Raw genomic sequence first — 144,179 nt, forward strand, 5'->3', positions numbered from 1 at the left:
GTGACACCGTGGGTGTACCAGTCGGTTTATGTGTTCCCTCCTCTGCCTCTCATACCAAAGGTACTGAGAATAATAAGAAGGCGAGGAGTAAGAACGATACTCGTGGTTCCGGATTGGCCAAGAAGGACTTGGTACCCGGAACTTCAAGAAATGATATCAGAGGACCCATGGCCTCTACCGCTCAGACAGGACCTGCTGCAGCAGGGGCCCTGTCTGTTCCAAGACTTACCGCGGCTGCGTTTGACGGCATGGCGGTTGAATTCCGGATCCTAAAGGAAAAAGGGCATTCCGGAGGAAGTCATTCCTACGCTTATAAAAGCCAGGAAAGAAGTAACCGCGAACCATTATCACCATATATGGCGAAAATATGTTGCGTGGTGTGAGGCCAGGAAGGCCCCAACAGAGGAATTTCAGCTGGGTCGCTTTCTACACTTCCTACAGTCGGGAGTGACTATGGGCCTAAAATTGGGTTCCATTAAGGTCCAGATTTTGGCCCTGTCGATTTTCTTCCAGAAAGAACTGGCTTCACTGCCTGAAGTTCAGACTTTTGTAAAAGGAGTGCTTCATATTCAGCCCCCTTTTGTGCCTCCCGTGGCACCTTGGGATCTCAATGTGGTGTTGAGTTTCCTGAAATCACATTGGTTTGAACCACTTAAAACTGTGGATCTGAAATATCTCACGTGGAAAGTGGTCATGTTATTGGCCTTGGCTTCGGCCAGGCGTGTGTCAGAATTGGCGGCTTTGTCTTGTACAAGCCCTTATCTGATTTTTCATATGGATAGGGCAGAATTGAGGACTCGTCCCCAGTTTCTCCCTAAAGGTGGTATCTGCTTTTCACTTGAACCAACCTATTGTGGTGCCTGCGGCTACTAGGGACTTGGAGGATTCCAAGTTACTGGATGTAGTCAGGGCCTTGAAACTTTATGTTTCCAGGATGGCTGGAGTCAGGAAGACTGACTCGCTCTTTGTCCTGTATGCACCCAACAAGATAGGTGCTCCTGCTTCTAAGCAGACTATTGCTCGCTGGATTTGTAGCACAATTCAGCTGGCGCATTCTGCGGCTGGATTGCCGCATCCTAAATCTGTGAAAGCCCATTCCACGAGGAAAGTGGGCTCATCTTGGGCGGCTGCCCGAGGGGTCTCGGCTTTACAACTTTGCCGAGCTGCAACTTGGTCAGGGGCAAACACGTTTGCTAAATTCTACAAATTTGATACCCTGGCTGAGGAGGACCTTGAGTTCTCTCATTCGGTGCTGCAGAGTCATCCGCACTCTCCCGCCCGTTTGGGAGCTTTGGTATAATCCCCATGGTCCTTACGGAGTCCCCAGCATCCACTAGGACGTCAGAGAAAATAAGATTTTACTCACCGGTAAATAAGAATTTACTTACCGATAATTCTATTTCTCATAGTCCGTAGTGGATGCTGGGGACTCCGAAAGGACCATGGGGAATAGCGGCTCCGCAGGAGACTGGGCACAAAAGTAAAAAGCTTTAGGACTACCTGGTGTGCACTGGCTCCTCCCCCTATGACCCTCCTCCAAGCCTCAGTTAGGATACTGTGCCCGGACGAGCGTACACAATAAGGAAGGATTTTGAATCCCGGGTAAGACTCTTACCAGCCACACCAATCACACCGTACAACTTGTGATCTGAACCCAGTTAACAGCATGATAACAGAAGGAGCCTCTGAAAAGATGGCTCACAACAACAATAACCCGATTTTTGTAACAATAACTATGTACAAGTAATGCAGACAATCCGCACTTGGGATGGGCGCCCAGCATCCACTACGGACTATGAGAAATAGAATTATCGGTAAGTAAATTCTTATTTTCTCTAACGTCCTAGTGGATGCTGGGGACTCCGAAAGGACCATGGGGATTATACCAAAGCTCCCAAACGGGCGGGAGAGTGCGGATGACTCTGCAGCACCGAATGAGAGAACTCCAGGTCCTCCTCAGCCAGGGTATCAAATTTGTAGAATTTAGCAAACGTGTTTGCCCCTGACCAAGTAGCTGCTCTGCAAAGTTGTAAAACCGAGACCCCTCGGGCAGCCGCCCAAGATGAGCCCACTTTCCTTGTGGAATGGGCTTTTACAGATTTTGGCTGTGGCAGGCCTGCCACAGAATGTGCAAGCTGAATTGTACTACAAATCCAACGAGCAAATAGTCTGCTTAGAAGCAGGAGCACCCAGCTTGTTGGGTGCATACAGGATAAACAGCGAGTCAGATTTTCTGACTCCAGCCGTCCTGGAAACATATATTTTCAGGGCCCTGACTACGTCCAGTAACTTGGAATCCTCCAAGTCCCTAGTAGCCGCAGGCACCACAATAGGCTGGTTTAAGTGAAATGCTGAAACCACCTTAGGGAGAAATTGAGGACGAGTCCTCAATTCTGCCCTGTCCGTATGAAAAATTAGGTAAGGGCTTTTATAGGATAAAGCCGCCAATTCTGAAACACGCCTGGCTGAAGCCAGGGCTAACAGCATTACCACTTTCCATGTGAGATATTTTAAGTCCACAGTGGTGAGTGGTTCAAACCAATGTGATTTTAGGAACCCCAAAACTACATTGAGATCCCAAGGTGCCACTGGAGGCACAAAAGGAGGCTGTATATGCAGTACTCCCTTGACAAACGTCTGAACTTCAGGAACAGAAGCTAGTTCTTTTTGGAAGAATATTGACAGGGCCGAAATTTGAACCTTAATGGACCCTAATTTTAGGCCCATAGACAGTCCTGTTTGCAGGAAATGCAGGAATCGACCCAGTTGAAATTCCTCTGTAGGGGCCTTCCTGGCCTCGCACCACGCAACATATTTTCGCCAAATACGGTGATAATGTTGTACGGTCACATCTTTCCTGGCTTTGATCAGGGTAGGGATGACTTCATCCGGAATGCCTTTTTCCTTCAGGATCCGGCGTTCAACCGCCATGCCGTCAAACGCAGCCGCGGTAAGTCTTGGAACAAACATGGTCCCTGCTGGAGCAGGTCCTTTCTTAGAGGTAGAGGCCACGGGTCTTCCGTGAGCATCTCTTGAATTTCCGGGTACCAAGTGCTTCTTGGCCAATCCGGAGCCACGAGTATAGTCTTTACTCCTCTCCTTCTTATGATTCTCAGTACTTTTGGTATGAGAGGAAGAGGAGGGAACACATACACTGACTGGTACACCCACGGTGTTACCAGAGCGTCCACAGCTATTGCCTGAGGGTCCCTTGACCTGGCGCAATATCTGTCCAGTTTTTTGTTGAGGCGGGACGCCATCATGTCCACCTTTGGTTTTTCCCAACGGTTCACAATCATGTGGAAGACTTCTGGGTGAAGTCCCCACTCCCCCGGGTGAAGATCGTGTCTGCTGAGGAAGTCTGCTTCCCAGTTGTCCACTCCCGGAATGAACACTGCTGACAGTGCTATCACATGATTTTCCGCCCAGCGAAGAATCCTTGCCACTTCCGTCATTGCCCTCCTGCTTCTTGTGCCGCCCTGTCTGTTTACGTGGGCGACTGCCGTGATGTTGTCCGACTGGATCAACACCGGCTGACCCTGAAGCAGAGGTCTTGCCTCACTTAGGGCATTGTAAATGGCCCTGAGTTCCAGGATATTTATGTGAAGTGACGTTTCCATGCTTGACCACAAGCCCTGGAAATTTCTTCCCTGTGTGACTGCTCCCCAGCCCCTCAGGCTGGCATCCGTGGTCACCAGGACCCAATCCTGAATGCCGAATCTGCGGCCCTCTAGGAGATGAGCACTCTGTAACCACCACAGGAGAGACACCCTTGTCCTTGGAGACAGGGTTATCCGCTGATGCATTTGAAGATGCGATCCGGACCATTTGTCCAGCAGATCCCACTGAAAAGTTCTTGCGTGGAATCTGCCGAATGGAATCGCTTCGTAAGAAGCCACCATCTTTCCCAGGACCCTTGTGCATTGATGTACTGACACTTGGCCTGGTCTTAGGAGGTTCCTGACTAGGCCGGATAACTCCCTGGCTTTCTCCTCCGGGAGAAACACCTTTTTCTGTACTGTGTCCAGAATCATTCCTAGGAACAGCAGACGTGTCGTCGGAATCAGCTGCGATTTTGGAATATTTAGAATCCATCCGTGCTGTCGTAGTACTACTTGAGATAGTGCTACTCCGACCTCTAACTGTTCTCTGGACCTTGCCCTTATCAGGAGATCGTCCAAGTAAGGGATAATTAAGACGCCTTTTCTTCGAAGAAGAATCATCATTTCGGCCATTACCTTAGTAAAGACCCGGGGTGCCGTGGACAATCCAAACGGCAGCGTCTGAAACTGATAGTGACAGTTCTGTACCACAAACCTGAGGTACCCTTGGTGAGAAGGGCAAATTGGGACATGGAGGTAAGCATCCTTGATGTCCAGAGACACCATATAGTCCGCTTCTTCCAGGTTCGCTATCACTGCTCTGAGTGACTCCATCTTGAACTTGAACCTTTTTATGTAAGTGTTCAAGGATTTCAGATTTAAAATGGGTCTCACCGAGCCGTCCGGCTTCGGTACCACAAACAGCGTGGAATAATACCCCTTTCCCTGTTGTAGGAGGGGTACCTTGATTATCACTTGCTGGGAATACAGCTTGTGAATGGCTTCCAATACCGCCTCCCTGTCGGGGGGAGACGTTGGTAAAGCAGACTTCAGGAACCGGCGAGGGGGAGACGTCTCGAATTCCAATTTGTACCCCTGAGATACTACCTGCAGGATCCAGGGGTCCACTTGCGAGTGAGCCCACTGCGCGCTGAAATTCTTGAGACGGGCCCCCACCGTCTTGCATGAGTCTGCTTGTAAGGCCCCAGCGTCATGCTGAGGACTTGGCAGAAGCGGGGGAGGGCTTCTGTTCGTGGGAAGAGGCTGTCTGCTGCAGTCTTTTTCCCCTTCCTCTGCCCCGGGGCAGATATGAGTGGCCTTTTGCCCGCTTGCCCTTATGGGGATGAAAGGACTGAGCCTGAAAAGACGGTATCTTTTTCTGCTGTGAGGTGACTTGGGGTAAAAAGGTGGATTTCCCAGCCGTTGCCGTGGCCACCAGGTCCGATAGACCGACCCCAAATAACTCCTCCCCTTTATACGGCAATACTTCCATATGCCGTTTGGAATCCGCATCACCTGACCACTGTCGCGTCCATAACCCTCTTCTGGCAGAAATGGACATCGCACTTACTCTTGATGCCAGAGTGCAAATATCCCTCTGTGCATCACGCATATATAGAAATGCATCCTTTAAATGCTCTATAGTCAATAATATATTGTCCCTGTCCAGGGTATCAATATTTTCAGTCAGGGAATCCGACCAAGCCACCCCAGCACTGCACATCCAGGCTGAGGCGATTGCTGGTCGCAGTATAATACCAGTATGTGTGTATATACTTTTTAGGATATTTTCCAGCTTCCTATCAGCTGGTTCCTTGAGGGCGGCCGTATCAGGAGACGGTAACGCCACTTGTTTTGATAAGCGTGTGAGCGCCTTATCCACTCTAGGGGGTGTTTCCCAACGCGCCCTAACCTCTGGCGGGAAAGGGTATAATGCCAATAATTTTTTAGAAATTAGCAGTTTTTTATCGGGGGAAACCCACGCTTCATCACACACCTCATTTAATTCATCTGATTCAGGAAAAACTACGGGTAGTTTTTTCACACCCCACATAATACCCTTTTTTGTGGTACTTGTAGTATCAGAAATGTTCAAAACCTCCTTCATTGCCGGAATCATGTAACGTGTGGCCCTACTGGAAAATACGTTTGTTTCCTCACCGTCGACACTGGAGTCAGTGTCCGTGTCAGTGTCTGTATCGACCTGAGGTAACGGGCGTTTTATAGCCCCTGACGGTGTTTGAGACGCCTGTACAGGTATTAACTGATTTGCCGGCTGTCTCATGTCGTCAACAGTCTTTTGTAAAGTGCCGACACTATCACGTAATTCTTTCCATAAGACCATCCAGTCAGGTGTCGACTCCCTAGGGGGTGACATCACTAACACAGGCAATTGCTCCGCCTCCACACCATTTCCTCCTCATACATGTCGACACAGCGTACCGACACACAGCACACACACAGGGAATGCTCTGATAGAGGACAGGACCCCACTAGCCCTTTGGGGAGACAGAGGGAGAGTTTGCCAGCACACACCAGAGCGCTATATATATACAGGGATAACCTTATATAAGTGTTTTTCCCTAATATAGCTGCTGTATATATTAATATGCCAATTTAGTGCCCCCCCTCTCTTGTTTTACCCTGTTTCTGTAGTGCAGTACTGCAGGGGAGAGTCAGGGAGCCTTCCAACGGAGCTGTGAGGAAAAAATGGCGCCAGTGTGCTGAGGAGATAGGCTCCGCCCCCTTCACGGCGGCCTTTCTCCCGCTTTTTAATGGAAAAATTGGCAGGGGTTAAATGCATCCATATAGCCCAGGAGCTATATGTGATGTATTTTTTGCCAAAAAAAGGTTTTTTATTGCGTCTCAGGGCGCCCCCCCCCCAGCGCCCTGCACCCTCAGTGACCGGAGTGTGAAGTGTGCTGAGAGCAATGGCGCACAGCTGCGGTGCTGTGCGCTACCTTATTGAAGACAGGACGTCTTCTGCCGCCGATTTTCCGGACCTCTTCACTCTTCTGGCTCTGTAAGGGGGCCGGCGGCGCGGCTCCGGGACCCATCCATGGCTGGGCCTGTGATCGTCCCTCTGGAGCTAATGTCCAGTAGCCTAAGAAGCCCAATCCACTCTGCACGCAGGTGAGTTCGCTTCTTCTCCCCTTAGTCCCTCGGTGCAGTGAGCCTGTTGCCAGCAGGTCTCACTGAAAATAAAAAAACCTACTTTAAACTTTTACACTAAGCAGCTCAGGAGAGCCCCTTAGCCTGCACCCGTCTCGTTCGGGCACAAAAATCTAACTGAGGCTTGGAGGAGGGTCATAGGGGGAGGAGCCAGTGCACACCAGGTAGTCCTAAAGCTTTTTACTTTTGTGCCCAGTCTCCTGCGGAGCCGCTATTCCCCATGGTCCTTTCGGAGTACCCAGCATCCACTAGGACGTTAGAGAAAATCTATTTCTCGTAGTCCGTAGTGGATGCTGGGCGCCCATCCCAAGTGCGGATTGTCTGCAATACTTGTATATAGTTATTGCCTAACTAAAGGGTTATTGTTGAGCCATCTGTTGAGAGGCTCTGTTATATTTCATACTGTTAACTGGGTATAGTATCACGAGTTATACGGTGTGATTGGTGTGGCTGGTATGAGTCTTACCCGGGATTCAAAATCCTTCCTTATTGTGTCAGCTCTTCCGGGCACAGTATCCTGAGGTCTGGAGGAGGGGCATAGAGGGAGGAGCCAGTGCACACCAGATAGTACCAAATCTTTCTTATAGAGTGCCCAGTCTCCTGCGGAGCCCGTCTATTCCCCATGGTCCTTACGGAGTCCCCAGCATCCACTACGGACTACGAGAAATAGATTTACCGGTGAGTAAAATCTTATTTACTGTTATCTGGGTGGTGGGGTGGGGTTATATAATACTGAAAGGGATATTCAATTACCCTGACTTGCTGTCGGGTGTACTGTATTGCCATAAACACTGCCGTAAACACTGTATTGCCGTAAACCCGTAAACAGACAGGTTTCACTGAACCTGTGTGTTTTCGGGTGAAAATGCACTTTTTACCAGCCGACTAAATCAAATAGCCCAACCGCAGCACCCAAAGAAACATCGGGGTTTTTTACTCCAGATGTCTCTTCGGGGGGTAATTGAATATCCCTTTGAGCCTGATTTGGAGGTGGGTGGATTTGCAGTAGCTGCAGCAGCTGCTACTACGTCTTTATGCTAATGCCGCAGTCGGTGGGCGCCCTTATGTGTCGTCCACCAGCTGTAATGCAAATCTGTCGATGTGTGCATGAAGACGGGCCATCGATCAAACATCGGTTGCACCATCACACATTATAGAATCCCTTTGGTGCTCAGAATGTCCATTGGATCATGGCTGCCAGTGCCAATGGAACTGCATTTTATGACGCAGTCCCTGACATTGACACGTCTACCGCCATTAACCACTATCCAATCACCTCCCAGGAACACCTAACGAAATTGCATGGCTATCCATGCAATGCAGATATGTGTCTCCTGGTGGTAACGACTGGGACATATTATAGTGGCCCGACTTGACATACTGTAGTGCTAGGGTTCATACATTCATAGGATTCTGTACTTTTACATGTCTACAGATTTGAAGGCTCGGACATCGAAAACCAAGTATCTAGAAGAGGATCCAGTGGATTGGAGCAGATGCCCTCAGTAAGTAGCTCTGACATGCACCCACCCATTATAATAAATACACACACACACACACACACACACACACACACACACACACACACACACACACACACACACACACACACACACACACACACACACATCACAGCAAGGTGTCTGGCTCTCTGTAGAATAAAGCCATCAGCGCCGGGTGCCCGGCAGACTCTGAATCACACACATCCCCACATAGTGCAGCACTCCAGGCGGCTGAAATAAACACTATAACAGCAGCACATAGAAAGTGTCACCTATAAACGGCACTGAAACGTTACCAAATATATGCTGCTGTTATAGTATTTATTTCAGCTGCTTAGAATGCTGCACCGTGTGGGGATATGTGTGTATGTGTGTGCCTGCCTCTTTATTAGGGGCCCCCCTGACTGAAGTGCGCCCTGAGCCCCCCATAGTCTTAATCCGGCCCTGCCTGTATTAGACTCTCACTGAAACCTAATCATTCAACAATGATCACCACTAAAAGCAAACCGACCATAATAAGGACAGATATTCTGAATCCGAACGTCAAAAAATTACAACCTGAGCACCTTTTTCACTCTACAAAGATGGCAACCGCGAGAATTCCGTATTTGGAGCGCCAATATGGCCGAGAAGTAAGCTGAGCTCCGATTGGATAATTATTATAGCAAACATTTATACATGCGCCTGGTTGGACAGCCATCTGACTATTTAAGGACGTTATAGACGCTCACGCGGTCTCTTTTACTCCGGCTTTAACGGGAGAACCTCTATACGGCGTTGTTTCTGGTGAGTGCTAGGTGGTCGTAATTTTGGGGAGACGCGCACAGATCAATAATGGGTGCGGGTATCGAACGTTTATTTCGTCCAGACGAAGCGGTAGATTGTTGGTGAACACAGCAAGGGAGTGTACGGCACACATCGTCTGTTGGGCCGCGGGCCTTCTTAGAGGTGTTTGCATAGTCTGGTTGTAGTGTACGCGGGCTTTGGGTGACTAGTGTCGCTGTTAGATGGTTTTAGAATTAAACTCGTGATGGCGAAACGTGGTTGGTGGTAGTGGAAATACGTTTGTTTTTCCAGGCTGGTTAAAACTGTAGGAAACGATCGGTTTTAGGTATCTGCTTTGCAACCCGCAGCTTCTGTGCGATATAACCCCTCATTTAAAATGCCAATTTTCATAGCATAGCAAAGTTGTTTACTGTTAAAATCACTGCAGTCTTATGCCAGGTACACAAACAGTGCGTTTTCAGCTTAAAAAGATATACAATGTTATTTATACGCTTATATAGTCCAGTGTGTCGGGTGATATTGATGAATGATGCGTGCTCCTGCACTTTGTTCAGCAATCGCCAGTATTGAGTTGACATGCAGCTTAACCTGTCAATGTCGGGTTCAGCTGCATGTCCTGGAATGCCAACGATGTTACTGATTGTTGTTAAGAGAATGTTCAGTGTGTACGTGCTATGTTATTGAACACTATACCTGGCTTTAGTGGTGGAGAGATAGGGGGGTCTATTTACTGAACCTTGGATAGATAAAGTATCAAACCAGTGTCTAACCATTTTTCAAACGCATGACGAGCTGGTTGGTTGATACTTTATCTCTCTCAAAGGCTTAGTAAATAGACCCCATAGAGAGAGAGCACTTAAGCTGGGTACACACTTGCACAATATGCTGCAGATTTGCCAGATCCTGGTGAATTGGAATGATAAATCGGCCGTATTGTGCTGAGTGTACGACTGCGCACTTCCGTGGGTTGCACTGAAGGTTGTTTGGTACAGTGAATAATTATGGAGGGAACAGTGATTGTTCTGCTGCTCATTAATATGTGCCTAGTGTGTACCTGCAATCTCCTGCTGCGAAGGGTAATCACCCTGCACATAGGCACTATTGCTGGTTGCACTAGTGTGTACCTAGCCTTATGCCCCCTTTTGCACCTACTGAGCACGGGTCGCAACCAGGAGCCTGACAAGGGTGCTACCTGGCTGCAGCCCGTGCTCAGCCCCCTTTCCCACTGTGCTCACCAACCCGGCAGATTAGCTGGTTGGTGGCGGTGGGTGATATGATCTCCCAGCGCCGCCCTTTCATACAGTGTGAAAGGAGCTGTCGCATCGACACTGTTTCAGTTTACACTACACAGCTTACCGGGTTGAACACGTGTTCAACCCGGCAAGCTACCTGGGCAGGATTCCTGGATCACTTGATACAGGAATTTGCAGGGGTGGCCGTTTTCACTAGAAAAACACTGGTAAATGCACGCCCAAGCGCATTTACCCATGTTTTTAGAGCTAGTGGAAGAGGTATAACTATAGCTCCTGTTTATTCAAACACAGCCTTCAAAATGAGGGTTAGAAGTAGGAATGGCATTGAATGTATGGTTGCTGTTGAATACTGTCATTTTCAGTGCTGCTTTTGCTGCACAGCCCTGCGCTGCTCCTGCTGCTTCCACTGTGTAAGAGCTGGAAATGGGGAAGTGCTGCCTCATGTTTAAACATGATGAGAATGGTAAGCTATTGGGACGTCCTGTCTGGGATAATTTGGTACTAATTTGTTTGCTGCTACTCCAGCTTTCCACTTGTAGAGTGTAACGTCTTAGTGGATACTGGGGATGTGTACTTTAGTACCATGGGGTATAGATTGGGTCCACTGTAGCCTGGCACTTTAAAAAACCCAAACGTCTATAGTGCCCATGGCTCCTAGTGGACCTGTCTATACCCCATGGTACTAAATGGATTCCCAGTATCCACTACAGACCACAAGAAAAGGTTTTACCGGTAGGTAGTTAAAATCCTATTTTTGCTTTCACAATAAGTGGCAGATGTATTAAGAATAGGATTCGATAGACTGGTACTGTCTCTCCTAACCGCCATGTTATATGCTTGAAAAATGACAGGAGCTGACAGTTTCTCTATCCATTTTATTGCTCTCCAGATCTTAGTACATTCTGAACTTTATTGCTTGTAATATCAGACTAAGATCTTGTACATAGTTTTTAACAACAGAAGTATGTAAACTCGCAATGAGTAATTCAAGCTGTGCTTTAAAATCTTTGGTTGCCTGTGCAAATATTTTGTTTTGTAGATTACCCCATCGTAGCTTTAAAGGGGTCACAATGTCCGGAGGTATTGATGTCCTGCAAATGAAGGAGGAAGATGTCCTCAAGTTCCTGGCAGCAGGAACCCACTTGGGTGGCACAAACCTTGATTTCCAAATGGAACAATATATTTATAAGAGGAAAAGTGATGGCAAGTATTTTTGTTTTTAAATCCTATCTGTTGGAGGATTTCTGCATGGTCCACCTACAGAAAATGTAAAAATGTAGCTTGGGTTAAGTGCCAGCTGCTAGACCTCAAAGGGGTGGTATTCATGTGACTGCTGGTCAGCTGACCAACAGTCACATGACCTCCTCCACCAGCCCGACGGGTCACTGTCCCGATGGTCGGCATGCCGACCAACAGGGACTATTTCCACTCGTGGGTGTCCACGACACCCATAGAGTGGGAATAGAACCCGTGGTGACCGCAGGTCGGACATGCTGCACTCGTCCCTCTCCGCCGGGATCCCGGCGTCTGTAAGCTGACCGGCAGTCAGGAGACCACCGGTCAGCTGTACTACACCCCCTCAAAGAAGTGGTTACTGTACTTTTGTCTGGCTCTGTTCAGTAATCCTTTTTTCTGCAGCGCGGTACACTGGTATTCCACAGGGAATAACATCTGGGTGTAGCGTTGGATCTTGATCCGAGGCACCAACAGGCTAAAGCTTTAACTGTTCCCAGGATGCACTGCACCACCTCTATAGCCCTGCCTCCAGGCACTGGAGCTCTGTTTGTAAGTTGGGTGGGGCTACGCTAGGCAGCACTAATAACAGCTTTTTAAGAAAGAAGACATCAAGGGCCGCAGCACAGGCACTAGATGCTGTGTATGTCATACTGTCATTCTGTGCTGCGGCTCCATCACCTCCCCCAGCGGCGCTGCATACTCCAGTGCCCTGGTTGCCGGGTACTTGCAGCGGAGGCGTTTCGGTCATCAAAGGCACACATCACCGCTGCTGCTCTCCTGGATCGCGTGCCCGCACTTCAGGGTAGAGGTATGAGGGTCCCCCAGGTGATAGCCGCCAAAATCGCGATCCGGTCGTGGTCCCAGGAGAAGGACCGTGCTGCTGGCGTGGACACTGGCAGTGCAGGGATCCCACTAGATCCACCAGGGCAGGGAGCACAGGTTGGATTTACTAAAGTCCATTTAGTATAGGCTCCATAGTACCCGGTGGGGAAGTCCAGCAGAGGGGATAAGGTGCTGACATGTAGCCCCTCCCCCAGCTCCAGGCACCATCTACAGCAGGTGTTCCCACCCTGGAGCTGCATCTCTCTCACTCCCTGTCATCCTTTGGGCACCATTTCAGAGCTGCGCAGATCCTGGGGCTGCTGGGCACTGTCTCCTCAGTAAAGCCGCCTGTCATCAGCGCTGTGCATTTACAGGCACTTAGTATTTTACATGTCGTTTAGACAGTGTTAGTTAAGAACAAGTGCACTTCTATATGAATATTTAGTACAAGTATTCTGTGATATAACCATGCTATAACCATGCACAGTAACCATTGGATGTATATCTGTATACATACATATCTAAGTGGTATTGCTAGTCCAGTGCAGTTTTATTTATATGTAATTTCTGTATTTCTCGAAGGTCCTAGTGGATGCTGGGTACTCCGTAAGGACCATGGGGAATAGATGAGCTCCGCAGGAGACTGGGCACTCTAAAGAAAGTTTTAGTACTATCTGGTGTGCACTGGCTCTTCCCTCCTCCAGACCTCAGTTAGAATCTGTTCCCGGCCAGAGCTGGGTGCTTTTAGTGGGCTCTCCTGAGCTTACTAAGAAAGTAAGTATTTTAGTTAGGTTTTTTATTTTCAGAGAGCTTCTGCTGGCAACACTCTCTGCTACGTGGGACTGAGGGGAGAGAAGCAAACCTACTAAATGTGGCTAGGTTGCGCTTCTTAGGCTACTGGACACCATTAGCTCCAGAGGGATCGAACACAAATACCTAACCTTGATCGTCCGTTCCCGGAGCCGCGCCGCCATCCCCCTCGCAGAGCCAGAAGTATAGAAGCCGGCAGAAGCAAGAAGACATCGAAATCGGCGGCAGAAGACTCCTGTCTTCACTTAAGGTAGCGCACAGCACTGCAGCTGTGCGCCATTGCTCCCACAGCACACCTGCACACTCCGGTCACTGTAGGGTGCAGGGGGGGGGCGCCCTGGGCAGCAATTAAGATACCTGATGGCAAAAATATGCATATATACAGTCAGGCACTGTATATATGTACGAGCCCCCGCCATTTTTACACATAAGAAGCAGGACAGAAGCCTGCCGCTGAGGGGGCGGGGCCTTCTTCCTCAGCACACCAGCGCCATTTCCTCTTCACAGCTCCGCTCGAAAGACGCTCCCCAGGCTCTCCCCTGCAGTATACAGGTACAATAGAGGGTAAAAAAGAGGGGGGGGGCACATAAATTTAGGCGCAGAGGTATATAAAACAGCAGCTACTGGGTAGACACTAAGGTACAGTGTAATCCCTGGGTTATATAGCGCTGGGGTGTGTGCTGGCATACTCTGTCTCCCCAAAAGCCTTTGTGGGGTCCTGTCCTCAGTCAGAGCGTTCCCTGTGTGTGTGCGGTGTCGGTACGCCTGTGTCAACATGTTTGAGGAAGGATACGTGGAGGCAGAACAAGTGCAGATAAATGTGGTGGTGGTGCCGACACCTGATTGGATGGATATGTGGAAGGTGTTAAATGATGATGTAAGCTCCTTGCATAACAGATTGGATAAAGCTGTAGCCTTGGGACAGTCAGGGTCTCAACCCATGCCTGATCCTACAGCGCAGAGGCCGTCAGGGTCTCAAAAGCGCCCACTATCCCAGATAGTTGACACAGATGTCGACACGGAGTCTGACTCCAGTGTCGATGATGCAAAGTTGCAGCCTAAAATGACTAAAGCCATCCGCTACATGATGATAGCAATGAAGGATGTATTACACATTTCTGAGGAAAATCCTGTCCCTGACAAGAGGATTTATATGTATGGGGAGAAAAAGCAAGAAGTGACTTTTCCCCCGTCACATGAATTGAATGAATTGTGAAAAAGCGTGGGATTCCCCTGATAGGAAGGTAATAAATTCCAAGAGATTACTTATGGCGTATCCCTTCCCGCCAACAGACAGGTTACGCTGGGAATCCTCCCCTAGGGTAGTCAAGGCGTTGACACGCTCGTCTAAGAAGGTGGCCCTGCCGTCTCGGGATACGGCCGCCCTAAAGGATCCTGCAGATAGAAAGCAGGAAGCTATCCTGAAGTCTGTTCATACACATTCTGGTACACTGCTGAGGCCAGCAATTGCTTTGGCCTGGATGTGTAGTGCGGTAGCAGCATGGACGGATACTCTGTCTGAGGAGATAGATACCCTGGACAGGGACACTGTTCTACTGACCCTGGCACATATCAAGGACGCAGTCCTATATATGCGGGATGCCCATAGGGACATTTGCCTGCTGGGCTCTAGAGTAAACGCAATGTCCATTTCTGCCAGAAGGGTCTTATGGACTCGGCAATGGACAGGGGATACCGACTCTAAAAAAACACATGGAGGTTTTACCTTATAAGGGTGAGGAATTGTTTGGGGACGGTCTCTCAGACCTAGTTTCCACAGCTACAGCTGGGAAGTCAAATTTCTTGCCTTATGTCCCCCCACAGCCTAAGAGCACCGTATTACCAATTGCAGTCCTTTCGTTCTCAGAAGAGCAAGAAAGTCAGATGTGCATCCTTTCTTGCCAGAGGCAGGGGTAAAGGAAAAATGCTGTACCATGCAGCTAGTTCCCTGGAACAAAAGTCCTCCCCGGCTTCCACTAAATCCACCGCATGACGCTGGGGCTCCACAGGTGGAGCCAGGAGCCGTGGGGGCGCATCTCCGACATTTCAGCCACCAGTGGGTTCGCTCACAGGTGGATCCTTGGGCTATACAAATTGTGTCTCAGGGATACAAGCTGGAATTCGAGGTGACGCCCCCTCACCGTTGCCTAAAATCGGCCTTGCCAGCTTCCCCCATGGAAAGGGAGAGGTAGTGTTGGTGGCAATTCACAAACTTCTTCTCCAGCAGGTGGTGGTAGAGGGAAGGGGCTACTATTCCACTATGTTTGTGGTACCGAAACCGGACGGTTCGGTCAGACCCATATTGATTTTAAAATCCCTGAACATTTATCTGAAGATATTAAAGTTCAAAATGGAATCGCTCAAAGCGGTCATTGCAAGCCTGGAAGAGGGGGATTTTATGGTGTCTTTGGACTTGCATGTCCCCATTTATCCGCCTCATCAGGAGTACCTCAGGTTTGGCCTGTCCACGGCACCGAGGATATTTACCAAGGTGATGGCGGAAATAATGGTGCTCCTTTGGAAGCAAGGGGTTACAATTATCCCATACTTGGACGATCTCCTCATAAAGGCGAGGTCCAGGGAGCAGTTTCTGATCACCGTAGCACACTCTCAGGAAGTGTTGTGTCAGCACGGCTGGATTCTGAATATTCCAAAGTCGCAGCTGATTCCTACGACACGTCTGCCCTTCCTGGGCATGATTCTGGACACAGACCAGAAGGTGTTTCTCCCGGAGGAGAAGGCTCAGGAGCTCGTGACTCTGGTCGGAGACCTCTTAAAACCAAAACAGGTGTCGGTACATCACTCTACGCGAATCCTGGGAAAGATGGTGGCGTCATACGAAGCCATTCCTTTCGGCAGGTTCCATGCGAGGATCTTTCAGTGGGATCTGCTGGACAAGTGGTAAGGAACGCATCTTCAGATGCATCGGATGATCACCCTGTCCCCCAGGGCCAGGGTGTCTCTTCTGTGGTTGCTGCAAGTGCTCACCTCCTCGAGGGCTGCAGATTCGGCATACAGGACTGGGTCCTGGTGACCACGGATGCAAGCCTCCGAGGATGGGGAGCAGTCATTCAAGGAAGAAACTTCCAAGGGCTGTGGTCAAGTCAGGAGACTTGTCTGCACATAAATATCCTGGAACTACGGGCCATATACAACGCCCTGAGTCAAGCAGAGCCTCTGCTTCGAGACCAACCAGTGCTGATTCAGTCAGACAACATCACAGCAGTCGCCCATGTAAACCACCAGGGTGGCACAAGAAGCAGGGTGGCAAAGGCGGAAACCACCAGGATTCTTCGTTGGGCGGAGAATCACGTGCAAGCACTGTCAGCAGTGTTCATTCCGGGAGTGGACAACTGGGAAGCAGACTTCCTCAGCAGACACGACCTCACCCGGGAGAGTGGGGACTTCATCAAGAAGTCTTCACGCAGATTGCAAATCGATGGGAACTGCCACAGGTGGACATGATGGCGTCCCGCCTCAACAAAAAGCTAAAGAGGTATTGCGCCAGGTCAAGGGACCCTCAGGCGATAGCTGTGGACGCACTCAGGCGACGCCTCAGGCGATAGCTGTGGACGTGGGTGTTCCAGTCGGTCTGTGTTTCCTCCTCTTCCTCTCATACCCAAGGTGCTGAGAATCCTAAGAAAGAGGAGTGAGAACAATACTCATTGTTCCGGATTGGCCAAGAAGGACTTGGTACCCGGAACTGCAAGAATTGCTCAGAGGACCCATGGCCTCTGCCTCTCAGACAGGACCTGTTGCAACAGGGGCCATGTCTGTTCCAAGACTTACCGCGGCTGCATTTGACGGCATGGCGGTTGAACGCCGGATCCTAGCAGAAAAGGGCATTCTGGATGAAGTTATTCCTATGCTGATAAAGGCTAGGAAGGACGTGACCGCAAAACATTATCACCATATATGGCGAAAATATGTTGCTTGGTGTGAGGCCAGGAAGGCCCCTACAGAGGAATTCCAGCTGGGTCGATTCCTGCACTTCCTACAGTCAGGTGTGACTGGGCCTAAAATTAGGATCCATAAAGGTCCAGATTTCGGCCCTATCCATTTTCTTCCAAAAAGAACTGGCTTCACTACCTGAGGTTCAGACGTTTAAGGGAGTGCTGCATATTCAGCCCCCTTTTGTGGCACCTTGGGATCTTAACGTGGTGTTGGATTTCCTGAAATCCCACTGGTTTGAGCCACTTAAGACAGTGGAGCTAAAGTATCTCACGTGGAAAGTGGTCATGCTGTTGGCCTTAGCTTCAGCTAGGCGCGTGTATGAATTGGCGGCTTTGTCATGTAAAAGCCCCCATCTGGTTTTCCATATGGACAGGGCAGAATTGCGGACTCGTCCGCAGTTTCTGCCAAAGGTGGTGTCATCTTTTCATTTGAACCAACCTTTCGTGGTGCCTGCGGCTACTCGTGACTTGGAGGATTTCAAATTTCTTGACTTAGTCAGGGCTTTGGTTTATGTAACCAGAACGGCGGGAGTCGGGAAGACTGACTTGCTGTTTATCCTGTATGCACCCAACAAGCTGGGTGCTCCTGCTTCAAAGCAAACTATTGCTCGCTGTATCTGTAACACGATTTAGCAGGCTTATTCTGTGGCGGGATTGCCACATCCAAAATCAGTGAAAGCCCATTCCACAAGGAAGGTGGGCTCTTCTTGGGCGGCTGCCTGAGGGGTCTCTGCATTACAGCTTTGCCGAGCTGCTACTTGGTCGGGTTCAAACACATTTGCAAAATTCTACAAGTTTGATACCCTGGCTGAGGAGGACCTTGTGTTTGCCCATTTGGTGCTGCAGAGTCATCTGCACTCTCCCGCCCGTTTGGGAGCTTTGGTATAATCCCCATGGTCCTTAGAGTCCCCAGCATCCACTAGGACGTCAGAGAAAATAAGAATTTACTCACCGGTAATTCTATTTCTCGTAGTCCGTATTGGATGCTGGGCGCCCGTCCCAAGTGCGGACTATCTGCAATACGTGTATATAGTTATTGCTTAAAGGGTTATGTTGGCATCCGTTGAGTGATGCTCAGTTGTTCATACTGTTAACTGGGTAAGTTTATCACGAGTTATACGGTGTGATTGGTGTGGCTGGTATGAGTCTTACCCTGGATTCCAAAATCCTTTCCTTGTATGTCAGCTCTTCCGGGCACAGTTTCCTCAACTGAGGTCTGGAGGAGGGGCATAGAGGGAGGAGCCAGTGCACACGAGATAGTACTAAATCTTTCTTTAGAGTGCCCAGTCTCCTGCGGAGCCCGTCTATTCCCCATGGTCCTTACGGAGTCCCCAGCATCCACTACGGACTACGAGAAATAGAATTACCGGTGAGTAAATTCTTATTTTTACCTGTGACTGTGTGCCTATAGCTGCATTGTGGTTTCTATTCTGTGTATCACACATATTGCTATCACTATATTCTGTACCCTGGGATGCCAAGTGTCGGGGTCTCATATACCATATAGTATTCCACAGGATATACTGTTAAGTATTTTTTCACTGTCTCAGTCACCTCACACTGCTTAAATCCTCTTTGTGCTCTGTTTATTGCCACATAACAGTTTGTCAGGTATTTGTCTGGCTATGATTGTACGGATATGCCCTAAGGGCTAAGACACTACCCAGCTTTTGCCGGCCGGGAAAAAGACGGCCGGCTTTTTCCTGTGCCGGCATTGTAGTTAACAGTGTGAGGGCTAGGGTCCCTTCGCACTGCCAGGCCCGGCTGCCGGATTGCAGCCGGGTCTCACCACTGGAAGGTCCGGCGGCCGCCGGGCCGTCTTTGGAGCCAGTAAACCATGTGTGAAGGGGAGCTTTCTCACACCGTTTTTTTCTGAAGCAGTGTCTGATGCTGCGCATGCGCACAGCATCACACACGGCTCAAAGCCATCCTGTGTGACAGACACTGCCGGTTTCTCCTGGATGGCAAGAAGCCGGACAAAGTTTGTCTGGCTTTTTGCCATCCGGGAAAAACCGGAGTGTGTTACAGCCTTAAGGCTACATTCTCAATACTACACAGGGTGGGTACTATGCAGACTCTCCTGCTTCATGCAGTGCTGGTGCCACAGAAGTACCTGAGGAAAATCTTTCAGTTGAGGGTTTAGGAACTGGGTGCTCTGCACCTTCCAGTCAGCTCGCAGCACCTGTGGCTAATCGGGGTCCAACTTGGTCTGTATTTTCCAATATGCTGACTACACTTGTAACTCGTCTTACTTCCCCTGTGGGACCTCCTGTGCCATTACAGCCACCTATTGTCCCTGTTAATCTGCCATGGGCGGATACTTTGTCTACCCAGTTACAGCAATTAAATCAGTCCTTGGTTAAAGAAAAATGTAGCCCTTGCTCTACTGGGACCAAAGGGTCATCTAAGCGGGCCATGTCTTCCTCACAATCCACAAATATTTCGGATGATTCTTCCAATGAGGATGGGGATTATACTGATCCGTCAGATGCTGATACAGTTTCTGATGAGAATACTACTACTCAAGTTGATCCTGAACTAGTGGAGGCTATCAAGCTGATTCTGCAAATTGATGACATTGAGCCCCCTGCTACGTCTAAGAAATTTGATAAGTTCAAATGTCAGAAGGTTGCTAAAGTAGTTTTACCTTATTCTGACCTCTTAATTGACATACGTCATGAATCCTGGTCGTCTCCAGGAAAGAAATTTTCCCTGTCTAGAAGGATGTTGGCTTGTTATCCTATCCCTGTGGAGTTGAGTAACAAGTGGGAAACGCCACTGCCGGTGGACTCGTGGTGTCTTCTACTCTCTGCCTGTCACCACTGTCACTTCACTGAAGGAACCAACATAAGCATGTGTAGGGATGCCTGAAGTCTTTCTACACACTTGCCACAGCCTCTCACTATATTCAGGAGGCGGCCTCTGGAGCAGGTGTAATGGCGGCCAAGGCATCTACTATGTCTGTCCTGGCTCATTGGATTTTGTCGTTACGGTCTTCCAGGACCTGGACTCCAAAAAGACCTTGGAGGTGCTCCGTTTTAAGGGGGACATACTATTTGGAGAGGATCTGAACAAGATCGTGACTGACTTGGCTACAGCCAAGACTGCATTTCTCCCAAGTACTAAGCCTACTGCTCCAAAGGCTAAGAGTACCACTTTTCGTTTCTTTCAACCTCCAGGGAAAGCAAAGGGTCAGATGTATCCGAGACAGGCTCGTTCTTCCAAATCTACCAAGTCTATGCAATCTTGGGCTGCCTGTCAGCCTGCTTCCAAACAGGACAAGCCTGTGGCATGATGGGGCAGGCCTCCCGAGAGTGGGAGGCTGACTTCTGCAGTTTGGCCAGGTCTGGCTAAACCACTTAGACAACTTCCCGCACCCAGGTGTCTTAACGGGTACGTGATCTTTCAAGACTTCCCCCTCCCTCTCACCTGTTCTGCTTGACTGTTATCCCTTCGGATCTGCAAACAGTACATACTTGGTTGTAAAATTTCTCTCTAACGTCCTAAGTGGATGCTGGGGACTCCGTCAGGACCATGGGGAATAGCGGCTCCGCAGGAGACGGGGCACAAAAGCAAGCTTTTAGGATCACATGGTGTGTACTGGCTCCTCCCCCTATGACCCTCCTCCAAGCCTCAGTTAGGTTTTTGTGCCCGGCCGAGAAGGGTGCAATCTAGGTGGCTCTCTTAAAGAGTTACTTAGAAAAAGTTTTTAGGTTCTTTATTTTCAGTGAGTCCTGCTGGCAACAGGCTCACTGCATCGAGGGACTTAGGGGAGAGATTTTCAACTCGCCTGCGTGCAGGATGGATTGGATTCTTAGGCTACTGGACATAGCTCCAGAGGGAGTCGGAACACAGGGCTCGCCCTGGGGTTCGTCCCGGAGCCGCGCCGCCGACCCCCCCTTGCAGACGATGAAGAGGTCCGGAACCAGGCGGCAGAAGACTCTCAGTCTTCATCAGGTAGCGCACAGCACTGCAGCTGTGTGCCATTGTTGTCAGCACACTTCACACAGCGGTCACGGAGGGTGCAGGGCGCTGGGGGGGGGGCGCCCTGGGCAGCAATGTATAATACCTGTATGGCGAAAAATACATCACATACAGCCCTTGAGGCTATATGGATGTATTTAACCCCTGCCAGATATCTAAAACTCCGGAGAAGAAGCCTGCCGAAAAGGGGGCGGGGCCTATTCTCCTCAGCACACAGCGCCATTTTCCCTCACAGGCTGGTGGGAAGGCTCCCATGCTCTCCCCTGCACTGCACTACAGAAACAGGGTTAAAACAGAGAGGGGGGGGGCACTGATTTGGCGATATGTATATATATTAAAATGCTATAAGGGAGGAACACTTATATAAAGGTTGTCCCTGGATAATTATAGCGTTTTGGTGTGTGCTGGCAAACTCTCCCTCTGTCTCCCCAAAGGGCTAGTGGGTCCTGTCCTCTATCAGAGCATTCCCTATGTGTGTGCTGTATGTCGGTACGTGTGTGTCGACATGTATGAGGAAAATATTGGTGAGGAGGCGGAGCAAATTGCCTGTAATGGTGATGTCACTCTCTAGGGAGTCGACACCGGAATGGATGGCTTATTTATGGAAATTACGTGACAATGTCAACACGCTGCAAGCCGGTTGACGACATGAGAGGGCCGGCGAACAAATTAGTATCTGTCCAGGCGTCTCAGACACCGTCAGGGGCTGTAAAATGCCCATTTACCTCAGTCGGTCGACACAGACCCAGACACGGACACTGATTTCAGTGTCGACGGTGAAGAAACAAACGTATTTTCTTTTAGGGCCACACGTTAAGGGCAATGAAGGAGGTGTTACATATTTCTGATACTCCAAGTACCACAAAAAAGGGTATTATGTGTGAGGTGAAAAAACTACCTGTAGTTTTTCCTGAATCAGATAAATTAAATGAAGTGTGTGATGATGTGTGGGTTTCCCCCGATAGAAAATTATTGGCGGTATACCCTTTCCCGCCAGAAGTTAAGGCGCGGTGGGAAACACCCCTCAGGGTGGATAAGGCGCTCACACGCTTATCAGAACAAGTGGCGGTACCATCTACGGATAGGGCCGTACTTAAGGAGCCAGCTGATAGGAGGCTGAAAAATATCCTAAAAAGTATACACACATATGCTGGTGTTATACTGCGACCAGCGATCGCCTCAGCCTGGATGTGCAGAGCTGAGGTGGCTTGGTCGGATTCCCTGACTAAAAATATTGATACCTTTGACAGGGACAGTATTTTATTGACTATAGAGCATTTAAAGGATGCATTTCTATATATGCGAGATGCGCAGAGGGATATTTGCACTTTGGCATCAAGAGTAAATGCGATGTCCATATCTGCAAGAAGATGTTTATGGACACGACAGTGGTCAGGTGATGCAGATTCCAAACGGCACAAAGATGTATTGCCGTATAAAGGGGAGGAGTTATTTGGGGTCGGTCCATGGGACCTGGTGGCCAGGGCAACTGCTGGAAAATCCACCGTTTTTTACCCTAAGTCACATCTCTGCAGAAAAAGACACCGTCTTTTCAGCCTCAGTCCTTTCGTCCCTATAAGAGTCATATCTGCCCAGGGATAGAGGAAAGGGAAGAAGACTGCAGCAGGCAGCCCATTCCCAGGAACAGAAGCCCTCCACCGCTTCTACCAAGTTCTCAGCAGTTCTCAGCATGACGCTGGGACCGTACAGGACCCCTGGATCCTACAAGTAGTATCCAAGGGGTACAGATTGGAATGTCAAGAGGTTTCCCCCCTCGCAGGTTCCTGTAGTCTGCTGTACCAATGTCTCCCTCCGACAGGGAGGCAGTATTGAAAACAATTCACAAGCTGTATTCCCAGCAGGTGATGATAAATTTACCCCTCCGACAACAAGGAAAGGGGTATTACTCCACACTATATGGTGGTACTGAAGGCTAGGTGAGACCTATTCTAAATCTGAAAAATTTGAACACTTACAAGGGTTCAAATCCAGATGGAGTCACTCAGAGCAGTGATAGCAAAGAACAAGGGGACTATATGGTGTCCCGGGACATCAGGGATGCTTACCTCCATGTCCCAAAATTTGCCTTTTCTCGCCAAGGGTACCTCAGGTTCGTGGTACAGAACTGTCACTATCAGTTTCAAGACGATGCCGTTGGATTGTCCAAGGCACCCCGGGTCCTTACCAAGGTAATGACCGAAAGGAGGATTCGTCTTCAAAGAAAATGGACGACCTCCTGATAAGAACAAGGTCCAGAGAACAGTTGGAGGTCGGAGTAGCACTATCTCAAGTAGTTCTACGACAGCACGGGTGGATTCTAAATATTCCAAAACCGCAGTTGTTCCGACGACACGTCTGCTGGTCCTAGGGATGATTCTGGACACAGTCCAGAAAAAGGTGTTTCTCCCAGAGGAGAAAGCCAGGGAGTTATCCGAGCTAATCGGGATCCTCCTAAAACCAGGAAAAGTGTCAGTGCATCATTGCACAAGAGTCCTGGTAAAAATGGTGGCTTATTACGAAGCGCTTCCATTCGGCAGATTTCACGCAAGAACTCTTCAGTGGGATCTGCTGGACAAATGGTCCGGATCGCATCTTCAGATGCATCAGCGGATAACCCTATATCCAAGGACAAGGGTGTCTCTCCTGTGGTGATTACAGAGTGCTCATCTTCTAGAGGGCCGCAGATTCGGCATTCAGGATTGGATGCTCGTGACCACGGAGGCCAGCCTGAGAGGCTGGGGAGCAGTCACACAAGGAGTGTGATCAAGTCTGGAGAATTCTCTCCACATAAATATACTGGAGCTAAGAGCAAATTTATAATGCTCTAAGCTTAGCAAGACCTCTGCTTCAAGGTCAGCCGGTATTGATCCAGTGGGATAACATCACGGCAGTCGCCCACGTAAACAGAAAGGGCGGCACAAGAAGCAGGAGGGCAGTGGCAAAACTGCAAGGATTTTTCGCTAGGCGGAAAATCATGTGATAGCACTGTCAGCAGTGTTCATTCCGGGAGTGGACGACTGGGAAGCAGACTTCCTCAGCAGGCACGACCTCCACCCGGGAGAGTGGGAACTTCATCGGGAAGTTTTCCGCATGATTGTGAACCGTTGGGAAAGACCAAAGGTGGACATGATGGCGTCCCGCCCGAACAAAAAAAATGGGACAGGTATTGCGCCAGGTCACGAGACCTTCAGGCGATAGCTGTGGACGTCCTGGTAACAGTCGGTGTATGTGTTCCCTTCTCTGCTTCTCATAACCAAGGTATTGAGAATTATAAGACATAGAGGAGTAAGAACTATACTCGTGGCTCCGGATTGGCCAAGAGGGACTTGGTAACCGGAACTTCAAGAGATGCTCACAGAGGACTAATGGCCTCGGGAGCTAAGAAGGGATTTGCTTTCAGCAAGCACCATGTCTGTTCCAAGAGGAACCGTGGCATCGGCCTTTAAGAAAGGACGTGCTCCAGCAGGGACCTTGTCTGTTCCAAGACTTACCGCGACTGCGTTTGACGGCATGGCGGTTTGAACGCCGGATCCTAAGGGAAAAGGCATTCCGGAAGAGGTCATACCTACCCTGGTCAAAGCCAGGAAGGAGGTGACCGCACAACGTTATCACCACATGTGGTAAAAATATGTTGCGTGGGTGAGGCCAGGAAGGCCCCACGAAAAAAATTTCAACTAGGTCGATTTCTGCACTTCCTGCAAACAGGAGTGTCTATGAGCCTCAAATTGGGGTCCATTAAGGTTCAAGTTTCGGCCCTATAGATTTTCTTCCAGAAAGAATTGGCTTCAGTTCCTGAAGTCCAGACGTTTGTCAAGGGAGTATTGCATATACAGCCCTTGTGTGCCTCCAGTGGCACCGTGGGATCTCAACGTAGTGTTGGGATTCCTCAAATCATATTGGTTTGAACCACTCAAATCTGTGGATTTGAAATATCTCACATGGAAAGTGACCATGCTGTTGGCCCTGGCCTCGGCCAGGCGATTGTCAAAATTGGCGGCTTTGTCTTACAAAAGCCCATATTTGATTTTCCATTCGGACAGGGCAGAACTGCGGACTCGTCCCCAGTTTCTTCCTAAGGTGGTGTCAGCGTTTCACCTGAAACAACCTATTGTGGTGCCTGCGGCTACTAGGGACTTGGAGGACTCCAAGTTGCTAGACGTTGTCAGGGCCCTGAAAATATATATATATATAATTCCAGGACGGCTGGAGTCAGAAAGTCTGACTTGCTGTTTATATTGTAGGCACCCAAAAAGCTGGGTGCTCCTGCTTCTAAGCAGACTATTGCTCGTTGGATTTGTAGTACAATTCAGCTTGCACATTCTATGGCAGGCCTGCCACAGCCAAAATCTGTAAATGCCCATTCCACAAGGAAAGTGGGCTCATCTTGGGCGGCTGCCCGAGGGGTCTCGGCTTTACAACTTTGCCGAGCAGCTACTTGGTCAGGGGCAAACACGTTTGCTAAATTCTACAAATTTGATACCCTGGCTGAGGAGGACATGGAGTTCTCTCATTCGGTGCTGCAGAGTCATCTGCACTCTCCCGCCCGTTTGGGAGCTTTGGTATAATCCCCATGGTCCTGACGGAGTCCCCAGCATCCACTTAGGACGTTAGAGAAAATAAGATTTTACTTACCGATAAATCTATTTCTCATAGTCTGTAGTGGATGCTGGGCGCCCATCCCAAGTGCGGATTGTCTGCATTACTTGTACATAGTTATTGTTACAAAAAATCGGGTTATTATTGTTGTGAGCCATCTTTTTTAGAGGCTACTTCATTGTTATCATACTGTTAACTGGGTTCAAATCACAAGTTGTACGGTGTGATTGGTGTGGCTGGTATGAGTCTTACCCGGGATTCAAGATCCTTCCTTATTGTGTACGCTCGTCCGGGCACAGTACCTAACTGAGGCTTGGAGGAGGGTCATAGGGGGAGGAGCCAGTACACACCATGTGATCCTAAAAGCTTGCTTTTGTGCCCTGTCTCCTGCGGAGCCGCTATTCCCCATGGTCCTGACGGAGTCCCCAGCATCCACTACGGACTATGAGAAATAGATTTATCGGTAAGTAAAATCTTATTTCTCTAACGTCCTAGTGGATGCTGGGGACTCCGTCAGGACCATGGGGAATAGCGGGCTCCGCAGGAGACAGGGCACATCTAAAAAAGCTTTTAGGTCACATGGTGTGTACTGGCTCCTCCCCCTATGACCCTCCTCCAAGCCTCAGTTAGGTTTTTGTGCCCGTCCGAGAAGGGTGCAATCTAGGTGGCTCTCTTAAAGAGCTGTTTAGAAAAGTTTTTTTTTAGGTTTCATTCAGTGATTCCTGCTGGCAACAGGATCACTGCAACGAGGGACTTAGGGGAGAGATCTCCAACTCACCTGCGTGCAGGATGGATTGGGATCTTAGGCTACTGGACACTGAGCTCCAGAGGGAGTCGGAACACAGGTCAGCCTGGGGTTCGTCCCGGAGCCGCGCCGCCGATCCCCCTTACAGACGCTGAAGAAGACGGCAGAACGGAGGTCCGGAAACAGGCGGCAGAAGACTTCAGTCTTCATGAAGGTAGCGCACAGCACTGCAGCTGTGCGCCATTGTTGTCACACGGCTCACTGACCTAGTCACGGAGGGTGCAGGGCGCTGCTGGGGGCGCCCTGGGCAGCAATATAAGTACCTTATTGGCAAAATAAATACATCACATATAGCCATTAAGGCTATATGTATGTATTTTAACCCAGGCCAGTTCTTAAAAACCGGGAGAAAAAACCAGCAGAAAAAGGCGCGGAGCTTATTCTCCTCAGCACACAGCGCCATTTTCCCTCACAGAAAGGCTGAGGGGAAGGCTCCCATGCTCTCCCCTGCACTGCACTACAGAAACAGGGTTAAAACAGAGAGGGGGGGCACTGATTTGGCGATATAAATATATATTAAATGCTATAAGGGAGGAACACTTTTATAAAGGTTGTCCCTGTATAATTATAGCATTTTGGTGTGTGCTGGCAAACTCTCCCTCTGTCTCCCCAAAGGGCTAGTGGGTCCTGTCCTCTATCAGAGCATTCCCTGTGTGTGTGCTGTATGTCGGTACGTGTGTGTCGACATGTATGAGGAAAATGTTGGTGAGGAGGCGGAGCAAATTGCCTGTAATGGTGATGTCACTCTCTAGGGAGTAGACACCGGAATGGATGGCTTACTTGTGGAAGTACGTGATCATGTCAACACGCTGCGAGCCGGTTGACGACATGAGACGACCGGCAAACAAATTAGTACCTGTCCAGGCGTCTCAGACACCGTCAGGGGCTTGTAAAAACGCCCATTTACCTCGGGGACACTGACTCCAGTGTCGACGGTGAAGAAACAAACGTATTTTCTCTATCGTCCTAAGTGGATGCTGGGGTTCCTGAAAGGACCATGGGGAATAGCGGCTCCGCAGGAGACAGGGCACAAAAAGTAAAGCTTTTACAGGTCAGGTGGTGTGCACTGGCTCCTCCCCCTATGACCCTCCTCCAGACTCCAGTTAGATTTTTGTGCCCGGCCGAGAAGGGTGCAATTCTAGGTGGCTCTCATAAAGAGCTGCTTAGAGAAGTTTAGCTTAGGTTTTTTATTTTACAGTGATTCCTGCTGGCAACAGGATCACTGCAACGAGGGACAGAGGGGAGAAGAAGTGAACTCACCTGCGTGCAGGATGGATTGGCTTCTTGGCTACTGGACATGAAGCTCCAGAGGGACGATCACAGGTACAGCCTGGATGGTCACCGGAGCCTCGCCGCCGGCCCCCTCGCAGATGCTGAAGCAAGAAGAGGTCCAGAATCGGCGGCTGAAGACTCCTGCAGTCTTCTAAAGGTAGCGCACAGCACTGCAGCTGTGCGCCATTTTCCTCTCAGCACACTTCACACGGCAGTCACTGAGGGTGCAGGGCGCTGGGGGGGGGCGCCCTGGGAGGCAAATGTAAACCTATATAAGGCTAAAAATACCTCACATATAGCCCCCAGAGGCTATATGGAGATATTTAACCCCTGCCTAAATACAATAAATAGCGGGAGACGAGCCCGCCGAAAAAGGGGCGGGGCCTATCTCCTCAGCACACAGCGCCATTTTCTCTCACAGAAAGGCTGGAGAGAAGGCTCCCAGGCTCTCCCCTGCACTGCACTACAGAAACAGGGTTTAAACAGAGAGGGGGGGCACTAAATTGGCGATATAAATATATTAAAGATGCTATAAGGGAGAAACACTTATATAAGGTTGTCCCTATGTAATTATAGCGTTTTTTTGGTGTGTGCTGGCAAACTCTCCCTCTGTCTCTCCAAAGGGCTAGTGGGGTCCTGTCCTCTGTCAGAGCATTCCCGGTGTGTGTGCTGTGTGTCGGTACGTGTGTGTCGACATGTATGAGGACGATGTTGGAGGAGGCGGAGCAATTGCCTATGATGGTGATGTCACTCTCTAGGGAGTCGACACCGGTATGGATGGCTTATTTAGGGAATTACGTGAGAATGTCAACACGCTGCAAGGTCGGTTGACGACATGAGACGGCCGAAGTACCGGTCCAGGCGTCTCAGAAACACCGTCAGGGGTTTTTTAATAACGCCCATTTACCTCAGTCGGTCGACACAGACACCGACACTGAATCCAGTGTCGACGGTGAATAAACAAACGTATTCCTTATTAGGGCCACACGTTAAGGGCAATGAAGGAGGTGTTACATATTTCTGATACTACAAGTACCACAAAAAAGGGTATTATGTGGGAGTGAAAAAACTACCTGTAGTTTTTCCTGAATCAGATAAAATAAAATAAAGTGTGTGATGCGTGGGTTTACCCCGATAGCAAATATTGGCGTTATACCCTTTCCCGCCAGAAGTTAGGGCGCGTTGGGAATGAATAAGGCGCTCACACGCTTATCAAGTGGCGTTACCGTCTCCAGATACGGCCGCCCTCAAGGAGCCAGCTGATAGGCAGCTGGAAAAATATCCTAAAAAGTATATACACACATAAGGTGGTTATACTGCGACCAGCGATCGCCATCAGCCTGGAGATGCAGTGCTGGGTTGGCTTGGTCGGTTTCCCTGACTGAAAATATTTGATTGATATAGAGCATTTAATAGGATGCATTATATATTTATGTATGCGAGATGCACAGAGGGATATGTGCACTCTGGCATCAAAATAAGTGCGTGATCCATATCTCCCAGAAGATGTCATGGACACGACAGTGGTCAGGTGATACATATCCCATACGACACATGGAAGTATGGCCGTATAAAGGGAAAGAGTTATTTGGGGTCGGTCCAACGGACCTGGGGGTCTCGGCAACAGCTGGAAATCCAACCTTTTTACCCCAAGTTACATCTCAGCAGAAACAGACACCGTCTTTTCAGCCTCAATCCTTCCGTTCCCATGAGGGCAAGCGGGCAAAAGGCCAGTCATATCTGCCCAGACATAGAGGAAAGGGAAGTAGACTGCAGCAGACAGCTCCTTCCCAGGAAAGGAAGCCTTCCACCGCGTCTGCCAAGTCCCCAGCATGACGCTGGGGCCGTGTAAGCGGACTCAGGTTAGGTGGGGGTGTAGTCTCAAGAGTCTCAACGCGCAGTGGGATCACTCGCAAGTTGACCCCTGGATCGTACTAGTATTATCCCAGGGGTACAGATTGGAGAGTCGAGACATCTTTTCCTCGCAGGTTCCTGAAGTCTGCGTTACCAACGGCTCCCTCCAACAGGGAGGCAGTATTGGGAAAAATTCACAAGCTGTATTTCCAGCAGGTGATAATCAAAGTACCCCTCCTACAACAAGGAAAAGGGTATTAGTCTTCCACACTATATGGTGGTACTGAAGCCAGACGGCTTGGTGAGACATAGTCTAAATCTGAAATCTTTGAACACTTACATAAAGGTTCAAATCAAGATGGAGTCACTCAGAGCAGTGATAGCGAACCGGAAAGAAGGGGACTATATGGTGTCCCTGGACATCAAGGATTACCTCCATGTCCAAATTTACCCTTCTCAACAAGGGTACATCGGGTTCGTGATACAGAACTGTCAATATCAGTTTCAAAAGTTGCCGTTGAATTATCCACGGCACCCCGGGCCTTTACCAAGGTAATGGCCGAAAAGATGACTCTCTTCAAAGAAAAGGGCATCTTAATTATCCCTTACTTGGACGATATCCTGAAAGGGGCAAGTTCCAGAGAACAGTTGGAGATCGGAAAAGAACTATCTAAAGTAGTTCTACGATAGCACGAGTGGATTCTAAATATTCCAAAAATCGCAGCTGTTTTTTCCGATGATACGTCTGCTGTTCCCAGGAATGATTCTGGGCATAGTCCAGAAAAAGGTATTTCTCCTGGAGGAGAAAGCCAGGGAGTTATCCGACCTAGTCAGAAACCTCCTAAAACCAGGCCAAGTATCAGTGCATTAATGCACAGGAGGCCTGGGAAAAATGGTGGCTTCTTACGAAGCGATTCCATTCGGCAGATCTCACGCAAAACATTTTCAGGGAGATTTGCTGGACGAATGGTCCGGATCGCATCTTCAGATGCATCAGCGGATAACCCTGTCTCCAAGGACAAGGGTATCTCTTCTGTGGTGGTTGCAGGAGGCTCATCTACTGGAGGGCCGCAGATTCGGCATACAGGATTGGATCCTGGTGACCACGGACGCCAGCCTGAGAGGCTGGGGAGCAGTCACACAGGGAAGAAACTTCCAGGGAGTGTGGACGAGCCTGGAAAAGTCTCTTCACATAAACATTCTGGAACTAAGAGCAATCTACAATGCTCTAAACCAGGCGGAACCTCTGCTTCAAGGAAGACCGGTGTTGATCCAGTCGGACAACATCACGGCAGTCGCTCATGTAAACAGACAGGGCGGCACAAGAAGCAGGAGTGCAATGGCAGAAGCTGCCAGGATCCTTCGCTGGGCGGAGAATCACGTGATAGCAGTATTCATCCCGGGCGTGGACAACTGGGAAGCAGACTTCCTCAGCAGACACGATCTTCACCCGGGAGAGTGGGGACTTCATTCAGAAGTTTTCCTCATGATAATAAACCGTTGGGAAAAACCAATGGTGGACATGATGGCGTCTCGCCTCAACAAAAAACTGGACAGGTATTGCGCCAGGTCAAGAGATCCGCAGGCAATAGCTGTGGATGCGCTGGTAACACCTTGGGTGTACCAGTCGGTATATGTGTTTCCTCCTCTGCCTCTCATACCAAGGGTATTGAGGATTATACGGCAAAGAGGAGTAAGAACGATACTAGTGGCTCCGGATTGGCCAAGAAGGACTTGGTACCCGGAACTTCAAGAGATGGTCACGGACGATCCGTGGCCGCTACCTCTGAGAAGGGACCTGCCTCAGCAGGGTCCTTGTCTTTTTCAAGACTTACCGCGGCTGCGTTGACGGCATGGCGGTTGAACGCCAGATTCTAAAAGAAAAAGGCATTCCTGAAGAAGTCATTCCTACCTTGATTAAGGCAAGGAAAGAAGTCACCGCAAAGCATTATCACCGCATTTGGCGGAAATATGTGGCATGGTGCGAGGGTCGGAATGCTCCGACGGAGGAATTTCAACTGGGTCGTTTCCTACATTTCCTGCAATCAGGATTGTCTATGGGTCTCAAATTGGGATCTTTTAAGGTTCAAATTTCGGCCCTGTCTATATTCTTCCAAAAAAGAATTGGCCTCAGTTCCTGAGGTCCAGACTTTTGTCAAAGGAGTACTGCATATACAGCCTCCTGTGGTGCCTCCGGTGGCACCGTGGGATCTAAATGTAGTTTTAGATTTCCTCAAATCCCATTGGTTGAACCACTTAAGAAGGTGGATTTGAAATATCTCACATGGAAAGTGACTATGTTACTGGCCCTGGCTTCGGCCAGGAGAGTATCAGAACTGGCGGCTTTATCTTATAAAAGTCCTTATTTAATTTTCCATTCAGATAGGGCAGAGCTGCGGACGCGTCCGCATTTTCTCCCGAAGGTGGTGTCAGCGTTTCACCTGAACCAGCCTATTGTAGTGCCTGCGGCTACAAACGACTTGGAAGACTCCAAGTTGTTGGACGTTGTCAGAGCTTTAAAGATATACATTTCAAGGACGGCTGGAGTCAGAAAATCTGACTCGCTGTTTATACTGTATGCACCCAACAAGTTGGGTGCACCTGCTTCTAAGCAGTCGATTGCTCGTTGGATTTGTAACACGATTCAACTTGCACATTCTGTGGCAGGCCTACCACAGCCTAATTCTGTTAAGGCCCATTCCACAAGGAAGGTGGGCTCATCCTGGGCGGCTGCCCGAGGGGTCTCGGCATTACAACTCTGCCGAGCAGCTACGTGGTCAGGGGAGAACACGTTTGTAAAATTTTACAAATTTGATACCCTGGCAAAAGAGGACCTGGAGTTCTCTCATTCGGTGCTGCAGAGTCATCCGCACTCTCCCGCCCGTTTGGGAGCTTTGGTATAATCCCCATGGTCCTTTCAGGAACCCCAGCATCCACTTAGGACGATAGAGAAAATAAGAATTTACTTACCGATAATTCTATTTCTCGGAGTCCGTAGTGGATGCTGGGCGCCCATCCCAAGTGCGGATTATCTGCAAGACTTGTACATAGTTATTGTTAACTATTTCGGGTTATTTTGTTTAGGGAGCCATCTTTCAGAGGCTCCTCTGTTATCATACTGTTAACTGGGTTTAGATCACAAGTTGTACGGTGTGATTGGTGTGGCTGGTATGAGTCTTACCCGGGATTCAAAATCCTCCCTTATTGTGTACGCTCGTCCGGGCACAGTACCTAACTGGAGTCTGGAGGAGGGTCATAGGGGGAGGAGCCAGTGCACACCACCTGACCTGTAAAAGCTTTACTTTTTGTGCCCTGTCTCCTGCGGAGCCGCTATTCCCCATGGTCCTTTCAGGAACCCCAGCATCCACTACGGACTCCGAGAAATAGAATTATCGGTAAGTAAATTCTTATTTTCCTTTAGGGCCACACGTTACATGTTAAGGGCATGAAGGAGGTGTTACATATTTCTGATACTACAAGTACCACAAATAAGGGTATTTTGTAGGGTGTGAATAAACTACTTGTAGTTTTGCCTGAATCAGATAAATTAAATGAAGTGTGTGATGATACGTGGGGTTCCTCCGATAGAAAGTTATGGGCGGTATACCCTTTCCCGCCAGAAGTAAGGGCGAGTTGGGAAACACACCTTAGGGTGGATAAGGCGCTCACACGCTTATAAAAACAAGTGGCGTTACCGTCTCCAGATACGGCCGCCCTCAAGGAGCCAGCTGATAGGAAGCTGAAAAATAGCCTAAGAAGTATATACACACATACTGGTGTTATACTACGACCAGCAATCGCCTCAGACTGGATGTGCAGCGCTGAGGGGGCTTGGTCGGATTTCCTGACTGAAAATTTTGATACCCTTGACAGGGACAAGATTTTATTGTCTATAGAGCATTTTAAGGATGCATTTCTATATATGCGTGATGCGCAGAGGGATATTTGCATTCTGGCATCAAGAGTAAATGTGATGTCCATATCTGCCAGACGAAGACACGACAGTGGTCAGGTGAGGCAGTTTCCAGACGGCACATGGAAGTATTGCCGTATAAAGGGGCGGTCCATCGGACCTGGTGGCCATGGCGACAGCTGAAAAATCCACCTTTTGTTCCCCGAGTCACATCTCAGCAGAAAAGGACAGTCTTTTCAGTCTCGGTCCTTTCGTCCCCATACGGGCAGGCGGGCAAAGGCCAGTCATATCTGCCCAGTGGTAGAGGAAAGGGAAGAAGACTGCAGCAAGCAGCCCATTCCCAGGAACAGAAGCCCTTCACAGCTTCTGCCAAGTTCGCAGCATGACGCTGGGGCAGTACAAGTGGACTCAGGTGCGGTAGGGGGTCATCTCAAGAGTTTCAGCACGCAGTGGGCTCACTCGCAAGGGGACTCCTGGATCCTACATGTAGTATCCCAGGTGTACATTGGAAATTCGAGACGTCTCCTCCTCACAAGTTCCGGAAGTCTGTTTTACCAACGTCTACCTCCGACAGGGAGGCAGTATTGGAAACAATTCACAGGCTGTATTCCCAGCAGGTGATAATCAAAGTACCCCTCCTACAACAAGGGAGGGGGTATTATTCCACACTATATTGTGGTACTGAAGCCAAACGGCTCGGTGAGATCTGGAATATTTGAACACTTACATACAAGCGTTCAAATCAAGATGGAGTCACTCAGAGCAGTGATAGCGAACCAGGAAGAAGGGGACGAGATGGTGTCACTGGATATCAGGGACATTTACCTACATGTCCAAATTTGCCCTTCTCACCAAGGGTACTTCAGGTTCGTGGTACAGAACTGTCACTATCAGTTCAGACGCTGCCGTTTGGATTGTCCACTGCGCCCCGGGTCTTTACCAAGGTAATGGCCGAAATGATGATTCTTAAAAGAAACTTGGACGCTTTCCTGATAAGGGCAAGGTCCAGAGAACAGTTGGAGGTCGGAGTAGCACTATCTTTAATAGTTCTACGACAGCACGAGTGGATTCTAAATATTCCAAAATCGTAGCTTTTCCGAGAACACGTCTACTGTTCCTAGGGATGATTCTGGACACAGTCCAGAAAAAGGTGTTTCTCCCAGAGGAGAAAGCCAGGAAGTTATCCGAGCTAATCGGGATCCTCCTAAAACCAGGAAAAGTGTCAGTGCATCATTGCACAAGAGTCCTGGTAAAAATGGTGGCTTATTACGAAGCAATTCCATTCGGCAGATTTCACGCAAGAACTCTTCAGTGGGATCTGCTGGACAAATGGTCCGGATCGCATCTTCAGATGCATCAGCGGATAACCCTATATCCAAGGACAAGGGTGTCTCTCCTGTGGTGATTACAGAGTGCTCATCTTCTAGAGGGCCACAGATTCAGCATTCAGGATTGGATGCTGGTGACCACGGAGGCCAGCCTGAGAGGCTGGGGAGCAGTCACACAGGGAAAAAATTTCCAGGAAAGTGTGATCAAGTCTGGAGAATTCTCTCCACATAGATGGAGCTAAGAGCAAAATTATAAGGCTCTAAACTTAGCAAGACCTCTGCTTCAAGGTCAGCCGGTATTGATCCAGTGGGATAACATCACGGCAGTTGCCCACGTAAACAGAAAGGGCGACACAAGAAGCTGGAGGGCAGTGAAAAAACTGCAAGGATTTTTCGCTAGGCGGAAAATCATGTGATAGCACTGTCAGCAGTGTTCTCTCCGGGAGTGGACGACTGGGAAGCAGACTTCTTCAGCAGGCATGACCTCCACCTGGGAGAGTGGGAACTTCATAGGGAAGTTTTTCCGCATGATTGTGAGCCATTGGCAAAGACCAAAGGTGGAAATGATGGCGTCCCGCCCGAACAAAAAACGGGACAGGTATTGCGCCAGGTCATGAGACCTTCAGGCGATAGCTGTGGATGTCCTGGTAACACCGTGGGTGTACCAGTCGGTGTATGTGTTCCCTCCTCTGCTTCTCATAACCAAGGTATTGAGAATTATAAGACATAGAGGAGTATGAACTATACTCGTGACTCCGGATGGGCCAAGAGGGATTGGGTACCCGGAACTTCAAGAGATGCTCACAGAGGACTAAGGGCCTGGGGAGCTAAGAAGGGACTTGCTTCAGCAGGTACCATGTCTATTCCAAGACTTACCGCGGCTGCGTTTGACGGCATGGCGGTTGAATGCCGGATCCTGAAGGAAAAAGGCATTCCATAAGAGGTCATACCTACCCTGGTCAAAGCCAGGAAGGAGGTGATCGCACAACGTCATCACCACATGTGGTGAAAATATGTTGCGTGGGTGAGGCCAGGAAGGCCCCACGAAGAAAATTCAACTAGGTCGATTTCTACACTTCCTGAAAACAGGAGTGTTTTGAGCCTAAAATTGGGGTTCTTTAAGGTTTTAAGTTTCGGCCCTGTAGAATTTCTTCCGAAAAGAATTGACTTCAGTTCCTGAAGTCCAGATTGTCAAGGGAGTATTGCATATACACCCCTTTTTGTGCCTCTAGTGGCACCGTGGGATCTCAACATAGTGTTGGGATTCCTTAAAATCATATTGGTTTGAACCGCTCAAATCTGTGGATTTGAAATATATCACATGGAAAGTGAACATGCTGTTGACCAATATCTCACATGGACAGTGACCATGCTGTTGGTCCTGGCCTCGGCCAGGCGTTTGTCAGAATGGGCGGCTTTGTCTTGCAAAAGCCCATATTTAATTTTCCATTCGGACAGGGCAGAACTGGGACTCGTCTCCAGTTTTCTTCCTAAGGGGGTGTCAGGTTTTTCACCTGAAACAACCTATTATGGTGCCTGCGGCTTCTAGGGACTTGGAGGACTCCAAGTTACTAGACGTTGTCAGGACCCTTTAGGACGGCTGGAGTCAGAAAGTCTGACTTGCTGTTTATATTGTATGCACCCAACAAGATGGGTGCTCCTGCGTCTAAACAGACGATTGCACGTTGGATCTGTAGCACAATCCAACTTGCACATTCTGTGGCAGGCGTGCCACAGCCTAAATCTGTAAAGGCCCACTCCACTAGGAAAGTGGGCGCATCTTGGGCGGCTGCCCAAGGGGTCTCGGCATTACAACTTTGCCGAGCAGCTACGTGGTCAGGGGAGAACACGTTTGTAAAATTTTACAAATTTGATACTCTGGCTAAGGAGGACCTGGAGTTCTCTCATTCGGTGCTGCAGAGTCATCCGCACTCTCCCGCCCGTTTGGGAGCTTTGGTATAATCCCCATGGTCCTGACGGAGTCCCCAGCATCCACTAGGACGTTAGAGAAAATAAGAATTTACTTACCGATAATTCTATTTCTCGTAGTCCGTAGTGGATGCTGGGCGCCCATCCCAAGTGCGGTTTGTCTGCAATGCTTGTACATAGTTATTGTTACAAAAATCGGGTTATTCTTGTTGTGAGCCATCTTTTCAGAGGCTACTTCGTTTTGTTATCATACTGTTAACTGGGTTCAGATCACAAGTGGTACGGTGTGATTGGTGTGGCTGGTATGAGTCTTACCCGGGATTCAAGATCCTTCCTTATTGTGTACGCTCGTCCGGGCACAGTACCTAACTGAGGCTTGGAGGAGGGTCATAGGGGGAGGAGCCAGTACACACCATGTGACCTAAAAGCTTTTTTAGATGTGCCCTGTCTCCTGCGGAGCCCGCTATTCCCCATGGTCCTGACGGAGTCCCCAGCATCCACTACGGACTACGAGAAATAGAATTATCGGTAAGTAAATTCTTATTTTTCTCCTAGTTACTGGAGTGTTTGTGCTGATGCCTCTGTCTCAAAGAGGCAGGGGTTACTATTTGACCAAATGGGTCCTCGCAGCCTATACTCTTACCTCAAATCTTTGAACAAATTTGAGGGTGTCCAAATTCCGTGTGGAAAGTCTGTTTTATTGTACTGGCCATGGAACCCAAGGACTATATGGTATCCCTGGACATACAGGATGCTTACCTGCACTTCCCTATTGCCATGTTGCATCGGCAATATCTGCGGTTTGCTATTGGCAACCTACATTAATTCCAGACCTTGCCTTTCAGACTGACCATGCCTCCTCAGATCTTCACCAAGGTCAATACAGCTCTTCTCTGCCGTCGGGGTGTCAGGATCTTGCTGTATCTGGACGACTTGCTGATCCTGGCAAAGAGGTTCTCCTCAGTCATCTGGAACTGATGGTCCAATTCCTACAAGTCCACGGGTGGCTAATCAACTGGAAAGTCCTTGCTGGTCCCTGCTCAGCATGGTGCACCTGGGGGTGTTGCTGGACACACAACTAAAGATCGTTGTCGCCAGAGAGTCCTGAAGCTTCAGTACAAAATCGGATACTTCCTCTCTCGCCAGAGTGTCCATACACTTGGCGATGCAGGTAGTGGGTCTCATGGTGTCTGCATTCGACATGGTAGAGTCTGCTCAATTTTATTCCTGCCCTCTGACTGTTAATCCTCCAAGTGGAACGGCCTGCCTCACCGGATCAGGTCTCAATTTCTCTCCTTGTCTCCGGAGGTTTGTCTGTCACTGAGCTGGTGGCTACAAGACCAACAATTGAGCAGGGGCCATCCCTTCTAGATCTCCAACTGTGTCCTCTTGACAACTGACACCAGTCTGCGCAGTGTTGGAGCAACACTCTCTCCAGGGTCAGTGGACCACGAGGAATCTCTCTCCTCCCAATAAACATTCTGGAATTGCGGGCAGTGTTCAATGTGTTGACTCAGCCTCTAGTACAGAACAGGCCTGTTCAAATACAATTGGACAATGCCACCACTGTGGCATACATAAATCATCAAGGCAGCACTCAAAGCTGCATGGCAATGATCGAAGGGTTAAAAATACTTCAATGGGTAAACACCATCTGCCAGCAATATCGTCAGTGTTCATTCCGGGTATCCTCAACTGGGAAGCAGACTTCCTCAGTCGCCTGGACGTGCACACCGGAGAGTGGAGTCTTCATCCAGAGGGCTTTCAACTCCTAGTGGACAAGTGGGACCTATCAGATGTAGACATAATGGTGTCTCGACACAATCACAAGGTTCTGGTCTTCGGATCAAGGACAAGGGATTCTCACGCAGCATTCGTGGACGCACTGGCAATTCCAGGGAACTTTCGCCTGCCATACGTGTTCCCTCCCATGTCCCTCTTGCCCAGGGTAATCCAGTTCAAGCAAGGAGGAATACTACTTTTAGTTTCTTCGGCGTGGCCCAGACTGCATTGGTTCTCCGACCTGCATGGTCTCTAGGTAGAGCGTTCTCTTCTACTTCCTCAATGCCCAGACCTCCTCGTTCCGGACCCCTGTGTCTACCCGGACCTGGCCAGACTGGCTTTGACTGCGTGGCTCTTGGAGCATCACTCCTGAGAGCCAAAGGTTTCTCTGAAGCGGTCATTCAAACTATGTCGAAGGCCTGTAAACTGGCTAGCTCAAATTTATTACAGGGTCTGGAATTCTTACTTCACCTGGTGTGCCAGTAAGAACTATGATGCATATATTTTCAGGATTTCCAGACTTTTGGCTTTTGTACAACAAGGCCTGGACTTGAGCCTTCGTGTAGCCTCCCTCAAGGTTCATATTTCTGCCTTGTCGGTATGGTTTCAGAGGTTGCGTCTCTTCCAGATGTTCATACTTCACTCTGTGTTTTATGGATTCAGCCTCCCTATGTCCCTCCTGTTGCTCCATGGGATCGGTCTGTTTGAATGCCCTTCATGAGTCTCCGTTTGAGCCTCTTGAGTCTGTGGACCTTAAATGCCTTACGCTTAAGGGCGTTTTTTAATTGGCTATTGCCTCTGCTAGGAGGGTATCGGACTTGGTGGACAACAGGACAAAGCACCTTTCTGATTTTTCAGTGACCGGATGTTTCTTAGAACTTGCCCTGGTTATCTCCCTAAGGTGGTATCTTTCCATCTTAACCAAGAGTTTGTGGTTCTGGCCTTGATCTCCTCTTCTGGTTTGTCATCCAAAGAGCGATCTTTGGATGTGGTATGGGCTCTCCGTATATATGTGGAAAAGACTGCCTCAATCAGGTCAGATTCCCTATTTTGTACACTTTGGTTTTCAAACGTGGCTGGCCTGCGAATAAGCAAACCTTGGCCACATGGGATAGAATGGTGATTGCACAAGCCTATGCGCAGGCTGGACTCCCAGCTCCTGCAGCTATCAAAGCCCATTCTACTCAGTCTGTTGGACCTTCCTGGGTGGCCCGCCGAGGTGCATCTGCTGAACAATTGTGCAAGGCAGCTACGTGGTCCTCTGTGAACATTCATCAGGTTCTATGCCTTTGCTACTTCCGCCTCCCAGATTGCTTCCTTTGGACATCGGGTTCTTGTGCCTACTACAGTGCGTCCCCCTCCCTTGAGGAACTGCTTTAGGACATCCCTGATGTTCCCTGTGGAATACCAGTGTTTCATTGCAGAAAAGGATTTATGGTAAGACTTACCATTGTTAAATCTTTCTGCAGGGTACACTGGATTTCACAGGGCGCCCACCCTGACGCACTTGGCTTCTTTGTGTTTGTATGGCATTAGCTGCTAGTCCCTTCTCCTGTCGTGAGGATGTGGTTCTATGTGACTAACATCAACAGTCTCTCTTACCTGCTACTGCACTGAACTGGTTAACAGATCTGAGCTCCAGTACCTGGAGGCGGTGCAGTGCATCCTGGGAACAGTTAAAGCTTTAGCCTGTTGGTGCCTTGGATCAAGATCCAGCTCTACACCCTGATGTTCCCTGTGGAATCCATGGTACCTCGCAGAGATTTAACAATGGTGAAGTCTTACCATAAATGTGTTTATTTTTTTGTTTTTTTTTTTAGGCATTTATATTATAAACCTGAAGCGTACATGGGAGAAACTTCTGCTAGCTGCACGTGCCATTGTGGCTATTGAAAACCCAGCTGATGTGTGTGTGATTTCCTCGAGGAATACTGGCCAGGTAAAACTGGATTTAATTAATCTCTTTTCTTCTGTAATGGCAGTAGTTATTCTTGTGTATTAACACCTTCAGTGGTGAGTCTTTGAAATTTGGCCACACCTCCCAGTGCAAGGTTTTATATTTTTTTTTTTGCCTGTGCGTTGCCAGGTGTTTCATGCTCATTGCCAGGGGTTTCACGCACTGTCATGCATTTTGACCAGGGGTTTTATGCTCTAGGATCCATGCTCGTTGCCTAGAAGTAGCTAGGGATGACCATTGATTCAAAATAATCGATGGTCTGACTAATGTCTAATACTTTTACCATCAATGGGGAGAACCAGATGGTTTCCAGCCATCAATAGTTCAGTGCTACCCAATTTTTTTTTTTTAATTTCTCAGTGTCTGGGCATGGAGCTTAGCTCTGCCCTGACTCCCACTAAACCATGCCCCTTGGCTCTGATTGGCCGAGATTTCTACATTAGTACAGGGATGACCATAAAACAATCGATGGATCCATTCCAGATGGTATTACACCATCAATGGATAACCCACAGATGGCCATCCCTAGCAGTAGCATTTGATGGTGGGCACTAGCCCACCAGCAATATAATCCTCTTCCTACTCCATTCGGCTGGCAGTTTTGCGGAATGACTCAATCGTGTCATGAGATCAAGTCATCCACCGGACTGGCCGAGCAGAGTGCAAGAAGGGGGAGCAGTGGCATGCACCAGTAAATTTCTGGGGTTGCCAGTCTACACAGCGCAGCTGGCCTTGTAAATATTCCAGCCACGCCACTGAAGAGGTTAAGAGTAATTTTTCGGCTACATTTTTGTTCTCAACACCTTAATATTAAAAAAGAAAAAAATACTGCAGTGATGCTTCTGTCCTTAGGTGGCAGGCCCCTGAGAAATTATGTCTCCCATGTTCAGTCGGCACTCAACCCACATCACATGTACAAAGGGCTCCAGTGCACAATAGTAGTATTACATACATCCAATGAACAAAGTCACTCTTAAGACATACATGTGCAATAGCATTGTATTAGACATGGTAAACAGCCTGGTCTGATGTTTTGGGGGACACTGCCTCATCCTCAGGACCACACCGATAACCAGGTCTATTTGTAGAACACAGTAGGGAATACTGAAAGTGTGTGTATGATATAGATATATAGTGTTCACGCTAGGCTGTTTTAGCAGGGTGCCGCTCCCTGCCCGATTTATTTTCGGCAAAATCTGCCTTGCCCTTTCTGCAGCACCCTGCTAAATAGCCTGCCTGCTTCCTGCTCTCCCAGTGTATAGATGCTGTGCGCATGCGTACAGCATACATTCACGTTATGGGAGAGCACTTGGGGGAAGCCTTAGTGACGCTGCCGGCCGACCACGCTTCCTTTAGTAACGCCTGTTGGGGCAGCACTGCCCGCTCTAAAGATGGCCAGTTTTCAGCTGCGTGTGCACAAGTGCCCTCATAGACTGGCGCCCTGCCCTCAAAAAATTCCTAGGGGGAAATATAATTATCTCTTATCGCTTCCTTGTGTAGTGGATTGCATTTTTTTTTTTTTTGCCTGCCTCCACTGTAATTTAACTAACATGGCCTATTCCAGTGGTGAGTACCTTGTCTCTGCATTGTAAGAGGGGTGGTTTTCCATTGCTGCTAAATCACGTATAGTGTTCCTGGTACATTACACAAGACTGTAAATAGCAAATGTAAGCACATCTCTCAATTTGGAAATCATGATGCACACTGTTAAAGCTTGAAGTTGAAGATGTTTTGTGAACCTTCAAGTGTCGGAAGTGTGCTAAAGTAGCTAGCAGAATTGTTGCTAACAAGCAGTCTTGTTCAATGACTGGTGTTTGCTAATGAGATCTGTTACAGTCTGCCTCTTTTTTGTCTTCCAGCTGTTATAGGCATTGCACCACTGTCTTCCTTTGTTTTTGAACTCTGCATTGAACTATACCATGCAGCATCAAGTGTTCGAATTACTGTAAAACTGAATTTGTTCTTTCCAGCGTGCTGTTCTGAAGTTTGCTTCTGCATGTGGAGCAACCCCAATTGCTGGCCGCTTCACGCCTGGTACTTTCACCAACCAAATTCAGGCTGCCTTCCGTGAGCCACGCCTATTGGTTGTGAGTGATCCACGAGCTGATCATCAGCCTCTTACTGAGGCTTCTTATGTCAACATTCCTACAATTGCCCTTTGCAATACAGATTCGCCACTGCGTTACGTGGATATTGCAATCCCCTGTAACAACAAGGTAAAATATTTCTAAGTGTTTTAATAGCCAATACTGGTAAGTAATAGGTCTCTTTAAGCAGTTATTCTTGATGGCTAAAACAAAACTGCAGATGCGGTATTTTGTAGCTGTCTTTTATGCTTAAACAGTGTCTTTGTATTATGTCTGAGTTTTATTGGACAGGGTTAGGTTTTCTTGCACACTGTTAGAGCTTGGAGATGAGGTTAGTCACTGGCCAATGAACTCCAGGTGTAGAAAGTGTGCTACATTAACATGGCAGGTTTTTCGCTAACACCACAAGGTGCCTTTTGGCTCCTGTGACTGGAGTTTGATAGTACTTCTTGCCACATGAACAGAATGTTATTTTTAAACTGTATTCTAGAGGTGTGTTTCCTGTAACTTAAATTACATCCTACTAGGAGTTGTAGCTTAATAGGTCTACGTGAAATAGTCGCCCAAATCTAACCTTAACTGTCACCTCCAGCAGCTTAACTCTAACAATGTTGAAAAACCTTAACTTTTTATACCTGTCAACCATAGTTTGACTTTCTCTTATGTCCTAGAGGATGCTGGGGTCCACATTAGTACCATGGGGTATAGACAGGTCCACTAGGAGCCATTTAAACTTTAAGAGTTTGTGTGGACTAGCTCCTCCCTCTATGCCACTCCTACCAGACTCTACAGAGCTGCTTTAGTAAAAGTTTATTTTAGAGTTTTTCTATAATTTTGTTTTTATTTTTAATTTTACAGGGAGGCTGCTGGCAACAGCTGCCCTGCGGAGTCTGAGCCACTGACAGGACACTGAGCTCCTGAGGGGATAGATTGCTCCCTGCCACAGAGGATCGCTCACCCCAGCAGCACACCGCTACCCCCTTACAGAGCTGAAGATTGGTGGCAAGTGAGACACCGACCTCCCCTAGCAAGTGGGGGGCCAGTGTGAAGATGGCAGCATCAGGGTGGGATTGTGGTCTTGCCTGCGCTCTGGGGGCTCAGCGGTACATGGTGAGGGGCGCCCTGAGCCAGCACCTGCACCCTACACTGGTCACAAAGCCTGTCGGGGTCCCAGGATCTCGGCCAGCATCAATCCTCAGACCAGTATAATCCTATGAAGAGTGGGAAGACAGTGCCATTTTGGGGGCGGAGCTTCTCAGAGGACCCAGCAGCGTCCCGCTCCATTTTCCTGCCTGCACAGTGCTGATTAGGAAAAGCAAGTCCCTCCACAGCAACTCCAGCCTTCTCTCAAGGCACCAGGGGGTTGTAGAAGGGAGGGCAGGCTGCAAAATGACTGTAACCTATTAAGGTGCACAGTCAGTGCTGACTAGGGGTCTTCCGTTATATTAAAAGCTCTGTGTGGGTTGACTCCAATCTGTTTCTCTTGCCATTTTTGGGGGTGAAACTGTCTACCCTTCCCTGTGTGTAGTGTCTGGGGTCTCATTTAGATATGTCCAGGGACACTGATATGCTGCAGAGGATGATCCCATTCCATGTAATCAGGATAGCACTGGTTTAGCACAGATACCAGCAAGGGAACTGGAGTGGTTTTCCTCTATCAAATCTTGGATTTCTCAGATTTCAGATAGGGTTCCAAACAATGAATCTGCAACTCTGGTATTACAGAACTCTATGGCAGTATAGCCTGATTCTGGTACCTCCAGATGCCCTGCTATATATCCCCACAAGTGTGGGCTTGCACATATCATGCAAGATGACAGATACTGATTCTGACACTGCAGATGGTTCTGGGGATGTGTTGTAGGGGTTGGCATCTCTTGCAAAAGGGGTGCAGTTAATGGAGTCTATCAGGGATGTATTGAATATTAATGATACAACACCTGAGCAGGTTGAGGAGGCTTTTTTTCACTGAAAAGAAGGCATTGCTAACCTTCCCTGCATCAAAGGGATTGAATGCTATATTTGAAAAAGCATGGGAAAACCCTGAATTCCAGATCCCTAAAAGGGTCCAGGTGGCTTTTCCTTTCCCTGATGATAGGAAAAAGTGGGGGAAAACCTGCCCATTGATGCATTTGTCCAGACTCTCAAGTAGTTTTACCTGTTCCAGGATCTACCGCCTTGAAGGAGCCGGCTGATCGTAAAATTAATACACTTAAATCAATGTACACCGCTTCTGGGGCTATACTACGTCCCACTATTGCTAGTGCATGGATTGCAAAAGCTATAGCAAAGTGATCAGGCACCTTACTTGAGGAGTTGGATACAATGGATAAAGGGGATGTTGAATTGTTTTTGCGTAACATTCAAGATTCAGCAGGTTTTCTGGTAGAATCCATGAAAGACCTGGGTTCCATGGCAGTGGGAATCTCTTCCATGTCTGTTTCAGCTTGTCGGGGGGCTGTGGCTGCGCCAGTGGTCTGCTGACACGGAATCCAGGAGAAGTGTGGAGACCCTACCCTACACTGGTCAGGCTCTTTTGGGAAGCTTTGGATGCGTGGATATCCATGGGTACTGCAGGTAAGTCTCAGTTTCTTCCCTCAGCTGCACCTGCTCCGAAGAAATCTCTCCACCTGCTTCAGTCCTTTCGGTATAACAAACCCAGAAAGGTCAAACCGTCTAAAACCTTCTTTAGGGGAGGTCGACCTAAATCCAAGAAACCTGCAGGTTCCTGGGAACCAAAGCCTGCTTCAGGTACGCTGAAGTCCTCCGCATGATGGTGGGCCGCGTGACGTGGTAGTGGGGCCAGTGGGAGCGAGACTTGGACAGTTCAGTCACATCTGGGTGTCGTCTGGTCTGGATCCAGGGATACAGGCTGGAATTTCCAGATCTCCCTCACTGATTCTTCAGATAAGGTTTGCCAGTTTTGCTGGCAGACAAGGCTATCCTGCAGGAGGCTGTGCAGCAGTTGGTGGAGGCACAGGTTATTGTACCTGTCCCACCTCATGAAAAACAAAGGTTACTATTCAAACCTTTTCGTGGTACTGAAACCGGATGGTTCGGTCAGACCCATTCTGAACTTAAAATCTCTAAATCCATTCCTAAGGGAGTTCAAGATGGAATCTCTAAGGGCAGTGATATCAGGCCTGGAAGAGGGGGACTTCCTGGTATCCCTTTATATCAAGGATGCGTACCTCCATATTCTGATTTGGCTGCCGCATCAGGCTCATCTCTGCTCTCAGACTGTAATTTTCAGTTTCAGGCCCTACTGTTCAGCCTTTCCACAGCACAGAGGGTTATCATCAAGGTGATGGCAGAGATGTTTCTCCTATGCAGACAGGATCTGAACATAATTCCATATATGGATGATCGGCTGATAAAGGAGTCGTCCAGGGAGAAGCTGTTGCAGTCCATTGTTCTCACAACCAATCTGCTCAGAATACATGGGTGGATCGTAAATCACATCTTCCAAAATCGCATTTGGAACCAACCATGAGGTTGTCCTTTTTGGGAATGATCCTCGACATGGAAGTGCAGAGGGTGTTTCTTCCAGAAGAAAAAGCATTGGTGATGCAATCAATGGTCTGGAATGTCCTGAGGCAAGCCCAGGTGTCCATCAGTGCATTTGCCTTCTGGGAAAGATGGTGGCCTCTTATGAGGCTCTACAGTATGGGAGTTTTCATGCTCAATCCTTCCAACTGGATCTCCTGGACAAGTGGTAAGGATTGCATCTACACATGCACCAGAGAATGTCGTTGCCAGGATCTCTCCTCTGGCTGCAAATGCCTCCCCTTCTGGAGGGCTCCAGGTTCGGGTTTCAGGACTGAATCCTGCTAACCACGGATGCAAGCTGCTGTGGCACAGTTGCTCAAGGGGAAACCTTCAAAGGAAGGGTAAGTCTGGAAGCCAGCCTACCAATAAACATTCTGGAACTAAGCCATCTGCAACGGTCTTCAGGCAGCCCATCTTTGAAATAAGGTCATTCCAGTGCAGTCGGACAACGTAACAACTGTGGCGTACATAAACCAGCAGGGCTGAACGAAGAGCAGAGCTGCCATGTCAGAGGTAACAATCATCCTCTGGGCAGAGCAGCACATGTTGGCGCTGCGGCAATCTTCATTCCGGGAGTAGACACCTGGGAAGCAGACTTCCTCAGCAGACACTATCTCCATCCTGGAGAGTGGGGCCTCCATCTGGAGGTATTCAAGGAGATAACAGCTCTTTGGGGTGTGCCCCAAATAGACATGATCTCTCACCTCAACAAGCTTTGGCGATATTGTTCCAGGTCAAGGGACCCGCAAGCAGTAGCGGTGGACGCCCTAGTGACTCCGTGGGTGTTCTAGTTGGTGTACATGTTTCCTCCACTCCCACTCATCCCAAGAGTTCTAAAACTCGTAAGGAGAACAAGGGTTCAAGCAATCCTCATTGCTCCAGACTAGCCAAGGAGGACTTGGTCCCCGGATCTACTACAAGACCCGAGGCCTCTTCCTCTTCAGGGAGGACCTACTGCAGCAGGGGCAGTTCACCTAGCAAGACTTACCACGGCTACATTTGACTGCATGAAGGTTGAACGCCTGATACTAGCTCAGTAGGGCATTCCGAACAAGGTCATTCCTACTCTGATACAGGCTAGGAAAGGAGTAACGTCTAAACATTACCATAGTATTTGGGGAAAAAAATGTATCTTGGTGTGAATTCAAGAAGTTTCCTACGGTGGAGTTTCAACTGGGACGTTTTCTCCTTTTCCTGCAGGCAGGTGTGGATATGGGCCTGAGGTTGGGATCTGTGAAGGTCCAGATTTCGGCCCTATCCATTTTCTTCCAGAAACATTTGGCTGCCCTCCCTGAGGTTCAGACCTTTTTGAAAGAGTTCTGCACATTCAACCTCCCTTTGTACCGCCTACTGCGCCCTGGGATCTGAACGTGGTGTTGCGGTTCCTTCAGTTGGACTGGTTTGAGCCTCTACAGAAGGTTGAGGTCAGATTTCTTACATGGAAGGCTGTCACTCTGTTGGCCTTCGCTTCTGCTAGATGTGTCTGAGTTGGGGACTTTGTCCTGTAATAGCCCTTACTTGTTCTTCCATGAAGATGGAGCTGAGCTCTGGTCATGTCAGCAGTTTCTTCCGAAGGTTGTCGACATTTCATATCAACCAACCTATTGTGCTGCCAGTGGCTACTGACTCCTCAGTTTCCTCAGAGTCCTGGTTGTTGTGGGTCTTTGAAAATTTATGTGAAGAGGACTTCTCATTACAGAAAATCGGACTCTGTTTGTCCTGTATAATCCCAAGAAAATTGGGTGTCCTGCTTCTAAGCACATGATCTCTCGCTGGATCAGGTTCACTATCCAGCATGCATATTCCACAGCAGGATTGCGGTGTCCCACGTCTGTTAAGGCCCACTCCACTCGTAAGGTGGGTTCTTCCTGGGTGGCTTCCTGGGGTGTCTCGGCGTTACAACTTTGCAGAGCAGCAACTTGGTCAGGGTCGAACATGTTTGCTAAGTTCTACAAGTTCGATACTTTGACTGAACTTCAGGTCCTCAGAGGCCAATCAGTTCTGCAGGAGCGTCCACGCTCTCCTTCCCATTCCGGGAGCTTTGGTACATCCCCATGGTACTAATGTGGACGTATCCTCTAGGACGTATGAGAAAATAAGTTTTAACTTCTAACAGGTGGCATAAGTCCTTTTCTATTAATTGAATTACATTTATTTCTCTAACGTCCTAAGTGGATGCTGGGGACTCCGTCAGGACCATGGGGAATAGCGGCTCCGCAGGAGACAGGGCACAAAAATAAAGCTTTAGGATTAGGTGGTGTGTACTGGCTCCTCCCCCTATGACCCTCCTCCAAGCCTCGGTTAGGTTTTTGTGCCCGTCCGAGCAGGGTGCAATCTAGGTGGCTCTCCTAAAGAGCTGCTTAGAAAAAGTTTTTAGGTTTTTTATTTTCAGTGAGTCCTGCTGGCAACAGGCTCACTGCATCGAGGGACTTAGGGGAGAGAATTTCAACTCACTTGCGTGCAGGATGGATTGGATTCTTAGGCTACTGGACACCATTAGCTCCAGAGGGAGTCGGAACACAGGTCTCACCCTGGGGTTCGTCCCGGAGCCGCGCCGCCGACCCCCCTTACAGATGCTGAAGATTGAAGGTCCGGAAACAGGCGGCAGAAGGCTCTTCAGTCTTCATGAAGGTAGCGCACAGCACTGCAGCTGTGCGCCATTGTTGTCACACACTTCACACCAAGCGGTCACGGAGGGTGCAGGGCGCTGCTGGGGGCGCCCTGGGCAGCAATATTTAATACCTTTATGGCAAAAGAATACATCACATATAGCCATTGAGGCTATATGTATGTATTTAACCCATGCCAGATATCTAAAACTCCGGGAGAAAAGCCTGCCGAAATAGGGGGCGGGGCTTATTCTCCTCAGCACACAGCGCCATTTTCCTGCTCAGCTCCGCTGTGAGGAAGGCTCCCAGGACTCTCCCCTGCACTGCACTACAGAAACAGGGTAAAACAGAGAGGGGGGGCATTTTTTGGCGATATTTTGATATATTTAAGCTGCTATAAGGAACAACACTTATATAAGGTTGTTCCCATATATATTATAGCGCTTGGGTGTGTGCTGGCAAACTCTCCCTCTGTCTCCCCAAAGGGCTAGTGGGGTCCTGTCTTCGATAAGAGCATTCCCTGTGTCTGCTGTGTGTCAGTACGTGTGTGTCGACATGTATGAGGACGATGTTGGTGTGGAGGCAGAGCAATTGCCGATAATGGTGATGTCACCCCCAAGGGAGTCGACACCGGAATGGATGGCTTTGTTTATGGAATTACGTGATAATGTCAGCACATTACAAAAATCAGTTGACGACATGAGACGGCCGGAAAACCAGTTAGTACCTGCCCAGGCGTCTCAGACACCGTCGGGGGCTGTAAAGCGCCCTTTACCTCAGTCGGTCGACACAGACCCAGACACAGACACTGAATCTAGTGGCGACGGTGATGAAACAAACGTATTTTCAAGTAGGGCCACACGTTATATGATCACGGCAATGAAGGAGGCTTTGCATATCTCTGATACTGCAAGTACCACAAAAAGGGGTATTATGTGGGGGGTGAAAAAACTACCTGTAGTTTTTCCTGAATCAGAGGAATTAATTGATGTATGTGATGAAGCGTGGGTTAACCCAGATAGAAAAGTGCTAATTTCAAAAAAGTTATTAGCATTATACCCTTTCCCGCCAGAGGTTAGGGCGCGCTGGGAAACACCCCCTAGGGTGGATAAGGCGCTCACACGCTTATCAAAACAAGTGGCGTTACCGTCTCCTGATACGGCCGCCCTCAGGGATCCAGCTGATAGGAGACTGGAAACTACCCTAAAAAGTATATACACACATACTGGTGTTATACTGCGACCAGCCATCGCCTCAGCCTGGATGTGCAGTGCTGGGGTCGTCTGGTTGGATTCCCTGACTGAAAATATTGATACCCTGGATAGGGACAGTATTTTATTGACTATAGAGCAATTAAAGGATGCTTTCCTTTATATGCGAGATGCTCAGAGAGATATTTGCACTCTGGCATCGAGAGTAAATGCGATGTCCATATCTGCCAGAAGGAGTTTATGGACGCGACAGTGGTCAGGTGATGCGGATTCCAAACGACATATGGAAGTATTGCCGTATAAAGGGGAGGAATTATTTGGCGTCGGTCTATCGGATCTGGTGGCCACGGCAACTGCCGGAAAATCCACCTTTTTACCTCAGACCCCCTCCCAACAGAAAAAGACACCGTCTTTTCAGCCGCAGTCCTTTCGGTCCTATAAGAACAAGCGGACAAAAGGACAGTCATATCTGCCTCGGGGCAGAGGAAGGGGTAAGAGGGCAGCAAGCAGCCCCTGCCCAGGAACAGAAGCCCTCTCAGGGTTCTGCAAAGCCCTCAGCATGACGCTGGGGCCTTACAAGCGGACTCAGGAGCGGTGGGGGGTCGACTCAAGAATTTCAGCGCACAGTGGGCTTGCTCACAGGTGGACCCCTGGATCCTGCAGGTAGTATCTCAGGGTTACAGGTTGGAATTCGAGAAGTCTCCCCCTCGCAGGTTCCTAAAGTCTGCTTTGCCAACGTCTCCCTCAGACAGGGCGACGGTATTGGAAGCCATTCACAAGCGGTTTTCTCAGCAGGTGATAGTCAAGGTACCCCTCCTACAACAAGGAAAGGGGTATTACTCCACGCTATTTGTGGTACCGAAGCCGGACGGCTCGGTAAGACCTATTCTAAATCTGAAATCTTTGAACCTGTACATACAAAAATTCAAGTTCAAGATGGAGTCACTCAGAGCAGTGATAGCGAATCTGGAAGAAGGGGACTTTATGGTGTCCCTGGACATAAAGGATGCTTACCTGCATGTCCCAATTTGCCCTTCACATCAAGGGTACCTCAGGTTCGTGGTGCAAAACTGTCATTATCAGTTTCAGACGCTGCCGTTTGGATTGTCCACGGCACCTCGGGTCTTTACCAAGGTAATGGCCGAAATGATGATTCTTCTGCGAAGAAGAGGCGTATTAATTATCCCTTACTTGGACGATCTCCTGATAAGGGCAAGGTCCAGAGAACAGCTAGAGGACGGAGTAGCACTAACCCGACTAGTGCTGCAACAACACGGGTGGATTCTGAATTTTCCAAAATCTCAGTTGACCCCGACGACACGTCTGCTGTTCCTGGGAATGATTCTGGACACGGTTCAGAAAAAGGTGTTTCTTCCAGAGGAGAAAGCCAGGGAGTTATCCGAACTTGTCAGGAACCTCCTAAAACCAGGAAAAGTGTCTGTGCATCAATGCACAAGAGTCCTGGGAAAGATGGTGGCTTCTTACGAAGCAATTCCATTCGGCAGATTCCACGCACGAACTTTTCAGTGGGATCTGCTGGACAAATGGTCCGGATCACATCTGCAGATGCATCAGCGGATAACCTTATCGCCACAGACAAGGGTGTCTCTTCTGTGGTGGTTGCAGAGTGCTCATCTGTTAGAGGGCCGCAGATTCGGCATACAGGACTGGGTCCTGGTGACCACGGATGCCAGTCTGAGAGGCTGGGGAGCGGTCACACAGGGAAGAAACTTCCAGGGAGTATGGTCAAGCCTGGAGATGTCTCTTCACATAAATATACTGGAGCTAAGAGCGATTTACAATGCTCTAAATCTGGCAAAACCCCTGCTTCAGGGTCAGCCGGTGTTGATCCAGTCGGACCACATCACGGCAGTCGCCCACGTAAACAGACAGGGCGGCACAAGAAGCAGGACAGCAATGGCAGAAGCTGCAAGGATTCTTCGCTGGGCGGAAGATCATGTGATAGCACTGTCAGCAGTATTCATTCCGGGAGTGGACAACTGGGAAGCAGACTTCCTCAGCAGACACGATCTACACCCGGGAGAGTGGGGACTTCATCCAGAAGTCTTCCACATGATTGTGAACCGTTGGGAAAAACCAATGGTGGATATGATGGCGTCCCGCCTCAACAAAAAACTGGACAGGTATTGCGCCAGGTCAAGAGACCCTCAGGCAATAGCTGTGGACGCTCTGGTAACACCATGGGTGTTCCAGTCAGTGTATGTGTTCCCTCCTCTGCCTCTCATACCAAAAGTACTGAGAATTATACGGCAAAAGGGAGTAAGAACGATACTAGTGGCTCCGGATTGGCCAAGAAGAACTTGGTACCCGGAACTTCAAGAGATGCTCACGGAGGATCCGTGGCCTCTACCTCTAAGACTGGACCTGCTTCAGCAGGGACCGTGTCTATTCCAAGACTTACCGCGGCTGCGTTTGACGGCATGGCGGTTGAACGCCGAATTCTAAGGGAAAAAGGCATTCCGGAAGAGGTCATTCCTACACTGGTAAAAGCCAGGAAGGAGGTGACTGCACAACATTATCACCGCATTTGGAGAAAATATGTTGCGTGGTGTGAGGCCAGGAAGGCCCCCACGGAGGAATTTCAACTGGGTCGATTCCTACATTTCCTGCAAACAGGATTGTCTATGGGCCTCAAATTGGGGTCCATTAAGGTTCAAATTTCGGCCCTGTCGATTTTCTTCCAGAAAGAATTGGCTTCAGTTCCTGAAGTCCAGACTTTTGTAAAAGGAGTACTACATATACAGCCCCCGGTTGTGGCACCGTGGGATCTTAATGTAGTCTTGGATTTTCTCAAATCCCATTGGTTTGAGCAGCTCAAATCGGTGGAGTTGAAGTATCTTACGTGGAAAGTAACCATGCTACTGGCCCTGGCTTCAGCCAGGAGAGTATCAGAATTGGCGGCTTTATCATATAAGAGCCCATATCTGATTTTCCATACGGACAGGGCAGAACTGCGGACGCGTCCTCATTTTCTGCCTAAGGTGGTGTCAGCGTTTCACCTGAACCAGCCTATTGTGGTGCCTGCGGCTACTAACGATTTGGAGGATTCCAAGTTGTTGGACGTGGTCCGGGCATTGAAAATATATATTTCAAGAACGGCGGGAGTCAAAGTCTGACTCACTGTTTATATTGTATGCACCCAACAAGATGGGTGCTCCTGCTTCTAAGCAGACGATTGCTCGTTGGATTTGTAGCACAATTCAACTTGCACATTCTGTGGCAGGCTTGCCACAACCTAAATCTGTCAAGGCCCATTCCACAAGGAAAGTGGGCTCATCCTGGGCGGCTGCCCGGGGGGTCTCGGCATTACAACTCTGCCGAGCTGCTACTTGGTCAGGGGCAAACACGTTTGCAAAATTCTACAAATTTGATACCCTGGCTGAGGAGGACCTTGCGTTCTCTCATTCGGTGCTGCAGAGTCATCCGCACTCTCCCGCCCGTTTGGGAGCTTTGGTATAATCCCCATGGTCCTGACGGAGTCCCCAGCATCCACTTAGGACGTTAGAGAAAATAAGATTTTACTTACCGATAATTCTATTTCTCGTAGTCCGTAGTGGATGCTTGGCGCCCATCCCAAGTGCGGATTGTCTGCAATACTTGTACATAGTTATTGTTACAAACAAATTCGGGTTGTTATTGTTGTGAGCCGTCTGTTCAGAGGCTCCTACGTTTGTCATACTGTTAACTGGGTTCAGATCACAAGTTATACGGTGTGATTGGTGTGGCTGGTATGAGTCTTACCCGGGATTCAATATCCTTCCTTATTGTGTACGCTCGTCCGGGCACAGTATCCTAACTGAGGCTTGGAGGAGGGTCATAGGGGGAGGAGCCAGTACACACCACCTAATCCTAAAGCTTTATTTTTGTGCCCCGTCTCCTGCGGAGCCGCTATTCCCCATGGTCCTGACGGAGTCCCCAGCATCCACTACGGACTACGAGAAATAGAATTATCGGTAAGTAAATTCTTCTTTTCCCACAGCAAAATTATTTTAAAGTAGAAATTAATGTTTATGTAAAGTATATTTTAAATGCCAGTTCAGAACAGATCACTAAAACATCCAAGTTGTCTAAGTAAATGCAGAAACAAAGATCTCTTTGAACACTTTGAACATTGTCCTACAGGAAGATTACACACATTTATCAGCACATATTGCATATGCTGGCATTTACGTATAGACTGCCCTAAGAAGGATTAATTGTGTTCTAGAGATTGGCTTAAAGGCTTTTTTTTTTTTTTTTTACTATCGTGGATATTGTCATTCATTTTATATGATCATGTTGTTAAATATTGAAGTATTGGTTTTAATGGATGATATATGCTGATTGCAATTTTTCATAGCGCAGTTGGTTTCTTTTTGTGTATGCTACATTGGGGTGCCAAACAATCACCTCATCAAACAGCAGCTTAGAGAACCAGCCCAGTTACAGCGCCTGTCTTATTTCTTGATAAAAGATTTTATTGAAATGTTTTATTTTTTCCCCTAGGGTGCTCATTCTGTTGGCCTGATGTGGTGGATGCTGGCTCGTGAAGTCCTGCGTATGAGAGGCACAATTTCTCGTGAGCATCCATGGGAGGTCATGCCTGATCTATATTTCTACCGTGATCCTGAGGAGGTTAGTATGCGTGTAGTAGAAAAGTTTTTTCTCTAACGTCCTAAGTGGATGCTGGGGACTCCGTCAGGACCATGGGGATTAGCGGCTCCGCAGGAGACAGGGCACAAAAGTAAAAGCTTTAGGATCAGGTGGTGTGCACTGGCTCCTCCCCCTATGACCCTCCTCCAAGCCTCAGTTAGATTTTTGTGCCCGGCCGAGAAGGGTGCAATCTAGGTGGCTCTCCTAAAGAGCTGCTTAGAGTAAAAGTTTGTTAGGTTTTTTATTTTCAGTGAGTCCTGCTGGCAACAGGCTCACTGCTACGAGGGACTTAGGGGAGAGAAGTGAACTCACCTGCGTGCAGGATGGATTGGCTTCTTAGGCTACTGGACACCATTAGCTCCAGAGGGAGTCGGAACACAGGTCTCACCCTGGGGTTCGTCCCGGAGCCGCGCCGCCGACCCCCCTTGCAGATGCCGAAAAGTGAAGGTCCAGAAACTGCGGCAGAAGACTCTTCAGTCTTCATAAGGTAGCGCACAGCACTGCAGCTGTGCGCCATTGTTGTCAGCACACTTCATAGCAGCGGTCACTGAGGGTGCAGGGTGCTGGGGGGGGCGCCCTGGGCAGCAATGATAGTACCTTATTCTGGCTAAAAATACATCACATATAGCCCCTGGGGGCTATAGATGTATTTAACCCCTGCCAGGTCTCAGAAAAACGGGAGAAGAAGCCCGCCGAAAAGGGGGCGGGGCCTATTCTCCTCAGCACACAGCGCCATTTTCCCTCACAGAAATGCTGGTGGGAAGGCTCCCAGGCTCTCCCCTGCACTGCAGAAACAGGGTTAAAACAGAGAGGGGGGGCACTTATTTGGCGACATGTATGTGTATGTGTGTGTGTGTGTGTGTGTGTGTGTGTGTGTGTGTGTGTGTGTGTGTATATATATATATATATATATATATATATATATATATATATATATAATATATATATATATATAATATATATTAAAATGCTATAAGGGAAAAACACTTATATAAAGGTTGTCCCTGTATAATTATAGCGTTTTTGGTGTGTGCTGGCAAACTCTCCCTCTGTCTCCCCAAAGGGCTAGTGGGGTCCTGTCCTCTATCAGAGCATTCCCTGTGTGTGTGCTGTGTCTGTACGTGTGTGTCGACATGTATGAGGACGATGTTGGTGAGGAGGCGGAGCAATTGCCTGAAATGGTGATGTCACTCTCTAGAGAGTCGACACCGGAATGGATGGCTTAATTAAGGAATTACGTGATAATGTCAACACGCTGCAAGGTCGGTTGACGACATGAGACGACCGGCAAACAAATTAGTACCTGTCCAGGCGTCTCAAACACCGTCAGGGGCTGTAAAACGCTCATTTACCTCAGTCGGTCGACACAGACACGGACACTGACTCCAGTGTCGACGGTGAAGAAACAAACTTATTTTCCTTTAGGGCCACACGTTACATGTTAAGGGCAATGAAGGAGGTGTTACATATTTCTGATACTACAAGTACCACAAGAAGGGTATTATGTGGGGTGTGAAAAAACTACCTGTAGTTTTTCCTGAATCCGATAAATTAAATGAAGTGTGTGATGATGCGTGGGTTTCCCCCGATAGAAAATTATTGGCGGTATACCCTTTCCCGCCAGAAGTTAGGGCGCGTTGGGAAACACCCTTTAGGGTGGATAAGGCGCTCACACGCTTATCAAAACAAGTGGCGGTACCGTCTCCAGATAGGGCCGCCCTCAAGGAGCCAGCTGAGAGGCTGGAAAATATCCTAAAAAGGTATATACACACATACTGGTGTTATACTGCGACCAGCGATCGCCTCAGCCTGGATGTGCAGCGCTGGGGTGGCTTGGTCGGATTCCCTGACTGAAAATATTGATACCCTTGACAGGGACAGTTTTTTATTGACTATAGAGCATTTAAAGGATGCATTTCTATATATGCGAGATGCACAGAGGGATATTTGCACTCTGGCATCAAGAGTAAGTGCGATGTCCATATCTGCCAGAAGATGTTTATGGACACGACAGTGGTCAGGTGATGCAGATTCCAAACGGCACATGGAAGTATTGCCGTATAAAGGGAAGGAGTTATTTGGGGTCGGTCCATCGGACCTGGTGGCCTCGGCAACAGCTGGAAAATCCACCTTTTTTTTACCCCAAATCACATCTCAGCAGAAAAAGACACCGTCTTTTCAGCCTCAGTCCTTTCGTCCCCATAAGGGCAAGCGGGCAAAAGGCCAGTCATATCTGCCCAGGGATAGAGGAAAGGGAAGAAGACTGCAGCAGGCAGCCCATTCCCAGGAACAGAAGCCCTCCACAGCTTCTGCCAAGTCCTCAGCATGACGCTGGGGCCGTACAAGCGGACTCAAGTGCGGTGGGGGGTCGTCTCAAGAGTTTCAGCGCGTAGTGGGCTCACTCGCAAGTGGACCCCTGGATCCTACAAGTAGTATCCCAGGGGTACAGACTGGAAATTCGAGACGTCTCCCCCTCGCAGGCTCCTGATGTCTGCTTTACCAACGTCTTCCTCCGACAGGGAGGCAGTATTGGAAACAATTCACAAGCTGTATTCCCAGCAGGTGATAATCAAAGTACCCCTCCTACAACAAGGAAAGGGGTATTATTCCACACTATATTGTGGTACTGAAGCCAGACGGCTCGGTGAGACCTATTCTAAATGGGAAATCTTTGAACACTTACATACAAAGGTTCAAATCAAGATGGAGTCACTCAGAGCAGTGATAGCGAACCAGGAAGAAGGGGACTATATGGTGTCCCTGGACATCAAGGATGCTTACCTCCATGTCCCAAATTGCCCTTCTCACTAAGGGTACTTCAGGTTCGTGGTACAGAACTGTCACTATCAGTTTCAGACGCTGCCGTTTGGATTGTCCACGGCACCCCGGGTCTTTACCAAAGTAATGGCCGAAATGATGATTCTTTTTCAAAGAAAAGGCGTCTTAATTATCCCTTACTTGGACGATCTCCTGATAAGGGCAAGGTCCAGAGAACAGTTGGAAGTCGGAGTAGCACTATCTCAAGTAGTTCTACGACAGCACGGGTGGATTCTAAATATCCAAAATCGCAGCCGTTTCCGACGACACGTCTGCTGTTCCTAGGGATGGTTCTGGACACAGTCCAGAAAAAGGCGTTTCTCCCGGAGGAGAAAGCCAGGGAGTTATCCGAGCTAGTCAGGAACCTCCTAAAACCAGGAAAAGTGTCAGTGCATCATTGCACAAGAGTCCTGAGAAAAATGGTGGCTTATTACGAAGCGATTCCATTCGGCAGATTCCACGCAAGAACTTTTTAGTGGGATCTGCTGGACAAATGGTCCGGATCGCATTTTCAGATGCATCAGCGGATAACCCTATCTCCAAGGACAAGGGTGTCTCTCCTGTGGTGGTTACAGAGTGCTCATCTTCTAGAGGGCCACAGATTCGGCATTCAGGATTGGATGCTGGTGACCACGGAGGCCAGCCTGAGAGGCTGGGGAGCAGTCACACAGGGAAAAAATTTCCAGGGAGTGTGATCAAGTCTGGAGATTTTTCTCCACATAAATATACTGGAGCTAAGGGCAATTTACAATGCTCTAAGCTTACCAAGACCTCTGCTTCAAGGTCAGCCGGTATTGATCCAGTGGGACAACATCACGGCAGTCGCCCACGTAAAAAATGGCAGAAACTGCAAGGATTTTTCGCTGGGCGGAAAATAATGTGATAGCACTGTCAGCAGTGTTCATTCCGGGAGTGTGGGGACTTCATCGGGAAGTCTTCCACATGATTGTGAACCGTTGGAAAAGACCAAAGGTGGACATGATGGCGTCCCGCCTGAACAAAAAACTGGACAAGTATTGCGCCAGGTCAAAAGACCCTCAGGCAATAGCTGTGGACGTTCTGGTAACACCGTGGGTGTACCAGTCGGTGTATGTCTTCCCTCCTCTGCTTCTCATACCCAAGGTATTGAGAATTATAAGACGTAGAGGAGTAAGAACTATACTCGTGGCTCCGGATTGGCCAAGAAGGACTTGGTACCCGGAACTTCAAGAGATGCTCACAGAGGACTCATGGCCTCTGCCGCTAAGAAGGGACTTGCTTCAGCAAGTACCATGTCTGTTCCAAGACTTGCCGCGGCTGCGTTTGACGGCATGGCGGTTGAACGCCGGATCCTAAGGGAAAAAGGCATTCCGGAAGAGGTCATTCCTACCCTGGTCAAAGCCAGGAAGGAGGTGACTGCACAACATTATCACCACATGTGGCGAAAATATGTTGCGTGGTGTGAGGCCAGGAAGGCCCCATGAAGAAATTTCAACTCGGTCATTTCCTGCAAACAGGAGTGTCTATGGGCCTCAAATTGGGGTCCATTAAGGTTCAAATTTCGGCCCTGTCTATTTTCTTCCAAAAAGAATTTGCTTCAGTTCCTGAAGTCCAGAAGTTTGTCAAGGGAGTACTGCATATACAACCCCCTTTTGTGCCTCCAGTGGCACTGTGGGATCTCAACGTAGTTCTGGGATTCCTAAAATCACATTGGTTTAAACCGCTCAAATCTGTGGATTTGAAATATCTCACAGGGAAAATGACCATGCTGTTGGCCCTGGCCTCGGCCAGGCGAGTGTAAGAATTGGCGGCGTTTGTCTCAAAAAAGCCCATATCTGATTGTCCATTCGGACAGGGCAGAGCTGCGGACTCATCCCCAGTTTCTCCCTAAGGTGGTGTCAGTGTTTCACCCGAACCAGCTTATTGTGGTACCTGCGGCTACTAGGGACTTGGAGGACTCCAGGTTGCTAGATGTTGTCAGGGCCCTGAAAATATAGTTTCCAGGACGGCTGGAGTCAGGAAAACTGACTTGCTGTTATCCTGTATGCACCCAACAAACTGGGTGCTCTTGCTTCTAAGCAGACGATTGCTAGTTGGATGTGTAGTACAATTCAGCTTGCACATTCTGTGGCAGGCCTGCCACAGCCAAAATATGAAAATGCCCATTCCAATAGGAAGGTGGGCTCATCTTGGGCGGCTGCCCGAGGGGTCTCGGCTTTACAACTTTGCCGAGCTGATACTTGGTCAGGGACACACCCTGACTGAGGAGGACCTGGAGTTCTCTCATTTGGTGCTGCAGAGTCATCCGCACTCTCCCGCCCGTTTGGGAGCTTTGGTATAATCCCCATGGTCCTGACGGAGTCCCCAGCATCCACTTAGGACGTTAGAGAAAATAAGAATTTACTTACCGATAATTCTATTTCTCGTAGTCCGTAGTGGATGCTGGGCGCCCATCCCAAGTGCGGATTGTCTGCAATACTTGTACATAGTTATTGTTACAAAAATCGGGTTATTATTGTTGTGAGCCATCTTTTCAGAGGCTCCGCTGTTATCATGCTGTTAACTGGGTTCAGATCACAGGTTGTAAAGTGTGATTGGTGTGGCTGGTATGAGTCTTACCCGGGATTCAAAATCCTTCCTTATTGTGTACGCTCGTCCGGGCACAGTATCCTAACTGAGGCTTGGAGGAGGGTCATAGGGGGAGGAGCCAGTGCACACCACCTGATCCTAAAGCTTTTACTTTTGTGCCCGGTCTCCTGCGGAGCCGCTAATCCCCATGGTCCTGACGGAGTCCCCAGCATCCACTACGGACTACGAGAAATAGAATTATCGGTAAGTAAATTCTTATTTTTTTTTGTAGAGTATACAGAATTGTGATTTACACATGTCATAACACTTCTGTATTTTTGGAGCTCTTATTTTGAAGAAAAAGGGCTTGCTATAAGTAGTGACGTCTGGGTAGCATTCTGTTTCTGTGGAGCTGTGCGAAGTATGTGAATCTATTTTGCAAATGCTAATACAATTTCTGCAGTGGAGTACACTAGGATTCCACAGGGAATACATTGGGGTGTAGTGCTGGATCTTGATCTGAGGCTAAAGCTTTGACTGTTCCAAGGATGCACTGCACCGCCTCTATAGCCCCACCTCCAGGTACTGGAGCTCAGTTTGTAAGTTGGTGTCTGCATAGCAGGTCACTTAATGGGGGGACTGAACTAGGCAGCCCTGAAAAGAGCTTTCTAGAAGACTTCAAGGGCTGCAGCACTCTTTATGTCTTTATGACATGCTGTGCTGCAGCTCCATCCCCTCCCTCAGCAGTGCTGCCTACTCCCACGGCCGGGTTCCCAGGTACTTACAGCGGAGGCGCATCGGACTCTCTCCAGGCTCACGTGGCTGCACTTCAGGGAGGAGGTAAGTGTCCCCCAGGTGGGACCTGCCGTTAAAGCGTGGTCCCACGAGACAGACCGTGCTGCTAGCGTGGACACTGTACTGCAGTGTCCACTGTGCTCCCACCAGGGAGCACAGGTCTGATTTACTAAAATCCATTTCTCTATCGTCCTAGTGGATGCTGGGGTTCCTGAAAGGACCATGGGGGATAGCGGCTCCGCAGGAGACAGGGCACAAAAAGTAAAGCTTTTTCCGATCAGGTGGTGTGCACTGGCTCCTCCCCCTATGACCCTCCTCCAGACTCCAGTTAGATTTTTGTGCCCGGCCGAGAAGGGTGCAATCTAGGTGGCTCTCCTAAAGAGCTGCTTAGAAAAAGTTTAGCTAGGTTTTTTATTTTACAGTGATTCCTGCTGGCAACAGGATCACTGCAGCGAGGGACTGAGGGGAGAAGGAGTCAACTCACCTGCGTGCAGGATGGATTGGTTTCTTGGCTACTGGACATCAAGCTCCAGAGGGACGATCACAGGTACAGCCTGGATGGTCACCGGAGCCACGCCGCCGGCCCCCTTGCAGATGCTGAAATCAGAAGAGGTCCAGAATCGGCGGCTGAAGACTCCTGCAGTCTTCTAAAGGTAGCGCACAGCACTGCAGCTGTGCGCCATTTTCCTCTCAGCACACTTCACACGGCAGTCACTGAGGGTGCAGGGCGCTGGGAGGGGGGCGCCCTGGGAGGCAAATGATTACCTATAAAGGCTAAAAATACCTCACATATAGCCCTAGAGGCTATATGGAGATATTTAACCCCTGCCTAATTTTTCTAAATAGCGGGAGACGAGCCCGCCAGAAAAGGGGCGGGGCCTATCTCCTCAGCACACGGCGCCATTTCCTCTCACAGCTCCGCTGGTCAGGACGGCTCCCAAGTCTCTCCCCTGCACTGCACTACAGAAACAGGGTAAAACAGAGAGGGGGGGGCACATTTATGGCGATATTTTGATATAACAAAGCAGCTATAAGGGAGCACTTATTATAAGGCTATCCCTGATATATATATAGCGCTTTTGGTGTGTGCTGGCAAACTCTCCCTCTGTCTCCCCAAAGGGCTAGTGGGTCCTGTCTTCGTTAGGAGCATTCCCTGTGTGTCTGCTGTGTGTCGGTACGTGTGTGTCGACATGTATGAGGACGATATTGGTGTGGAGGCGGAGCAATTGCCAAATATGAGGATGTCACCCCCTAGGGAGTCGACACCAGAATGGATGCCTTTATTTATGGAACTACGGGATAGTGTCAACACGCTAAAGCAGTCGTTTGACGACATGAGACGGCCGGACAATCAATTAGTGCCTGTCCAGGCGACTCAAACACCGTCAGGGGCTGTGAAACGCCCTTTGCCTCAGTCGGTCGACACAGACCCAGACACAGGCGATGACTCCAGTGGTGACGGTGACGAATCAACCGTATTTTCCAGTAGGGCCACACGTTATGATTTTGGCAATGAAGGAGGCGTTACATTTAGCTGATACTACAGGTACCACTAAACAGGGTATTATGTGGGGTATGAAAAAACTACCTATAGTTTTTCCTGAATCAGAAGAACTAAATGACGTGTGTAATGAAGCGTGGGTTGCCCCTGATAAAAAGCTGATAATTTCAAAGAAATTATTGGCATTATACCCTTTCCCGCCAGAGGTTAGGGAGCGCTGGGAAACACCTCCTAGGGTGGACAAGGCGCTAACACGCTTATCTAAACAAGTGGCGTTACCCTCTCCTGAGACGGCCGCACTTAAAGATCCATCAGATAGGAGGATGGAAAATATCCAAAAAAGTATATACACACATGCAGGTGTTATACTACGACCAGCTGTAGCGACTGCCTGGATGGGCAGTGCGGGGGTAGTTTGGTCAGAGTCCCTGATTGAAAATATTGATAACCTGGACAGGGACAATATTTTACTGTCGTTAGAACAAATAAAGGATGCATTTCTTTATATGCGTGATGCACAGAGGGATATATGCACACTGGCATCACGGGTAAGTGCTATGTCCATTTCGGCCAGAAGAGCTTTATGGATGCGACAGTGGACAGGCGATGCGGATTCAAAACGGCATATGGAAGTTTTGCCGTATAAAGGGGAGGAGTTATTTGGAGTCTGTCTATCAGATTTGGTGGCCACGGCTACAGCCGGGAAATCCACTTTTCTACCTCAAGTCACTCCCCAACAGAAAAAGGCACCGACTTTTCAACCGCAGCCCTTTCGTTCCTTTAAAAATAAGAGAGCAAAGGGCTATTCATATCTGCCACGAGGGAAGAGACAGCAACACGCAGCTCCTTCCCAGGATCAGAAGCCCTCCCCGGCTTCTACAAAAGCCTCAACATGACGCTGGGGCTTCTCAAGCGGACTCGGGGACGGTGGGGGGTCGTCTCAAAAATTACAGCGCGCAGTGGGCTCACTCGCAAGTAGATCCCTGGATCCTGCAGATAATATCTCAGGGATACAGGTTGGAATTAGAGACAGATCCACCTCGCCGTTTCCTGAAGTCTGCTTTACCAACGTCCCCCTCCGAAAGGGAGACGGTTTTGGAAGCCATTCACAAGCTGTACTCTCAGCAGGTGATAGTCAAGGTACCTCTTCTGCAACAAGGGAAGGGGTATTATTCCACTCTTTTTGTGGTACCGAAGCCGGATGGCTCGGTAAGGCCTATTCTAAATCTGAAGTCCTTGAACCTGTACATAAAGAAGTTCAAGTTCAAAATGGAGTCACTCAGAGCAGTGATAGCGAACCTGGAAGAGGGGGACTTTATGGTATCCTTGGACATCAAGGATGCGTATCTCCACGTTCCAATTTACCCCTCACACCAGGGGTACCTCAGGTTCGTTGTACAAAACTGTCACTATCAGTTTCAGACGCTGCCGTTCGGATTGTCCACGGCACCTCGGATCTTTACAAAGGTAATGGCCGAGATGATGATTCTTCTTCGAAGAAAAGGCGTATTAATTATCCCATACTTGGACGATCTCCTAATAAGGGCGAGGTCCAGAGAACAGCTAGAGATGGGATTAGCACTGTCTCAAGAAGTGCTAAAACAGCACGGGTGGATTCTGAATATTCCAAAATCCCAGTTAATGCCGACAACTCGTCTGCTGTTCCTAGGGATGATTCTGGACACGGTTCAGAAAAAGGTTTTTCTCCCGGAGGAAAAAGCCAAGGAGTTATCCGAGCTTGTCAGGAACCTCCTAAAACCAGGAAAGGTGTCTGTACATCAATGCACAAGAGTCCTGGGAAAAATGGTGGCTTCTTACGAAGCAATTCCATTCGGCAGATTCCACGCAAGAATTTTCCAAAGGGATCTGTTGGACAAATGGTCAGGGTCGCATCTTCAGATGCACCTGCGGATAACCCTGTCTCCAAGGACAAGGGTGTCTCTTCTGTGGTGGTTGCAGAGTGCTCATCTATTGGAGGGCCGCAGATTCGGCATACAGGATTGGATCCTGGTGACCACGGACGCCAGCCTGAGAGGCTGGGGAGCAGTCACACAAGGAAGAAACTTCCAGGGAGTATGGACGAGCCTGGAAACGTCTCTTCACATAAACATTCTGGAACTAAGAGCAATATACAATGCTCTAAGCCAGGCAGAACCTCTGCTTCAGGGAAAACCGGTGTTGATCCAGTCGGACAACATCACGGTAGTCGCCCATGTGAACAGACAGGGCGGCACAAGAAGCAGGAGTGCAATGGCAGAAGCTGCAAGGATTCTTCGCTGGGCAGAGAATCATGTGATAGCACTGTCAGCAGTGTTCATCCCGGGAGTGGACAACTGGGAAGCAGACTTCCTCAGCAGACACGATCTTCACCCGGGAGAGTGGGGACTTCATCCAGAAGTCTTCCACATGCTGGTAACCCGTTGGGAAAGACCAATGGTGGACATGATGGCGTCTCGCCTCAACAAAAAACTGGACAGGTATTGCGCCAGGTCAAGAGATCCGCAGGCAATAGCTGTGGACGCGCTGGTAACGCCTTGGGTGTACCAGTCGGTGTATGTGTTTCCTCCTCTGCCTCTCATACCAAAAGTATTGAGAATTATACGGCAAAGAGGCGTAAGAACGATACTAGTGGTTCCGGATTGGCCAAGAAGGACTTGGTACCCGGAACTTCAAGAGATGATCACGGAAGATCCGTGGCCTCTACCTCTAAGGAGGGACTTGCTTCAGCAGGGTCCCTGTCTGTTTCAAGACTTACCGCGGCTGCGTTTGACGGCATGGCGGTTGAACGCCGGATCCTAAAGGAAAAAGGCATGCCGGAAGAAGTCATTCCTACTTTGATTAAAGCAAGGAAGGAAGTAACCGTGCAACATTATCACCGAATTTGGCGAAAATATGTTGCGTGGTGCGAAGATCGGAGTGCTCCGACGGAGGAATTTCAACTGGGTCGATTCCTACATTTCCTGCAATCAGGATTGTCTATGGGTCTCAAATTGGGATCTATTAAGGTTCAAATTTCGGCCCTGTCGATTTTCTTTCAAAAAGAATTGGCTTCAGTCCCTGAAGTCCAGACCTTTGTTAAGGGAGTGCTGCATATACAGCCTCCTGTGGTGCCTCCAGTGGCACCGTGGGATCTCAATGTGGTTTTGGACTTCCTAAAATCTCATTGGTTTGAACCACTAAAAAAGGTGGATTTGAAATATCTCACATGGAAAGTGACCATGCTTCTAGCCCTGGCTTCTGCCAGGAGAGTGTCAGAATTGGCAGCTTTATCTTACAAAAGCCCATATCTGATTTTCCATTCGGACAGGGCAGAACTGCGGACTCGTCCGCATTTTCTCCCTAAGGTGGTGTCAGCATTTCATCTGAACCAGCCTATTGTAGTGCCTGCGGCTACAAGTGACTTGGAGGACTCCAAGTTACTGGACGTTGTCAGAGCATTAAAAATATATATTGCAAGGACAGCTGGAGTCAGAAAATCTGACTCGTTGTTTATATTGTATGCACCCAACAAGATGGGTGCTCCTGCGTCTAAGCAGACGATTGCTCGTTGGATCTGTAGCACAATCCAACTTGCACATTCTGTGGCAGGCCTGCCACAGCCTAAATCTGTAAAGGCCCACTCCACAAGGAAGGTGGGCTCATCTTGGGCGGCTGCCCGAGGGGTCTCGGCATTACAACTTTGCCGAGCAGCTACGTGGTCAGGGGAGAACACGTTTGTAAAATTTTACAAATTTGATACTCTGGCTAAGGAGGACCTGGAGTTCTCTCATTCGGTGCTGCAGAGTCATCCGCACTCTCCCGCCCGTTTGGGAGCTTTGGTATAATCCCCATGGTCCTTTCAGGAACCCCAGCATCCACTAGGACGATAGAGAAAATAAGATTTTACTTACCGATAAATCTATTTCTCGGAGTCCGTAGTGGATGCTGGGCGCCCATCCCAAGTGCGGATTATCTGCATAAATTGTACATAGTTATTGTTAACTAATTCGGGTTATTGTTGAAGGAAGCCATCTTTCAGAGGCTCCGCTGTTATCATACTGTTAACTGGGTTTAGATCACAAGTTGTACGGTGTGATTGGTGTGGCTGGTATGAGTCTTACCCGGGATTCAAAATCCTCCCTTATTGTGTACGCTCGTCCGGGCACAGTGCCTAACTGGAGTCTGGAGGAGGGTCATAGGGGGAGGAGCCAGTGCACACCACCTGATCGGAAAAAGCTTTACTTTTTGTGCCCTGTCTCCTGCGGAGCCGCTATCCCCCATGGTCCTTTCAGGAACCCCAGCATCCACTACGGACTCTGAGAAATAGATTTATCGGTAAGTAAAATCTTATTTTCGCATATGCTCTACAGTACCCATTGGTGAGGACCAGCACAGGGGATAAGATGCTGACCTGTAGCCCCTCCCCCAGCTCCAGCAGCCATCTACTGCTGTTCCTACCCAGGAGCTGCATTTCACTTTCCCTCACTCCCTGACAGATTTTTGCACAATCTTTACAAATAGCTGGGCCGATGTTCAGGACTGCAGGGCACTGTCTCCTCTCAAGCCGCCTGTCTCATAAGCGCTGTGCATTTACAGGCACTTAAGTATTCTACATGTCATTTTAGACAGTGTTGGTTGAGAGCAAGTGTACTGCTACCTGAATATCTAGTATAAGTATTCTATGATATACATCAAGTATTTACTGTGCATTGTTAGATCTATATACATACATATCTACATATAGTTTTACTAGTCCAGTGCAGTTTTATTTATCTGTAATAACTTCTGCATTGTACCTGTGACTGAGTGTGCCTGTAGCTGCTGTGTGGATTTCACTTGTGTATCCAACTTATTGCTATCACTATTTCTCTGACGTCCTAAGTGGATGCTGGGACTCCGTAAGGACCATGGGGAATAGCGGCTCCGCAGGAGACTGGGCACAACTAAAGAAAGCTTTAGGACTACCTGGTGTGCACTGGCTCCTCCCACTATGACCCTCCTCCAGACCTCAGTTAGAATCTTGTGCCTGGCTGAGCTGGATGCACACTAGGGGCTCTCCTGAGCTCCTAGAAAGTATATTTTAGGTTTTTTATTTTACAGTGAGATCTGCTGGCAACAGACTCACTGCAGCGAGGGACTAAGGGGAGAAGAAGCGAACCTACCTAACTGGTGGTAGCCTGGGCTTCTTAGGCTACTGGACACAATTAGCTCCAGAGGGATCGAACACAGGACCCGACCTCGATCGTTCGGTCCCGGAGCCACGCCGCCGGCCCCCTTACAGAGCCAGAAGCAAGAAGTGTTCAGGAAAATCGGCAGCAGAAGACTTCTGTCTTCAACAAGGTAGCGCACAGCACTGCAGCTGTGCGCCATTGCTCCTCATGCACACCTCACACTCCGGTCACTGATGGGTGCAGGGGGGGGGGGTGCCCTTAGCAGCAATATAAACACCTTGGCTGGCAAATCATCACAATATATAGTCCCAGGGCTATATATGTGATAAATTACACCTGCCAGAATTCCTAAAAAAGGCGGGAGAAAAGTCCGCCGAAAAAGGGGCGGGGCTAACTCACTCGGCACACTGGCGCCATTTTTTCTTCACAGTGCAGCTGGAAGACAGCTCCCCAGGCTCTCCCCTGTAGTTTTCAGGCTCAAAGGGTTAAAAAGAGGGGGGGCACTAAATTTAGGCGCAATATGTGTGTACAAGCAGCTATTGGGGGGGAAAATCACTCAGTTATACTGTTAATCCCTGCATTATATAGCGCTCTGGTGTGTGCTGGCATACTCTCTGTCTCCCCAAAGGACTTTGTGGGGTCCTGTCCTCAGTCAGAGCATTCCCTGTGTGTGCGGTGTCGGTACGGCTGTGTCGACATGTTGGATGAGGAAGGTTACGTGGAGGCGGAGCAGAGGCCGATAAATGGGATGTCGCCCCCTGTGGGGCCGACAGAGTGGATGGATAGGTGGAAGGTACCACATAAAAGGGGTTTTATGTTTGGGGAGAAAAAGCAGCCAGTGTTTTGTTCCCCCATCAGATGAGTGAATGAAGTGTGTAAAGAAGTGTGGGTTCCCCGATAAGAAACTGGTAATTTCTAAAAAGTTACTGATGGCGTACCCTTTCCCGCCAGAGGATAGGTCACGTTGGGAGATATCCCCTAGGGTGGATAAGGAGCTCACACGTTTGTCAAAAAAGGTGGCACTGCTGTCTTAGGATACGGTCACTTTGAAGGAGCCTGCTGATAAAAAGCAGGAGACTATCCTGAAGTCTCTATATACACACTCAGGTACTATACTGAGACTTGCAATTGCCTCAGCATGAATAGTGCTGCTGCTGCAGCGTGGTCTGATACCCTGTCAATATTAATACCCTAGACAGAGATAATATTTTGCTAACATAGAGCATATTAAAGACGTCTTATATATGAGGGATGCACAGAGGGATATTTGCCAGCTGGCATCCAGAATTAAGGCAATGTCCATTCTGCCAGGAGGGTATTAGAGAACATGGAGATTCTGCCTTATAAGGGTGAGGAATTGTTTGGGGATGGTCTCTGGGACCTCGTATCCACAGCAACAGCTGGGAAGAAAATGTTTTACCTCAGGCTTCCTCACAGCCTAAGAAAGCACCGTATTTTCAGGTACAGTCCTTTCGGCTTCAGAAAAGCAAGCGGGTCAAAGGCGCTTCCTTTCTGCACAGAGACAAGGGAAGAAGGAAAAAGCTGCACCAGACAGCCAGTTCCCAGGATCAAAAATCTTTCCCTGCTTCCTCTGAGTCCACCGCATGACGCTGGGGCTCCACAGGTGGAGACAGGTGCGGTGGGGGCGCGTCTCGGGAACTTCAGGGACCAGTGGGCTTGCCCACAGGTGGATCCCTAGGCTCTGCAAGTAGTATCACAGGGATACAAGCTGGAGTTCGAGGCGACTCCCCCTCGCCGTTACCTCACATCAGCCTTGCCTGCTGCCCTCGGAGAAAGGGAGGTAGTACTGGCTGCAATTCACAAGCTGTCCTTCCGGCAGGTGAAATCAAGGTACCCCTCCTTCAACAAGGCCGGGGTTACTATTCCAAAATGTTTGTGGTACCGAAACCAGACTGTTCGGTGAGACCCATTCTAAAATTGAAATCCTTGAACACTTATATACGAAGGTTCAAGTTCAAAATGGAATCGCTCAGGGCGATTACTGCAAGCCTGGAGAATTTCATGGTATCACTGGACATCAAGGATGCTTACCTGCATGTCCCTATTTACCCTCCTCACCAGGAGTACCTCAAAATTGTGGTACAGGTTTGTCATTACCAATTCCAGACGTTGCCGTTGGTCTGTCCCCGGCACTGAGGGTATTTACCAAGGTAATGTCCGAAATAATTATCCCGTACTTGGACGATCTCCTCCTTATAAATGCGAGGTCCAGGGAGCAGTTGTTCGTCGGAGTAGCACTATCTCGGGAAGTGCTACAACAGCACGGCTGGATTCTGAATATTCCAAAGTCGCAGCTGGTTCCTACGATGTGTCTACTGTTCCTGGGTATGGTTCTGGACACAGAACAAAGGTTTTCTCCCGGAGGAGAAGTCCAAGGAGTTGTCGTCTCTAGACAGAGACCTCCTAATACAAATACAGGTGTCGGTGCATCAATGCACGTGAGCCCTGGGAAAGATGGTAGCTTCTTACGAAAAAATTCCATTTGGCAGGTTCCATGCAAGGATCTTCCAGTGGGATCTGTTGGACAAGTGGTCCGGGTCGCATATTCAGATGCATCGGCGGATAACCCTGTCTCCAAGGACCAGGGTGTCGCTGTTGTGGTGGCTGCAGAGTGCTCATCTTCTAGAGGGCCGCAGATTCGGCATACAGGACTGGGTCCTGGTTACCACGGATGCCAGCCTTCGAGGCTGGGGGGCAGTCACACAGGGAAGAAACTTCCAAGGACTATGGACAAGTCAGGAGACTTCCCTACACATAAATTTTCTGGAACTAAGGGCCATTAACAATGCCCTAAGTCAGGCTAGATCCCTGCTTCAACACCGGCCGATGCTGATCCAGTCAGACAACATCACGGCGGTCGCTCATGTAAACCGACAGGGCGGCACAAGAAGCAGGATGGCGATGGCAGAAGCCACAAGGATTCTCCGATGGGCGGAAAATCATGTGTTAGCACTGTCAGCAGTGTTCATTCCCGGAGTGGACAACTGGGAAACAGACTCTCAGCAGACACTACCTCCACCCGGGAGAGTGGGGACTTCATCCAGAAGTCTTCCAAATGATTGTACACCGTTGGGAAAGGCCACAGGTGGACATGATGGCGTCCCGCCTCAACAAAAAGCTAAAAAGATATTGCGCCAGGTCAAGGGACCCTCAGGCGATAGCTGTGGACGCTCTGGTAACACCGTGGGTGTACCAGTCGGTGTATGTGTTCCCTTCTCTGCCTCTCATACCCAGGGTAATGAGAATAATAAGAAGGAGAGGAGTAAGAACTATACTCATTGTTCCAGATTGGCCAAGAAGAGCTTGGTACCCAGAACTCCAAGAAATGATCTCAGAGGACCCATGGCCTCTGCTGCTCAGACAGGACCTGCTGCAGCAGGGGGCCTGTCTGTTCCAAGACGTACCGCGGCTGCATTTGACGGCATGGCGGTTGAACGCCGGATCCTGAAGGAAAAGGGCATTCCGGAGGAAGTTATCCCTACGCTAATTAAAGCTAGGAAAGAAGTGAGCGCAAACCATTATCACCGCATATGGTGGAAATATGTTGCGTGCTGTGAGGCCAGGAAGGCCCCAACGGAGGAATTTCAGCTAGGTTGATTTCTGCACTTCCTACAGTCAGGGGTGACTATGGGCCTAAAATTGGGTTCCATTAAGGTCCAGATTTCGGCTCTATCGATTTTCTTCCAAAAGAACTGGCTTCACTGCCTGAAGTTCAGACTTTTGTTAAGGGAGTGCTGCATAGTCAGCCCCCGTTTGTGCCTCCAGTGGCACCGTGGGATCTCAACGTGGTGTTGGATTTCCTGAAGTCGCATTGGGTTGAGCCACTTAAATCCGTGGAGCTAAAATACCTCACGTGGAAAGTGGTCATGCTGTTGGCCTTGGCGTCGGCCAGGCGTGTATCAGAATTGGCGGCTTTATCATGCAAAAGCCCTTATCTGATTTTTTTTATATGGATAGGGCGGAATTGAGGACTCTTTCCCAATTCCTTCCTAAGGTGGTATCGGTGTTTCATGTGAACCAACCTATTGTGCCTGCGGCTGCTTGGGACTTGGAGGATTCCAAGTTGCTTGACGTAGTCAGGGCCCTGAAAATGTTTCCAGGACGGCTGGAGTCAGGAAAACTGACTCGCTGTTTATCCTATATGCACCCAACAAGCTGGGTGCTCCTGCTTCTAAGCAGACTATTGCTCGCTGGATCTGTAGCACGATTCAACTTGCACGTTCTGCGGCTGGACTGCCGCACCCTAAATCTGTAAAAGCCCATTCTACGAGGAAAGGGGCTCTTTTTGGGCGGCTGCCCGAGGGGTCTCGGCTTTACAATTTTGCCGAGCTGTTACTTGGTCGGGTTCAAACACTTGCAAGAGTCTACAAGTTTGATACCCTGGTTGAGGAGGACCTTGAGTTCTCTCATTCGGTGCTGCAGAGTCATCCGCACTCCCGCCCGTTTGGGAGCTTTGGTATAATCCCCATGGTCCTTACGGAGTCCCAGCATCCACTTAGGACGTCAGAGAAAATAAGATTTTACTCACCGGTAAATCTATTTCTCGTAGTCTGTAGTGGATGCTGGGCGCCCATCCCAAGTGCGGATTGTCTGCAATACTTGTATATAGTTATTGCCTAACTAAAGGGTTATTGAGCCATCTGTTGAGAGGCTCAGTTATATTTCATACTGTTAACTGGGTATACTATCACGAGTTATACGGTGTGGCTGGTATGAGTCTTACCCGGGATTCAAAATCCATCCTTATTGTGTCAGCTCTTCCGGGCACAGTATCCTAACTGAGGTCTGGAGGAGGGTCATAGTGGGAGGAGCCAGTGCACACCAGGTAGTCCTAAAGCTTTTAGTTGTGCCCAGTCTCCTGCGGAGCCGCTATTCCCCATGGTCCTTACTGAGTCCCAGCATCCACTACGGACTACGAGAAATAGATTTACCGGTGAGTAAAATCTTATTATTCTGTACCCTGGGGAGCTAGGTGGCTAGGTCTGTTATGCTCTAAGGCTACATTCCCTATAATGTCTGCCACACGGGAAATCATTGGACACCTCTGCATCAGGCAGTGCATGCACAAGGATTTACCTGAGGAGGAAAATGTCAGTTTTGTGTACTGGGTGCCATACATCTACCAGTCAGCCTGTAGCCATTCAAGAGCCACCTTGGGCTGCATTATCAAATATGCTGAATACACTTGTGACACGTCTTTCACCCCCTGTGGGATCTCCTGTGCCATTGCAGCCACATATTGTCCCTGTAGGTAATCTGCACTGGGTGGACACTGTCTACCCAGATGCTGCTGCTACTACTTCTAAAACATCTACATCAATCTTTGGTGAGACAAATGCTTACCCCAAATACCTCTGGGGTTAAGGGGTCATCTGATCGGGCCGCTTCTCCCCCCCCCCCCCCCCCCCCCCCCCCCCCACAATCCATTGATTCAGATAATTTGTCGGATGCGGAATATACAGATCCGTCAGACACGGATACAGTTGCTTCTGACGAGGAACCTACAACTCGGGTTGATGTTCCTGACCTAGTGGAGGCTATTAAGTTGATTCTACAGTTTAGATGAGGTAGATCCCACTGCTGTATCTAAAAAGCCGGATAAGTTCAAATATTATATTGCTAAAGCCTTACCACATTCTGACCATTTAATTGACACGTGTCAGGAATCCTGGGCTTCTCCAGGAAAAATTCTGTCTAAGAAAAATGTTGGCTTGTTAACCTATCCCTGTAGAGTTGAGTAACAAGTGGGGAAACTCCACCACCGGTGGACTCATGTCGCCCATCTTGTGGTGTCGCCTTCTCTGCCAGTCACCTCACTGAAGGAACTGACAATAAAGGTGAGGGATGCATGAAGTCTATTCCCTTACTGGTGCTGTACATAGACCTACTATAGCAGCCTCCTGGGCTGCAAAAGGTATTGAAGCATGGGTTTAGGCATTAGAGGAAGAGCTACCTCAAGATATTTTCTCTAACGTCCTAAGTGGATGCTGGGGACTCCGTAAGGACCATGGGGATTAGCGGCTCCGCAGGAGACTGGGCACAACTATAAAGAGAGCTTTTAGACTACTGGTGTGCACTGGCTCCTCCCACTAAGACCCTCCTCCAGACCTCAGTTAGATTCTTGTGCCTGGCTGAGCTGGATGCACACTAGGGGCTCTCCTGAGCACCTAGAAAGAAAGTATATTTAGGTTTTTTATTTTACAGTGAGATCTGCTGGCAACAGACTCACTGCAGCGAGGGACTAAGGGGAGAAGAAGCGAACCTACCTAACAGGTGGTAGTTTGGGCTTCTTAGGCTACTGGACACCATTCGCTCCAGAGGGATCGACCGCAGGACCCGACCTTGGAGTTCGTTCCCTGAGCCGCACCGCCGTCCCCCTTACAGAGCCAGAAGCAACGAAGAGGTCCGGAAAATCGGCGGCAGAAGACTTCGGTCTTCACCAAGGTTGCGCACAGCACTGCAGCTGTGCGCCATTGCTCCTCATGTACACCTCACACTTCGGTCAGTGATGGGTGCAGGGCGCTGGGGGGGGGGGGCGCCCTGAGGGCAATATAGAACACCTTGGCTGGCAAATATACATCATATATAGTCCTAGAGGCTATATAGATGTAACATTACCCCTGCCAGTATTACAGAAAAAGCGGGAGAAAGTCCGCCGAAAAGGGGGAGGGGCTTCTCCCTCAGCACACTGGCGCCATTTTTCCCTCACAGTTCCGCTGGAAGGTAGCTCCCTGGCTCTCCCCTGCAGTCTGAATACTACAGAAGGGTAAAAAAGAGAGGGGGCACTAAATTTAGGCGCAGTATTATTATTATTATTATTATTATTACTACCAGTTATTTATATAGCGCACACATATTCCGCAGCGCTTTACAGAGAATATTTGGCCATGCACATCAGTCCCTGCTCCAGTAGAGCTTACAATCTATATTCCCTACCACATGTACACACACATTCAAGCTAGGGTTAATTTTTTATTGGGATCCAATTAACCTACCAGTATATTTTTGGATTGTGGGAGGAAACCGGAGTACCCGGAGGAAACCCACGCAAGTACGGGGAGAATATACAAACTCCACACAGTTGGGCCATGGTGGGAATCGAACCCATGACCTCGGTGCTGTGAGGCAGTAATGCTAACCATTACACCATCCGTACTGCCCAAAGTATAGATACATACATATATATATATATATATATATATATATATATATATATATATATATATATATATATATATATATATATAAAATATATATTTCTCTATCGTCCTAGTGGATGCTGGGGTTCCTGAAAGGACCATGGGGAATAGCGGCTCCGCAGGAGACAGGGCACAAAAAGTAAAGCTTTAGGATCAGGTGGTGTGCACTGGCTCCTCCCCCTATGACCCTCCTCCAAGCCTCAGTTAGATTTTTGTGCCCGGCCGAGAAGGGTGCAATCTAGGTGGCTCTCCTAAAGAGCTGCTTAGAAAAGTTTAGCTTAGGTTTTTTATTTTACAGTGAGTCCTGCTGGCAACAGGATCACTGCAACGAGGGACGTAGGGGAGAAGAAGTGAACTCACCTGCGTGCAGGATGGATTGGCTTCTTTGGCTACTGGACATTAGCTCCAGAGGGACGATCACAGGTACAGCCTGGATGGTCACCGGAGCCTCGCCGCCGGCCCCCTTGCAGATGCTGAAAAGAGAAGAAGGTCCAGAATCGGCGGCAGAAGACTCCTCAGTCTTCTTAAGGTAGCGCACAGCACTGCAGCTGTGCGCCATTGCTCTCAGCACACTTCACACGGCAGTCACTGAGGGTGCAGGGCGCCCTGGGAGGCAATGTAAACCTATTTTTTGGCAAAAAAATACCTCACATATAGCCTCCGGGGGCTATATGGAGATATTTAACCCCTGCCAGAATCCGTTGAAGAGCGGGAGACGAGCCTGCCGAAAAAGGGGCGGGGCCTATCTCCTCAGCACACAGCGCCATTTTCCCTCACAGAAAGGCTGGAGGGAAGGCTCCCAGGCTCTCCCCTGCACTGCACTACAGAAACAGGGTTAAAACAGAGAGGGGGGGCACTAATTTGGCGTTAGAAATATATAAAAAGATGCTATAAGGGAAAACACTTATATAAGGTTGTCCCTATATAATTATAGCGTTTTTTGGTGTGTGCTGGCAAACTCTCCCTCTGTCTCTCCAAAGGGCTAGTGGGTCCTGTCCTCTATCAGAGCATTCCCTGTGTGTGCTGTGTGTCGGTACGTGTGTGTCGACATGTATGAGGACGATGTTGGTGAGGAGGCGGAGCAATTGCCTGTAATGGTGATGTCACTCTCTAGGGAGTCGACACCGGAATGGATGGCTTATTTAGGGAATTACGTGATAATGTCAACACGCTGCAAGGTCGGTTGACGACATGAGACGGCCGACAAACAATTAGTACCGGTCCAGACGTCTCAAAAACACCGTCAGGGGTTTTAAAACACCCGTTTACCTTAGTCGGTCGACACAGACACGGACACTGAATCCAGTGTCGACGGTGAATAAACAAACGTATTCCTTATTAGGGCCACATGTTAAGGGCAATGAAGGAGGTGTTACATATTTCTGATACAGGTTGAGTATCCCATATCCATATATTCCGAAATACGGAATATTCCGAAATACAGACTTTTTTGAGTGAGAGTGAGATAGTGAAATCTTTGTTTTTTGATGGCTCAGTTTACACAAACTTTGTTTAATACACAAAGTTATTAATAATATTGTATTAAATGACCTTCAGGCTGTGTATACAAGGTGTATATGAAACATAAATGAATTGTGTGTATGTATACACACTTTGTGCATTAAACAAAGTTATAAAAAATATTGGCAAAAATTACCTTCAGGCTGTGTGTATAAGGTGTATATGAAACATAAATGCATTCTGTGCTTAGATTTAGGTCCCATCACCATGATATCTCATTATGGTATCTAATTATTCCAAAATACAGAAAAATCCATTATCCAAAATACCTCTGGTCCCAAGCATTTTGGATAAGGGATACTCAACCTGTACTACAAGTACCACAAAAGAGGGTATTATGTGGGATGTGAAAACTACCTGTAGTTTTTCCTGAATCAGATAAATTAAATGAAGTGTGTGATGATGCGTGGGTTCCCCCCGATAGAAAATTATTGGCGGTATACCCTTTCCCGCCAGAAGTTAGGGCGCGTTGGGAAACACCCCTTAGGGTGGATAAGGCGCTCACACGCTTATCAAAACAAGTGGCGGTACCGTCTATAGATAGGGCCGTCCTCAAGGAGCCAGCTGACAGGAGGCTGGAAAATATCATATAAAAGTATATACACACATACTGGTGTTATACTGCGACCAGCGATCGCCTCAGCCTGGATGTGCAGAGCTGGGGTGGCTTGGTCGGATTCCCTGACTAAAAATATTGATACCCTTGACAGGGACAGTATTTTATTGACTATAGAGCATTTAAAGGATGCATTTCTATATATGCGAGATGCACAGAGGGATATTTGCACTCTGGCATCAAGAGTAAGTGCGATGTCCATATCTGCCAGAAGATGTTTATGGACACGACAGTGGTCAGGTGATGCAGATTCCAAACGGCACATGGAAGTATTGCCGTATAAAGGGGAGGAGTTATTTGGGGTCGGTCCATCGGACCTGGTGGCCACGGCAACAGCTGGAAAATCCACCTTTTTTACCCCAAGTCACATCTCAGCAGAAAAAGACACCGTCTTTTCAGCCTCAGTCCTTTCGTCCCTATAAGAGTCATATTTGCCCAGGGATAGAGGAAAGGGAAGAAGACTGCAGCAGGCAGCCCATTCCCAGGAACAGAAGCCTTCCACCGCTTCTGCCAAGCTCTCAGCATGACGCTGGGACCGTACAGGACCCCTGGATCCTACAAGTAGTATCCCAGGGGTACAGATTGGAATGTCGAAACGTTTCCCCCTCGCAGGCTCCTGAAGTCTGCTTTACCAAGGTATCCCTCCGACAAGGAGGCAGTATGCGAAAAAATTCACAAGCTGTATTCCCAGCAGGTGATAATCAAATTACCCCTCCTACAACAAGGAAAGGGGTATTATTCCACACTATATTGTGGTACTGAAGCCAGAAGGCTAGGTGAGACCTATTCTAAATCTAAAAAAATTTGAACACTTACAAAGGTTCAAATCAAGATGGAGTCACTCAGAGCAGTGATAACGAACCAGGAAGAAGGGGACTATATAGTGTCCCGGGACATCAGGGATGCTTACCTCCATGTCCCAAATTTGCCCTTCTCACTAAGGGTACCTCAGGTTCGTGGTATAGAACTGGCACTGTCAGTTTCAGACGCTGCCGTTTGGATTGTCCACGGCACCCCGGGTCTTTACCAAGGTAATGGCCGAAATGATTCTTCTTCGAAGAAAAGGCGTCTTAATTACCCCTTACTTGGACGATCTCCTGATAAGGGCAAAGTCCAGGGAACAGTTGGAGGTCGGAGTAGCACTATCTCGGATACTGCTACAACAGCACGGATGGATTCTAAATATTCCAAAATCGCAGCTGATCCTGACGACACGTCTGCTGTGCCTAGGGATGATTCTGGACACAGTCCAGAAAAAGGTGTTTCTCCCGGAAGAGAAAGCCAGGGAGTTATCCGAGCTAGTCAAGAACCTCCTAAAACCAGGAAAAGTGTCAGTGCATCATTGCACAAGGGTCCTGGTAAAAATGGTGGCTTCCTACGAAGCAATTCCATTCGGCAGATTTCACGCAAGAACTTTTCAGTGGGATCTGCTGGACAAATGGTCCGGATCGCATCTTCAGATGCATCAGCGGATAACCCTATATCCAAGGACAAGGGTGTCTCTCCTGTGGTGGTTATAGAGTGCTCATCTTCTAGAGGGCCGCAGATTCGGCATTCAGGATTGGATGCTAGTGACCACGGAGGCCAGCCCGAGAGGCTGGGGAGCAGTCACACAAGGAAAAAATTTCCAGGGAGTGTGATCAAGTCTGGAGACTTTTCTCCACATAAATATACTGGAGCTAAGGGTAAATTTATAATGCTCTAAGCTTAGCAAGACCTCTGCTTCAAGGTCAGCCGGTATTGATCCAGTGGGAAAAACATCACGGCAGTCGCCCACGTAAACAGACAGGGCGGCACAAGAAGCAGGAGGGCAATGGCAAAAACTGCAAGGACTTTTCGCTGGGCGGAAAATCATGTGATAGCACTGTCAGCAGTGTTTCACTCCGGGAGTGGAAACTGGGAAGCAGACTTCCTCAGCAGGCACGACCTCCACCCGGGAGAGTGGAAACTTCATCGGGAAGTTTTTCCACATGATTGTGAACCGTTGGGAAATACCAAAGGTGGACATGATGGCGTCCCGTCTGAACAAAAAACGGGACAGGTATTGCGCCAGGTCAAGAGACCCTCAGGCAATAGCTGTGGACGTTCTGGTAACACCGTGGGTGTACCAGTCGGTGTATGTGTTCCCTCCTCTGCTTCTCATACCTAAGGTACTGAGAATTATAAGACGTAGAGGAGTAAGAACTATACTCATGGCTCCGGATTGGCCAAGAAGGACTTGGTACCCGGAACTTCAAGAGATGCTCACAGAGGACTTATGGCCTCTGCCGCTAAGAAGGGACTTGCTTCAGCAAGTACCATGTCTGTTCCAAGACTTACCGCAGCTGCGTTTGACGGCATGGCGGTGGAACGCCGGATCCTAAGGGAAAAAGGCATTCCGGAAGAGGTCATTCCTACCCTGGTCAAAGCCAGGAAGGAGGTGACCGCACAACATTATCACCACATGTGGCGAAAATATGTTGCGTGGTGTGAGGCCAGGAAGGCCCCACGAAGAAATTTCAACTCTGTCGATTCCTGCATTTCCTGCAAACAGGAGTGTCTATGGGCCTCAAATTGGGGCCCATTAAGGTTCAAATTTCGGCCCTGTCGATTTTCTTCCAGAAACAATTGGCTTCAGTTCCTGAAGTCCAGAAGTTTGTCAAGGGAGTATTGCATATACAACCCCCTTTTGTGCCTCCAGTGGCACTGTGGGATCTCAACGTAGTTCTGGGATTCCTCAAATCACATTGGTTTAAAACCAGTCAAATCTGTGGATTTGAAGCATCTCACATGAAAAGTGACCATGCTCTTGGCCCTGGCCTGGGCCAGGCGAGTGTCAAATTGGTGGGTTTTTTTCTCAAAAAAGCCCATATCTGTTTGTCCATTCGGACAGGGCAGAGCTGCGGACTCGTCCCCAGTTCTCTCCCTAAGGTGGTGTCAGTGTTTCACCTGAACCAGCTTATTGTGGTGCCTTGCGCCTACTAGGGACTTGGAGGACTCCAAGTTGCTGGATGTTGTCAGGGCCCTGAAAGTATAGGTTCCAGGACGGCTGGAGTCAGGAAAACTGACTTGCTGTTATCCTGTATGCACCCAACAAACTGGGTGCTCTTGCTTCTAAGCAGACTATTGCTAGTTGGATGTGTAATACAATTCAGCTTGCACATTCTGTGGCAGGCCTGCCACAGCCAAAATATGTAAATGCCCATTCCACAAGGAAGGTGGGCTCATCTTGGGCGGCTGCCCGAGGGGTCTCGGCTTTACAACTTTGCCGAGCGGCTATTTAGTCAGGGGCAAACACGTTTGTAAAATCCTACAAATTTGATACCCTGGCTAAGGAGGACCTGGAGTTCTCTCATTCGGTGCTGCAGAGTCATCCGCACTCTCCCGCCCGTTTGGGAGCTTTGGTATAATCCCCATGGTCCTTTCAGGAACCCCAGCATCCACTAGGACGATAGAGAAAATTAGAATTTACTTACCGATAATTCTATTTCTCAGTCCGTAGTGGATGCTGGGCGCCCATCCCAAGTGCGGATTATCTGCATTACTTGTACATAGTTACAAAAATCGGGTTATTATTGTTGTGAGCCATCTTTTCAGAGGCTCCGCTGTTATCATACTGTTAACTGGGTTCAGAACACAGGTTGTACAGTGTGATTGGTGTGGCTGGTATGAGTCTTACCCGGGATTCAAAATCCTTCCTTATTGTGTACGCTCGTCCGGGCACAGTATCCTAACTGAGGCTTGGAGGAGGGTCATAGGGGGAGGAGCCAGTGCACACCACCTGATCCTAAAGCTTTACTTTTTGTGCCCTGTCTCCTGCGGAGCCGCTATTCCCCATGGTCCTTTCAGGAACCCCAGCATCCACTACGGACTCCGAGAAATAGAATTATCGGTAAGTAAATTCTTATATAATATATTTTATATTCTATCTATAGGGAAAACACTCATTGATAGTGGGATCCCAGTGTTATATAGCGCACTGGTGTGTGCTGGCATACTCTGTCTCCCCAAAGGGCTTTGTGGGGTCCTGTCCTCTGTCAGAGCATTCCCTGTGTTTGCGGTGTGTCGGTACGGCTGTGTCGACATGTTTGATGAGGAGGCTTATGTGGAGGCGGAGCAGATGCCTGTAAATGTGATGTCATCCCCTGCGGTGTCGACACCTGAGTGGATGGTGCTGTGGAAGGAATTACGTGATAGTGTCGACTCCTTACATAAAAGGTTTGACGACATACCAAATGTGGGACAGCCGGCTTCTCGGCCTGTCTGCCCAGGCGTCTCAAAAGCCATCAGGGGCTCTAAAACGCCCGCTACCTCAGATGGTTGACACAGATGTCGACACGGATACTGACTCCAGTGTCGACGACGAGGAGACTAATGTAACTTCCAGTAGGGCCACACGTTACATGATTGAGGCAATGAAAAATGTGTTGCACATTTCTGATACCCCTGGTACCACAAAAAAGGGTATAATGTTTGGAGAGAAAAAACGACCAGTAGCTTTTTCTCCATCCGAAGAGTTAAATGAAGTGTGTGAAGAAGCGTGGGCTTCTCCTGATAAAAAGCTGGTATTTCTAAGAGGTTACTAATGGCGTACCCTTTCCCGCCAGAGGATAGGTCACGCTGGGAAACATCCCCTAGGGTGGATAAAGCGCTCACACGCTTGTCAAAGAAGGTGGCACTACTGTCTCCGGATACGGTCGCCCTGAAGGAATCTGCTGATGGAAAACAGCAGGCTATCCTGAAATCTATATATACACACACAGGTGTTATATTGAGACTGGCTATAGCTTCAGCCTGGATGTGCAGTGCTGCTGCTGCGTGGTCAGATTCCCTGTCAGAAAATATAGATACCCTAGACAGGGACACTATTTTGCTAAACATAGAGCATATAAAAGACGCACTTTTATACATGAGGGATGCACAGAGGGATATTTGCTGGCTGGCATCCAAAATTAGTGCAATGTCCATTTCTGCCAGGAGAGGGTTATGGACTCGGCAGTGGACAGGTGATGCAGATTACAAACGACACATGGAAGTTCTGCCTTATAAGGGTGAGGAATTGTTTGGGGATGGTCTCTCGGACCTCGTTTCCACAGCAACAGCTGGGAAGTCTACATTTTTACCCCATGTTCCCTCACAACCAAAGAAAGCACCGTATTATCAGGTACAGTCCTTTCGGCCCAATAGGGGCAAGCGGGTTAAAGGCGCGTCCTTTCTGCCCAGAGGCAGAGGTAGGGGAAAGAAGCTGCAGCATACAGCCAGTTCCCAGGAGCAAAAGTTCTCCCCCGCTTCCTCTAAGTCCACAGCATGACGCTGGGGCTTCACAGGCGGAGCCAGGTACGGTGGGGACCCGTCTCAAAAATGTCAGAAATCAGTGGGCTCGCTCACGGGTGGATCCCTGGATCCTTCAAGTAGTATCTCAGGGGTACAAACTGGAATTCGAGACATCTCCCCCCTGCCGTTTCCTCAAATCTGCCTTGCCAACCACTCCCTCAGGCAGGGAGGCAGTGTTACAGGCAATTAAAAAGCTGTATTCACAACAAGTGATAGTAAAGGTGCCCCTACTTCAACAAGGAAGGGGTTACTATTCCACAATGTTTGTGGTACTGAAACCGGACGGTTCGGTGAGACCCATTTTAAATTTGAAATCCTTGAACACATATATAAAAAAAATTCAAGTTCAAGATGGAATCGCTCAGGGCGGTTATTGCAAGCCTGGACGAGGGGGATTACATGGTATCGCTGGACATCAAGGATGCTTACCTACATGTCCCCATTTACCATCCTCACCAGGAGTACCTCAGGTTTGTGGTACAAGATTGTCATTACCAATTCCAGACGTTGCCGTTCGGTCTCTCCACGGCTCCGAGGGTCTTTACCAAGGTAATGGCGGAAATGATGATACTCCTTCGAAAGAAGGGAGTTTTAATTATCCCGTACTTCGACGATCTCCTGATAAAGGCGAGGTCCAGAGAGCAGTTGTTGGTAGGGGTAGCACTATCTCGGGAAGTGCTACAACAGCACGGCTGGATTCTAAACATTCCAAAGTCACAGCTGGTCCCTACGACACGCCTGCTGTTCCTAGGGATGGTTCTGGACACAGAACAGAAGTGTTTCTCCCAGAGGAAAAGGCCAAGGAGCTGTCATCTCTAGTCAGAGGCCTCCTAAAACCAAAACAGGTGTCTGCATCACTGCATGCGGATCCTGGGAAAAATGGTAGCTTCCTATGAAGCGATTCCATTCGGCAGGTTTCATGCAAGAACCTTTCAGTGGGACCTGTTGGACAAGTGGTCCGGATCACATCTTCAGATGCATCGTCTGATAACCCTGTCTCCGAGGACAAGGGTGTCTCTGCTGTGGTGGCTGCAGAGTGCTCATCTTCAAGAGGGCCGCAGATTCGGCATACAGGACTGGGTCCTGGTGACCACGGATGCCAGCCTTCGAGGCTGGGGAGCAGTCACACAGGGAAGAAACTTCCAAGGACTATGGTCAAGTCAGGAGACTTCCCTGCACATAAATATTCTGGAACTAAGGGCCATTTACAATGCCCTAAGTCAGGCAAAACCCCTGCTTCAAAACCAGCCGGTACTGATCCAGTCAGACAACATCACGGCGGTCGCCCATGTAAATCGACAGGGCGGCACGAGAAGCAGGACTGCGATGGCAGAAGCCACAAGGATTCTCCGATGGGCGGAAAATCACGTGTTAGCACTGTCAGCAGTGTTCATTCTGGGAGTGGACAACTGGGAAGCAGACTTCCTCAGCAGGCACGACCTCCACCCGGGAGAGTGGGGACTTCATCCAGAAGTCTTTCAAATGATTGTAAACCAGTGGGAAAAACCACAGGTGGACATGATGGCGTCCCGCCTAAACAAAAAGCTAGAAAAATATTGCACCAGGTCGAGAGACCCGCAGGCGATAGCTGTGGACGCTCTGGTAACACCGTGGGTGTACCGATCGGTTTATGTGTTCCCTCTTCCTCTCATACCAAAGGTACTGAGGATAATAAGGAGAAGAGTAAGAACTATACTCATTGTTCCGGATTGGCCAAGAAGAGCGTGGTATCCGCAACTTCAAGAAATGATGTCAGAGGACCCATGGCCTCTACCGCTCAGACAAGACCTACTGCAGCAGGGGCCCTGTCTGTTCCAAGACTTACCGCGGCTGCGTTTGACGGCATGGCGGTTGAACACCGGATCCTGAAGGAAAAGGGCATTCCGGAGGAAGTCATTCCTACGCTGATTAAAGCTAGGAAAGAAGTAACCGCAAACCATTATCACCGCATATGGAGAAAATATGTTGCGTGGTATGAGGCCAGGAAGGCCCCAACGGAAGAATTTCAGCTGGGCCGGTTCCTGCACTTCCTACAGTCAGGGGTGACTATGGGCCTTAAATTGGGTTCCATTAAGGTCCAGATTTCGGCTCTATCGATTTTCTTCCAGAGAGAATTGGCTTCACTACCTGAAGTTCAGACTTTTGTTAAGGGAGTGCTGCATATTCAGCCCCCTTTTGTGCCTCCAGTGGCACCTTGGGATCTCAACGTGGTGTTGGATTTCCTAAAGTCACATTGGTTTGAGCCACTGAAAACCGTGGATTTGAAATATCTCACGTGGAAAGTGGTCATGTTGTTGGCCTTGGCTTCGGCCAGGCGTGTTTCAGAATTGGCGGCTTTGTCATGTAAAAGCCCTTATCTGATTTTCCATATGGATAGGGCAGAATTGAGGACTCGTCCCCAGTTTCTCCCCAAAGTGGTATCAGCTTTTCATCTGAACCAACTATCGTGGTGCCTGCGGCTACAAATGACTTGGAGGCTTCCAAGTTGTTGGATGTAGTCAGGGCCCTAAAAATGTGTTTCCAGGACAGCTGGAGTCAGAAAGACTGACTCGCTCTTTATCCTGTATGCGCCCAACAAGTTGGGTGCACCTGCTTCTAAGCAGACTATTGCTCGCTGGATCTGTAGTACGATTCAGCTTGCACATTCTGCGGCTGGACTGCCGCATCCTAAATCAGTAAAAGCCCATTCCACGAGGAAAGTGGGCTCTTCTTGGGCGGCTGCCCGAGGGGTTTCGGCTCTTCAACTTTGCCGAGCTGCAACTTGGTCAGGGGCAAACACGTTTGCAAAATTCTACAAATTTGATACCCTGGCTGAGGAGGACCTTGAGTTCTCTCATTCGGTGCTGCAGAGTCATCCGCACTCCCGCCCGTTTGGGAGCTTTGGTATAATCCCCATGGTCCTTACGGAGTCCCCAGCATCCACTTAGGACGTTAGAGAAAATAAGAATTTACTCACCGGTAATTCTATTTCTCATAGTCTGTAGTGGATGCTGGGCGCCCATCCCAAGTGCGGATTGTCTGCAATACTTGTATATAGTTATTGCTTAACTAAAGGGTTATTGTTGAGCTATCTGAGAGGCTCAGTTGTTATCATGCTGTTATACGGTGTGATTGGTGTGGCTGGTATGAGTCTTACCCGGGATTCAAAATCCTACTTAATTGTGTCGGCTCTTCCGGGCACAGTATCCTAACTGAAGTCTGGAGGAGGGTCTTAGTGGGAGGAGCCAGTGCACACCAGTAGTCTAAAAGCTTTCTTTATAGTTGTGCCCAGTCTCCTGCGGAGCCGCTAATCCCCATGGTCCTTACGGAGTCCCCAGCATCCACTCGGTGAGTACATTCTTATTTTTGTCCTGGAGGATGCTGGGCCCCACATTAGTACCATGGGGTATAGACTGGTCCTCCAGGAGCCATTGGCACTTTAAGAGTTTGAGAGTGTGGGCTGGCTCCTCCCTCTATGCCCCTCCTATCAGAATCTGTTTAGAAAATGTGCCCGGAGGAGCTGGTCACAGCTAGGGGAGCTCTACAGAGCTTTTCTGGAAAAGTTTATTTTTAGAGTTAATTATTTTACAGGGAGGGTGCTGGCAACAGCCTCCTTGCAGCGAGGGACTAAGGGTGGTAGAAGTGTCCGCCCTGCGGGGTCAGAGCCACTGTCTCCGCTGATTGGACACGGAGCTCCAGAGGGGTCTGATAGTTCTCCGCCACAGGGGACTACTCTCCCCAGCAGCATGCCGCTAACCCCTTACAGAGCTGAAGTGGTGAGTGAGACACCAAACCCCCTAGCAAGCGGGGGGCTGGTGTGAAGATGGCAGTAGTGGGGAGGGAGCGCAGTATTGACTGCGCTCCTAGAAAGGCTCAGTGGCACATGGTGCGGCACTGTGAGGGGCACCCTGAGCCAGCGCTGACCCCCTTACACTGGTCCAGAAGCCTGTCAGGGTCCTTGGATCTTAGCCTGTAATCAGGATAGCACTGGTTTTGCACAGATACCAGCAAGGGAACCGGAGTGGTTTTCCTCTATCAAATCTTGGATTTCTCCGATTTCTGACAGGGTTGTGCAAGTAATGAATCTGCAACCCAGGTGTTGCAGAGCTCTATGGCAGTATGGCCGGTTTCTGGTACCTCAGGACGCCCCACTATATTTCCCCACAAACATGCGCTTGTGCGGGGCACACAAGACAATACAGATTCTGACACCAGACTGATGGGGATGTGTTGCGGTGGTCTGCATCTCCTGCAAAGGGGGTGCAATTGATAGCCTCATCAGGGATGTGTTGAATGTTAATGATACCACACCTGAGCAGGTTGAGGAGGCTTTTTTTCACTGAAAATAAAAAAGCCTCGCTAACCTTCCCTGTCAAAGGAATTGAATGCTATATTTGAAAAAGCATGGGAAAACCTGCCGACTGTTACATTTGTGTCCAGACTCTCGAAGGTGGTTTTGCCTGTTCAAGGATCTACTGCTTTTAAAGGAGCCGGCTGATAGAAAAATTGATAACACGCTTAAATCAATGTACACTGCTTCAGGGGCCATATTACGTCCCACTGCATGATTTGCAAAGGCAATAGTAAAGTGGTCGGCTACCTTACTTGAGGATTTGGATACAATGGATAAGGATGACTGTGCTTTGTATTTACGCAACATACATGATTCAGCAGGTTTTATAGTAGAATCCATGAAAGACCTGGGTTCCATGGCTGCGGGAATATCTTCCATGTCTGTTTCAGCTCATCAGACCACTGGCACAGCCTTAGTTCCCGATGTGGAATCCAGGAAAAATGTGGAGGCCCTACCCTATACAGGTCAGGCTCTCTTTGGGGAAGCTCTAGATGCGTGGATATCCACAGCTACAGTGGGTAAGTCTCCATTTCTTCCCTCAGCAGCACCTGCTCTGAACAAATCCTTCATCTGCAACGCAGTCCTTTCAGCCTAACAGGCCTAGAAAGGCCAAATTGTCCAATACCTTCTTTAGGGTTGGTCAAGTTAACTCCAAGCTACCTGCAGCTGTAGGTTCCCAGGAGCAAAAGCCTGCTCTAAGTACGCCAAAGTCCTCAGCATGACAGTGGGCCACGCAGCCTGGAGATGGGGCCAGTGGGAGCCAGACTCTGACACTTCGGTCACGTCTGGGATTCGTACGGCCTGGATCCCTGGGTGGTAGATATTGTATCCCAGGGATACAGGCTGGAATTTCAAAGTCTCCCTCATCATTTTTTTTCAAATCTGGCTTACCAACTCTGTTGGCAGACAGCACTGTACTACAGGACTCTGTCCAAAAACTGGTGGAGGCACAGGTCATTGTGCTAGTACCACCTCACATGCAGAACAAAGGTTACTATTCAAACCTTTTTCGTGGTACCGAAACTGGGTGGTTAGATTGTTAACCTCGAAATATCAAGCCTCATTCCGTAACATCGGACTCGTGCATAGGGATAATTCCGTGATTAAACAGATTTCTCTGCCTGAACACAACACACAAACTGTTCGTCAAAACATACAGTTCGTACGCAAGCCACGGACAGTCTTGATCCGTTTGGCTTTTCGCCTATTGGAAAGGAGAGTGACTACTTTTGACGCACTCCAGTTCGCAAGGAGTCACTCAGGTCACTTTCACCTGGATGTTCTTGCACGCTCCTACAAGTTCATCAAATAGTACGGTTGTCTCTAAGGGCCAGAGTTTCACTACTCTAGTGGCTCCAAGTACATAATTTTACCGCAGGGAGAATGTTCGGCATCTGGAATTGGATAATTCTAAAAATGGACGCAAGTCTCAGAGGTTGGGGACCTGGGGTCCCAAATGATCAACTTCACAAATCACAAAGTTTTCGGTCAAACGCGCTGCGGCAAGCGGCCCACATGCTCCGGTCTCAGACTGCCCAGGTGCGGTCAGACAACACAACGGCGATCGCATACATCACCGATCAAGGAGGGATTCGAAGTCGCATGACCATGCGGCAAGTTGCTCGATGTTCATTCTGGGGGTGAACAGCTGCAAGGCAGCTTATTCCAGGACACTGAACATTGAATTCTTAAGTGTTCCAGATGTTGATCCAGCGGTGGAGTTACCCACAGGGGTATCTATTGGCATCTCGGGGGAAAAAAAATCAAACATCCCAGTATGTGTACATCCCAGTATGTGTCCAATACAAGAGCTCCAAAGGCAGCAGCTGCAGATGCTCTCACAATCGCGTGGCTGTACAGCGTTGTGAATCTGTTACGTTTATGCTGCTTCCTCGGGTACTAAAATTGATCATACAAGAATCCATGACAGTCATACTAGTGGTGCCACATTGGCCTCGGAAGGCATGGTTCTTGGATCTCCGCGAAATACTCGCAGCCGATCTTTCACCGCTCTCGCCACGTTTGGACCTGTTCCACCAGGGTCCGTTCTTTTACACCAATTTAGCGTGGCAGCGTTTGACTGTGGCAGTTCAAAGCGCTCTTTTTCAAGAACGGATGGCATTCCAGAATCTGGTTTACAAACCATGTTAGGGGCTGGGAAGCCAGTATGGCAGCTCATTATCACAAGATTTAGCGTGCCTCTATAGGTTGGTGCGACGCACAGAAGTTTCCAACATAATTTTCAGGTTGTCCCGTCTTTTCATATTTTATAGACTGGGTTTGGTGAAGGACTATATTCTACACTCAAGGTGCAGGTCTCTGCCATGTCAATTTACCTGCAAAGGTGTTTGGCGCCTTTGCTGATTGTACACACTTTCCTGCAAGGTCTCCTCAGACGACCTCCATTTATACCACCTACAACGCCATGGGACTTGATCTGGTGTTAGGTTTTTTGTTTACAGTCTTCATTTGTTGAATTTTTACAACAGGTGGATGTTAAGTTTCTCAATTGGTAAATGCTTTTCTCTTAGCCTTAGCCTCTCAGCAAGGCGTGTTTTAACATAGGGTGGCTTGTCATGCTAGGGAACGTCATAAGCGTGCTTCAGCCGCCTACATCAGTGTCAGACCATTCCATACGTTCTTTGGGAATGTCAGGAGCAGCAGGTCGTGGAGTTTCTACGAAACTGCTTAGACGAGCTGCTACATGGTCATCAGTGCATGACCATCAGTGCACATGTTGGTGCGCTTTTACAGGTTGGCTACTTTTACAGCATCGGCATTTAGCTTTGGCCGTGTAGTGTTACAGGTGCCAAACAGCTCTCCCACCCAACAGGAAACTTTGGTACGTCCCAAGAGTACTCCAGTGACCCCTAGTGGATGAAAATGAAAATAGGATTTTGGTACTTACCAGGTAAATCCTTTTCTTTGAATCCATAGGGGGCACTGGATGCCCACCCAGAGCAGTTTACCTGTCTTGTGGTAAGTTCTGTGGATCTTATGGTAACACTTTATCACCAATGCATTTGATGTTATGGTTTCAACTGATTATCGGTTACGTTGTGTCAACTTTAGGGTTGACCATTATATTATAATGTTATAGGTTCATATAATGTTATATGTAATTCTCTATGGTTCATCCTCTCTCTCACTCCTGTTCGGCCCAGTAAAAATACTGAAGGCTCTATGGGAATATGGAGGGGATGGCCAGTTACTAATTTAAATATTTAAATATGTGCCATTTCTGGCTACGCCCGGTCCATATCCCCAAGAGTACTCCAGTGCCCCCTATGGATTCAAAGAAAAGGATTTACCTGGTAAGTACCAAAATCCTATTTTCCTCCCGTGGTCTCAGAAATCCATTTGTCCAACTCAGGACCTAACAACTTCTCGCCACCGTAAGGCAACGCCTCTATACCTCTTTTGACCTCTACCTCCGCTTGCCAAGAACGCAGCCAGAGAGCTTGTCGTACTGTAACCAGTGACTATGAAATGCGAGAAGTGAGCTGACAGACGTCAGTAGAAGCTGTACATAGATACTCCGCAGCCTCACACATTTGATCAGCAAGAAGTATAAGGTGATCGTCATGTAGGGCAGACTTAAGTTCTGTTATCCATACTATGAGCGCCTTAGTGACCCAGATGCCAACCAACCCAGGTATCGGCAGCACTCCTGCTGCTATATACATGGACTTTAGCATAGTTTCTATTTTGCGGTCTGAAGGGTCTTTAAGCGTAGTAGCAGTTGGCACTGGTATGGTTAATTTCTTTGTAAGTTTCGACACCGACGAATCAGCCATTGGTCCATGTACATGTCACAGAGTCTGGAAACGGGTAACTAGACTTAAATCTGCGAGGTATAGAAAACCGTTTATCTGGATTCTGTTGTGTTTCTACTAACATCTTAAGAGACTCCGAAACAGTAAAACACATTGGAGTTCTGTCGTTCAGTAAATACGACTTCATCATTTGTCAGAGGCTCCTCAGTTTCTGTAAACTTCAGAGACTGACGCACCGCTCTGATGAGATCATCAATGCCTGAGCTGTTAAAATCATCACGATCTGACTCCACTTCTCCCTCACCCTCATCTTGTGCCGTGAGGTCTGGCATGGAATCGTCAGAATGCAACATAGCCGAAACAGGTAAATCATAAGACACATGAAATTTATCCCGTCTACCCAACATGGATTTGGACCTTTCGCAAGGCTGAGATGCCTCCGGTAGTTCTGGCGGTCTCACCCTAGACTCAGATCTTGCCGCTTCCCGCTCTTGTCGAGCGGCGGTCAATTCTGATTGCAACCCAGCCAGTACATTGGCTAGCATTTCCCATGGAGGGTCTCGGGAGGAAACTGGCTTTAAAACCGGAGCAGAAATTGTATTCGTAACTGAATCCACAAAACATACTGTACATGTGGTAGATCCATTCGGTAACACACTGCTACAGACCTTGCAGTGAGCCTGCTTTTTAATTTTTGCTGGTGCCTTACTCATTATGGAGACAGACAATACAATATACGAAGACAGACAATTGCACGACTCTGTAAAATAGTACTAAGGTGTGTGATATATATCTGGCCAAGTGCAGTACACGTGGCCAGTACTATGAAATGTGATCCCAAATTCTCACTAACACCCCTGCGCCTCTGGTGGAGTAGAGATGTAGGACAGGAACATTCTGGAATCACAACAGGAAGCATGGTTAAAATGGCTGTTGGAGGGCAACAACCCAGCAGCAGGACCGCTACCTCCGCCTTTGTGCAAGGAGGAACACTGCCAGAGCCCTGCAAAATGACCTCCAGCAAGCTACAAATGTGCATGTGTCTACTCAAACGATCAGAAACAGACTCCATGAGGGTGGTATGAGGGCCCGACGCCCACAGGTGGGGGTTGGGCTTACAGCCCAACACCGTGGAGGACGTTTGGCATTTGCCAGAACACCAAGATTGGCAAATTCGCCACTGGCGCCCAGTGCTCTTCACAGATGAAAGCAGGTTCTCACTGAGCACATGTGACAGTCCGGAGACGCCAAGGAGAACGTTCTGCTGCCTGCAACATCCTCCAGCATGACCGGTTTGGCAGAGGTAGCCTGACTGCCAGTAGGTACCGAGATGAGATCCTCGGACCCCTTGTGAGACCATATGTTGGTGCGGTTGGCCCTGGGTTCCTCCTAATGCAAGACAATGCTAGACCTCATGTGGCTGGAGTGTCCGCAGTTCCTGCAAGACTAAGGCATTGATGCTATGGACTGGCCCTCCCGTTCCCCAGACCTGAATCCAATTGAGCACATCTGGGACATGTTTCGCTCCATCCACCAACGGTATGTTGCACCACAGACTGTCCAGGAGTTGGCGGATGCTTTAGTCTAGGTCTGGGAGGAGATCCCTCAGGAGACCATCTGCCACCTCATCAGGAGCATGCCGAGGCATTGTAGGGAGGTCTTAAGGCCCATACACACTTGACGATGCACACATCGTTAACGACTTCCCTTGAACTTCCCTTGAACAGCTGAGCAAACGACATGAGCATACACACTACCAAAGACCATTTATCGTTGAAGCATCCAAGCTGAACAGTTTATTAAAATGAGCTGGGAACAGGGCTGGTGAACAGTGGCTTGGTCGTTCACACCATACACATTCAACGACGTCTCTGGTCGGTAACGACCATAGTGGAAATTGAGCATACATGCTCCACAGATAAGCGAGGGTCGTTAACGTCCCGCGGGGCCGCATCGGTGGTCGTCGGATGCATACACACTTGACGATATAATGAGCGATGTCGTTGATGAGGGCTGAAATGAACGACGTCGCTCATTTTATCGTCAAGTGTGTATGGGCCTATACAGGCACGTGGAGGCCACACACACTACTGAGCCACATTTTGACTTGTTTTAAGGACATTACATCAAAGTTGGGTCAGCCTGTTTTTCCACTTTCATTTTGAGTTGGACTCCAAATCCAGACCTCCATGGGTTAATAAATTTGATTTCCATTGAATTTTGTGTGATTTTGTTAGCACATTCAACTATGTAAAGAACAAAGTATTATTTATTAAGAATATTTCATTCTGATGTAGGATGTTTTAGGGTTTCCTTTATTTTTTTGAGCTGTGTGTATGTAGAGAGAGAGAGAGATATACATACATACATACATACATACATACATACATACATACATACCCCATCTGACTTTACAGACATGGAAGTGTTTTTTGCTTGTTTGACCATGTCAATCGCTGACTGTCTATGGCACTGGTTTCCAAACTTTTAATGACTGCTTTAGAGCATCATAATTCTTTTACTGTACCCCTAGGCTAAAAGTTTCTTGAGTCATTTAGAAAGATATAAATTGTCACCCTTAAGGTGCATACACATGGTGAGATACAGGCTATGATTCTCACTGTGACGGGGACTAGGTCGGTATCGCAAGCCTATGACTTTGCTTGCGATACTGGCTTTGTCCGATTTTTGTCTAAGTGTCAATTTTGAGTCAAAATTGACTTGCCTGCACAGTCTGTTTAGGCATGCGACACTGACCGTGCATCTGTATCCTTTATCACATTGGGATCGAAAGGTGACTTCCACCTTGCGATCTGCACTAACTTTCTTTGCGATTTTGACTAGTCAAAATAGCAAAGAAATAGCTCATCGTGTGTACACACAGTTGGGTTCAGTTATGTGGTTAGGGACAAGATTTGATGTTTTTTTTTTTGTCTAAATATTTTGATTAGCAGTCACCAGTACTGGTTTTACCTATTTCTCTAACGTCCTAGTGGATGCTGGGAACTCCGAAAGGACCATGGGGAATAGCGGGCTCCGAAGGAGGCTGGGCACTCTAGAAAGATTTGACTACCTGGTGTGCACTGGCTCCTCCCACTATGACCCTCCTCCAAGCCTCAGTTAGATCTTGTGCCCGGCCGAGGTTGGATGCACACTAGGGGCTCTCCTGAGCCCTTACAAAGAAAGTATAGATTTAGGTTTTTTATTTTCAGTGAGACCTGCTGGCAACAGGCTCACTGCAGCGAGGGACTAAGGGGAGAAGAAGCGAACTCGCCTGCTTGCAGCCGGATTGGGCTTCTTAGGCTACTGGACACCATTAGCTCCAGAGGGATCGACCGCAGGCCCAGTCCTTGGTGTTCGGTCCCGGAGCCGCGCCGCCGTCCCCCTTACAGAGCCAGAAGCAAGAAGAGGTCCGGAAAAACGGCGGCAGAAGACATCAGTCTTCACCAAGGTAGCGCACAGCACTGCAGCTGTGCGCCATTGCTCCTCATGCACACCACACACTCCGGTCACTGATGGGTGCAGGGCGCTGGGTGGGGGCGCCCTGAGCAGCAATATAAACACCTTGGCTGGCAAAAATACATCACATATAACCCCCAGGGCTATATGGATGTATATTAACCCCTGCCAGATTCCTTAAAAATGCGGGAGAAAAGGTCGCGAAAAAGGGGCGGAGCCTATCTCCTCAGCACACTGGCGCCATTTTTCCCTCACAGCTCCGTTGGAGGGAAGCTCCCTGGCTCTCCCCTGCAGTCTACACTACAGAACAGGGTTAAAACAGAGAGGGGGGGCACAAAATTTAGGCGCAGTATAAATTATATAAAAGCAGCTATAGGGGACATAACTCAGTTAGTCCCTGCATTATATAGCGCTCTGGTGTGTGCTGGCATACTCTCACTCTGTCCCCCCAAAGGGCTTTTGTGGGTCCTGTCCTCATTGGAGCATTCCTTGTGTGTGCGGTGTGTCGGTACGGCTGTCGACATGTTTGATGAGGAGACTTATGTGGAGGCGGAGCAGTTGCCGATAAATGAGATGTCGCCCCTGTGGGCCGACACCAGAGTGGATGGATAGGTGGAAGGTATTAACCGACAGTGTCAACTCCTTACATAAAAGGCTGGATGACGTAACAGCTATGGGACAGCCGGCTTCTCAGCCCGCGCCTGCCCAGACGTCTCAAAGGCCATCAACGCTCCCTCAGATGGCAGACACAGATGTCGACACGGAGTCTGAAGATGAGGTTGAGACATATACACAATCCACTAGGAACATCCGTTACATGATCCCGGCAATATAAAATGTGTTACACATTTCTGACATTAACCCAAGTACCACTAAAAACAAAGGGTTTTATGTGTGGGGAGAAAAAGCAGGCAGTGTTTTTTGTTCCATCAAATGAGTGAATGAAGTGTGAAAAAGCGTGGGTTTCCCCGATAAGAAACTGGTAATTTCTAACAAGTTACTGATGGCGTACCCTTTCCCGCCAGAGGATAAGTTACGCTGGGAGATATCCCCTAGGGTGGATAAGGCGCTCACACGTTTGTCAAAAAAGGTGGCACTGCCGTCTTAGGATACGGCCACTTTGAAGGTACCTGCTGATAAATAGCAGGAGGCTATCCTGAAGTCTGTAATTACACTCAGGTACTAGACTGAGACCTGCAGACTGCTGCAGCGTGGTCTGTACCCCTTTCAAACAGGGATACTATTTTACGAACATAAGACGTCTTATATATGAGGGATGCAGAGGAATATTTTGCCGGCTGGCATCCTGAATTATTGCAATGTCCATTCTGTCAGGAGGGTATTGGAGACCCGACACTGGACAGGTGATGCTGAAGGCACATAGTGCCTTATAAGGGTGAGGAATTGGTTGGGGATGGTCTCTGGGACCTCGTATCCACAGCAGCAGCTGGGATGAAAATATTTTACCTCAGGTTTCCTCACAGCCTAAGAAACGCACTGTATTATCAGGTACAGTCCTTTCGGCTTCAAAAAAAGCAGGCGGTTCAAACGAGGGAAGAGGGAAAATGCTGCACCAGCAGCCAGTCCCCAGAATCAAAATTCTTCCCCTGCTTCCTCTGAGTCCACCGCATGATGCGGGGGCTCCACAGGCGTAGCCAGGTACGGTGGAGGGCCGCCTCAAAAATTTCAGCGATCAGTGGGCTCGCTCACAGGTGGATCCCTGGATCCTTCAAGTAGTATCTCAGGGGTACAAGCTGGAAGTCGAGGCGTCTCCCCCCCGCCGTTTACTCAAATCTGCCTTGCCGACAACTCCCTCAGGCAGGGAGGCTGTGCTAGAGGCAATTCACAAGCTGTATTCCCAGCAGGTGATAGTCGAGGTGACCCTACTTCAACAAGGACGGGGTTACTATTCCACACTGTTTGTGGTACCGAAACCAGCCGGTTCGGTGAGACCCATTTTAAAATGGAAATCCTTGAACACTTACATAACAAAGTTCAAGATGGAATCGCTCAGGGCGGTTATTGCAAGCCTGGACGAGGGGAATTACATGGTATCCCTGGACATCAAGGATACTTACCTGCATGTCCCTATTTACCTTCCTCACCAGGAGTACCTCAGATTGTGGTACAGGATTGCCATTACCAATTCCAGACACTACCGTTTGGACTGTCCACGGCACCGAGGGTGTTTACCAAGGTAATGGCAGAAATGATACTCCTTCAAAAAAAAAAAAGGGAGTTTTTATTTATCCCATACTTGGATGATCTCCTTATAAAGGCAAGGTCCAGGGAGCAGTTACTGGTCGGAGTAGCACTATCTCAGGAGGTGCTACAACAGCATGGCTGGATTCTGAACATTCCAAAGTCACAGCTGGTTCCTTCCACTCGCTTACTGTTCCTGGGGATGATTTTGGACACAGAACAGAAAAAAGTTTCTCCCGCAGGAGAAAGCCAAGGAGCTGTCATCTCTAGTCAGAGACCTCCTAAAACCAAAAAGGGTATCGGTGCATCGTTGCACACGAGTCCTGGGAAAAATGGTGGCTTCATACGAAGCAATTCCATTCGGCAGGTTCCATGCGAGGACCTTCCCGTGAGACCTCTTAGATAAGTGGTCGGGATCGCATCTTCAAATGCATCAAATGATAACCCTGTCTCCAAGGACCAGGGTGTCTCTACTGTGGTGAATGCAGGGTGCTCATCTTCTATACAGGACTGGGTCCTGGTGACCACGGATGCCAGCCTTCAAGGCTGGGGAGCAGTCACACAGGGAAGAAACTTCCAGGGCCTATGGTCAAGTCAGGAGACTTCCCTACATATAAATTCTGGAACTGAGGGCCATTTACAATGCCCTAAGTCAGGCAAGACCCCTGCTTCAAAACCAGCCGGTACTGATGCAGTCAGACAACATCACGGCAGCCGCCCATGTGGCCCGACAGGGCGGCACAAGAAGCAGGATGGCAATGGCAGAAGCCACAAGGATTCTCCGATGGACGGAAAATCACGTACTAGCACTGTCAGCAGTGTTCATTCCGGGAGTGGACAACTGGGAAGCAGACTTCCTCAGCAGACACGACCTACACCCGGGAGAGTGGGGACTTCATCCAGAAGTCTTCCTGCTGTTGGTAAACCGTTGGGAAAGGCCACAGGTGGACATGATGGCGTCCCGCCTCAACAAAAAGCTAAAGAGATATTGCGCCAGGTCAAGGGACCCTCAGGCGATAGCTGTGGACGCTCTAGTGACACCGTGGGTGTACCAGTCGGTTTATGTGTTCCCTACTCTGCCTCTCATACCAAAGGTACTGAGAATAATAAGATGGCGAGGAGTAAGAACGATACTCGTGGTTCCGGATTGGCCAAGAAGGGCTTGGTACCCGGAACTTCAGGAAATTATATCAGAGGACCCATGGCCTCTGCCGCTCAGACAGGACCTGCTTCAGCAGGGGCCCTGTCTGTTCCAAGACTTACCGCGGCTGCGTTTGACGGCATGGCGATTGAGCGCCGGATCCTGAAGGAAAAGGGTATTCCGGAAGAAGTCATTCCTACGCTTATTAAGGCCAGGAAAGATGTTACGGCAAAGCATTATCACCGCATGTGGCGGGAATATGGTGCGAGGCCAAAAAGGCCCCAACGGAGGAATTTCCACTAGGTCGATTTCTACATTTCCTGCAAGCAGGAGTAAATATGGGTCTAAGTCTAGGCTCCATTACAGTACAGATCTCGGCTCTGTCGATTTTTCTTTCAAAAAAGAATTAGCTTCAGTACCTGAAGTTCAGGCATTGTGAAAGGAGTGCTGCATATTCAGCCCCCTTTTGTGCCCCCTGTGGCACCTTGGGATCTCAACGTGGTGTTGAGTTTTCTTAAAATCACATTGGTTTGAGCCACTAAAAACCGTGGATCTAAAATATCTCACGTGGAAAGTGGTCATGTTATTGGCCTTGGCTTCAGCCAGGCGAGTGTCAGAATTGGCGGCTTTATCATGTAAAAGCCCTTATCTGATTTTCCATACGGATAGGGCAGAATTGAGGACTCGTCCCCAATTTCTTCCTAAGGTGGTGTCAGCGTTTCACCTGAACCAGCCTATTGTGGTGCCGGCGGCTACTAGTGAATTGGAGGACTCCAAGTTGCTAGACGTTGTCAGGGCCCTGAAAATATGTTTCCAGGACGGCTGGAGTCAGAAACTCTGACTCGCTGTTTATCCTGTATGCACCCAACAAGCTGGGTGCTCCTGCTTCTAAGCAGTCTATTGCTCGCTGGATTTGTAGTACAATTCAGCTTGCACATTCTGTGGCAGGCATACCACAGCCAAAATCTGTAAATGCCCATTCCGCAAGGAAGGTGGGCTCATCTTGGGCGGCTGCCCGAGGGGTCTCGGCTTTACAACTTTGCCGAGCAGCTACTTGGTCAGGGGCAAACACGTTTGCTAAATTCTACAAATTTGATACCCTGGCTGAAGAGGACCTAGAGTTCTCTCATTCGGTGCTACAGAGTCATCCGCACTCTCCTGCCCGTTTGGGAGCTTTGGTATAATCCCCATGGTCCTTTCGGAGTTCCCAGCATCCACTAGGACGTTAGAGAAAAGAATTTACTCACCGGTAATTCTATTTCTCGTAGTCCGTAGTGGATGCTGGGCGCCCATCCTAAGTGCGGATTGTCTGCAATACTTGTACATAGTTACTGTTAACTAAAGGGTTATTGTTGAGCCATCTGTTGAGAGGCTCAGTTGTTTTCATACTGTCAAACTGGATATAGTATCACGAGTTGTACGGTGTGATTGGTGTGGCTGGTAAGTCTTACCCGGGATTCTAAATCCTTCCTTATTATGTCTGCTCGTCCGGGCACAGTGTCCTAACTGAGGCTTGGAGGAGGGTCATAGTGGGAGGAGCCAGTGCACACCAGGTAGTCATAAATCTTTCTAGAGTGCCCAGCCTCCTTCGGAGCCCGCTATTCCCCATGGTCCTTTCGGAGTTCCCAGCATCCACTACGGACTACGAGAAATAGAATTACCGGTGAGTAAATTCTTATTTTAATTGACCATAAATTTGACTTGGTACTGGACCACCTACTCAAGGTACCCCTACTAGTGCCCTGAGGCACCCCAGGGTGAGAACCACTGGTCTGTGGGAATGTTTTTGTCAGGGAGAGCAAGTGTTAGAACAAGGATATTGGTGTTTTGGTAGAATTTCCTTTTTAGCGTGGTTGAGGAGTTAAAGCTGTAGAAAATCTCCCTACTACAGGTTGAGTATCCCATATCCAAATATTCCGAAATACGGAATATTCCAAAATACTGACTTTTCTGAGTGAGAGTGAGATGGTGAAACCTTTGTTTTTTGATGACTCAATGTACACAAACTTTGTTTAATACACAAAGTTATTAATAATATTGTATTAAATGACCTTCAGGCTGTGTATAAGGTGTATATGAAACATAAATAAATTGTGTGAATGTAGACACACTTTGTTTAATGCACAAAGTTATAAAAAATATTGGCTAAAATTACCTTCAGGCTGTGTATAAGGTGTATATGAAACATTAATCTATTCTGTGCTTAGACTTAGGTCCCATCACCATGATATCTCATTATGGTATGCAATTATTCCAAAATACAGAAAAATCCTATATCCAAAATAACTCTGGTCCCAAGCATTTTGGATAAGGGATACTCAACCTGTACTTAGCTACACCAATGTGGCACTATTTATTGTGGGAAGGAGCTTAAATAAATAAAATTGCTATGTAGAATTCAGACATGGAGGGCTATTAAATGGAGCCTTCAGTGCCATGTTAATCTAGAATTGCCATTTGCTTTCTTCAGATTGAGAAAGAAGAACAGGCTGCTGCTGAGAAGGCTACCACAAAGGAGGAATACCAGGGTGAATGGACTGCACCAGTTCCAGACTTCCCTCAACCTGAAGTTGCTGACTGGTCAGAGGGAGTGCAGGTCCCATCTGTACCCATTCAACAGTTTGCTGCAGGTATGTTGTCTGTTTTCTGATCATACTGCTCTGAAACCAGTCTGGACTTGTTTTAACTAGGTCATTCTCTTCTCAGAGCGCCCAGATCTCCCAGCAGCTGCCAAAGTTCCAGGTAGTTTATCTTTTGTACTCTTTTTGTACTCTTACTGAAGTCTGTATTTCGTACGGAGACTAAAATTCTACTGAACTTATTACGGGAAAGTTGTGGTCATATCCAGTTCCCCAAGGTCACTGATCACGGGTAATTGTATTGCTTGGGGCTATCTAATTACATTTCTTCTTCGGGGTCCATGGTCTCTACAGGGTTAACATTGGGGTATGAGCTGGTGGAGACCAGGACTGGCACTGAACTAAACTTCGTGAGGCCCCCAGGATGCAGTGAGCTCCTCTGCATTCATACCCCGTCCCCATGCTCAGGCACATCTGTGTGTGTTTTTTTTTTTTTTTTCTGGTGCAGGCATGGAGCTGGTTACACTGAACAAATGCTGCATCCCAAGTTTTAATTTTTTTTTTTTCCTTTGCTCAGTGAGCTAAAAAAAGTGAAATGCAATCTGCATCTGGCAGTCCAACAGGAAGCCAGCACTGTTGCTGCAACACCCCCGTGAGGTTACGACACCACAGCTGGGTGTGACTTCAGTGGGACCCCTGGCACAACCTTCACTAGAGGAGGTGCAGGGACACCCTAGACTGCAACCAGATCACTGGGGGACAGGTAAGGTAGGTTTACCGCTCGCAGGACATGCATATTGACCAGTCCATTTACCTCTGACCTGGAGGGAAGGTGTTAAACATGCTACTAAGGGGGAGATGCATCAAGCCTTTGAAAGATAAAGCTGAAGTGTTGCCAGTAGCAACCTATTGGCCTCTAGCTATTTATCGTTTCTATAAATTGACAGAAGCAGATATTGGAAAATTCTCTATTTTATCTGAAAGGTTTTTTTTTTTTGTTTTTTTTAAATTGGGTCAACAATAATGGTCTGTACACAATAGACTATGTTGCTCTGAGCGACTTAGTCTAATGTTTCTCCCTCCCAGGTCGGCGGCCGACTGTGCACACTGAGCGAAATTATCGCTCGGTGATTTCACACCTCCGCCAGCCCTGCATGCAGGTTGTGGACGGCAGTCCAGATCCTGCATGCATGCACTGGCGACAGCGACTATTGTTGCCGACCTGTGGGGCTGCGCATTGGTTGTCGCTGGCGGCATACACACTTGTCGATAAAATGTGCGACGTCGCTCATTTTATCGGCAAGTGTGTATGGTCCTTAACGCTGCACAACCATGAAGACTGGTCAAGAAAAAACTTGTGATTAACATATTTATGTAAAAAAAAATTTAGCTTCTGTAGTTGTGCACAAATGTTGGGAAAATTGTACTAAAAGTTGTTTGTTTTTTTGTCTTTTGTCCCTCAGTAGCAGAAGACTGGAGCTCCCAGCCGGCTAGTACTGATGATTGGTCTGCTGCTCCAACTGCTCAAGCCTCTGAGTGGGTGGGAACAACTACTGAATGGTCTTAGAATGCTTTTGGTGTTTATGTTCAAAGGTCATACTGGACATTGAAATAAAATTCTCTTGAATTTTTGACTCTTTTCTTTCTCTTCTCCGTAGGTTACGATCAGTGTACTCAAGTAGTCAAATTATACAATTTGTACCATTTAAGTTTTGGGTGCAATTCCAGACTTGTGCTGTGTATTTCTGCTGTGTTTAATTCTTTGCTAGGCACCACACCCAGCACTTTCACCTTAATTTCCTTAACTGGAAACGAGTTTCTTAATAATGTAGAAGGGACTTGTCCTTGTTGCCTTAACTTAATGCATTATATTTAATAACTTTCTGTGAAAGTTTCATAGATGTAAAGCTACTCCTCTTGATGGGATACCATGTGTGATTATTTTCTGTATCTCACACAAGCCCTAGAAGCCTTGTACATATAGGGGTCTATCACAAACTAGACTGTATAAATCATGGACTTTAAACCGTTCCTTTTTCGATTGCTTTAAAAAGTCTCCTAATTTTTTTTCATTTGCTATCCAATACATATTTGTGGGAAAATAAAACGAATGTCTGAAATGGACAAGTTTGTTACCTTCTGTTTAAGATCTAATAAAACTTATAAACTTTAGTTATCAAAGAGGTAATTAGGCTGCATACCAAGGAATCTGTATGTGTAGTATTATAATACACAAACATTTGAGGAATAGTGTAGTTTGTGGTGCTCCCATGAGTCATACATTATAACATAATTGATGTAATGAAGAGAAGACTTATTTTTTATTTTATTTGTTGGGGCACTTAAGAAATGTGTATTTATTGGCATTGTCATCCTATATTATGCTTTAAAATAAACATTCCTTCTGCCTGCTGAAGAGTGGTATTTAGTGCAACACTGCTTGTGTAATTTTTGCAAAACTTCTCTGCACATTATTTCTCTGACGTCCTAGTGGATGCTGGGGACTCCGTAAGGACCATGGGGAATAGACTGGCTCTGCAGGAGACTAGGCACACTATAAGAAAGATTTGGTACTACCTGGTGTGCACTGGCTCCTCTATGCCCCTCCTCCAGACCTCAGTTAGAATCTGTGCCCGGCCCGAGCTGGTTGCACCCTAGGGGCTCTCCTGAGCTTCTAGTAAAGAAATTATTTGTTAGGTTTTTTATTTTCAGTGAGATCTGCTGGCAACAGATTCACTGCTACGAGGGACTAAGGGGAGAGAAGCGAACCTACCTGCTTGCAGCTAGCTTGGGCTTCTAGGCTACTGGACACCATTAGCTCCAGAGGGATCGAACACAGGCCCAGCCTCGGTCGTCCGGTCCCGGAGCCGCGCCGCCGTCCCCCTTGCAGAGCCAGAAGCAAGAAGATCTTCACGGAAATCGGCGGCTGAAGACTCCGGTCTTCATTAAGGTAGCGCACAGCACTGCAGCTGTGCGCCATTGCTCCCTGTGCACACCACATACTCCGGTCACTGATGGGTGCAGGGCGCTGGGGGGGGCGCGCCCTGGGCAGCAATTAGAGTACCTTAAAGTGGCTAATCACACATAATATAGCCTAATAAGCTATATATGTGTAAAATACCCCTGCCACATTATTATTAGAAGAGTGGGAGAAGTCTGCAGAAAAAGGGGCGGGGCTATCTCCCTCAGCACACTGGCGCCATTTTCTCTTCACAGTGCAGCTGGAAGACAGCTCCCCAGGCTCTCCCCTGCAGTTTCCAGGCTCAAAGGGTTAAAAAGAGAGGGGGGGCACTAAATTTAGGCGCAAACTGTATATATAAAGCAGCTATAGGGATAAATCACTTTCTGTTAGTGTAAATCCCTGATTAAATAGCGCAGTGGTGTGTGCTGGCATACTCTCTCCCCAAAGGACTTTGTGGGGTCCTGTCCTCAGTCAGAGCATTCCCTGTGTGTGCGGTGTGTCGGTACGACTGTCAACATGTTTGATGAGGAGGCTTATGTGGAGGCGGAGCAGGTGCCGATAAATGGGATGTCGCCCCCTGCGGGGCCGACACCAGAGTGGGTGGATATGTGGAAGGTATTAACCGACAGTGTCAATTCCTTACATAAAAGGCTGGATGACGTAACAGCCGTGGGACAGCCGGCTTCTCAGCCCGCGCCTGCCCAGGCGTCTCAAAGGCCATCAGGGGCTCATAAACGCCCGCTACCTCAGATGACAGACACAGATGTCGACACAGAGTCTGACTCCAGTGTCGACAAGGTTGAGACATATACACAATCCACTAGGGGCATCCGTTGCATGATTGCGGCAATGAAAAATGTGTTACACATTTCTGACATTAACCCAAGTACCACTAAAAAGGGGTTTTATGGTTGGGGAGAAAAAGCAGCCAGTGTTTTGTTCCCCCATCAGATGAGTTGAATGAAGTGTGTGAAGAAGCGTGGGTTTCCCCCGATAAGAAACTGGTAATTTCGAAAAAGTTACTGATGGCGTACCCTTTCCCGCCAGAGGATAGGTCACGTTGGGAGATATCCCCTAGGGTTGATAAAGCGCTCACACGTTTGTCAAAAAAGGTGGCACTGCCATCTCAGGATTCGGCCACCTTGAAGGAGCCTGCTGATAGAAAGCAGGAGGAAATCCTGAAGTCTGTATATACACACTCGGGTACTATACTGAGACCCGCAATTGCCTCAGCATGGAGGTGTAGTGCTGCTGCAGCGTGGTCTGATACCCTGTCAGATAATATTGTTACCCTCGACAGAGATACTATTTTGCTAACCATAGAGCATATTAAAGACGTCGTCTTATATATAAGGGATGCACAGAGGGATATTTGCCGGCTGGCATCCAGAATTAATGCAATGTCCATTTCTGCCAGGAGGGTATTATGGACCCGGCAGTGGACAGGTGATGCTGATTCTAAAAGGCACATGGAGATTCTGCCTTATAAGGGTGAGGAATTGTTTGGGGATGGTCTCTCGGACCTCGTATCCACAGCAACAGTTGGGAAGTCAAAAATTTTACCTCGGGTTCCCTCACAGCCTAAGAAAGCACCGTATTATCAGGTACAGTCCTTTCGGACTCAGAAAAGCAAGCGGGTCAAAGGCGCTTCCTTTCTGCCAGAGGCAAGGGAAGAGGGAAAAGGCTGCACCAGACAGCCAGTTCCCAGGATCAAAAATCTTCCCCCGTTTCCTCTAAGTCCACCGCATGACGCTGGGGCTCCACAGGCTGAGCCAGGTGCGGTGGGGCGCGTCTCCGGAACTTCAGCGACCAGTGGGCTCGCTCACAGATGGATCCCTGGGTTCTGCAAGTAGTATCACAGGGATACAAGCTGGAGTTCGAGGCGACTCCCCCTCGCCGTTACCTCAAATCAGCCTTGCCTGCTGCCCTCAGAGAAAGGGAGGCAGTACTGGCGGCAACTCACAAGCTGTTTCTTCAGCAGGTGATAATCAAGGTACCCCTCCTTCAACATGGACGGGGTTACTATTCCAAAATGTTTGTGGTACCGAAACCAGACGGTTCGGTGAGACCCATTCTAAATTTAAAATCCTTGAACATTTATATAAAAAAGTTCAAGTTCAAAGTACCTCAGGTTTGTGGTACAGGACTGTCATTACCAATTCCAGACGTTGCCGTTTGGTCTGTCCACGGCACCGCAGGTATTTACCAAGGTAATGGCCGAAATGATGATGCTCCTCCAAAAGGAGGGAGTCATGATTATTCCGTACTTGGACGATCTCCTTATAAAGGCGAGGTCCAAAGAGCAGTTGCTAGTCAGCGTAGCACTATCTCAGGAAGTGCTGCATCAGCACGGCTGGATTCTGAATATCCCAAAGTCGCAGCTGATTCCTGCGACGCGTCTGCTGTTCTTGGGCATGATTCTGGACACAGAACAGAAGAAGATATTCTCCCGGAGGAGAAGGCCCAGGAATTATCATCTCTGGTCAGGGACCTCCTGAAACCAAAACAGGTGTCGGTGCATCACTGCACGCGAGTCCTGGAAAAGATGGTAGCTTCTTACGAAGCAATTCCCTTCGGCAGATTCCATGCAAGGATCTTCCAGTGGGATCTGTTGGACAAGTGGTCCGGATCGCATCTCCAGATGCATTAGTTAATCACCCTGTCCCCGAGGGCCAGGGTGTCTCTACTGTGGTGGCTGCAGAGTGCTCATCTGCTCGAAGGCCGCAGATTCGGCATACAGGACTGGGTCCTGGTGATCACGGATGCAAGCCTCCGAGGTTGGGGGGCAGTCACCCAGGGAAGAAACTTCCAAGGACAATGGTCAAGTCAGGAAACTTCCCTACACATAAATATTCTGGAACTAAGGGCCATTTACAACGCCCTGAGTCAAGCAGAACCCCTGCTTCAAAACCAACCGGTTCTGATTCAGTCAGACAACATCACAGCGGTTGCCCAGGTAAACCGCCAGGGCGGCACAAGAAGCAGGGTGGCAATGGCAGAAGCCACAAGGATTCTTCGATGGGCGGAGAATCACGTGATAGCACTGTCAGCAGTGTTCATTCTGGGAGTGGACAACTGGGAAGCAGACTTCCTCAGCAGGCACGACCTCCACCCGGGAGAGTGGGGACTTCATCCAGAAGTCTTCCAGCTGATTGTGAACCGTTGGGAACGGCCACAGGGGGACATGATGGCGTCCCGCCTCAACAAAAAGCTAAACAGATATTGCGCCAGGTCAAGGGACCCTCCGGCGATAGCTGTGGACGCTCTAGTGACACCGTGGGCGTACCAGTCGGTGTATGGGTTCCCTCCTCTTCCTCTCATACCAAAGGTGCTGAGGATAATAAGAAAAAGAGGAGTAAGAACTATACTCTTTGTTCCGGATTGCCCAAGTAGGACTTGGTACCCGGAACTTCAAGAAATGATCTAAGAGGACCCTTGGCCTCTACCTCTCAGACTGGACCTGCTACAGCCTAAAATTGGGATCCATTAAAGTCCAGATTTCGGCCCTGTCTATTTTCTTTCAAAAAGAACTGGCTTCACTGCCTGAAGTTCAGACGTTTGCTAAGGGAGTGCTGCATATTCAGCCCCTTTTGTGCCCCCGGTGGCACCATGGGATCTCAACGTTGTGTTGGATTTCCTAAAATCACATTGGTTTGAGCCACTTCAGACCGTGGAATTAAAATTTCTTCTTCATCCACTAGGGGTCACTGGAGTACTCTTGGGATATGGACGGCGTAGCAGAACAAAGGCACTGAATATTTAAATTTAGAACTCTCCACCCCTCCATATCCCAGAGTACCTCAGTGTACGAACCCAGTGTTTTTTCTGTGTTCAAAGCACTAACATCGGCTTGTGGGATTCCCACACTTGTTGGAAGATTTTTATTAATTTTTAATTTTTATTTTTAATAGCACATCCCTTCCCAGTTTCAAGAAAAACATGGGTCCGGGATAGTGCCGCTGCACGGGCAGCGCATGGCGTGTCGGTCCTCACAAAGAGCACCCTCACAGCCACACGCAGTTCACTACCTGCTGTAGCACGGAGCTTGCAGATAGAAGCCCCGTCACAGCCATGAACTGCTGCCTGAGCTGGACGGAGCTTACAGGAAGAAGCCCCGTCGCAGCCATGAACTGCTGCCTGAGCTGGACGGAGCTTACAGGAAGAAGCCCCGTCGCAGCCATGAACTGCTGCCTGAGCTGGACGGAGCTTACAGGAAGAAGCCCCGTCGCAGCCATGATCTACTCCAGATGACTTAGAGAACTGGACGGAGCTTACACAAAGAAGCTCCGTCGCAGCCAGGACTACAGAGCTGGACGGAGCTTACACAGAAGAAGCCCGTCACAGCCATGATTTACAAGACAGCTGGACGAGCTTACACATAAGCCCGTCGCAGCCATGATCAGGAGACCAGCAAGGTAGGCTGGAGAACGGGGCGGTCAGCGCAGGCTGCTGCCCCGCTATGTTGGGGTTAATACCTGCTTCCGCCCGCAAGCCCCAGCGCTCCGTCAGGCCGCCCAGCTCCGTCCGGCTGCCAGCGCCATACGGCCGCAGACGCTCCCTCAGTCTCAGTACAGAGACGGGGACCGCCGCTCCGTCCGGCCGCCCAGCAGCCATCCACCCACATGTGCCAGCGCTATGAGGCTGCAGGCTTCCCGCAGGACACAGCGTTACAAGGCACGGTGGAATTCTGGCGGATTAAATATATAAACAGCAGCACAGTGTATAGGCAGCTATATATATGTGACAGGTATTTATAATGTATTGTTACCTGTCCTGGGAGTAATAGGCTATTGAGCCTATATATTACTGTCTGTGAGTTTCACAGTATAATAGGCTATTGAGCCTATATTAATGGCTGTTATTATCACTGTATAATAGGTTATTCAGCCTATATATTAATGTTGGTGGTTATCACTGTATAATAGGCTATTGAGCCTATATTAAGTCTGTGATTATCACTATAATAGGCTATTCAGCTTATGTAAATGCTGTATAAATATATTAATGTCTGTAATTATCATAGGCTATTGAGCCTATATATATAATATATATTTATTAATAGAGCATGTGTTGTACCCAGCCTGTGATTATACTGTATAATAGGCTAGATTAACACGGAAACATTTGTCACTTGTTCTGTGATTATCACGGTCAGCATGGCAAAGGGGCCATTTTAACCATGCTTCCTGTTGTTTTCCAGTGTGTAATTCTGGAACATTCCTGCCCTACATCTCTAAGCCACCAGAGGCGCAGGGGTGTTAGTGGGAATTTGGTTCGGGTTTCACATGCCCATGTGAACTGCTTTTCACATAAAGAATACTCTAGTTTCTCTTCACATCAAATAAATCTTTCGCTTTTACTATAGATTTCCGTAGAGAGAAACAACCATGAGTTTCATATAAATATGCTGTTCAGCAATAAAATATATATATGACACATGGCAATTCAAATTACAAGAGCGGTAACATCGGAGTCTCGGAAGTTACTCCGCCAGCTCTAACAAAAGACAGTTGTTGACTGGTCTTATAATTTAATGCACGATTCTATGTCCAATCTCACACCGATAACTACCAGTGAGAAGGGTACATTAGACCAGCACTCAGATAGGGCGGGGTTTTTGACAACCATACATTGCTAAATCCCAGTGAGTCAATGTCTCCATTTTTACAGAGACTGAGTAGACTCTAACCACTATTTAATCGTTTCCAAAATGACGCGATCCGCCATTGGTAAATGCGTCTGTGTAAAACATTATAAAAACCCAGAATACATTTGGGTCACTAGACTCTATGTATGGAAACAATGAAAAAGAAGCTGCAGAGTATATCTGTAAGGCTTCTGCTAACGCCGGTTACTTTCATCGTCGCTAGTTTAAGCGCGACAAGGCCAGAGCTTGTTGGTCCTAAATTTGATATTCAGCCATTACCGCAGCCAGTATCAAAACGGAAATACTGGTGCCGGCGTTTAATCTCTTTAGACTTCAGTTTTTTCAAAGACAAAACAGTCACGCCGTGTAACGACACGACGCTACAGTCAGCAAGCCAGTGGCTTGATGACCTCTTAGGCATCTCCATGTTCCAATTCTGGAAGCGCGTCTTTACACGTTACATTTGCGGGGTTTCCAGACATCAACTCATGGATGTCTCAGATATTTACAGATTAAAGGACAAGACTGCCTCTGTCGAACGGTTTGGCAGGTTGCCATTTAGTCTCTGCTGGTTTTCAGCTGTTTTTATATCCAGGCAGTAGTACACCAACAGAGTCAGGGTTATTTATTCCCCTCTGTTTGGGGTAACAAAACCAGACAGCTCCGTCGCAGTCTCAATCAGCAAGTCACTTAATGCAGTTTGAAAATGGATTTTCTGCGGTTACTATTTGCATATTGGAGCCACAAAATTGCATAATTACACTTGATCTTCACAATGCGTATTTACCCATTCCGGTTTGGTCATCACAGGTTCTAGCGTTTGCAAAACGCCACAACCATTAACCATTTCACTACCATTTGGCATCGTGTCAACGCCTCGGGTATTTACCAAAGTGATGTTGGTGATGATAGCTCATCTCAGAGTCCTGCCAGTGACAATCGTCCATACTTAGACAATCTGCTCATAAGAACTCTGTCTCAACAGAGTTCCTCTAACTTGCGCTACTAATGTATACTGCGGTGGCAGGTCAAGTTTAAAAACAATCGCATCTAATTCCGTCTAAACGACGTCAATTCCTAGGTAAGATTATAAATACGGTAAATCAAAGACATTTACCTACTACACCAGCAAGAACAAATGTACATCTAGTAATTGGGGTAAAAGCCACGCACACTAGCAGTACATTGGTGTATTCGCCTGTTAACAATAATGATGTGTTTTCAAAGCGCTTTAGTTCGCCGGCCTTCACTCGCGTTTCCCACAGAGGGGCGAGGGTGTATATACTCTGGACAAGAGTCTCAGAGGTTCAGGAGTTGTAGTTAAAAAAGATCAGCGACAGAGTTCTAAAACGGATCACGACAGATTGCTGTCGATAAATGTCCTGGAACTCCGTGCAATTTTCAATGCACTACATGCTTCGCTTTCAGTCTGACCAAGTGCAGTCAGACAACTCAACGGGAGTTGCATACACAACAACCACAGAGAACCAAGTAGCCGCATGGCAATGCAGCAGGTAACTCGAATCCTCTATTGCCCACAACACCATTATGTGAGGATGTCAACGGGGTTCATTCCGCGAGTGGACATCTGTTAGACAGATGATCTCGCCCGTCATTATTTATATCCTGAAAACTGGACAGTAAATCCAGAGGTGTTTCATATGTGAGTACACAAAAGGAGTTACCCTCAGGTATACATGATGGCATCTCGCCACAATTACAAACGCTCAGTATGTGTACAGAACGACAGATCACATGGGCAGTGGCGGTGGAGTCTCTCACATTCGTGTGGTCATACAGCATCGTGTATCTGGCTCCACCATTTTCCGCTGCTCTCTCCGTTGCGAAAACGGATCATAAGACAGTTCGTCACAGTCATACTAGTGATATCTCATGGGTTTCGGAGAGCTTGCTTCTCGAATCTCCAAGGAATACTGGCACACGATCTTGGTCCGCTCATAATACGTCCAACCTGTTACAACAGGGAACGTTCTTTTACCCCTAGTTACCTATTACCTATATACCGCGGCTGCGGTTGACGGGGTGGGGGTTTCAGACCGCCCTCTTAAAAAAAAAAAAAAAAAAAAAAAAAAAAAGAAATAGGGCATTACAGTATCGGTTATACTAATCATGTTACGAGCTAGTAAGCTGCTTAAGGCAGCTCATTATTACAAATTCATTATTACAAATTTGGTGTGCCTATATAGGTGGTAAAGCTCGGAAGTTTCCGACATCATCTTTCAAGTTACCTGTATTCTGTTATTTTACAAACAGGGTGGGATGGAGAACTGCGTTTATCTGCACTGAGGGTGCAGGTATCTGTGTGGTCAACTTATTTTCAAAGACGTTTGACTCTATTGCGTCGGTACACACCTTTCTACAGGGTGTCCTCAGAGTGCAGCCTCCATTTATCCCACCTACAGCGCCAGGCGACTTGAGGTTGGGTTCACATTTCTTACAGTTTTCATATTTTGAACCCTTACAACAAATGGGGATTACGTTTCTCACTTGGGAAAACATTTTTCTTCTAGCCTTAGCTTCGGCAAGGGTTTTGTTTTCATATTTGGGTGCCTTGTATTCCAAGCCACCGTATTTAAGTTTTCTCATGACAAAGCAATCAGTATACCAATAGTGGTTCCTGTGTTGACAGCACATTCTAGAATTCTGAATGTGGTACACGCATTACGCGTCTATATGTCCCGACCGTCTACAGTACGTAATACGGATACGTTGTTTGTTCTCTATGATGCTGCCAACTGGGGTTAGCCAGTTTCTCAGCAGACATTATCCAGTTGGATAACAATGACTATAAGTCAGGCTTCCTTTAAGGCTAAGTTACAGTCGCCTACGTCAGTAACAGCTCATCCCACAGGTTCTGTGGGAATGTCAGCCCCAGCGGGTCGTGGAGCGTCTACGATGCGGCTACATAGCCTTCAGTGCACCACGTTTGTGCACGTTTACACGTTATGAATGGTTGCGGCATCAGCATCTAGCTTTGGCTGCCTACTGTTACAAGTGTCAAACAGCTCTCCCGCCCACGAGGGAAGCTTTGGTACGTCCCAAGAGTACTCCAGTGACCCCTAGTGGATGAAGAAGAAAATAGGATTTTGGTACTTACTAGGTAAATCCTTTTCTTTGAATCCATAGGGGGCACTGGACGCCCACCCAGAGCAGTTTACCTGGGTTGTTTTAAGCTCAGAGGAGCTTAGGGTAACATGTTTTACCTTGTTTGTATTAAGCTCAAAGGAGCTTATGGTAACACATTTTCACCTTTTTGGTTCAAACTATCAAGGTCTATCGGTTATGCTGTCAACTGTTTAGTTGACATTAACTTTATGGGTCAACTTTGTTGTTGTCCGGTATGTTATAGGAATTCTCCATTGTCAACCTCTCTATAGCAGTTCGCTCAGTAAAAACACAGGGTTCGTACACTGAGGTACTCTGGGATATGGAGGGGTGGAGAGTTCTAAATTTAAATATTCAGTGCCTTTGTTCTGCTACGCCGTCCATATCCCAAGAGTACTCCAGTGCCCCCTATGGATTCAAAGAAAAGGATTTACCTGGTAAGTACCAAAATCCTATTATCTCACGTGGAAAGTGGTCATGCTTTTGGCCTTGGCTTCGGCTAGGCGGGTGTCAGAATTGGCGGCTTTGTCCTGTAAAAGCCCCTATCTGATCTTTCATATGGACAGAGCAGAATTGAGGACGTGTCCCCAATTCCTCCCTAAGGTGGTATCAGCGTTTCACTTGAACCAACCTATTGTGGTGCCTGCGGCTACTAGGGACTTCCAAGTTGCTGGACGTAGTCCGGGCCCTGAAAATGTTTCCAGGACGGCTGGAGTCAGAAAGACTGACTCACTGTTTATCCTGCATGCACCAAATAAGTTGGGTGCTCCTGCTTCTAAGCAGACTATTGCTCGCTGGATCTGCTCCACGATTCAACTTGCACATTCTGTGGCTGGACTGCCGCATCCTAAAAAGCCCACTCCACGAGGAAGGTGGGCTCTTCTTGGGCGGCTGCCCGAGGGGTCTCTGCTTTACAACTTTGCCGAGGTGCTACCTGGTCGGGTTCAAACACGTTTGCAAAATTCTACTAGTTTGATACCCTGGCTGAGGAGGACCTTGAGTTTGCTCATTCGGTGCTGCAGAGTCATCCGCACTCTGTCATCCGCAAAAAAAACATATCTCATTACTGGATATTATATCTCCACTTATTTTAAAAGGCATGTTATTCTATTTAACTCATTACTTTCCAAATTAAGATCTGAGGGTATTAAATGCTGAAAATATTCTAAAGAAGGACCAAAATAACAAACTTCTTCTCTAGAGGACACAACCCAAAGAAAAAATACTTCTTGATCTTTACCAGAGAAGTTTTTATAGATAATAGCTCTATAACCACAAGGAGGATTTTAGGAAAAAGTATAGAGGAAGAGAAAAGCTATATATATATAAACGGAACAGCAAAAATTAATATTAAACAGGTGACCTCACCGCTGACCGCAAAGTTCCCACCATTGAATATAATGGAGAGGCTTTGCGAAGCGCTGTCTGAGAGCTCAGACACGCATAGCCAATCAGCAGAGTGCCAGGACGTTGCGCTCGCTGATTGGCTGAAGGGACCTTTCTGTGACAGCAGTCACGGGGGGGTCTCTGCATTCGGGGAAAGGGGTCCCATGTGTAAACATGGGACCCCGTTTGGTCCGGGTGTTCGGTTTTTTTTTTTTGCCAAGTATGTGGATTATAATCTGGACACTAGATCAGGTGAGTATAATTTTATTCACAGGTACACGTGGATTCTACTTGGACAAGTGGACAGAGGTCGGCGTGTGAACATAGGTAAGTATGTGTGTGTCGACATGTGTGAAATAAAGTTTTACTATCACGGTGTGCGTGTCCTGTTTTTATTTGGGTATTTTTTTCCCAGTAGAACTACAGGTACCAGCGGGCCCGTTTTTCTCCCGCATGCTGGTACTTGTGGTTCTCCAAGTACCAGTTTGCGGGGGAGGCTTGCTGGGACTTGTAGTACTACTGGAAAAAAACAATATTCTTTCAATTTTCTCAAGGCTATCAGCCCCCATCCGCAGCCCTTGGATGGGGGGGGACAGCCTCGGGCTTCACCCCTGGCCCTTGGGTGGCTGGGGGGGGACCCCTTGATTGAAGGGGTCCCCACTCCCCCAGGGTACCCCGGCCAGGGGTGACTAGTTGGATATTTAATGCCACGGCCGCAGGGCGCTGTATAAAAGTGACCCCCGGCTGTGGCATTATCTGTCCAGCTAGTGGAGCCCGATGCTGGTGTAAAAAATTCGAGGGACCCCTACTCTTTTTGTCACCAGGCGCAGAGCCCGGTGCTGGTTTTAAAAATACGGGGGATCCCCTGTCATTTCCCCCCCCCCCCCCCGGATTTTTAGAACCAGGACCGGCTCGAAGAGCCCGAGGATGGTTATGCTTAGGAGGGGGACCCCACGCCATTTTTTTTCTGATTTTTACCATTCCATTTAAAATATATATATATATATATATATATATATACAAACAAAGAACCCAGCACTCACCAAAGTAAACTCACTTATCCTCAACAATTCAATAAATAAATGATGGGGGTTTAGTTGGTGGATTGGCCAATGCACGGAAGCCTGCATACCGATTTTCAAGGTACCCCACCTTCATGCAGGTCCTACACTATCAGAGAGTCTTAAAACCTGACCACTTTTTTAAATATATAAATAATACTTGTGCCTCCAAAATAGACAAACCAAGTACCTAATCCCTTCTAATATAAATAGGTATGCTATTACCAATAAAAAAAACACCTAAAAAAAACATGTTTTCTCTAACGTCCTAGTGGATGCTGGGGACTCCGTCAGGACCATGGGGAATAGCGGCTCCGCAGGAGACAGGGCACAAAAAGTAAGCTTTTAGGATCACATGGTGTGTACTGGCTCCTCCCCCTATGACCCTCCTCCAAGCCTCAGTTAGGTTTTTGTGCCCGTCCGAGCAGGGTGCAATCTAGGTGGCTCTCATAACGAGCTGCTTAGAAAAAGTTTTTTCTCTAACGTCCTAGTGGATGCTGGGGACTCCGTCAGGACCATGGGGAATAGCGGGCTCCGCAGGAGACAGGGCACATCTAAAAAGCTTTTTAGGTCACATGGTGTGTACTGGCTCCTCCCCCTATGACCCTCCTCCAAGCCTCAGTTAGGTTTTTGTGCCCGTCCGAGAAGGGTGCAAACTGGATGGCTCTCTTAAGGAGCTGTTTAGTAAAGTTTTTTTTTTTTTTTAGGTTTCTAATCAGTGATTCCTGCTGGCGACAGGATCACTGCAACGAGGGACTTAGGGGAGAGACTTGCAACTCACCTGCGTGCAGGAGGATTGAAGTTTTAGGCTACTGGACACTGAGCTCCAGAGGGAGTCGGAACACAGGTCAGCCTGGGGTTCGTCCCGGAGCCGCGCCGCCGATCCCCCTTACAGACGCTGAAGAAAGACGGCGGAACGGAGGTCCGGAAACAGGCGGCAGAAGACTTCACAGTCTTCAGAGAGGTAGCGCACAGCACTGCAGCTGTGCGCCATTGTTGTCACACGGCTCACTGACACGGTCACGGAGGGTGCAGGGCGCTGCTGGGGGCGCCCTGGGCAGCAATATAAATACCTATTTGGCAAATAAATACATCACATATAGCCATTAAGGCTATATGTATGTATTTTAACCCAGGCCAGTTATTAAAAAACCGGGAGGAAAAGCCCGCCGAAAAGGGGGCGGAGCTTATTCTCCTCAGCACGGCGCCATTTTCCTGATCAGCTCCGCTGGTGAGGAAGGCTCCCACTCTCCCCTGCACTGCACTACAGAAACAGGGTTAAAAGAGAAGGGGGGCATAATTATATATTAAGAGCGCATATATAGAAACAACACCTTCTAGGGTTGTTATATACATTATAGCGCTTTTGGTGTGTGCTGGCAAACTCTCCCTCTGTCTCCCCAAAGGGCTAGTGGGTCCTGTCCTCTATCAGAGCATTCCCTGTGTGTGTGCTGTATGTCGGTACGTGTGTGTCGACATGTATGAGGAAAATGTTGGTGAGGAGGCGGAGCAAATTGCCTGTAATGTTGATGTCACTCTCTAGGGAGTCGACACCGGAATGGATGGTCTACTTATGGAATTACGTGATAATGTCAACACGCTGCAAGACGGTTGACGACATGAGATGGCCGGCGGACAAATTAGTACCGGTCCAGGCGTCTCAGACACCGTCAGGGGCTTGTAAAAACGCCCATTTACCTCAGTCGGTCGACAGACATGGACACTGACCCCAGTGTCGACGGTGAAGAAACATACGTAATTTTCCTTTAGGGCCACGAGTTACATGTTAAGGGCAATGAAGGAGCTGTTACATATTTCTGATACTACAAGTACCACAAATAAGGGTATTTTGTAGGGTGTGAAAAAACTACTTGTAGTTTTGCCTGAATCAGATAAATTAAATGAAGTGTGTGATGATACGTGGGGTTCCTCCGATAGAAAGTTATGGGCGGTATACCCTTTCCCGCCAGAAGTAAGGGCGAGTTGGGAAACACACCTTAGGGTGGATAAGGCGCTCACACGCTTATAAAAACAGGGCGTTACCGTCTCTAGATACGGCCGCCCTCAAGAAGCCAGCTGATAGGAAGCTGAAAAATATCATGACAGTATATACACACATACTGGTGTTATACTACGACCAGCAATCGCCTCAGCCTGGAGGTGCAGCGCTGAGGGGGCTTGGTCGGATTTCCTGACTGAAAATTTTGATACCCTTGACAGGGACAAGATTTTATTGACTATAGAGCATTTTAAGGATGCATTTCTATATATGCGTGATGCGCAGAGGGATATTTACATTCTGGCATCAAGAGTAAATGTGATGTACATATCTGCCAGACGAAGACACGACAGTGGTCAGGTGAGGCAGATTCCAGACGGCATGTGGAAGTATTGCCGTATAAAGGGGCGGTCCATCGGACCTGGTGGCCATGGCAACAGCTGAAAAATCCACCTTTTGTTACCCCGAATCACATATCGGCAAAAAAGGACACAGTCTTTTCAGTCTCAGTCCTTTCGTCCCCATGCGGGCAAAGGCCAGTCATATCTGCCCAGGGGTAGAGGAAAGGGAAGAAGACTGCAGCAAGCAGCCCATTCCCAGGAACAGAAGCCCCTCACAGCTTCTGCCAAGTCCGCAGCATAACGCTGGGGCCGTACAAGCGGACTCAGGTGCGGTAGGGGGTCATCTCAAGAGTTTCAGTACGCAGGGGGCTCACTCGCAAGGGAGCTCCGGGATCCTACATGTAGTATCCCAGGTGTACATTGGAAATTCGAGACATCTTCCCCTCACACAATTCACAGGCTGTATTCCCAGCAGGTGATAATCAAAGTACCCCTCTTACAACATGGAAGGGGGTAGTATTCCACACTATATTGTGGTACCGAAGCCAGACGGCTCGGTGAGATCTGAAATATTTGAACACTTACATACAAGCGTTCAAATCAAGATGGAGTCACTCAGAGCAGTGATAGCAAACCAGGAAGAAGGGGACGATATGGTGTCACTGGATATCAGGGACGCTTACCTACAGGTCCAAATTTGCCCTTCTCACCAAGGGTACTTCAGGTTCCTGGTACAGAACTGTCACTATCAGTTCAGACGCTGCCGTTTGGGTTGTCCACGGCGCCCCGGGTCTTTACCAAGGTAATGGCCGGAATGATGATTTTTCTTAAAAGGAAACATGGACGCTTTCCTGATAAGGGCAAGGTCCAGAGAACAGTTGGAGGTCGGAGTAGCACTATCTTAAGTAGTTCTACGACAGCACGAGTGGATTCTAAATATTCCAAAATCGCAGCTTTTTCCGATGACACGTCTACTGTTCATAGGGATGATTCTGGATACAGTCCAGAAAAACGTGTTTCTCCCAGTGGAGAAAGCCAGGGAGTTATCCGAGCTAATCGGGATCCTCCTAAAACCAGGAAAAGTGTCAGTGCATCATTGCACAAGAGTCCTGGTAAAAATGGTGGCTTATTACGAAGCAATTCCATTCGGCAGATTTCCCGCAAGAACTCGTCGGTGGGATCTGCTGGACAAATGGTCCGGATCGCATCCTCAGATGCATCAGCGGATAACCCTATATCCAAGGACAAGGGTGTCTCTCCTGTGGTGATTACAGAGTGCTCATCTTCTAGAGGGCCGCAGATTTGGCATTCAGGATTGGATGCCGGTGACCACGGAGGCCAGCCTGAGAGGCTGGAGAACAGTCACACAGGGAAAAAATTTCCAGGGAAGTGTGATTAAGTCTGGAGAATTCTCTCTGCATAAATAAACTTAGAGCAAATTTATAAGGCTCTAAACTTAGCAAGACCTCTGCTTCAAGGTCAGCCGGTATTGATCCAGTGGGATAACATCACGGCAGTCGCCCACGTAAACAGAAAGGGCGGCACAAGAAGCAAGAGGGCAGTGACAAAACTGCAAGGATTTTTCGCTAGGCGGAAAATCATGTGATAGCACTGTCAGCAGTGTTCTTTCCGGGAGTGGACGACTGGGAAGCAGACTTCCTCAGCAGGCATGACCTCCACCCGGGAGAGTGGAAACTTCATAGGGAAGTTTTTCAGCATGATTGTGGACCGTTGGCAAAGACCAAAGGTGGACATGATGGCGTCCCGCCCGAAAAACGGGACAGGTATTCCGCCAGGTCATGAGACCTTCAGGCGATAGCTGTGGATGTTCTGGTAACACCGTGGGTGTACCAGTCAGTGTATGTGTTCCCTCCTCTGTTTCTCATAACCAAGGTATTGAGAATTATAAGACATAGAGGAGTATGAACTATACTAGTGGCTCCGGATGGGCCAAGAGGGACTTGGTACCCGGAGCTTCAAGAGATGCTCACAGAGGACTAAGGGCCTGGGGAGCTAAGAAGGGACTTGCTTCAGCAAGTACCATGTCTTTTCCAAGAATTACCGCGGCTGCGTTTGACGGCATGGCGGTTGAATACCGGATCCTGAAGGGAAAAAGGCATTCCATAAGAGGTCATACCTACCTTGGTCAAAGCCAGGAAGGAGGTGACCGCACAACGTCATCACCACATGTGGTGAAAATATGTTGCGTGGGTAAGGCCAGAAAGGCTCCACGAAGGAAATTCAACTAGGTCGATTCTGCACTTCCTGAAAACAGGAGTGTTTTGAGCCTCAAATTGGGTTTCATTAAGATTTAAATTTCGGCCCTGTAGATTTTCTTCCAGAAAAAAAAAAACAAAAAAAAAAAAAAAAAATTGACTTCAGTTCCTGAAGTACAGATTGTAAAGGGTGTATTGCATATACAGTTCTTTTGTGCCTCTAGGGGCACCGTGAGATCTCAACATAGTGTTGGGATTCCTTAAAATCATATTGGTTTGAACCGCTCAAATCTGTGGATTTGAAATATCTCACATGGAAAGTGACCATGCTGTTGACCAATATCTCACATGGAAAGTGACCATGTTGTTAGCCCTGGCCTCGGCCAGGCGATTGTCAGAATGGGCGGCTTTGTTTTACAAAAGCCCATATTAAAATTTTCCATTTGAACAGGGCAGAACTGGGACTCGTCTCCAGTGTCTTCCTAAAGGGGTGTCAGCGTTTTCACCTGAAACAACCTATGGTGGTGCCTGCGGCTACTGGGAACTTGGAGGACTCCAAGTTACTAGACGTTGTCAGGGCCCTAAAGATATATATATATATATATATATATATATATATATATATATATATATAGTTAGGACGGCTGGAGTCAGAAAGTCTGACTTGCTGTTTATATTGTATGCACCCAACAAGCTGGGTGCTCCTGCTTCTAAGCAGTCTATTGCACGCTAGATTTGTAGTACAATTCAGCTTGCACATTCTGTGGCAGGCCTGTCACAGCCGAAATATGTAGATGCCCATTCCACAAGGAAGGTGGCTTCATCCTGGGCGGCTGCCCGAGGAGTCTCGGCATTATAACTTTGCCGAGCAGCTACGTGGTCAGGGGAGAACACGTTTGTAAAATTTTACAAATTTGATACTCTGGCTAAAGAGGACCTGGAGTTCTCTCATTCGGTGCTGCAGAGTCATCCGCACTCTCCCGCCCGTTTGGGAGCTTTGGTATAATCCCCATGGTCCTGACGGAGTCCCCAGCATCCACTAGGACGTTAGAGAAAATAAGAATTTACTTACCGATAATTCTATTTCTCGTAGTCCGTAGTGGCTGCTGGGCGCCCATCCCAAGTGCGGATTGTCTGCAATGCTTGTACATAGTTATTGTTACAAAAATCGGGTTATTACTATTGTTGTGAGCCATCTTTTCAGAGGCTACTTCGTTTTGTTATCATACTGTTAACTGGGTTCAGATCACAAGTTGTACGGTGTGATTGGTGTGGCTGGTATGAGTCTTACCCGGGATTCAAGATCCTTCCTTATTGTGTACGCTCGTCCGGGCACAGTACCTAACTGAGGCTTGGAGGAGGGTCATAGGGGGAGGAGCCAGTACACACCATGTGACCTAAAAAGCTTTTTAGATGTGCCCTGTCTCCTGCGGAGCCCGCTATTCCCCATGGTCCTGACGGAGTCCCCAGCATCCACTACGGACTACGAGAAATAGAATTATCGGTAAGTAAATTCTTATTTTAGGTTTCTTATTTTCAGTGAGTCCTGCTGGCAACAGGCTCACTGCTACGAGGGACTTAGGGGAGAGAAGTGAACTCACCTGCGTGCAGGATGGATTTGCTTCTTAGGCTACTGGACACCATTAGCTCCAGAGGAATCGAACACAGGCCCAGCCATGGAGTCCGGTCCCGGAGCCGTGCCGCCGACCCCCCTTGCAGATGCTGAAGTTGAAGAGGTCCGGAAACAGGCGGCAGAAGACTTTCAGTCTTCATAAGGTAGCGCACAGCACTGCAGCTGTGCGCCATTGTTGTCGGCACACTTCACACCAGCGGTCACTGAGGGTGCAGGGCGCTGGGGGGGGGCGCCCTGGGCAGCAATGTATAATACCTTTTTTCTATGGCTAAAATACATCACATATAGCCCTTGAGGCTATATGGATGTATTTAACCCCTGCCATATATCGCAAACTCCGGGAGAAGAGCCCGCCGTTTTAGGGGGCGGGGCCTATTCTCCTCAGCACACAGCGCCATTTTCCTGCTCAGCTCCGCTGTGAGGAAGGCTCCCAGGACTCTCCCCTGCACTGCACTACAGAAACAGGGTAAAACAGAGAAGGGGGGCATATTTTGGCGATATTTTTATATATTAAGCGCATATAACAGAAACAACACCTTTTAGGGTTGTTTATATACATTTTTATAGCGCTTTGGTGTGTGCTGGCAAACTCTCCCTCTGTCTCCCCAAAGGGCTAGTGGGGTCCTGTCTTCGATAAGAGCATTCCCTGTGTGTCGGTACGTGTGTGTCGACATGTATGAGGACGATGTTGGTGTGGAGGCGGAGCAATTGCCGGTAATGGTGATGTCACCCCCTAGGGAGTCGACACCGGAATGGATGGCTTTAATTATGGAATTACGTGATAATGTTAGCACGCTGCAAAAGTCAGTTGACGACATGAGACGGCCGGAAAACCAGTTAGTACCTGTCCAGGCGTCTCAGGCACCGTCAGGGGCTGTAAAACGTCCCTTACCTCAGTCAGTCGACACAGGTACCGACACAGATGAATCTAGTGTCGACGGTGAAGAAATAAACGTATTTTCCAATAGGGCCACACGTTATATGATCACGGCAATGAAGGAGGCTTTGCATATCTCTGATACTGCAGGTACCTCAAAGGGGGGTATTATGTGGGGTGTGAAAAAACTACCTGTAGCTTTTCCAGAATCAGAGGAATTGAATGACGTGTGTGATGAAGCGTGGGTTAACCCCGATAGAAAACTGCTAATTTCAAAGAAGTTATTGGCATTATACCCTTTCCCACCAGAGGTTAGGGCGCGCTGGGAAACACCCCCTAGGGTGGATAAGGCGCTCACACGCTTATCAAAACAAGTGGCGTTACCGTCTCCTGATACGGCCGCCCTCAAGGATCCAGCTGATAGGAGGCTGGAAACTACCCTGAAGAGTATATACACACATACTGGTGTTATACTGCGACCAGCAATAGCCTCAGCCTGGATGTGCTGGGGTGGTGTGGTCGGATTCCCTGACTGAAAATATTGATACCCTGGATAGGGACAGTATTTTATTGACTATAGAGCAATTAAAGGATGCTTTTCTTTATATGCGAGATGCTCAGAGGGATATTTGCACTCTGGCATCGAGAGTAAGTGCGATGTCCATATCTGCCAGAAGAAGTTTATGGACGCGACAGTGGTCAGGTGATGCGGATTCCAAACGGCATATGGAAGTATTGCCGTATAAAGGAGAGGAATTATTTGGGGTCGGTCTATCGGATCTGGTGGCCACGGCAACAGCCGGAAAATCCACTTTTTTACCTCAGGTCACCTCCCAACAGAAAAAGACACCGTCTTTTCAGCCGCAGTCCTTTCGTTCCTATAAGAACAAGCGGGCAAAAGGACACTCATATTTGCCCAGAGGCAAAGGAAGGGGTAAGAGGTTGCAGCAAGCAACTACTTCCCACGAACAGAAGCCCTCCCCGGCTTCTACAAAGCCCTCAGCATGACGCTGGGGCTGTGCAAGCGGACTCAGGGGCGGTGGGGGGTCGACTAAAGATTTTCAGCACACAGTGGGCGCGGTCACAGGTGGACCCTTGGATCCTGCAGGTAGTATCTCAGGGTTACAAGTTGGAATTCGAAAAGTCTCCCCCTCGCCGGTTCCTAAAGTCTGCTTTACCAACGTCTCCCTCAGAAAGGGCGACGGTATTGGAAGCCATTCACAAGCTGTATTCTCAGCAGGTGATAGTCAAGGTACCCCTCCTACAACAGGGAAAGGGGTATTATTCCACACTATTTGTGGTACCGAAGCCGGACGGTTCGGTAAGACCTATTCTAAATCTGAAATCCTTGAACCTGTACATACAGAAATTCAAGTTCAAGATGGAGTCACTCAGAGCAGTGATAGCGAATCTGGAAGAAGGGGACTTCATGGTGTCCCTGGACATAAAAGATGCTTATCTGCATGTCCCAATTTACCCTTCACACCAAGGGTATCTCAGGTTCGTGATACAAAACTGTCATCAGTTTCAAACGCTGCCGTTTGGTTTGTCCACGGCACCTCGGGTCTTTACCAAGGTAATGGCCGAAATGATGGTTCTTCTACGAAGAAAAGGCGTATTAATTATCCCTTACTTGGACGATCTCCTGATAAGGGCAAGGTCCAGAGAACAGCTGGAAGTCGGAGTAGCACTAACCCAAGTAGTGCTTCAACAACACGGGTGGATTCTGAATCTTCCAAAATCTCAATTGACCCCGACGACACGTCTGCTGTTCCTGGGAATGATTCTGGACACTGTTCAGAAAAAGGTGTTTCGAAAGCAAGGGAGTTATCCGAACTTGTCAGGAACCTCCTAAAACCAGGAAATGTGTCAGTACATCAATGCACAAGAGTCCTGGGAAAGATGGTGGCTTCTTACGAAGCAATTCCATTCGGCAGATTCCACGCACGAATATTTCAGTGGGATCTGCTGGACAAATGGTCCGGATCGCATTCTGCACATGCATCAGCGGATAACACTGTCACCAAGAACAAGGGTGTCTCTTCTGTGGTGGTTGCAGAGTGCCCATCTGTTAGAGGGCCGCAGATTCGGCATACAGGACTGGGTCCTGGTGACTACGGATGCCAGCCTACGAGGCTGGGGAGCAGTCACACAGGGAAGAAACTTCCAGGGCGTGTGGTCAAACCTGGAGACGTCTCTTCACATAAATATACTGGAGCTAAGAGCGATCTACAATGCTCTAAGCCTGGCAAAACCGCTGCTTCAGGGTCAGCCGGTGTTGATCCAGTCGGACAACATCACGGCAGTCGCCCACGTAAACAGACAGGGCGGCACGAGAAGCAGAAGAGCAATGACAGAAGCTGCAAGGATTCTTCGCTGGGCGGAAAATCATGTCATAGCACTGTCAGCAGTGTTCATTCCGGGAGTGGACAACTGGGAAGCAGACTTCCTCAGCAGACACGACCTCCACCCGGGAGAGTGGGGACTTCATCCAGAAGTCTTCCACATGATTGTGAACCGTTGGGAAAAACCAAAGGTGGACATGATGGCGTCCCGCCTCAACAAGAAACTGGACAGATATTGCGCCAGGTCAAGAGACCCTCAGGCAATAGCTGTGGACGCTCTGGTAACACCGTGGGTGTACCAGTCCGTGTATGTGTTTCCTCCTCTGCCTCTCATACCAAAGGTACTGAGAATTATACGGCTACGGGGAGTAAGAACAATACTCGTGGCTCCGGATTGGCCGAGAAGGACTTGGTACCCGAAACTTCAAGAGATGCTCACGGAAGAGCCGTGGCCTCTACCGTTAAGAAGGGATCTGCTTCAGCAGGGACCTTGTATGTTCCAAGACTTACCGCGACTGCGTTTGACGGCATGGCGGTTGAACGCCGGATTCTAAAAGAAAAGGGCATTCCAGAGGAAGTTATTCCTACCTTGATTAAAGCCAGGAAGGAAGTGACCGCACAACATTATCACCGCATTTGGAGAAAATATGTTGCGTGGTGTGAGGCCAAGAAGGCCCCAACGGAGGAATTTCAATTGGGTCGATTCCTACATTTCCTGCAGGCAGGATTGTCTATGGGCCTCAAATTGGGGTCTATTAAGGTTCAAATTTCGGCCTTATCGATTTTCTTCCAGAAAGAATTGGCTTCAGTGCCTGAAGTACAAACCTTTGTCAAAGGTGTACTACATATACAGCCCCCGATTGTGCCTCCAGTGGCACCGTGGGATCTCAACGTTGTTTTGGATTTTCTCAAATCCCATTGGTTTGAGCCGCTCAAATCGGTAGATTTGAAGTATCTTACATGGAAAGTAACCATGCTACTGGCCCTGGCTTCAGCCAGGAGAGTATCAGAGTTGGCGGCTTTATCGTACAAAAGCCCATATCTGATTTTCCATTCGGACAGGGCAGAACTGCGGACGCGTCCTCAGTTTCTGCCTAAGGTGGTTTCGGCTTTTCACTTGAACCAGCCTATTGTGGTGCCTGCGGCTACTAGCGACTTGGAGGACTCCAAGTTGCTGGACGTTGTCAGAGCATTGAAAATATATATTTCAAGGACGGCTGGAGTCAGAAAATCTGACTCGCTGTTTATCCTGTATGCACCCAACAAGATGGGTGCTCCTGCGTCTAAGCAGACGATTGCTCGTTGGATCTGTAGCACAATCCAACTTGCACATTCTGTGGCAGGCCTGCCACAGCCTAAATCTGTAAATGCCCACTCCACAAGGAAGGTGGGCTCATCTTGGGCGGCTGCCCGAGGGGTCTCGGCATTACAACTTTGTCGAGCAGCTACGTGGTCAGGGGAGAACACGTTTGTAAAATTTTACAAATTTGATACTCTGGCTAAGGAGGACCTTGAGTTCTCTCATTCGGTGCTGCAGAGTCATCCGCACTCTCCCGCCCGTTTGGGAACTTTGGTATAATCCCCATGGTCCTGACGGAGTCCCCAGCATCCACTAGGACGTTAGAGAAAATAAGAATTTACTTACCGATAATTCTATTTCTCATAGTCCGTAGTGGATGCTGGGCGCCCATCCCAAGTGCGGATTGTCTGCAATACTTGTACATAGTTATTGTTACAAAAATCGGGTTATTATTGTTGTGAGCCATCTTTTCAGAGGCTTCTTCGTTGTTATCATACTGTTAACTGGGTTCAAATCACAAGTTGTACGGTGTGATTGGTGTGGCTGGTATGAGTCTTACCCGGGATTCAAGATCCTTCCTTATTGTGTACGCTCGTCCGGGCACAGTACCTAACTGAGGCTTGGAGGAGGGTCATAGGGGGAGGAGCCAGTACACACCATGTGATCCTAAAAGCTTACTTTTTGTGCCCTGTCTCCTGCGGAGCTGCTATTCCCCATGGTCCTGACGGAGTCCCCAGCATCCACTACGGACTATGAGAAATAGAATTATCGGTAAGTAAATTCTTATTTTTAATTTTTTTTATTAGATTCCGCCACCAAAGTGTGGCGGATTGAAAATGACGAATTTACTGTCTAAAAGCACTGTTGTCGAATTTCCAAACTTCAATTGAATATACTTTTGGCGAATTGCTGCATTTATACCATTGCAGAAATGTCAAATTTGACAAATGTCGAATTTCAAAAAGTCGAATTTGGAAAGTACGTTTTTTTTTATACGGAAAGTACTGAATTGCATTGTCAATTTTTTTTTTTGGCTAAACAGTCCAGTTTTTCGACAATTTCGTGAATTTGACCGCAATTGCATATACCCCATAATATCCAGTAATGAGATATGGTTTTTTTTTTAGGCTTATGGCGGTGGTTGTATCTAGACCAGACAAAGGTAGTGAGTATTGTGATAATACAGAGAAAAATGGATGTGATAATAACCACAAAATAAATAAAAACAGTGATGTAGTAATAATTACTATTAAAAATAAATAATTGTGAGAATTGGGAGAGTGGGTTTTGAACCCGGGTTGGGGGATTGCAGGTTGGTGTCTCTGACCATTTGGCCATAATGGCTATTAATAAAATGTGATGGCTCACATCCATTTGTCTCGCAGATTAGCTGCAATTAGACTCCGTTGCTTTAAGTTCACGCGTTGCCACTGATAATATCGATAAGAAGTCTTTTTAATAATTAATTTCTAATGATGAACATGTATGTCATTTATTTATTACTATTTGTAAGATGTTATTATATTATAATTCATTGGAATATGGCTTTCAGAATATATTGTTAGATCGAATACTAATCTAGGTATGAGACTCCATATGCATGTGACACCTGTGGCACACCTGTACCCTATAATGAGTAGGATTATACTATTGGAGGAGACTCTGTTTAAAAAGCAGAATGTGGACCACAGGGACATACCTTCTGATGAAACCATTCTAATGCCATAACGGAGTAACGCGTTAAGGAAATTGGCACTGGTGCTGAGAACAAACTGTTTGTTTTGGACTATTGGCTTCCATCTGCTCCAGATATCCAGCTATACACGGGCGCATCACAGCCTTATGACAGGTGATTTCAGCCGGTTGCTGTCCTACCACATTTGGCCGAGCAGACTGAGACCACATATTCAGCTTTGTTCCGGCTAAAGATACAGCTTGCGGTGTATAGCCACAGTCGTCGGCCGCTCCATTCAATAAGAAGCATCACGTTCCAGCCTGCGGCGAGGTGAGGTGAAAACGTTACACTGACCTTACCGGTCACTGCAATTTGTATAAACCCCATACTACGCCAGCAGTATAAAAGTGAAGTAGAGCGGCGAATGGTTAATACCGGGTCCTGGTGAGTGCACACATCAGGATATTTTGGATCTAATGAATGCAGCTTTTGTATCCATTTAAATATCTGGACTCATAATAACAGCAAATTTGCTATAGCAATTGTATATATCCTTATACACAAAGAATTCCTAGGCTATATAAATAACTGGATATCAAGTAATTCTGGCCAAACTAGCCTATTAAGATACACAATACATGGCTATGGACTGCCTATACACTTATGATTTGTAAGAATACTTTGGAGCCATACAGTTTATCAGCATCAATTGAAGTGTCTTATAGCTTTTTTAAGTGCCATACATGCATAATTTATGTATATAAATGTGATTTATTTTAATCTATATGTACTTTTTAATATGTAATAAATGTGATAGGAATTTAAGCGCTCTCTATTAAGTACTTTATACTATATATACTGCTCACAAAAATGCAGCACAGATATGGAATGGATACTTGCAGCAGTGGCATGCGGTGAGGTCAGAGGCTGGTGAGGCACTACAGCCATAATGTCCGCCGAATCCTGCCGATGACCCCTACCACCGCCGAGCCAATGCCCGCTACTGCCTCTGAGCCGATGCCTGCTGCCACCGCCAATGGCTTACAAACTTGCCCACCATCAACTGACCCAGCCCTCCGCCACTAATTTGCATCTCAATCCGATGCCACCAATGCCCGCTGCCTGCCTGCTCATCATACTTGTGATATATTGTACATTTTTATAGAAAAAAAATAAAAATTAGTGTTTGGGAAGGGAGTGGGAGGAGGACATGAATGCAATGTTGTTGTCCAGGGCTTCCATTAACTTAATGGAGAAGGGTCTGAATGGGTTAAAAAATTTTAAAAAAAAATGCGTGAGGTCCCCCTTCCTAAGTATAACCAGCCTCGGGCTCTTTGAGCCGGTCCTGGTTGTTTAAATACTGGGGAAAAATTGGACAGGGGTTCCCCGTATTTAGACATCCAGCACCGGGCTCTTAGACCAGTCCTGGTTCCAAAAAATACGGGGGACAAAAGATGTAGGGGTTCCCCGTATTTTTAAAACCAGCACCGGGCTCCACTAGCCAGGGACATAATGCCACAGCCGGGGGATACATTTATGTAGGTCCCTGCGGCCGTGGCATTACCCCCCCAACTAGTCATCCCTGGCCGGGGTTCCCTGGAGGAGTGGGGACCCCTTAAATCAAGAGGTCCCCCCCCTCCAGGCACCCAAGGGCCAGGAGTGAAGCCCGAGGCTGTCCTCAGCACCCCTGGGCGGTGGGTGCCGGGCAGATAGCCATAAGTGTGTATAAAAAAGAATATTGTTTTTTGTTGTGGAACTACAAGGCCCAGCAAGCCTCCCCCGCTTGCTGGTACTTGGAGAACCTCAAGTACCAGCATGCGGGGAAATAACGGGCCCGCTGGTACCTGTAGTTCTACAACAACAAAAATACCCAAATAAAAACACAACACACACACCGTGAAAGTAAAAATTTATTAAAACACACTTACACACACATACTTACCTACATCCCACGCCGGTCACGTCCACTTATCCATGTAGAATCCAATAGGTGGTTCCTGTAAAAATGATAGAGAGATTACTTGCCTACATCCCACGCCGGTCACGTCCACTTGTCCGGTAGAATCCAATAGGGCCGGTACCTGTAAAAATGAAAATTATACTTACAAACGGAGTAATCCACAGGAGGAGAGAAATTAATGAATATTATACAATCGCTGACGCGGGAGGACGTTAGCACAGACAGGGGAGCGTGCTGCTGCTAGCTGGGATGATGGAGCAGGCGCCCCCGATAGTTGTGAGCCTAGTAGCTATACCCCTAGTAGCTTTGCCCCGAGTAGTTGTGCCCCCAGTCGCTGTGCCCCTTGTAGCTGTGCCCCCTGTAGCTTTGCCCCTTGTGGCTGTGCCCCCAGTAGTTGTGACCCCTGTAGCTGTGCTCCTTGTAGCAGTGCCCTGAGTAGTTGTGCCCCCAGTCACTGTGGCCCCTGTAGCTTTGCCCCCAGTAGTTGTGACCCCAGTCGCTGTGCCCCTTGTAGTTGTGCCCCCCAGTTGCTGTGCCCCTTATAGTTGTGCCCCCCAGATGCTGTGCCCGTTATAGTTGTGCCCCTGTTGCTGTGCCCCTTGTAGTTGTGCCTCCCAGTTGCTGTGCCCCTTTTGCTGTGCCCCTTGTTTCGCCCCCCAGTTGCTGTGCCCCTTATAGTTGTGCACCTGTTGCTGTGCCCCTTGTTGTTTTGCCCCTTATAGTTGTGCCCCTGTTGCTGTGCACCTTGTAGTTGTGCCCCCCAGTTGCTGTGCCCCTTGTAGTTGTGCCCCTTTTGCTGTGCCCCTTATAGTTGTGCCCCTTGTTGTTGTGCCCCCCAGTTGCTGTACCCCTTATAGTTGCGCCCCCCAGTTGCTGTGCTCCTTGTAGTTGTGCCCCTTTTGCTGTGCCGCTTATAGTTGTGCCCCTGTTGCTGTGCTCCTTGTAGTTGTGCCCCCTTATAGTTGTGCCCCTTTTGCTGTGCCCCTTATAGTTGTGCCCCTGTTGCTGTGCCCCTGTTGCTGTGCCCCTTGTAGTTGTGCCCCTGTTGCTGTGCCCCTTATAGTTGTGCCCCTGTTGCTGTGCCCCTTATAGTTGTGCCCCTGTTGCTGTGCCCCTTGTTGTTGTGCCCCCCAGTTGCTGTGCTCCTGTTGCTCTGCCCCCAACACAAACACATAAAAAAACACACACATACTTACCGCTCCTGCAGCGCTGTCCTCCGTCTCCGTCCGCCGGCTCGTCTCTGCTGTACTATGGGAGAGACATCATGACTCACGACGTCTCTCCCATAGTAGCGCCGCTCAGACACCAGGGGTCAATTATGACCTCTGGTGTCAGTCAGCGGCGCTGGCTGCAGCGGGCGCCCACACAGCCCACGGCGCCTGCTGCAGCCGGGAAGAAGGCTCGCTAGTGATTGGACAGCGGATCCAGCACTGGATCCGCTGGGCCAATCACATCTCGGGCACTGACAGGGGCGTGCATTCATCGGGGCTGTCATTGCGGCACCAGTATAGGTGCCGCTTCCCCATTCATTTTCAATGGACTTTCACAGCCCATTGCTGCCCCCTGTCCGCCCCCCGCTGCCCGGACTTTTAGTATTAGCAGCGGGATGCACCTCACCCTCTGCCTCCCAGCTGTCCCTCACAAGCAGCCACAGGGGGGGAGAATTATTAAAATAATAAAAAAAAGATATTTATAACAGACTGTGTTATAAATATCTTATTTTTATTATTTTAATCATTATGACAGGGGAGGCACTGCCTCCCCTGACTGCACGTCCCTGACTTGCAGTGACACAGAGCTGCAAGATACAGCTAAGGCCTACAGCACTGTACAACTATATACTGTTGGTCTCCAAAATGCTGCACTGTACTACTATATATACTGCTCACAAAAATGCAGCACAGATATGGAATGGATACTTGCAGTGACACAGAGCTGCAAGATACAACAATGGCCTACTGCACTGTACAACTATATACTGTTTGTCACCAAAATGCTGCACTGTACTACTATATATACTGCTCACAAAAATGCAGCACAGATATGGAATGGATACCTTGCAGTGATACAGAGCTGCAAGATACAGCAATGGCCTACTGTACTGTACAACTATATACTGTTGGTCACCAAAATGCAGCACACTGAGCACAGATATTTGCAGCACACTGAGCACAGATATGGAGCATTTTCAGGCAGAGAACGTAGATATTTGCAGCACACTGAGCACAGATATTTGCAGCACACTGAACACAGATATTTGCAGCACACTGAGCACAGATATGGAGCTTTTCAGGCAGAGAACGTAGCCACGTCCTCTCCCTTCAATCTCCAATGCACGAGTGAAAATGGCGGCGACGCGCTGCTCTTTATATAGAATACGAATCTCGCGAGAATCCGACAGCGGGATGATGACGTTCGGCCGTGTTCAGGTTAAGCGAGCAAGACGGGAAGATCCGAGGCTGCCTCGGATCCGTGTAAAATAGGTGGAGTTCGGGGGAATTCGGATCTCGACGAACCGAACCGCTCATCTCTAATAATTGCCATCATGTTCTTTTTTTTTTTTTTTTATCTACACAGCAGTACTGGAAAAAAAAGTACTGTAACTTTACTTTGTATGCTTCCTCTTCCCTCCTCCTCTCTTCAATGCCGGGTCATTTTGCCGGGACCTGCCTGTCCCCCCCCCCCCCCTCTTTCACACAGACGTGCAAATTACCGGTTCGAGAATTTCGACCCGGTAATTTGCAGATCAACACGGGTATTTTGTCTGTGTGAAAGGGTCAACCTGTGTCGAAATTCCAGTGTCTCCGACCCTGGTAGATTCCAGGGTCGAAGTCCCTGGAATTACAACCCGGGTCGACCCTTTCACACAGAAAAAGGACCCATGTGTTTCATGAAATTACCGGGTGGAACTGCTTCACCCGGTAATTTCATTTTCTGTCTGAAAGGGGTATTATACTTGCGCAGAGCCAGCCCTAACCAATATGATGCCCTAGGCAAGCTTTTGGCTGGTGCCCCCTAGCACCGCTGCTAGTTCTGCAGGAGATGCCTGGCATGAGTCAGCTGGCAGCTCTGCTAACGTCGGGTGCCTTTTGTTTATGAAAATGCATCTTATTTGCATTAATATGTGGCGAGGATGCACAAGCAGCTTCTGCTAAATAAAATTATATGCAGCATGCTTATATTCTGTCTGCGACTGTATCTGCATACGAAATGCTACATTACAGTGATTTCCAGGAATACACTGCAACATAGCATTTCGTATGCAGATACAGCCGCAGTAACACACAGAATATAGGCATGCCGCATATAATTTTAATCAGCAGAAGCTGCTGGTGCCCCTAAGCATTTGCCTAGTTTGCCTATGCCTAAGGCTGGCTCTGTACTTGCGTAGGTATCACTGCATGCTGGCTGTGAGATGATCAGCTGCTTCTGAGCTATACAGTCACCGGGTGTTTCAGGGGTAATTAATATTGCTGTCTAATGATCACTTCTCCAGATTCCAAAGTGTGTGTAGGGTCCTCTATACTCTTCTCTTACAAAGCCTGCAAAAAGGTCACATCTAGTTTTGTGTGTTCATTTAGGTATGCTGCAGTTGTTTTATGTGAAAAAGCTGGACGTGTGTCAGACTGGTAACCTGATAAATACAGTAATGATTTATAGTAAACTTCAGAGGCAGGACAGACTTTACATATTTATTGCTAGCCAGACTTTTTAATTCTGTAAATCTTGAGGTTTCGGTTCTGACCATACAGCTTGCAAGTTAAGTGACAGACAAACTCTCCAAAATGTTACGTTGACTTTAATACATACACAACATGCTTGGTAAAAGGGATGCAGTGAGGATACCAACGGACGGGATCCTGGCGCTGGAATTATTGACGCCGGAATCCCGTCCGCAGCTAGAACACCGTCGTTGACATCCAGACAGGACTCGGGATCCCGGCATCTAAATACCGATGCCCATAATCCTGATCCTTCTTTCAGCGGGACACAATCACGTGGGAGGGGGAAAAGGGGGGTTAGGTTTAGCCGTCAGAAGAGGGTTTAGGGTTAGGGTACAGTACTACTCTATTGGGCTCATATATGCGTGTGTAAATCTGGCTCTGATACAAGCCAGTGCCTCCCCAACCATTTACCTCACCGCACGTCACTGCAACCGGATATACCTATCACCTCCCCTACATGTGATATCTATACACTCAATGCCAGTAATCTTGATGTTGTTCACATTTCCATCCTGGCAGGCTGTAATGTGCCTATGTAATGTATTTTCTCTATCGTCCTAGTGGATGCTGGGGTTCCTGAAAGGACCATGGGGAATAGCGGCTCCGCAGGAGACAGGGCACAAAAAGTAAAGCTTTAGGATCAGGTGGTGTGCACTGGCTCCTCCCCCTATGACCCTCCTCCAAGCCTCAGTTAGATTTTTGTGCCCGGCCGAGAAGGGTGCAATCTAGGTGGCTCTCCTAAAGAGCTGCTTAGAAAAGTTTAGCTTAGGTTTTTTATTTTACAGTGAGTCCTGCTGGCAACAGGATCACTGCAACGAGGGACTTAGGGGAGAAGAAGTGAACTCACCTGCGTGCAGGATGGATTGGCTTCTTTGGCTACTGGACATTAGCTCCAGAGGGACGATCACAGGTACAGCCTGGATGGTCACCGGAGCCTCGCCGCCGGCCCCCTTGCAGATGCTGAAACAAGAAGAAGGTCCAGAATCGGCGGCATGAAGACTCCTCAGTCTTCTTAAGGTAGCGCACAGCACTGCAGCTGTGCGCCATTTCCTCTCAGCACACTTCACACGGCAGTCACTGAGGGTGCAGGGCGCTGGAAGGGGGGCGCCCTGGGAGGCAATGAAAACCTATTTTTGGCTAAAAATACCTCACATATAGCCTCCGGGGGCTATATGGAGATATTTAACCCCTGCCAGAATCCGTTAAGAGCGGGAGACGAGGCCGCCGAAAAAGGGGCGGGGCCTATCTCCTCAGCACACAGCGCCATTTTCCCTCACAGAAAGGCTGGAGGGAAGGCTCCCAGGCTCTCCCCTGCACTGCACTACAGAAACAGGGTTAAAACAGAGAGGGGGGGCACTAATTTGGCGTTAGAAATATATAAAAAAGATGCTATAAGGGAAAACACTTATATAAGGTTGTCCCTATATAATTATAGCGTTTTTGGTGTGTGCTGGCAAACTCTCCCTCTGTCTCTCCAAAGGGCTAGTAGGTCCTGTCCTCTATCAGAGCATTCCCTGTGTGTGTGCTGTGTGTCGGTACGTGTGTGTCGACATGTATGAGGACGATGTTGGTGAGGAGGCGGAGCAATTGCCTGTAATGGTGATGTCACTCTCTAGGGAGTCGACACCGGAATGGATGGCTTATTTAGGGAATTACGTGATAATGTCAACACGCAGCAAGGTCGGTTGACGACATGAGACGGCCGACAAACAATTAGTACCGGTCCAGACGTCTCAAAAACACCGTCAGGGGTTTTAAAACGCCCGTTTACTTTAGTCGGTCGACACAGACACAGACAGGGACACTGAATCCAGTGTCGACGGTGAATAAACAAACGTATTCCTTATTAGGGCCACACGTTAAGGGCAATGAAGGAGGTGTTACATATTTCTGATACTACAAGTACCACAAAAGAGGGTATTATGTGGGATGTGAAAAAACTACCGTAGTTTTTCCTGAATCAGATAAATTAAATGAAGTGTGTGATGATGCGTGGGTTCCCCCCGATAGAAAATATGGGCGGTATACCCTTTCCCGCCAGAAGTTAGGGCGCGTTGGGAAACACCCCTTAGGGTGGATAAGGCGCTCACACGCTTATCAGAACAAGTGGCGGTACCGTCTATAGATAGGGCCGTCCTCAAGGAGCCAGCTGACAGGAGGCTGGAAAATATCATAAAAAGTATATACACACATACTGGTGTTATACTGCGACCAGCGATCGCCTCAGCCTGGATGTGCAGAGCTGGGGTGGCTTGGTCGGATTCCCTGACTAAAAATATTGATACCCTTGACAGGGACAGTATTTTATTGACTATAGAGCATTTAAAGGATGCATTTCTATATATGCGAGATGCACAGAGGGATATTTGCACTCTGGCATCAAGAGTAAGTGCGATGTCCATATCTGCCAGAAGATGTTTATGGACACGACAGTGGTCAGGTGATGCAGATTCCAAACGGCACAAAGGTGTATTGCCGTATAAAGGAAGAGGAGTTATTTGGGGTCGGTCCATCGGACCTGGTGGCCACGGCAACTGCTGGAAAATCCACCGTTTTTTACCCTAAGTCACATCTCTGCAGAAAAAGACACCGTCTTTTCAGCTTCAGTCCTTTCGTCCCTATAAGAGTCATATCTGCCCAGGGATAGAGGAAAGGGAAGAAGACTGCAGCAGGCAGCCCATTCCCAGGAACAGAAGCGTTCCACCGCTTCTGACAAGCTCTCAGCATGACGCTGAGACCGTACAGGACCCCTGGATCCTACAAGTAGTATCCCAGGGGTACAGATTGGAATGTCGAGACGTTTCCCCTGCGCAGGCTCCTGAAGTCTGCTTTAAAGGAGGCAGTATGGGAAACAATTCACGAGCTGTATTCCCAGCAGGTGATAATTAAATTACCCCTCCTACAACAAGAAAAGGGGTATTATTCCACACTATATTGTGGTACTGAAGCCAGAAGGCTAGGTGAGACCTATTCTAAATCTAAAAAAATTTGAACACTTACAAAGGTTCAAATCAAGATGGAGTCACTCAGAGCAGTGATAACGAACCGGGAAGAAGGGGACTATATGGTGTCCCGAGACATCAGGGATGCTTACCTCCATGTCCCAAATTTGCCCTTATCACTAAGGGTACCTCAGGTTCGTGGTACAGAACTGTCACTATCAGTTTCAGACGCTGCCTTTTGGATTGTCCACGGCACCCCGGGTCTTTACCAAGGTAATGGCCGAAATGATGGTTCTTCTTCGAAGAAAAGGCGTCTTAATTATCCCTTACTTGGACGATCTCCTGATAAGGGCAAAGTCCAGGGAACAGTTGGAGGTCGGAGTAGCACTATCTCGGATACTGTTACAACAGCAGGGGTGGATTCTAAATATTCCAAAATCGCAGCTGATCCCGACAACAAGTCTCCTGTGCTTAGGGATGATTCTGGACACAGTCCAGAAAAAGGTGTTTCTCCCGGAAGAGAAAGCCAGGGAGTTATCCGAGCTAGTCAGGAACCTCCTAAAATCAGTGCATCATTGCACAAGGGCCATGGTAAAAAAATGGTGACTTCCTTCGAAGCAATTCCAGTCGGCAGATTTCATGCAAGAACTTTTCAGTGGGATCTGCTGGACAAATGGTCCGGATCGCATCTTCAGATGCATCAGCGGATAACCCTATATCCAAGGACAAGGGTGTCTCTCCTGTGGTGGTTACAGAGTGCTCATCTTCTAGAGGGCCGCAGATTCGGCATTCAGTTTTGGATGTTGGTGACCACGGAGGCCAGCCCGAGAGACTGGGGAGCAGTCACACAAGGAAAAAATTTCCAGGGAGTGTGATCAAGTCTGGAGACTTTTCTCCACATAAATATAGCTAAGGGTAAATTTATAATGCTCTAAGCTTAGCAAGACCTCTGCTTCAAGGTCAGCCGGTATTGATCCAGTGGGATAAAACATCACGGCAGTCGCCCACGTAAATAGACAGGGCGGCACAAGAAGCAGGAGGGCAGTGGCAAAAACTGCAAGGACTTTTCGCTGGGCGGAAAATCATGTGATAGCACTGTCAGCAGTGTTTCATTCCGGGAATGGAAACTGGGAAGCAGACTTCCTCAGTAGGCACGACCTCCACCCGGCAGAGTGGGAACTTCATGGGGAAGTTTTCCACATGATTGTAAACCGTTGGGAATTACCAAAGGTGGACATGATGGCGTCCCGTCTGAACAAAAAACGGGACAGGTAGTGCGCCAGGTTAAGAGACCCTCAGGCAATAGCTGTGGACGTTCTGGTAACACCGTGGGTGTACCAGTCGGTGTATGTGTTCCATCCTCTGCTTTTCATACCTAAGGTACTGAGAATTATAAGACGTAGAGGAGTAAGAACTATACTCATGGCTCCGGATTGGCCAAGAAGGACTTGGTACCCGGAACTTCAAGAGATGCTCACAGAGGACTTATGGCCTCTGCCGCTAAGAAGGGACTTGTTTCAGCAAGTACCATGTCTGTTCCAAGACTTACCGCAGCTGCGTTTGACGGCATGGCGGTGGAACGCCGGATCCTAAGGGAAAAGGCATTCAGGAAGAGGTCATTCCTACCCTGGTCAAAGCCAGAAAGGAGGTGACCGCACAACATTATCACCACATGTGGCGAAAATATGTTGCGTGGTGTGAGGCCAGGAAGGCCCCACGAAGAAATTTCAACTCGGTCGATTCCTGCATTTCCTGCAAACAGGAGTGTCTATGGGCCTCAAATTGGGGTCCATTAAGGTTCAAATTTCGGCCCTGTCGATTTTTCTTCCAGAAAGAATTGGCTTCAGTTCCTGAAGTCCAGAAGTTTGTCAAGGGAGTATTGCATATACAACCCCCTTTTGTGCCTCCAGTGGCACTGTGGGATCTCAACGTAGTTCTGGGATTCCTCAAAACACATTGGTTTAAAACCAGTCAAATCTGTGGATTTGAAGCATCTCACATGAAAAGTGAACATGCTCTTGGACCTGGCCTGGACCAGGCGAGTGTCAAATTGGTGGTTTTTTTCTCAAAAAAGCCCATATCTGTTTGTCCATTCGGACAGGGCAGAGCTGCGGACTCGTCCCCAGTTCTCTCCCTAAGGTGGTGTCAGTGTTTCACCTGAACCAGCTTATTGTGGTGTCTTGCGCCTACTAGGGACTTGGAGGACTCCAAGTTGCTAGATGTGGTCAGGGCCCTGAAAATATAGGTTCCAGGACGGCTGGAGTCAGGAAAACTGACTTGCTGTTATCCTGTATGCACCCAACAAACTGGGTGCTCTTGCTTCTAAGCAGACTTTTGCTAGTTGGATGTGTAATACAATTCAGCTTGCACATTCTGTGGCAGGCCTGCCACAGCCAAAATATGTAAATGCCCATTCCACAAGGAAGGTGGGCTCATCTTGGGCGGCTGCCCGAGGGGTCTCGGCTTTACAACTTTGCCGAGCGGCTATTTAGTCAGGGGCAAACACGTTTGTAAAATCCTACAAATTTGATAACCTGGCTAAGGAGGACCTGGAGTTCTCTCATTCGGTGCTGCAGAGTCATCCGCACTCTCCCGCCCGTTTGGGAGCTTTGGTATAATCCCCATGGTCCTTTCAGGAACCCCAGCATCCACTAGGACGATAGAGAAAATAAGAATTTACTTACCGATAATTCTATTTCTCGGAGTCCGTAGTGGATGCTGGGCGCCCATCCCAAGTGCGGATTATCTGCAATACTTGTACATAGTTACAAAAATCGGGTTATTATTGTTGTGAGCCATCTTTCAGAGGCTCCGCTGTTATCATACTGTTAACTGGGTTCAGATCACAGGTTTTACAGTGTGATTGGTGTGGCTGGTATGAGTCTTACCCGGGATTCATAAATCCTTCCTTATTGTGTACGCTCGTCCGGGCACAGTATCCTAACTGAGGCTTGGAGGAGGGTCATAGGGGGAGGAGCCAGTGCACACCACCTGATCCTAAAGCTTTACTTTTTGTGCCCTGTCTCCTGCGGAGCCGCTATTCCCCATGGTCCTTTCAGGAACCCCAGCATCCACTACGGACTCCGAGAAATAGAATTATCGGTAAGTAAATTCTTATTATTTCTCACCTTAATTTCAATGTTCCTTTTATGTTCCATAAATCTACAATTTAATGTTCTAGTTGTCCTTCCCACATACTGCAGTCCACATGCAGTCCACATCCACATTGTAACAAATATACTATGAATGTGGACTTGCAGTTGATAAATCTCTGTATAGAATAGGATTCTTTGGTTGCAAATGAACCTTGTTGCATCCTGTCCTTCCACGGCTGTAGAAGCCCTTAGGTTTTTGTGGGAGCCAACTTTTTACTTTTTCTTTTCTCTTACGTCCTAGAGGATGTTGGGGTTCCATTTAGTACCATGGGTTATAGACGGGTCCCTTGGGAGCCATGGGCACTTTAAGAGTTTAATAGTGTGGGCTGGCTCCTCCCTCTATGCCCCTCCTACCAGACTCAGTTTAGAAAATGTGCCCGGAGGAGCCGGTCACAGCTAGGGGCGCTCCTAGGAGTTTTTCTAGTTTAGTTAGGTACAGGCAGGCTGCTGGCAACAGCCTCCCTGCTTCGTGGGACTTGGGGGGGTAGAAACTAACTCTAGAAGTTAATGGTTCTCTATCGGCGCACATACCATACACTGGTCAAATATGCTAACGGGCTAATTCCGCTGTTAGCTGCACAAATACCTCAGGCTAGTATAATCTATTAAGTGCGGGAAGACGCGCCATTACAGGGGGCGGGACTTCTCCTCAGAGCAGATTGAGCACTCACCAGCACCTTTTTTTCCCTGCAGATCACACAGATGAGACGCTGACGGGGAGCGCTGCCCTCCTCATAACTCCAGCATACCTCTGCGGTACCAGGGTGTTATAGACGGGGGGAAGAGTGCTATAAGAACTGTTTATCCTATTAAGGTTACTCAGTAAGCGCCAGCCGTTTATTCTATTAACTGCCTACTGGGGCACTGTGTGGATGGCTGCTTATACTCTGACTCTCTGAAGGTACTCTGGGGGAAACTGTGTCGGACATTTTCCTGTATGTGTGTGTGTCTGTATATCTCACATTACCATGTCTAAGTACTCTGTGTCTTCCGCTGCAGAGTGTGTATCTTCTCCTGAAGAGTCTCTTCCATGTACTCAGGACGGCCATATTCCTTCTCAGCCTTCTGAGTCCGAACCACAATGGGTGGATTCTATAAGGGAAATGATATCCCAGACTTCATCTAGGATGTCACATAATGAGAATGAAATGCAGGTTTTAAAACAATCTATAGCGGTTTTGAAGTGTTCAGCTCCCACTACCTCATCTAAGGCCCCCATTACATACCCTAAAAAGCATGCTCTGGCCCAGATAATGCAGGCTGACACGGACACCGACTCTGATACAAATGACGGTGATGGGGATATGCAGGGGGAGATGCATCCCTTGCTAAGGGGGTGCAACTAATGATTGAGGCCATTAGGGACATTTTACACATTACTGAAAAAGTACCTGAGCAGGTAGAGGAGACTTACTTTACAGACAATAAGAAATCCTCCCTTACCTTCCCTGCTTCTAAAGATTTAATCTCCTTGTTTGAAAAATCCTGGGAAAACACAGAGAAAAAATTCCAGATCTTAAAAAGGGTTCTCATTGCTTTTCCCTTCCCTGAAGAGGATAGGAAAAAGTGGGAAAACCCGCCTATAGTAGACGCACCCGTATCTAGGTTGTCTAAAAAGGTGGTTTTACCGGTCCCTGGTTCAACCGCTTTAGAAGAGCCGGCTGACCGCAAGTTTGAGACTACGCTCAAATCACTATACACAGTGATAATGTCAAATATTACCTTTAAACATAAAGCTATGTACTAATACCGTGGAGCCGTTATGGACGCTAGACCACGTGCACGTGCTACGCACTTTGTACGCTATTTGCGTTCAGAGTACCGTACGTGGTACGCACTTGGCGTACACACGCTGCGCTGAGTGTACGGAATACACACAGCGAGTGCACACACAGTTGATAACCTTTTAAACCTCAAACACAGTTAGAATATGCTTATACTGTAAACCTTAATAACCAAGTAGTGTATGATGTAACGCTTAAAACCTTTAACAATATGTATACTCTATGAGCGATTAATACGCTAAGAGAGCCCTTAGCAGGAAAGTGAAGACACCACACCGAGTTTGGTTATAACCACAGCAGCTCCAACACTGCCAAGGATTATTAAGAATAAAAGGAGAAAACAGTACAAATTATACACTACAAACTAACATAGAAATCTAACAGAATAACAGAGAATAGTGGCTACAGAGAAATATACATACGTGAGAATGTTTCGCCGGCGCAACCTGAATTCAGTCCTCAGCTATCAGGGAGAAAGCCTTCAGAGTCTTGTGTGTCAAAGCCTGCTGCAAGCTCTATTTATTCACTAGCTCAAGACATAATACAATAGACACTATGTGCTCTTCTTCCATTGGTTAGGGGGTGGGACATGTCCTGCACCAGGGACCATTGGTTAGTTCAAGAAGTGGGTGATGGCTAGGACTTGTTAGTATTCTAAATTCCTATCTGTCTGGATTGTTGTGGTTAGCTATTGTTTCGGATCTCCCAAACAAACTCTGCTCCTGGTCATTTGTTCACCCTTGTTTGTCTCTTTCTTTGTTGAGACAATGGCAACTCAGCACTCATTATTCTGGGGAGAAACCTGGCCCTATTCATAAACAAAGGTGTATGCCCTCTTCATAGAATCTCAAAGCTTAGTGTAAATAAGGCCATTGTATCTCAGTCTGTGGGAAATTTATGTGTGACTGTGTGTTCCATTCTCGTCCCCTCCCCATTCATAATATATTTTAAAATACAATTTATCTATTTTCTACTTCTGCGCATAACTATGCGCAGGAACATGCGATTCTTTCCTAACTATCATAGGAATATTACCCTTAAAATACCCTACAGCTGGATACTAGACACCACCTTTCAACCTTTATCTGACCCTTCCTATCATGCAAAGAGGAATCTCTCTGTCCAGGAACCGTTTAAACTAAACATACTCGCTGACATTGTCTAGGGGAATATTAACTATAAAATGCACTATGTGGGTTAAATATGCTACAATTCGAGTCGAACGCTACACGCTCACAAACTCCGCCGTAAATACCCACATTATGCGCACGATCGCCGGAGCGATCCTACGCAACTTACGGATGTGTGCACGTACGGCGGACTGAGTGCACGAGCAGCGCACACATGCATGAGGTTAGTACATGGGGTATGCATCATGATATTTTTCGACTTTGACAGTTGACCCTTTGGCAGTCAACAATAACTGCCACCATCTGAACAATTAAGCAGAAAAATATACACTACAATGAAATACCTATAAATGATTGGGAGTAGGGAGGAGAGGAGAAGGTGGGAAATGTATGACCTAGTGGGATAGTAAAAGCATGTATGTATGAAATTCATGTCTGAGGGGTCATGTATCACCGTGCCGTACATGTTCTAAAATAAGCTTCGAGGTATTGCGAAGTATACATTGAATCCTTCTTATCCCGTATTAAGGGTCTGTAAGTGGGCTAACAAACTCTACCGAGCTCTTTTCGGCTTTTAGTTCCAACAAATGGGGTGCACATTAGTTGATGATACATGGAGGGGGAAAATATGTGAGTGCTTATATATGTGCCTATATCACCTGTTGACTATGTGTGTCACTACCTGAAGATCGTAGAGATGAAGATAAGAAACATGTGTTATAAATGCATTCATATAATAATATGAGTGATCGTCCTTGGGCGTCTGTTGAAGTCTCGTTGAAGTCTTGTCCGGATTGCTGTATCTTTGCTGTAAGTGGTAAGCAAAGTTTTTCAAGTGTCCATAGAAAGTTAAAGTCTCTAAAAGTTCATCAAATGTCTGTAGAAAATGTTCATCGAAGGTCTGTAGAAGTGTGCATCAAAATCTTCTTCCGAGTGGGTGTCTTTTTACCTTGGAGAAAAACAAAGGAGAAACGGGTGAAAGAAACGGACCGTGGAATCACGTCTTATCACAACATTGTCTCGATTGATGGGTCATAAATTAAACCAGTTGTTGTAACAATGCCCTCACTCCTCAAACTCATCAATTTGGTACTGCGCTTGCAATTCATTAAAATCCGAACACATCTAAATATCAAACCAAACATTATGACAACTCCTAGGATACACAAGAGGAATTTCCCTACATTAACGATAACATTTTGAGCCAATTCTCCTAAACCTGAGAACCAATTGCGTGGGTTCAACCATGATACCCAGCCGGTCAGTTCATCACTCACTGAAGTAAGGGTAAGGTTGTGCCTCCTTCGGAACTCCCATTTCAATTGCAAGATATCGTCCATCTTTTGATCTATTACCTCGGTTGGGTCATCAGTGCTGTTTGTGATATATGTACAGCACTTCACACCATACTGAGTTGCTAGGGTGACACAATACCCGCCGGTGATATTGTCCATCAGGTTCGCTAGCGCGGTAATATACCTAAAATTTATAACTCCTCTGGCAGTACGGGTGATATCTAGCGTGAACAGGAGTTGAATCCCGGTGGATTCGTGGATCAAATCAGAGGCTGCGTGCTCTGTCCTATCTATAAGGTGTCTCTTTACAATGTGTTCGTAATGGGTGTGAGTGTAAGGAGCTTGAGCATTGCGGTGGACGTCTTTCATTTTATCATGGGTAATGGTCATTACTTCCGGTAACACTCTTCCAATGTAACACAATCCCTCTGAGTTTGGGGCAAGCCACTTATACGCCTTCCTCCCACATATGAAATATGCATCATCGGGGAGGACATATGGGACAGAATATGACATCACCATATAACAAACCTTCCAGGTGAAAAATCCTATCCCTAACTCTCTCATTTGTCTAGTACACGTATCAGGCTGTATGATATGCGCACAGTATCCTGGTGATACTTCTCCAACCCGCATGGTCCTACTTCCTAAAGTGTACCTATATTGAAAATATCTCCCACCGTTGGCTATTTGGCGTATAAGCTCTGAATCTATGGGCATTCTATCGGCTCTGTGTAAAAATGCCATGGTTTGGTTGTTCAATGTCACTTCCCAATTTCCCGGCTTTCGAGGATTGGAAATGTTAAACCATATCAAGGACCTATCCACATGATATTGGTGGAGCTTCAAACTAGGAGGCCTAGAAATATTAAATTTCTTGTCCACCGGTCTCCCACCCCTTAATTCAAGTACCTCATCTATCGTTAAAGCGTATGGCACTAGTTCTGACTTCCTATGACCTTGAGGTACTTGTGAGCACACCCAGCATTCCGTTTGGTTTAAAACCTTACCCACTAATGAGTGATAGTCACTCAATGGATGTCTGTCCATGTTGATACTAATGCTGGACTGACATCTCTGGATGCACCCGTCCCCAACTATGTTGTCACAATTCCTACAGATACAGTTCTCTTCAGCTAACAATCCTTCACAATGTCTACTAGTGTCATGACTACCAGATCGTTTTCTGATACTCGCCTTTGCTCGGTGATTGTGTTGCTCTTGGAATTCTACGAGTCCGCCCTTGTCATCAGAACCCATTCCAGATCCTTTCTCGACCTCACTGGTGCTCTCACCGAAACAGACTGCTCTGGTCAACAACAGGGTCAACAGGAAAACACGGGCTGCAGTCTCTTGGGGCAAGTCCATCTTGCAGGAGGAGAAAGAAAGAATTGTAATGGGGGAAAAGAAAATAATAGAAGGGAAAGAAAATTGTTACGATAACCGTCTCTAGTCTTTTTGTTCTTCTTGCTCAGATGGTCGTCTCAACAGTGCTGTCTCTCAGTCTTCCCAAAACGGACACTCCAGTGACACAATATTCTTTCCGAATCAGCGACCTTTCTGTAAGGAGCATAAATCTTGCATTACCATTTGTTTAACTGTTGTGTGACATACCATCAGTAGAACATGAGAAAACAAAAAGAGAGAGAATAATAGAAAAAGAGAAAAATTGTCAGATTTCCGTTCACCATCAGGCTGTCACACCAACATGTCTATCGGTATCTCTGCACAGTCTACCCCACCAGTATTTCCCCTCTCCACCCTCTGTGCATGGCCAGGCACAATGATGCTGGTAAGATATACTGGGGTTGGGCAGACCTCTGAAAAGACCAAATAGACATGTGACGTTTGAGCTGTAGTTCTGCTGGTGAACGTCAGAGATGAAGAGGAAACATTTAAAGATAAATCACAGAGTTTACCTGGCCGCCCCTGTATCCACAAGGAATGACCTACCAACTATACTTTACTGGCTGCAGACTACAGGTG

The 144,179-nt window shown here is 48.1% G+C and overlaps 1 protein-coding gene, 2 non-coding genes and 1 pseudogene across 5 annotated transcripts; all 4 read left to right on the top strand.

The window, feature by feature from the left end:
* The first annotated feature begins 8,953 nt into the window (after nt 1-8,953).
* On the top strand, nt 8,954-101,265 carry LOC134958013 (small ribosomal subunit protein uS2). Of its 3 annotated transcripts, none has more exons than XM_063940316.1 (8): nt 8,954-9,061; nt 11,354-11,517; nt 40,419-40,537; nt 42,526-42,771; nt 54,518-54,646; nt 99,526-99,685; nt 99,762-99,797; nt 101,098-101,265. In XM_063940316.1, the coding sequence occupies exons 2-8, from the start codon at nt 11,385-11,387 to the stop codon at nt 101,199-101,201; spliced, it is 927 nt and encodes a 308-aa protein (XP_063796386.1). In that variant the 5' UTR covers nt 8,954-9,061; nt 11,354-11,384; the 3' UTR covers nt 101,202-101,265. The 3 variants fall into 3 exon arrangements, with proteins under 3 accessions (XP_063796386.1, XP_063796387.1, XP_063796388.1); XM_063940317.1 differs by having other exon boundaries at nt 101,101-101,265; XM_063940318.1 differs by lacking the exon at nt 42,526-42,771.
* Nucleotides 42,252-42,393, top strand: LOC134959572 (small nucleolar RNA SNORA62/SNORA6 family). Its single transcript, XR_010187582.1, has one exon. It is a non-coding gene; the product is annotated as a small nucleolar RNA SNORA62/SNORA6 family (small nucleolar RNA).
* LOC134959570 (small nucleolar RNA SNORA62/SNORA6 family) lies at nt 42,945-43,102 on the top strand. Its single transcript, XR_010187581.1, has one exon. It is a non-coding gene; the product is annotated as a small nucleolar RNA SNORA62/SNORA6 family (small nucleolar RNA).
* Nucleotides 101,266-107,912: 6,647 nt separating the features above from the next.
* Nucleotides 107,913-108,014, top strand: LOC134959545 (U5 spliceosomal RNA; annotated as a pseudogene).
* The last annotated feature ends 36,165 nt before the right edge of the window (nt 108,015-144,179 follow it).

This window comes from Pseudophryne corroboree, chromosome 9 (genome assembly GCF_028390025.1).
Source record: "Pseudophryne corroboree isolate aPseCor3 chromosome 9, aPseCor3.hap2, whole genome shotgun sequence".
NCBI classification, from domain to species: domain Eukaryota; kingdom Metazoa; phylum Chordata; class Amphibia; order Anura; family Myobatrachidae; genus Pseudophryne; species Pseudophryne corroboree.

Coding starts and splice junctions, on each gene's coding strand:
- LOC134958013 (XM_063940316.1), top strand. CDS start 11,385: ATGTCCGGAGGTATTGATGTCCTGCAAATGAAGGAGGAAGATGTCCTC. Junction 11,518..40,418: donor TTATAAGAGGAAAAGTGATG/GCAAGTATTTTT, acceptor TTTTTTTTTTAG/GCATTTATATTATAAACCTG. Junction 99,798..101,097: donor AGCAGCTGCCAAAGTTCCAG/GTAGTTTATCTT, acceptor TTTGTCCCTCAG/TAGCAGAAGACTGGAGCTCC.